The 144179-nt window shown below is 37.6% G+C and overlaps 1 long non-coding RNA gene across 1 annotated transcript; it reads left to right on the top strand.

Annotated features, from left to right (window-relative positions):
• The first annotated feature begins 52361 nt into the window (after positions 1–52361).
• Positions 52362–114352, top strand: LOC111766269 (uncharacterized). The gene is made up of 4 exons (XR_009180932.1): positions 52362–52608; positions 84981–85082; positions 85627–85769; positions 113740–114352. It is a non-coding gene; the product is annotated as an uncharacterized lncRNA (long non-coding RNA).
• The last annotated feature ends 29827 nt before the right edge of the window (positions 114353–144179 follow it).

Here is a 144179-nt window from a genome sequence, read left to right as displayed (position 1 = left end):
TCACATCAGCATCATGACACTGTTACATGGTTCAATTCCTAATTTCCTCTCCCCTCTGTTGAATGAGTAGGAGACATTATTATTACTGGCAATTTGCTCTGAAGCTTGCCTTGCTTTATAATATGTTCATTTTGCTTGGTTTTTCTTTTCTTTTCTTTTTTTTTTTTTTTTTACATAGACCAGCCTTTATTGTATCTTTACAGAAAGATACATTAACATGGACAATTAGGTATAAAAAGGCCAGTTGTTTTTTATTAGCAACTAAGCTGCAAATTTAAGCATGAAATGGTTTTGTCATTATTCTACACATCAGTCCATTGGAGGACAGGAAACAGGCATTAAATAAGAGAAAAAATCAGGTCCATTGCTGATCAAGAATTTTCAGATATAATCTTTATCAGATTAACAGGTATTCCAAGTAGGTAAGAAAAAAGTCAAACCATTCAATTTTATTTAGATTTGCTGTCATAACGGGAAATTTGATTTTTAAGATAAATTTATTTTGTTATTGACAAATAATGAATACATACTTCTGAATTTTTAAATAAATAAGCCAAAAAACCCTGTCATTTTGGAGTTACTTGGGGCAAGTTTTTTGCCTGGGGTGGAAATTTTATAAGGGAGATTTTTTTAGAGATATAAAACAACACTACCCCTTAAAATACCTTGTTGGATGAAAAGTTTTTTCATATTTATTGTGAAATTTTAAAAAACCATCAAGCAACTGCTTATGAGAATTTCTACTTTAATGACTGTGTTTTGCTTGGGCTCTTTATTTAAAAATAACCTTATCAATATCTGTTTTACTCACTCAGAGTGAGTCATAATATGTCCCAGGCAAAGGAGAAAACATACAGATTCCAATAATTTTCTTTGCTATCTATCTCTTAGGAACTGGTGAAAACGGTGTAGTCCAATAGAATTTAATTACAATATGTACTAGCTCAATAAATGGAGAAGGAATGTTAGAAAAGGAGAACAGTGATGAGGACAAAAGGAAAGGGACAAAAACAAAGAAGGGAAAAATAATTCAGAGAGAGAGGCAGGAGGAAAAAAAGAATGCCCAAAGTCAGGAGAAGGTGGAACAAAGGTCAATAAATCGTGGAGTCACAATTCATTTGTGAATTAGGAAAATGTAACAGCCAATGAATGGACCAAACTATTTTTAGCACAACATAGGATAGAGGGATGGATGGATAGAGAGGCAGAGAGGTAGGTAGAGAGATAGACAGACAGACATGGAATCAGGTTGGAAATAGGGGAGCCTACCTTGAGAAGCTATTATGTTTGTCTTTTTTATTTTCAAATTATTTTCTTTCAGTATCATCAAAAGGAGTTTGCTAAATTTCTACCCTCAAATTCAGCATTTCATTTTCATTGGGTGGTCTGGTAGGAAAGTCAGAATGAGTTTTTCATTTATTATAACCCATTTTGGATACAGATTACCTTCCCCTGGGCTTTGAATATTTAAATAAATAAAATAAGGTACAGTCCCTTCTCCAAGATAAATGCAAAAATAATGTTACACAGACATACTCATTTTACTGTGCTTCATTTTATTGTGCTTTGCAGATATTGTGGGTTTTTTTTTACAAATTGAAATTTTTTTGCAATCCTGTGTTTAGCAAGTCTTTGGGAGCATATTTTTCCAATGTGCTCATTTCACATCTTTGTGTCACATTTTAATAAAGGTATGTACACTGCTTTTCTTTTTCAGGCGTATTGGTATTGCACACTTAATAGACTACAGTGTAGTGTAAACATAACTTTTATATGCATTGGGAAACCAAAAAAATTCATGTGACTCACTTTATTGCAATATGGACTTTATTGCACTGGTCTGGAACTGAACCCACATTATTTCTGAGGTACGGCTGTGCATATAAAACAACCTAAAAATACTTTAGGAAAATAAGCAGATATGTCAGTGCTTCCAGAATGCAAAGTAAAGAAGCTTCCAAGATAAAAACCTTTGAAAGGATTGGTAGAGTGGTACAGCAGGTGCAAAGGAAACAGCAGGTAGGAATGTGCATGAGGAAATCATTTCATAATCATATCTGCATTACTACCTGCAGAAGAGGGCCCAAGTAGCATAATAATGTGAAAATGAGTACTGGACATCTGTTTGTGACATTCCAGGATTCCATTCCCCTTCTTTTCTAATAACATCTGATTTTCCTCAGCAGGAACAACATTTCCTCACTTGTAATTATTTGGTTTGGGTAAGGCTAAGGGCCTGTGGATGGGCAGGTGACTCAGGCCCAGACAATGAGAACAGCGAATAGTTCAGGAATGGGCACATGACTGAAACTGACTAACCATAACAATATCAGGAAGTATTGGGAGAGTTTGTAGAAAGATATACTCTTTCATGTGGTTCTACTGATCTGGTATGATATAAACAGGGAGCATCTATATGGAGACAGTGTGACTGAGAAAGAAGTTAATAATTTGTTGGTATACAGTAAGTCATGGTATCCACTTATGATCCTTTTTATTTCTTTGGGGTTAGGAGAAACTTTCTTCCTCTCATTTCTGATTTTATTTGTCTAACTAAAGTTTTGTCAATTATATTGATTTTCTCAAATAACGAAATTTTGATTTTGCTAATTCTGTTGTTTTTTTATTCTCAATTTCATTTATTTTCACTGTAGTCATTTTTATTTCTTTCCTTCTGCTTGCTTTGGTATTGCTTGGTTGTTCTTTTTCTTGTCCTCTAGGTATGCAATTAGTCTTTGATTTTAGCTTTCTTCTTTTTTAATGTAAGAATTTAGGGTTATTAATTTCCCTCTCATCATTGCCTTCACTACCTGCTATATGTTTTGATATGTTTGTTTTCACTTTCATTCATCTCAAGATATTTATTGATTTCTCTTGTATTTTCTGCTTTGACCCAATGATTGTTTGAGTGTGTTGATCAAACTTCCATATATTTGCGAATAAGATCAAGACAGTAGTGTGTCTATACCCTAGTATTGAGCAACCTGAGCAAGTTGAGAAAAAAAATTTCCATTTACAATAGCAACTAACAGAATCAAATATCCAGGAATAATTTTTACCAAGGATGTAAAGGACTTATTTTGAAAACTACAAAACATTACTAAAAGAAATTAAAGAAGACCTAAATAAATGGAAGAGCACTTCATGTTCATGGGTTGAAAGACCACATATCATTAAGATACCAATTCTATCCAATTTGACTTACAGATGCAATGCAATCCCAATGAATATCCCAACAGCTTACTGTGCAAAAATGGAAAAACCAATTATCAAATTTATTTGCATAGAATAGAGGGAAGCAGGGCAACTGGGGGGCAATGGAAGTGCTCCACAAGATCATGCAACGATGGATATAGGACATGTTAACTTACACCAAAAGTGTATAAAGGTATATAAGCTAAAATGTAAAACATAATGTAAAACATAAGGAAGCTAAAAATTTAGAAATTTGTACAGTCTAAAATATAAACCATATTGTAAACCAAAATGGAACTATGTTTGATAGCTATGTTTCAAAATCTGTACATCAGCTGCAGCAAATATAACATGAACGTGTAAAAAGGTCATTGCTGGGGAAAGGGGAGAAGGGTTTGATGTTGAATATATGGGAGTCCCTATATTGTGTATGTGAATTACTGTGATCTTAAACTTTTTTGAAGAAAAAATTAAAAATTAGAAGGAAAAAAAAAGGATGTAGACACTGAGGAAGAAATGAAAGAAAGTACCTTGCCACTGTACATACAGGGCTACACCTATTACAGTAATGAAAAGCAAAATGTTTTAAACAAAGCTTTATAATATTTTTCATTTTATTACTACACCAATTTATTTTTACTTTTTTTAGTATTTCTAAATTATTATGTATTCTATTTCTAAACTTTAAACCCACCATTATATTTCAATTTCCTATTAATTGAATTTGACAATATATTAGGCTTCATTGTTGAAGTTTTGGACCACGGAGAGGTTCAAATATGGCAGGGGAGGAACACTGGTGTGGGGTGTTATTCATGGGGGGCACATGAGAGGGGGGAAGTTCTCCAGGGCATGTATATAGGGGACATAAAAATGTTCTGATATATGTTGGGTATTTTCATAGTAGTTAGAGTTACAAACGTCAACTGAGGGAGTGCTGCGTTCCTATCCAGGGGAGTTCTGTCACATTCCCCAGTGGAACAACAATAATCCCCCAAGTGCAACGGCAAAGACCAATGAGGAAGGATGGTCCAATAATGTGCCCTTGATACTGATAACTATGCTTATGAGCCTGTGTGCCTGAAATATGAACTACGCCTAGAGCTTCAGGGTGCCTAAGAGTTACCTCCTAAAAGCATCCATGTTGCTCAAACATGGCTACTCTCTAAGCCATAATCAGGATATAAATGCATTACCTTCCCCCCAGCATGGGCCATGACTCCTGGGGATGAGCCTCCCTAGCACTGAGAGATTACTACCAATCACTACCTGGTGTTGCAATTAGAAAGAGACCTTGAATAAAAGGGTCAACTCAGACCAGCAGAATATCTTAGCCTACATATTGGATCAAGTGTTAAAAACTGCTTTTTGACCTTGAATGAAAGGGGGAAATGGCAAAGACAAATGAGTTTATATGGCTAAGAGTCTTCCAAAAAGAGTCAGGAGATCATCAGAGGGGTCACACTTATGCATACCTCAACAGGATCCAGAGAGAGCAAAGTAGATACAACCTTACATGCTGTTCTCCTGAAGGCTATGGATATCCCCAGGGTATTTGGTCATGGCAGATGGATTTGAAATTCTGTGCCATGTCAGAGCATCCTACTTTGTAATTTGTGCTCTTGAGTGTGATGGAGCTGGACTCAGATGTGACCTTCCTACACACGCCTCTTGCCACTTTTACTGAACCTGTGGTTGGTGCTAGGGATGGTGCGCACTCAGGGGACTTGAATCTCTGGACTGCCCATGTACCAGCTGGGCCCTGAGCCTCAGCAGAGTTGCGACTTCTGCTCTCTGGTTCATTGCATTTAGGGAGGTGAAGAAGGTCAAACACCACACCAGGGAATCAAGAGTGCCAACAACTGCAAACAGAGGAATTGCATCCATCATCCATGTGTAATCTAAGCCCCATCTTGATCTAGAGGTGGAGTGGACATCACCATTCCAGGGTCCACAGAATGGAGGAATAAGATATGAATTAGAGTGGATTTACTGATAGTCTACTATAAAACTATTGTGACTAGTAATAGAAGCAATTGTAGCATTGAGGAGGAAAAAGTGACCACAGTAGTTGCTGAGGGCAGGGAGAGGGAAGAAGAGATGTGATGTGGGGGCATTTGAGGGGCTTTGAGTTGTCGTAAATGATATTGCAGGGTCAGATTATGGACTTTATATATCCTTCCTTAACCTACTAAATGTACTGGGGGAGAGTGTGAACTACAGGGTAAACTATTATCTGTGTGGTGCAGCAGTGCTCCAGAATGTGTTCACTGAGTGCAACGAATGTGCCACAATGATGGAGGAGGTTGTAGGTGTGGGAGGAATGGGGTGGGGGGGGTGGGGGATATATGGGAACATCTTATATTTTTTAATGTAACTTTTTTTTTGGTGATATATATATCTTCAAAAAAATACTATTTACAAAAATGATGGGGTGGGGGGATGGGGGGTAGGGAGTATATGGGAATCTCTTAGGTTTTTTAGTTTTTTTTAAATGCTTTTAAAGTAATGTTCTTTTTGATCTATTAACTTTAATATAAAAAGTGTAAAAAAAATAAAAAATTTTATTTGGAAGGGTAAGAGGCCCCAAATAGCCAAAATCATCTTGAAAAAAGAATAAATTTGGAGGATTCACACATCCTGATTTTAAAACTTATTACAAAGCTACATACTGAAGTCAAAACAGCATGGCAGTGGCATAAATATAGCTATATTGGCCAATAGAATTAAAGTGAGAGTTCAGAATTAGACTTTCATATCTATGGCCAATTGATTTTTGACAATGGCCACATCAACGATATAATTTCTTCCATTGCTAAAATCACAATAAGTCTATAGTAGAATATCAGTGAGTCTACTTTAGTCCATAGTTCATTCCCCAGTCCTGAGGATTCTGGGATAGTGATGCCCATGCCATCTCTAATTGAGAGGTATTCCAATAGGGCCTATGGATGGGACTCTCTTGCTTGCAGTTGTAGACACTCTCGGTTCCTTGGTATGGTAGTTGTCCATCATCACCTTCATGTCAGTTGTCCTGGGTGAGAACAATGAATTAGAGAGCAGGTGTTGCAGCTATGATGAGATTTAGGGCCCAGCTGGCACATGGACAGCCCAAAGATTTAAGTCTCCTTGACATATATCCACCAACTCTAGTACTAATTACAGGTTCAAATAGAAGGGCAGAAGAGCCATGTGTAGGGAAACCACGACTGAGTCCAACTCTGCCACTCTGGGGAGCATACATTCTGAAGTAGGGGCCACTGGCAAGACATCAAACTCTTGAGCTATCTGCTTTGACTATAGTGTCTGGATGTCTCCAGAGTCCTTGGGGGCCCCAATATTTGAGGTAGTATCTACTTTGTCACTCAAAGAGATCCTGCTGAGATGCACGTAAGAGTAACTTCTGGAATGACCTCCCAACTCACTTTGAGTTTCTTAGCCATAGAAACTCATTTTTCTTTACCTTTTCCCCTTTTTGGTCAAGGTCATTTTCCAGTTGCATTGCTAGTTGGTGTTTGGGAGTAATTCCTCAATGCCAGGGAATCTAATGCTGGGAATTATGTCCCATGCTGGGGGGGGAAGATAATTTATTTATATACTGAGTTTGGCTTAGGAATCCTGTATTTAATGTATGATAGGTCTATAAATGAACAACTTCTTTAATAATAAATTTTAAAATAATAGTCTGACTGGCCTTAAACTAAAAGTCAGCAGGCCTAAAATAAATACAATAAGCAATTTTAAAAGTTGCCTTTCGTGCTTCAGACAATTTGAATAGAGTTTCTGTTACTAGCAACCAAAAGAATCTTAAGTAATAAAATCAAATACGTGGGGCAGAAAGAAACCAGATGATGGAGAACTTAGAGTTTCAATTTGCAGCATTAAGACATAAAATCTAAGAGTATAAGTAAGGTTCATTTGTTGGTAGAAATAGGGTCAGCTCAGTGGTCCTTCTTTGACCAGATGGAATGGATTCTTTCCGGACTAACTTTTCTGACTTCTGGAGCTTTATATGTCTATCTCCTCCCACTTTGCAAATCTGTGCATACGTGGTTTCCCTTCTTCACTCTTGCTTGTTCTCTTCCTTGTTCGATGTTCTTTATCATTCAGTCTTCACTGATATCTTCTTGCTTTATGCATTGAGTTCATAAATCAGTTGCCACATAGTTGCTGTTGGGTCCCAAATCTCCAGGTCCAGGTTAAGATCCTTGAGAGGAACTAAGGGCATCTCCACCCAGATTTCTCATAGATGTTTCAAACCAATACCCACTCCTGCTCTTTCTTCTATATTCCTTTCTTTGTGAATAGCATTTCTATCCACCATGTCAGACACCTAGCAGTCACACTGTACTCTATTTTCTTTCTCACCTAAAAATGCAATCACTTAATCAACAAATAATATAAATTTTACCTTCTACACCTTTTTCATAACTGAAGTCACATCTCCATTCCTATACATACCTTTTAAAAAATTTAGGCCATTATCTCTTAACAACAGCAACAAAAAATCTTGTAGGGTTTGTTACTTCTAGTCTCTTACTATTCCAGTTTACTCTCCATGTCACTACCACCATATTTTGTTTCTTAAAATGCAAAGCTGTTCCTATGCTTTGTGTCCATTTATTTCATGTCTCCATGATTTTTCTCCATCAGTCTCAAATATCCTGCTATGATTTAACCATTGTATAACAATCATTTACTTCCAATCCTCATCTTTTATCATCTTCATAATTAAAAGAGAGGGGTGACTAGTCCCTCTCTTTTGTATCCACCCACCCTGAAATGACTTCTTCTCCCATTGTGTCCTTAATATGTCATTATGTTTGTTTAGATGTCTATTTTCCCTACTTTATTTGTCAGATTTTGTACATTATGTAAGTACAGGAAACATGTCATATTCATCTTTTGTAGACCCAAGAACTAGATGCATATTATGTAGTTAATATGCATGTAGTTAATATGAAAGACTGATTATATTTATACAAATTATATAAATAGCATATGGGAAGAACTGAAGAGAAACTTAAGCACAGATAATACAATGACAGGGTAAGCTATTGTTGTCCGAACTATTCAGTAGTCATATTACAGTTGGTAACACAGAAGGCATTTTATTAGAGAATCATGTAGAAACGTCACTTCTAAAAGACAACACATGTACCAGACTCTGACAGGAAGTATCTTCCAAAGATGTCATTACAATATTTCTCATCCCACATGTTCTCTACACTAGGACTTTATGACTCCCACATCAAGAAATAGAATTAAAGTGTATTTCTCCAACTCTTTGATTCTGTATGAGCCCTAGGACTGCTTTGATGAAAAGCATATGGCAGAAGTAATGCTATGCCAGTTCTTAACTGGTTGGCTGGCTTCTGCTTCCTGCTTCTTAAAAGCCAGCCACCATGTACAATGTACAAATACCCTGAGGCTACTTTTCTTTGAGAAGCCCAAACGGCAAGGAAAGGAAATAAAAGAAAGAGTGTGAGAACAAGGAGCATGGAGGCATCTGACCTATGAGTGAAGCAGTCATCTTAGACACCAGCCCAGCTGAGCCACTTGAGCTGAGGCTCCAGCCCCAGGCACCATCTGCCTGCAACAAGAAAAAGCTCCGGGGAGAATTGCCTACCTAAGCACACTAAACCTACCAAACCATCAGAGAAATTAATGAATTGTTTTACGGTCCTCAAAATTGGGTCGTTTTTTAACACCATAATTGGTAACCAAAGCACATAATTTGGTTTTCAATTTTCTCTAACATTGTTAGCATTTCTAAATTGAATAAATAATAGTAGAAACTCTCGAATACTAAATCATCTAACAACTTCAAGGAAACAAAACAAGAATGCAAAGGCAACAGCAATTAAAGAAATATCTGATGCACTTTTTAATTGAAAATACATATTGTCCTTTGATAACAAAAACATAGGAGAACATCAACATCCACTTACACTACACGGGGTAAAATAATTATAATCTATTTATACAATGGAACACCATCGGGCTATAAAAAGAATATCTTAGTTGTATATGACTTGATATAGAATATTGCCAATATAATAAATGAAATCACAAAATGGTATGCACACTATGGAGCCTATTTTTGTAAAGGAATATATAACTATAAATTCAGAGAAACAATCTAAACATATACTCACTAGACTTTTTAATATAAACAAGGAGATTTTATTCATCAAGATGCTTTCTTTTGTTTCTTCTTTACGTTTTCTTTTTCTTTTTCAATTTCAACAACACATTTCTCAATTTCTTCAGGATTTAAAATCTTGAGGGCTGATCTTGCCTCATGACAGCAAAATCAATGTTTTGTCACCTAACTGAACCACTTCTAGAAAGGAACTGCTGAAAATCTGATTGAAGATAAGGACTTTAATTTTACTATACATATATGCCATATTGATTGAATACTTTTATAATGACTGTGTGTCATAACTTTCATAAGAAAAAACTGGAAAATTAGATGTTATTAAATTTCTGATCTTGTCTCTCTCCTACCCTTTCCTCAATATGGCCCTACCTTGTTCTATCCTAAAATTTACTTCTACTTTGTTCATCTTTAGCAGAAAAATCCCATAGAAGTTCAGCTTTACAAAATATCATTATTATTTGGTAGAAAATTGAGGTCTCCACAATTTTGATTCAAACTATCTGTCAATATTTTATTTCCAGTTTCTAATATGCTTGCTTCCAGTCAAGCAAAACTACAACTGTTTCCAAAACTGTGCCTTGTCTTCCCCCGCATCTGGACAGCTTGTGCTGTTCTCACCCATCATGTTTCCTCCAGTGTTACTGCCAGGACCACATACAACCTATCCTGCCAGGCCAGTGCCCTTGCCATGTCTTTCTTCCATCTGAAGTAATATAACATTTTATCTGCCTTTTCTTGCACTTGTCATTTTTTACCTAGTATTTTCTAAATTCTTTTATTTTAACTATTTTGAATACATAATTAACTCACATAGTTCAAAGTTTAAATTATTATAGTATATAAAGTGATCCCCCTCCCTTACCAGCCACCCAGTTTCTCATCTCTCAGTGAACCTATGATATGTTTTCTTGGGATTCCTTTTGGGGACATTTTATGTACATGCAAGAACATATATGTTTTTACAGAAATAACTGTACAAACTGTTCATATTTTCCTTACTACATTTACTCAACCACAAATACTCATAGAGTATCTATATGCCAAAAGCTGTTCTAAGGACTGGAGAAACAGAAATGAACAAAAAATGTTTCACTTCCAATAGAGCTAATATTCTAGTGAGGGAGTCAGATGAAAAACAAGATAAATAAGATACATGGTATGTTAGATGATAAGTGCTAAATAATAATAATAAGTCAGAAAAGAGGGAGAAAATATGGTGGGGGGGTGACATGTTAGACAGAGTGACTCATAAAGGCCTCATTGAGAAGGTGCTTTTTAAATACCACCTGAAGGCGGCTGGGTATTAACCATGATGATGTCTGGGGAAACAGCAGTCCTGGCAGAGGGAACAAGTACAAAGGGCTGGAGAAGGGTTGTGTCTGGTAGGGTTGAAGAACACCAGAGTCTGGTGTGGTTGGAGCAGAGTAAACTAAGTGACCTGCTGGAATTTTAAATCATTCATTCATATTTTATTTATTTTCTAGTTTAAAAGCTCATGTAATTTAGTATGTTAGTGTATATGATTCACCTTACTGTTTTTTAGTGCTCAGCCCAAAGCCTTGTGTTGAGATTTGTCAAATGATAGATGGATGTGTAAATGAATGAATGAATGAAAGAATGATGTATAATCTAAGGCAGATGATATTTACAGATCCTGGCCCTTTACACTTGCTTCTTCCTGGGCCAGAAATGCTGTTCCCCTAGATACCCATAAGGCCAACGCCCGCAGTTCTTCAAGGTCTTTACTTAAATGTCACTTGTCAGTGGGACCTTAATGGGACACCTTATTTAAAATGAACCAATTGGCAAAAACGAGCAAAGAAAACCCAAAAGACTGATAAATAGTTCTGTTTCTGAACCAGAGAATTTTGGTTTACTGCACAAATTTCATAGAGTTAATCCAGAGAAATAAGATACACATAAAAATTAACAGCACACAGATGACTCACATCCTTCTACGATGAAGGTCATGTAGGCTCATGTAGAAGGTCATGTGCTTTGTCAGTTATCAGGAACTATAGAAGATTTATTAGGTGGTAGTTTTTTACTTTTATAATGTACTGACAAGCATGTTTCACTTTTCTCAAATACAAACCTGTCATCTCATAACAAATAAATGTGATTGGAGGAATTTCTTAGTGTGAGTGATAGAATTCTACATACAAAATTTATCATTTTTCTCTTATATGACACATGCATATATTTGCATCCTTTCTAATGAGACTTGTATCTTTTAAACTGAGATAAACTGGAATTTCCTCTAGATTAATTTCAGGAAAAAGAGCAACTACTAGATTTAAAAACCAAAAAGATGATAGACAAAGAATGTAAAATTCAGAATAAAATCCCGGTGCCAGCCTTGTTGTGATACGTCTGCCACAAAAGCAGAGTTTTCTGTAGTTTGCTGAACCATTGCCAAATCTCAGTTTTTTTCCTTAGTTGAAATGAATGCTTCATGAAACAAAGATCTACATTCTGAAAACTGTTTTCCATACAATGCTCCTTCAGGAAACTTCTTCCATTTGCACATCTGGTCCTATCCCAGCACACTGCAAGGAGAACCTACACACTTTCTCATAGCCCCAACATTACAACTTTTAAGAAGATCTTGCTTCACTAAACACATTCAAGTTTGGCTCAGATCAATACTTTTCAAACACTTTAAACCATCAAGTTATCTTAACATGCATATTATATTGTTGCTTTTGGTGTTTCACATCAAGGCATAAAAAAGTCCTGAAAATACTGCTCTAATTTCTTTAGTTTGTCTTAAGCATAGCACACCATTTTTCAAAAGATGCTACAGAAACACTCATTGATCTCTAAGGCATTTAATACATAGAAAATAGGCAATTTTCTTTACTGTCGTCTTATATTTTTAAATCACTAGTTTACATAGCTGTTTATAGGCTCTTCCATTTTACTGCCTGGAAAAGAATATTTTTAATTGTAAAATATGCTACAAGGAACATTATGGGCAAGGCATTTAAATAGAATATTTAGAAAATTCTCTATCTACTCCAATATTATAGCATATTCCTTAAAGTTTTACACCAATTTTGTGACTAAAAGTCATTTCCAATATTTTCTGTATTGATATTTAAGACAATATAATATGTACTAAAATTGTATATCTTTGATTTTTATTCACTGCAAGTACTTAGTCTTACAAGATTAAAATAAATGTTACGTGAAATGCTTATAAGTGACTTTATAGGTGAACAACTTATTTAAAACAGGAAAATAATTTAATTTGGGAAATGCATTGAAGTAATCGGACATATAAAGAAATGAAATCTGTGTCTTTATGGACAGGTAAATTAAGAATTTAAAATACAGTAAAATGGATTTTTAGGTTCAGTGGATAAATAATTGAAATGTAAGGGTAATAAATATTGAAATTATTTTAGATTTTTATCTACATTTTCAGTTTTTTAAAACATTTCCACTGCTTTCCCCCTTATTCTTCAAAATATAAAAAGCAGTTTTAGAAACAAAATTAATTTCATCAAATATTAATTGATTAAATGCCCGATATTTGTTCAGAAAGCAGAAATATTTAATCATGTAGTAGTCTTCACAAAATCTCTCCTAATTCATCCAGTTGTTATGTGGTTTTGATGTATTTTATATTTTCCTAAAACATCATTAAAATGTGGATAAATAAATGAAATATAAATAACCAAGGGGGAGTATTCCAAGTGTAATTTTCTCAAAATAAGCTGAGCACCTTTTCCCAATGCCAGCTGAAAGGGTTCACCTAAATGAGATCCTGAATGAAACTGCTCATTCAGATATTTGAAACCAGAGCTGTTTCAGATGAGCTGCTCCTTAGCCCTTCAGCCAGTGGAATTATTTACTGTACACCTGGTTAAACTAGAGTTTAAGGACCTGAGCAACTTTCTGCTTTTTTCATTCATCCAACCAATATTCTTTAAGCATTCATTGGTGCCAATCACTGTGCCAGCCCTGGGAAAGCAATAAGCAAGATAGAGGTCACATTCTAGTAAGGCAAGGCAGAAAATAAAGCATACAAATAGACAAAGTCATGGCAAGAGGTAACAAATGCTATGAAGGAAAACAGTACACCTGAAATAGTGACTGGAGAGACTCACGGTGCTTTAGATCTGGTAGTCACAGAAGTCCTTTCAGAAGCTGAGATCTGAAAGGTATTAAGAAGCCAGGTAAAGAAAAACATGGGGAAGGTACCTATAAACATAGTAAATACCTTGCACAAAGACCTTGATGCAAATTTAGACCTGTTTGAAAAACAAAAATAATCAAGCAATCTCCAATATTGGTTGTAGGGATACAGAAAAATCATGTAAAAAAAATAGTGTTCCCATATAACCCACCACTATTATTAACACTTTGCATCGGTGCAGTACCTTTGATACAATTGATGTAAGAATATTATAATTGTACTACTAACTACCTACAGGAAAAAACTTCCTTTCCTCTGTTCCTTCTCTGGGAATCATGCTCTGTTCTTCTTGTGCAGAATTTTCTCCTCAGCTCCTGTGATTTTTTTTTTTTTAATCTTGTCGCCCTCAGTGCCCCCGTTCCATGGAACTTTTCAGTTCAGTTTGTCTGGCGTTACAGCAGTTACACTTCCCCGCTTTGTTTTCCACGTGGCTTTTCTGCCTCCAGATACTTCCCTGTTAGGGTATCCCAGTATTCTAAAAGGTTTGTTTTCTTTTCCATTTAGGTGGTCCAGCAGCCAGAAACTGGGTTGAGTGTGCACCTCTTGTCAACAGTTCTGCCACGGTCTCTTTTATTTCCTGGAGGTTCATTTTATCCACTTGCTTGCCAGCCAGTTGTGTTCTGCCCTGAGCCTCTGTACTTGGGTCCCTGAGTCTGGGTATAAATGGGTTCTAACTCACAGCTGTGAGTCTGAATCCACCGCAAGAGGTATGTGGGCCATGCTGCCTCTGTGTGATTTTTAAGCTACATGATATAAAGTGAGAGGGGTCTGGACTGGCAGATCCAGGTCGTAGATTGCCTACATTGGGGGGGGGGGGGGGAGAGGGTTTTTCTTTTTCTTTGATTTGGTGTTTGTGGAGTCCTTCTCCAGTCTCTATCATCCTCCAGAGTTCCAAGTAAGTGGGTTTTGTCCTTTTTGTCCTTTTATTATTTGCTTCTGAGGGGAGAATGTTCCAGAACATTGCTTACGTTGCCATGCTGATGACATCACTCCAAGCCATATGGTTGATCCAAGCCATATGGAATGAACAAAGCTTCAATAATGGAGCTGTGGACTCTACTAGGTCACTGATGATTCAACCTCTAAACTTAAAACTCATGCCAGTAGGCAGAGGTTTGTTTGGGTTTTTGTTTTGTTTTGTAGTTTGTTTTGGTGCATGGTTTGGTTGTTGTTTTTTTGTCTTTTTTTGGTGACATATCACCTTTGGAAGCTTCATCTGAACTACCCATCCATTAAAAAGGAATGCTGTAGCTCAAGAGATCTACAGACTAAATTGACTTTTTTAATATAACATACACCAATGACCAAAACTTTTATCTGAAAATATTTGCTATGTTGAGTGAGGCTGATTTTATTGTCAGGATTTATTTAGAACTGTTACTGATTTTGTGACTTTTCCTTAATGGTATTTGACCCTTGAGAAGCTTCAGCTCAATCTGGTAGGATCAAACCTTTTTCACATCAGTCGCGTGCTGGTGCCAAACCTCCCAGAGCTGACAAGTACCTAGGACATGCCTTGAGTCTTAACACTCCATGCCCTGTGTAGTATGAGGTCAGTGAGTGTGTTGGTTTATTAAATCTAAAACAAATTTTAACACTAGACCAGTCTGTGGAATTATTTTCTGTTCACTTTGCTTTTTCTCTTCTACGGTGTTCACATATTCTGACCCATACCCAAGGATCGTCAGAGCATGGATTGAGCCTGCATAGTTCCAGGAGCAACTTGCACAGTATGAAGCAACTAATAGCTTCCAATAAACAATAATTAATAAAATTATTTATGAAGAAATACTTCCATGAGCAAGAATAATTGGGTTCATGTTACACATCCTATAGTTTTAATAATGAACTTTTATTTTTAGAGAAATTTTAGGTTTATAGAAAAATTGCACAGAAAGTACAGTTTCCATATACCTCTCCTTTCCCTGAAGCAGGCTAGTAAGATAGGGACTCAGTAGATGGATCTGGAACTTGGCAGAGAGTCCACGTGGACATCAATAACCACCAAGATGGCTGCTGGAAGATCCCACCCCTAAGATTCTGCTATTCAGAACAAAGACTTCTTCTGGAAGCCAGGAGAAGCCCCTGGACTTTCCTGGACTATTCCCCAAGGACTTTATCATTGAGTCCTTACTGGGGGATTGACAGGTGGGGTAATCAATCAAAACAGCAAACAACTGAAACCCCTCTCCTGCCATTAGCAAAGGGGTGGAACAATTAATGGTTCAAACAGCAGACAGCAAGACCTGAACATTCTCTCGTGTGCTCTCATCTGTGGACCATCCTGCCCTCTGTGTACTGCTCTCACCATTTTTCCTCTGCCATGTGACCACACAAGAAAACTTGGGCATTTATAACCTATAATGGGGAATTGTAGTCAGTAAATCAGCCTGCTTTACCATTTTTCAACCCCTTCCTCTATACCTGGGACCCCTGATCTGTTATCTTCTCCCACTTCTCTTCCCTCCCTGCCCGAATAAATTACTGGCCTAATTTACCCAGCGTGCTCTTGAAATTCATTTCTGCAGCATAGCCAAGAACCTAAAGAAAACCTAGTAACAGCCCCACACAGACAGTATTCCCTTTTATTAACATCTTGCACTGGTGTGGTACATTTGTTGCAAGTGAGGAATCAATATTGATACATTATTAGTTACTGAAGCACATAGTTAATATTAGGGTTCACTCATGCATATAGATCTATGGGTGTGAAAAATGTGTAACATCATACAGCCACCATTATGATATCACAAAGAATCATTGCACTGCCCTAAAAATATTCTGTGCTCTACCTATTCAATCCTTTCCCAACTGAACCCTTTGCAACTACTAATTCCTTCAAATTCATGATGTGATTCCATAGGTTTTTCTCAGACAAAATACTCAAAAAAAAAAAAAAAACTCACAAAATGTGATGAGAGTAACACTACAAACACAGACATCTTTAATTTCACATCTTTGTGATTTTTTTTATCTAGATATAAAATTAGACTGTTCTAAAAGGAATCAGATCATTTCAAAAGAAAAATATCTAAATTGTTTCAAAGTTTGAACAAAGAAAAAATCCTTGTGGCTTTCAGCTAGGTATATGCACCTAAAGGACTTTTCTCTGGAGGTATAGTTGATTATTTAAAAAGGGAAGAAAATCATAGGTATGTGGCAGAGACCACTGTTTTGCTCTTCCATTGTAATAGGGTTATGCCTGGGGCATGTTGCTAGACTGCATTTGCAAGTTTCTCTTGCAGTTAGGGTCAAATGACCATCACCAATGGATGCAAGGGAAAATTATCTGGATAAGTGATTTTAAGAGTGGATGTGCCTTTCTCAGCAATTGCCAATTTTAAACAGCCCCTAGGAGATGAAAGTGCCACAAGGAGGAAGGAACCCAGGTTTCTTAGTCAGTGTGTGGAGAATAGTCACGTACTAAACACCAATGACAGCCTTGGACATGAGCAAGAAATAATTTTCCACTGTGTTTGAGCCATTAGACATTTGGGGATTTATATGTTATAGCAGGTTAACCTATAAGATTTTTTTTAAGACCTAAGAAATTGTAACATTAGGAATGAGAGAATTAGAGCAATAATTGACACAGGCCTAAAAATTTGGGTCAAAATGGAAACCATTACAAAATACCAGCCAAATGATAAAAATCACATCTCTATAATCTACTCAAGAACTAACAATGAATTAGAAATTCAGAAGAGGGAATGCATCATTCTGTTTGCAGCAATGTTGTAGACGTGGTTTCTTTAGCTTAGCTTGCATGTCAGGCTAAAGCAAATGTGATTACAGTACCTCAATGCAGAGAGTTCAACTGTTTTTGACATTGACTAAACACTGTAAAATACAGCATCTTTTTCTCATTAACTTAAACATAGTGGTTTGCAAAACATGGAAAGCATTATTTTATGTTAGCCTAAAAGGAAAAGATAAGTAAAATGAATTCATTTTCATCTAGTGCCCACTTAGAGGTGAAGTCATTCATTCTATTAAATCTGCATTTATCTGAAATGATCTTCAGGAGAACAGAAAATTCTAAGAAGGCCTCTCAGAGTAGACAAAATTTCTTCTCAAGTAGTGACACTTTTGTTAAATGATGTACCATGACAAAATACTAGTCAGAAATTTTTTTACCTTTTCTTTTTCCAGTCTCTCCTTGTAGCTATCTGTTCTTCCTTTCATTTTTTTCTCCTGTGTCTCCTTACTATGCACTTATGTGGGTGCAAATGTGAACTACTAAGGGACAGAAAAATACTCAGTCCTTACCTATTCTCCAAAGAAAAGGAGTCAAGACTCTAAAACTAGAATCTGCCACAATATGGGATGGGCAGAGAGAAACCATGGCTTCTATAGCATTCTACGCCATTTGCCAAGGCTAATGTATATGGAGTTCCTGAACTAGGGGAATACTGGGCAGAAAGCCAATTAAGACCCCCCCAACTCAAAGTTTCCTGTTCTGAAACAAACTAAACGAGGCAAACTGTTGTATCTCTGGAAGCAAAACAGCCATCAATTATTATGAATTAAAATTTTCTGAATATGAATTAAGGAAATAGAGTTAGAAGGCCTGTTATTAAGAAAAAATAATGCATTTTAAAAATTCTGCCCCAGGCAAGGTACTGATTTGCAGAGACACACAACTTAGAATGTGCAGGGGTAGGAGAATTAATAGAAAGCACATATGTTAGTAGTATGAGAAGGCAGCCTAATTAGAATCAGGGCCATTGTCACCAGAAGAGTATCTTGGTTTGTGATACAGAAAAATGGCAGAGAAATGAGAGCTGGATATTGAAGGGAAATGGGAGAGTCTTGAAAGACAGGGTAGGATTCAAAGAAAACATAAAGAAGATCAAATTATCTTCAGAGAAAAGAAAAAAAATAGAGATAAAGAATTACATATATATGCTTCAATCTTATAAATATATGTGAGTAATCAATTTCAGAAGAATCTAATATGCAAAATTCACAGACTGAGTATATACTTGAGGATTCCCAAGAGTAAATAATTGTATCCACATATGTTTTCATGTGTCAGGTTGTACCAGGATTTGCTTGGGAGTTTAAAGGTTTTGAAACAATATCTCACCAAAATTTATAGGTTTTTTGCACATTGCTATTACTGTGAATATCGTGTTGCTATAACTGCTTTATTTGTTTTTTAGTATTTCTAACTCTTCTAATAGTCTGTGAGCTCTATGAGGCCTGGACTGCCCCTTATTTACTCTTGAATTATATCCTCTACCTTAGTACTTGATATAGTCCTAGAACTCAATAAACGTTTATTAATTGGTTGAATTAAGGAATCAAACTAATTATCCAAGTATCTTATAAAATATGAACTAACATATGTGCTAAAAACGTATGAAGACCTCCACTTCCAGGAAAATGGAATAGACATATTTTTACCTATACCTCCCTCAAAGTACAACTAAAACCCCTGGATATTATATGTAAAACAAACAGAAGCAATCTTTGAAAGGTGGAGAGAAGACAGCAGTCTGCTTAGGGAACTTGGGAATCCAAGAAAATTCATGGTAGTGAGTTCCCTGGGTTTTGTTTTTACCTCGTATATTCCAGACTTGGAGCTAAAGAAGACAGCAGTCAGAAACACCAACAGGGGCAGACCAAAAAGGCCCCATAAAAACTTACTTTTTCAAGCCAAAGCACAAGGAAAGGGGCAAATTGGCAAAACAGAAATTTTAGCAATAATAACTCTGCTCCAGCCAAAACACAGAAATTAAAAAACTGTGGCCCAACCTACACCCATGCCAAAAAAGCCTGAATAAGGAGCTGAAACTTTCAGACTATAATCAGGCATCCCAGTTCCCTGCTGGAGTAATGTCAAAGAAGGTTGAGTAGGGAACCTAGATATCAACCCACACCTCGAAATTAAAATGTGCCTCTCCCTTCCCCTCTAGAATGGTATCATCAGAGGCCCACTAGGGGATAAGGAATTTCATCACTTCTCTTCATCATTTCTCAGGAGTAACAAGGTGAACACCCCAGTCCCAACACTGTGGTCAGTGCAGGCAATATAGGGAGGAGTAACAAGGCATCCTGTGCTTTCCAGTGGAGAAGATATCAGTGGAGTCCAGTGGGGAGCCTGAAACCCTAACCTCACCTAGCAATAAAGGGAAGTCCCCTTCAAGTGTCAAAGAAGTCTAGAGAGGAACCTGGAATTCTATTCCACCTGGTAGTAATGAGTTGGTGCCCCCTTTCTCCTGCTGGAGCAGTGTCAGGCACAGTAAATTAAGAGTAGACTTAAATAATACCGAGACTTACATAATCCTAAATGGTCCAAGGTTCAATGGAAAATCATTTACCATATGAGGAATCAGGAAGATCTCAAATTGAATGAAAAAGGACAATCAGTAGAAGCCAACACCAACATGACAGACATGTTACAATTATCTGACAAAATTTTAAAGTAGCCATCATAAGAATGCTTCACTAAGCTCTGACAAACACATTTGAAACAAATGAAACATGGGAAACGGACTTTGGCCCAGTGGTTAGGGCGTCCGTCTACCACATGGGAGGCCCGCGGTTCAAGCCCCGGGCCTCCTTGACCCGTGTGGAGCTGGCCCATGCGCAGTGCTGATGCACGCAAGGAGTGCCGCGCCACGCAGGGTGTCCCCCACGTAGGGGAGCCCCACGCGCAAGGAGTGCACCCATAAGGAGAGCCGCCCAGCGCGAAGGAGGGAGCAGCCTGCCCAGGAATGGCGCCGCCCACACTTCCCATACCGCTGCCGACAACAGAAGCGGACAAAGAAACAAGAAACAAGACGCAGCAAAAAGACACAGAAAACAGACAACCGGGGGAGGGGAGGGGAAATAAATAAATAAAAATAAATCTTTAAAAAAAAAAAAAAGAAACAAATGAAACAATACAAATTCTTAGCAAATAAATTGAAGGCATTTAGAAGAAACATGAAAATTTTTGAAGTGAAAAATGCAATAACAAAATTAGGGGAAAAAACATCCTCAATAGATGAGCTCAACAGAAGAATGGAGGGCAAAGAAAAAAATTACTGAATGTCAAGCTAGAAAATAGAAATTGCTCAATTTGAACAACAGAAAAAATAAACTAAAAACAAAAATAAAAATCCTTAATAAAAAGCAGAAGAGAGCTGCAAGGACCTGTGGGGCCATAACAAGACATTAAGCATTCATATCAGCAGAGTCCCAGAAGGAGAGGAAAGAGAGGATATGACTGAAAAAGTAATAAAAGGAATAATCTCTGAAATTTCCAAAATTTAGCAAAAAACATACTTACTGTATTAGTCAGCCAAAGGGGTACTGGTGCAAAGTACCAGAAGTCTGTTGGCTTTGATAAAAGGTATTTATTTGGGGTGGAAGCTTATAGTGACAAGGCCCTTAAAGAGTCCAACTCAAAGTTGAAGCAAGATGGCAGGCAATGTCTGTGAAGGCTCAGCCTTCCTCTTTCCTCTTAAGGCTCCCTGGACCCAGCTTCTTCCTATCTCGGCTGTAGGCAGGCATATGATTTCTTTTTCTCCCTAGGGCTTGTTTCTTTCTGGGCTGAACTACTCTGTTCTATCCACAAAGTTAGCTGTAGACTATCAGGCTTATCTGTCTTCCCAGGGCTGTGTCTATGGAGCACTCTCTCTTCAGCCATGGCAGATGGATTGGAAGTTCCCAAGGAAGTTGAATATATGCTTGCCCTGTGATTCAGCAATACCATTACTAGGTATATACCTAGAAGAACTGAGAACAATGACACACAAATGGAAATGTGCATACCAATGTTCATAGCAGTGTTATTCACAAGGGCCCAAAGTTGGAAACAACCCACGTGTGTCCATCAACTGATGAATGGATAAACAAATTGTGGTGTATATAACTGATGGAATATTATGTGGCAGTAAGAAAAAATGAAGTCATGAAGCATATGGCAACATGGATGGACCTGGTGGACATTATGTTGAGTGAAACAAGCCAGACACAAAAGGACAAATACTCTATCATTGTGCTATTATGAACTAAGTACACAGTGTAAACAAACGTAGTTAATAATTAGATTATGGGTCACCAGAAATGAGAATCAGAGTAGAGAATGGAAAGCAGATGTTTCATCTGTGCAAAATTGGTTAAAAGGTTGTTTGTAAATCTTTGGGAATGAATGGAAATGGTGAGAACACACCATGTTGTTTGTGACTAACAGAGCTATTATATGAACATGACAGTAGTTGAACAGGAAAGTATAAGAACATGTATATTACTAGAAGGAAAGCAAAAAAATATAACATGGGACTATATAACATAGTGAAACCTCATGTAAAGTACAAATATAGTTCATATTGTATAAATAAAACTGTTCATTATAAAATATAAATATAAATAAACTAAAGAAAAGGAAACAGAATAACAGCTATGTGTGGCAGAGGAAGCATAGAGAGACTGAAAGGTGATGAGTTTTATTTGTTTGCATTCCAGGATTATTACTGGAATAATGAAAATGTTCTAAAAATGATTGGAGTGATAAATGGGCAACTATGTGATTATACTGATTACCATTGATTGTGCACTTTAGGTGGAGTTATGCTTTATTAATATGTATCAACAAAGTTGATTTGTTAAAAAAAAGGCATGTTGGAACATAAGGATGGAAGAAAGAACACAGTAAGCAATAAATATGGATCTATACAATAGACTTTCCTTCTCCTCTTGAGTTTTCTATTATGTTGAGTAGTTGTAGTGAAAAAGTATTTAATAATGGATAATATAGTTCTAAATATATGTAGAAGGGATGTTTAAAATAACTGCAGTACGAACAGGATAGAGTAACGAGACATAAAGGAAGGTAAGGTTTTCACACTTCACTTGAACTGGTAAAATATCAACACCAGTAGACTGTTTTATAAAATATTTTGTGTATATATAACATAATGTGTAGGACAATCACTAAAAAAACTATGCAAAGAGATACACTAAAAACATAATATAAAAATCTAAATATGATTTCCATAGAGAGTTCAAATAACCTACATGAATGCAGGAAAAAGAAAACTAACAAATGAAAAACAGATAAGAAAAATAAAATGGCAGGTATAAGACCTAACATATTGATAATCACATTAAATGTAAATGGTCTATATACACTAATTTAAAACAGATATTGGCAGAGTGGATTAAGAAATATGACCCACCTATGTTCTGTTTTAAGAAACTCACTTCAAATATAACAACATAGGTGGGCTGAAAGTAAATGGTAGAAAAAAGTTACATCATGCAAATATTAATAAAAAGAAAGTAAGAGTGACTATATTAATATCAGACAAAATAGACTCCAGAGAAAGAAAATTACCAGAGACAGTGACATTATATAATGAAAAAGCGTTAATTCACCAAAAACAAATAATACTAAATGGGTATGCCTCAACACAGGGCTGCAAGATATGTGAAGCAAAAACTGATAGAACTTAAAGGTGAATCAGATAACTCCACAGTTATGACTGGAGACCTCACCTCTCTCTCAACAATTGATAGAACAAATAGTCAGATAATCAGCAAGAATATGGAAGAATTCAACAAATTATTAACCAATTGGGTATAATTTATACCTAAAAAACACTCCACGAAACTACAGTAGAACACATATTCTTTTCAATTACCCATGAACATATACCAAAACTGGCCATATTCTAAGTCATAAAAGAAACTTTGACAAATTTAAAATAATTGAAACCATGCAAAGTTTGTTCTCTGACCACAAAGGCATTGAACTATAACTCAATAACAGAGAGGTAACATGAAAATCTCCAGTCACTTAGAAACTAAACAACACATTTCTAAATAATCTGGATCAAAGAGGACATTTCAAAAGACATAAAAACACAATGAACTGAATAAAAATGAAAGTACAACAGATCAAAATTTGTGGGACACAGCAAAAGCAGTGCCAAATGGGAAACTGAGAAAAGAAAAAAGCAAAAAGTTTCAAATCAATAGCTAAGCTCCCACCTCAATAATCTAAAAAAAAAAAAAAAAAAAAAACCAAGAACAAACCCAAAGCAAGCAGAAGGTTGGCAATAGTTAGGAGTGAAAATTAGTGAAATTGAAACAGAAAAACAATAGAGAAAATCAATAAAGCAAAGAATTGGTTCTTCAAAAGTCCATGAAACAAATCTCTAGAAAAAAACTGAAAGAGGGAAACGGACTTTGGCCCAGTGGTTAGGGCGTCCGTCTACCATATGGGAGGTCCGCGGTTCAAACCCCGGGCCTCCTTGACCCATGTGGAGCTGGCCATGCGCAGTGCTGATGTGCGCAAGGAGTGCAGTACCACGCAAGGGTGTCCCCCGCGTGGGGGAGCCCCACGCGCAAGGAGTGCGCCCGTGAGGAAAGCCGCCCAGCGTGAAAAGAAAGAGCAGCCTGCCCAGGAATGGCGCCGCCCACACTTCCCATGCCGCTGACGACAACAGAAGCGGACAAAGAAACAAGACGCAACAAATAGACACCAAGAACAGACAACCAGGGGAGGGGGGGAAATTAAATAAATAAATAAATCTTTAAAAAAAAAAAAAAAAAAAAAACTGAAAGAGAGAGAGAGAGAAAAGATACAAATCACCAACATCAGGAATAAAAGAGTTGAAAGAGGGTATGTCACTGTAGATACTGCAGACATCAAAAGAATACTATGAACAAATCCACACATATAAATTTAACAACTTAGATGAATTCACCCAATAGTCAATAGATATTTTCAATAGCCTATAACTTTTAGAAAATAGGCTTGTTTTAAGATGTTTTAAATATACAGAAAAATGAAGGCTATAGTACAGAGAGTTTGCATATACCTGTATCATTGTTAGTAAACATTTTACATTAGTATCATATATTTGTTACAATTAATGAACCAATATTGGTACATTATTATTAATTGACATCCATAGTTTATTTCGATTGCCTTAGTTTTTACCAAAGTTTTTTTCCTGTTCCAGGAACTAGAAAAAGACTTTGAATAAAATGGGGAAATTATAAAGACAAATGAGTTCATATGGTTAAGAGACTTCAAAACAAGTTGGGAGGTTATCAGAGGGGCTGCGCTTATGCACATCTCAACAGGATCCCAGAGAAAGCAAAGCAGATACAACTGGCACTCCTGAGGGCTACAGAGACACAAAGGTTCTATGGTCATGGCAGATGGCTCTGGAGTTCAGTGCATTGTCAGTGAGCCCTATTTTGAAATTTATTCTCCTGAGTGTGATGGAGTTGGACTCAGATTTTACCTTTCTACACATGCCTCTTCTGTCACTTTTACTGAACTTGTGGTTGGTGCTGGGATTGGTGTGTACTCAGGAGACTTGAATCTCTGGACTGGCTATGTGCCAGCTGGGCCATAAGCCTCAGCAGAGTTGCAACACCTACTGTCCAGTTCATTGGAATTACCCAAGTCAGCTAACAGGGGGGTGAAGATGATCAACCATCACACCAGGGAACTAAGAGTCCCTACAACTGCAAGCAGGAGAAACCAATCCATCAGCCATGTGTGATCTAAACCCCCTCTTGATTTGAGGTGGAGTGGACATAATCATCCCAGGATCCACAGGGTGGAGGAATAAAATATGTTTTAGAGTGGACCTACTGGTATTCTACCATAGAACTATTGTCACCCCAGCAATGGAAGAAATTGTATCACTGACAGTAGCCGTGGTAGTTGCAGAGGGCAGTAGATAGAAGAAGAGATGTGATGTGGATCCATTTTCAGGACTTGGAGTTGTCCTAAATGATATTGCAGGGACAGATGCTGGACATTATATATCCTGCCATAACCCACTGAATGGACTGGGGGAGAGTGTAAACTACAATGTAATCTATAATCCATGCAGTACAGCAGTGTTCCAAAATGTATTCACCAGGGAAGTGGATTTGGCTCAACTGATAGAGCATTTGCCTATCCATGGCATGGGAAGTCCAGGGTTCAAACTCAGGGCCTCTTGACCCATGTCATGAGCTGGCCCGTGTACAGTGCTGATGCATGCAAGGAGTGCCATGCCATGCAGGGGTGTCCCCCATGTAGGGGAGCCCTACATGCTAGCAGTGCACCCTGTAAGGAGAGCCACCCAGTGCAAAAAAAGTGCAGCCTGCCTGGGAGTGGTGCCACACACACAGAGAGCTGATGCAGCAAGATGACACAACAAAAAGAGATGTAGCTTCCCAGTCCTGCTGACAAGAATACAAGGAGACAGAAGAACACACAGTAAATGGATACAGAGAGCAAAACTGGGGGGGGGGGGGGGGGGGGGTGGGAGAAGGGAAAGAAATAAATTTTAAAATTAACCTTTAATAAACAAAAGAAAACAAAATTTATTCACCAAATGCAATGAATGTGCCATAAAAATGAAAGAGGTATGTGGGAACCTCTTATATTTTCTAATGTAACATTTTTGTGATCTATGTATCTTTAAAAAAAGCCAATTAAAAATAAATAAATAAATAGTTACAAAAAACTACAGACCAATAGCCCTCATGAATATCAATACAAAAATACTTAACAAATATTGATAAATAGAATTTATCAATATATAAAAAGAATTATACACAATGACCAAGTGTGGTTTATTCCAGGATGTAAGGCTGATTCACATTTCAAAAATCAGTACAATCAACCATATTAACAAATTAAAGAAGAAAATTGACATGATCATATCAATGAATGAGAAAAAACATTGAACAAAATTCAACACCTATTCAAGATAAAAACTCTCAGAAATATAGAACTGGGAGGAAAATTCCCCAGCTTCATGTAGAAAACATATAGCTTGTATTATAACTAATGATGAAAGACTGAATGCTTTGCCCCTAATATTGAACTCAAATGAAGTCTCATAACTTATACAAAAAAAAAAATTAACTCAGAAATGGATCACAGATTTAAATATGAAAGATGAAATTATAAAGGATTTAGAAAAAACAACTTAGAAAACCTTCCATATCCAGGGCTAGACAAAGTGTTCTTGGACTTGACACAAAAAGCATAATCTATAAAAAGAAAAACTGATAAATTTGATTCCATCAAAATTAAAACCTTCTGCCCACAAAAGATCCTGTGAAGAGATTGAAAAGACAAGCTAAGGACCAGAAGAAAATATTTGTGAGCTCTATATCCAATAAAGAACTAATATCTAGAATAGAAAAAAACTATAAAACTCAACAGAAAGAAACAACACATCCGATTAGAAATAGAATAAAGACTTGTAAAACACTCCAATGAAGAGGATATATAGATGGTAAATAAGCACATGAAAAGATACTCAACATTATAGCTGTTAGGAAAATGCACATTAAAAGATATTATTATGTACTTATCAGAATAGTTAAAACAAAAAATAGTGATAACACCAAATGCTGCTAAGGATGTGGAGAAACCAGGTCACTCATGCATTGCTGGTGGGAATGTGAACTGTTACAGACACTCACAAAAACCAGTTTGGCAGTTTCTTAAAAACTAAAACATTCAACTACCATACATATTCCTAATTATTTAGCTCATAGAAATGAAAATTTATGTTCACGTAAAAATTTGTACACTAATATTTATAGCAGCTTTATTCATAATAACCAAAACTGGAAACATCCCATATGCCATTCTGTGAATGAATGGTTAAACATTGTTTCACATCCATATTATGGACTACTACTCAGGAATAAAAAGGAATGAACTAACAATGCACAAAAGAACTTGGATGAATTTTCAGAAAATTATGCTAAGTGAAAAAAAAACAGTTCCAATTACAGGTTCCATTTATATAACATTCTTGAAATGAAAAAATCCTAGAAATAGAGAAAGATTCATGAATTTCAGTGGTTAAGGTGGAGGTGAGGCAAGAGGGAAATGGGTGTGCCTCTAAAAGGGCAATGTGAGAGATCCTTGGGGTGAAGGAAACATTCTCTATCTTGACCCTGTTCTGACTATGTTACCATTGTGGAAAACTGGGTAAAGGGTACACAGGATCTCTCTGTATTATTTCTTACAACTGACTCTGAATCTACAATTATTTCAAAATAAAAAGCTTGATTTAAAAAAGTACTTGCATATAGTAGAAAAATATTTTGAGGTCATGTTAACACAAAATTTAATGCTCAGTCTTGTGTGGAACTATATATTCCTTTATAACCCATGTACCTTCCACAGATTTTTTATCTTTTAACACTTTTGTCCTTTGCCACACAAGATAGGTCACTATGATTACTATTGATATTTGTGCTATACAAAAACTTTAAGATTAGTTTTAATATGTTTTCATTTTTCAGAAGGAAAAAAGAGATGAAGATTACTTGTATAAGCTTTATATTAACTGGAAATGGAGCTATAATTGAGATTTATAGCTATGTCAGTACAGAAGAGTGACAAACAGTAGGATATAAAATGTCAAAAATCTTTTGCTGGAAGCATTAAAATCTACTGTAAATCAATTTTTCAATCCAAGATACAACAGTTTTCAGCTATTAAAATCTCTGGTCTATTCCTCTGTTAAATGGTCTTCTGAATGAGAACTGGAGTTTCTATTGAATTTTCTCATTGAGTTCATAGGGTCATCTGAATTTTTTGACAGCTAAAGTCCTGGTCTTAGAAGCAAGCAAAAGTTCTTGAATTTTTTATTCCAAAGATCTGACACAGACTTGATTAGTAAAATAGAACAAGTATAATATATCTTTAGGACTTGCTTTTCCCATCAGTTTTTGGGGAATTGCAAATGAAAAGTTTCCTTAGTATCTCATTTTACCTTTTATCCTCCTCTTACCCAGGCTTGTGAAGAACAAACTAGAGGACATATTCCAGAGGTATGTCCTTGGCTGATGCAGAAACCACACAAAACACAGCTGTTGAGAGACTCAAGCCACAACCATTGCTTCAAATACACCCCTCTTCCTGCTCACAAAAAAAAGGGGATACTTAGTGTTTCATTTCTTCTGGGACTTGAGAAGGACACACAAATATTCCTGCTCACTATTTTTCTCGAAAGGAAAAAAAGAGGGCTGGAAAGAGATGAGTCAGTATATTTTACTACATTTAACCACTGGTATACTAGCTCTCTGATGAGGATGTCTCTGAGAGGCCCACTCAGTGAAGAAGTGCTTTGTCTTCCAAAAACACAATGAAAAGTCCCAGATAATTGCCTACTGAGACTACCAAGAAACAGTTTAGCATCTCCCTAGAATCTAAAGATGTGTATTTAGGACACATGTTCATGCCACAAATGGGCTTAGGAAGTGTCACAATCTTGCTTACTGTGAATTATCAAAGGCTGCAATGATTTTGGCATCTCTGCTGCTTTCCCTTTGCAGTCCAAATAAACATTTGATTGTTGGAAGCTCAAGGTACTATCTGATGCCTAGAGAAAGGCGTCATGTTTTTAAGACCAGGAGACGTGACTTAAAATCATCATTTCACAGAAGCAAACCAGACACGGTAAGAAAGCAAGCCCATGAGAAAATGTATCATGCACAGTCTTACAGGACCTACCAGTACCAGAAAATAATATGCATTAATGGACATCTTAGGAAGGGGCAGAGAGAAACTACCTCACACGCTCTCCTCCATGAATGAGGACCAGGGCATACTGTCAAAGCTTAAAATTATTTTTTTCATTCCTTCCTTACTTCCTTCTTTAAGTATTACTATGCACTAATATTAAAACACACACATATATATGTATGTAATGAGAGCCTGATACCGGCTTCTGTACATTTAGACTGTCTAGTACAGACTATCATTATCTTAGAGTAGTGTTTTTGAAGAGTAGTCTAGGAATCACTATCACCAGAATCACCTGGGAGACTTGTCAGAAATTTCAAGTTCTTGGGCCTAAGACCAGATCTACTGAATCAGAGCCCCTGGGACCAGAGCCCAAAGAACCTGCACTTTAGAGAAGCTGCTACAGTGATTGCTATGGGTACTAAAGTTTGAGGAACACTGTCTTCTAGGTTTTGTCATATTTTATTCATTATTCTCAAGTCTGTTCTGTCAATCTTTGGCAGTAAATAGAGCCATAGCTTACTAGGTAGATGAAATTCTTGACTGCTAGTTCCATACTAACACCAATTCATTAAGAATTAAAATAAAAAGAAGTACATCAAAACTGCATTAAATTGTGGAATTCACACTCAAATTTTTCATGACTTTCTTTAGTAATTATTTAGTGAGCTTCATTGAAAATCTAGCCTGAAAATTCAACTTCCTAATGAAACATTTGTTTATAAAAATTATTTAAAGAAAACTTGACTTTTTCTTAGGCTTCAGTTTGAGAGCTAGCCTAATTGACTCATCTAGTTAAAGTTCAAAAGGGATTACAAATTTACTTCCTTCAGTGACACAATTTCTCAGACAACCTGCCAATGTTAGCTATCAAAAGTCTTCACAAATGGGGTGAAGGGGTCCTTTCTGTCAGGACACATTCATTTTGAGAATGCAGGTTTGGGAAAAAAAAAAAATCAGTTACTTCGTGAACATGTTGTTCCTTAGACACATTTTATAATAAGATGAGTGTGAACGTCTCAGAAACATGACCTAAAGGTTAAATTTCTCTTGAAATGAGTAGGATGTCAAATCAGAGAAAAAGTTAATGGGGCTGTTATAGAACATCATATACCCTATACAACCTGCAACATTTTAGGTTTTTTTGTATATACACTATAAATTAATTGACTCAAAGAACCAGAATTTTTAAAAATTCAGCCTGAACCAGTTAACTTCAAGGTCTGTTTGAAACTTTTTCACCTGTGGGGACGGTTGGGAAGAGGCAATACCCATACTAATACTTCAGATGAGCAATTTTAAAGATACAAAACTTCTAGGAACCCTTGTAAGCACATAGGCTCCTATCAAATAAGTATAAAACTCACAAATGCAAACACTAAATGTGTGAAAAAATGAGTTAAGTAAGTAAGAGGACACTTTCGACCTGTGAAGTAATTCTCTGTGCTCTTGGAATCTAAATCACATATGTGTTTATTGCATGTTTAATAAAATATATAGAAGTTAAATCTTTGCTGGAACAACTTCAGTTCTTTTATCATAAAAAAAAATTACTATGAGTTTTAAAGAAAGTTGAGTTTACAGACTAGCTTTTTCCTTACAGATTCGAGAAAGTTTTCAAGTTCAATAAATTCTAATATTAAATTCAAATGTTCTATAAGCACTGAAATACCTTTTCGATGAGTGGCATTGCAAGTGCAGTGGATATATTCATGAGATAGTTTGATTTTTGTATATATTATTCTACAAAGATTTGAGCTTTTAGCTTCATAGTTAGGAATAGAGTAACCGAACTTCAGTTACTGAGTCTTGAATAAATAAGACTCTTCTCTTTTACCTCATCACTTAAAATGGTGAACATAGTATTCCATATTTATATACAATTGGCAACACTGCAGGAGGGGGATCTATACCATTTCAGGTCTCTAAATAGAAGTAAAGTCTTCTGGGGATGGGTGTTTAAAGCTAATTTGAGGTTGAATGATGTCTGATCCACTAACTAGTGTAGTTTCAATGTTATTGTGCGGCACACAGTGAGAAAATGGTCAGCAAACGCCAGTACTATGGGTTGAATTGCAGTCCTAATCCCCAGTTCCTCAGAATACGACCTTATTCTTAAACAAGTGAAGATAAGGTCATACTGGAATAGAATGAGCTCTTAGTTCAATAGGGCTTAACGGAAGGGCAAAACGCTGAGAGAGAAAGGGCACCGGGACAACAGAGGCAGGGTCTGAGTTAGTCCACAAGCCAAGGAACGCCAAGGATTACCAGCCACCTGGCCACCGCCAGAAGCAAAGAGAGAAGCATGGGGAGATTTCTTCACTCTGGGCTTTGGACAGAGCATAGTCCTGTCTACACCTTGATTTCAGATTTCCAGCCTCCAGACAATGAGATAATAAACTGCTGTGGTTTTAAACCATCTAGTGGGTGGTTATTTGTTAAGACAGCCCTAGGAGACTAAGATGATCAGTGTTCATGGGGATTTGCACAATCAGGCTTTAGTTTTTGAGAATGTGTGCCTTTGAAAATTCCACAACTTACTCTCATTGGTTTCTGATTTCACTTCTCCCCAGGGGGCAAGGAAGCTTATAAGAAGAGCAATATTTATGCAGAAGAATTCAGGAGTGAAGCTTTTGGGGAATGAAATATGTATGCTGGCTAGTTGAAAGGAAACTGCTCATCTTCCCAAGAGTCATGAATAATCCTTGTTTACCCCATAATAGCTGTGAATTTATCAAATGCTCTCTCTCTCACACATACACACATGTATACACTCAAGTATTTGCAGGGATCAGGATTGAGGAAATTAGTGCTGCCATCTTGCTGGAAAAAACAAATAATTTTTAGATTTGTGTTTCAAAACACTGTTTTGATAGCCTAGAATTACCAGAATTAAGGATAGTAATAATCTGGTAATTAACAGCAATTTCTTTTATCACCACAAAGATGGCATGATACAAAAACATCAGTGACCTACAATTTCCCTCACATGAGCTTTGCATATATTATCACTGTATTTGTAATTACCCCAGCAGTCACCCAAAATATCACTTATCATTTGCTCTAAAAATGTCAGGGATGTTAAAGTAGACTGGGTGCCTTATATTACTAAGCTATTGAACAAAAGGTCACTGCAAAAAAAGAAAGCTAAATGTGATGTGACAAGTACAGTGGAAAGGTAATTAGTGCCATTATCTTTCTTGCTAATTCTTTGGTAATAGAAAAGTATGTAGAGATGCAGAAATTTTTAAAAGCTCATTTATTTTGCTTTTGTGTTACTTCCACAGTAATTAAACCTGGAATTAAATAGCAGTGGGTTAAAAAGTTAAACGAAACGAACAGTAACTGAATTCTAGTGGAGTTTCATTCCTCCTCAGATCTAGGTCTGAATCATCCATCAGTGTGGAGAGAAAAATTTGTGAATGAATTTCTGGCTGCCAAGGAACCTATCATCTGAACCTCTAGAACTCAGATTTCTAACTCCTCCAAGGACACTTAGCTGCCTTGGTTCTTATTATGTGTCTGCTCTATCTCTCTTCCTGTAGAATAAGTGACAGAGTATGTGACCAGCATATGCTTGAGACACAACTTCAGTGCCTAATGTTATACATCCATATTCTGTACAAATCTCTAAAGCATGCATGTCACCACCATTAAAAGAATAACAGTACCACCTCCTTACATTTGAATTGAAGATCATAGTTTGTAAAAACCTCCCATGTACGTGCCAGTCACAGCTAACAGGGCACACAGGAGCCCTATCACCACTTGTGCTAAATGGCCACACTGCAGATGAGGCAGCCGGAAACTCAATACACAGGACTTGCCTAAGACAACAGAGCCTGGAAGGTATGGGCCTAAAAAGCAAACGGACCCTGGTTTTATGTCCACAAACATTTCCACAATTTCAAGGCTTTTATTTGTGCACAGCATTTATTTTATCAGACGATTGAACTTAAAGAAAAGGAAATTTGACTGGTAAGTTTCCTTGTAGACTCAAGAAGTTCTTTTCATTATGATGAAGGTAAGACTTCACACACATGAAAACATTGATATCTTAATTTACAAAAGGGTAATGAAAGCGTTAAAACTAAGCCTCGTTTACTTTCATTTGTTGGCTCATATACCTCAGGTAATAAATGCAGAACATAATGTGTTTATTTCTTTGATTAGTTAGTTGGTTAGTGGGTTCACATTTTCTTAAAGAAATACTTTACATGGCAAAACAAATCAAACAATATAAAAAGGTTAAACAAAGAAAAATAAATTTCTTTTCTGTCCTTATTCCCACTCTTACCGGAAGCAAAACCTGTTATCAGTTACTTCCGCATTCCTAAAGGTTTAGTCTACACACACACACACACACACACACATTGCCTGCACGCATGAAGGATATACTTTTACTTTGCATAAAAGGTAGCATATCACACACTTTTCTTCACCTTGCTTTTTTTCAGTTAACCATGTAATCTAGATATTTTTCACATACATACATATATTTGCATCATTCTTTTTGGTAATGCACGGTTTCCTTTCTATAGCTATATCATACTTACTTGATGCATTATTTTAGTAGCACAATCACAGAAATACCTTTTTTGAGCACAGGTTAAATAAGTATCCTTATGTTGACATCTTTGTGCACGGTTGTAGTTATTTTGAAATTACCCCACTAAATTATATTTACCAAAAAAAATCAGTGTTCATAAATGTGTAAAACCAAAAACTTTGACTTTGAAATATGTACTGAGACCTATTCAAAACTGACTGAAAATTCTAGTGTAAAAGAAAATGCTTGGAGAAAAATGAGACTCAGGATTTTAATAATTTATCAGAGATTATATTCCTTATCTAAATGCAACCTGTCATTTTCTAATTTCACTTTTTACTTTCTCCTTATTTTCATTTAATGTTTGAAAGATAGTGATATTAGAGAAAAAGGTCCATATATAATTTCTGTATATTTTTTTTACATACTAAAGATATAAGGAGAAAACAAAAATTAACACATGAACCCCACTGTGACATACAAATTAATATATGTATATATTTATATGGTTAGTAAAAACAAACATTAAAAAGTAAAAGTAGGGAAACGGACTTTGGCCCAGTGGTTAGGGCGTCCGTCTACCATATGGGAGGTCCGCGGTTCAAACCCCGGGCCTCCTTGACCCGTGTGGAGCTGGTCATGCGCAGTGCTGATGCGCGCAAGGAGTGCCGTGCCACGCAAGGGTGTCCCCCGCGTGGGGGAGCCCCACGCGCAAGGAGTGTGCCCGAGAGGAAAGCCGCCCAGCGTGAAAAGAAAGAGCAGCCTGCCCAGGAATGGCGCCGCCCACACTTCCCGTGCCGCTGATGACAACAGAAGCGCACAAAGAAACAAGACGCAGCAAATAGACACCAAGAACAGACAACCAGGGGAGGGGGGGAATTAAATAAATAAATAAATCTTTAAAAAAAAAAAAAAAAAAAAAAAAAAAAAAAAAAAAGTAAAAGTAAAACTTTCCCCTTTCCTTATGGAGCCACACACACACGAAAAATGATCATATTAAGAGATTCTTGTAATTCCTTCTAAGACAAAAGGGGGAAGTAATTATACATAGACATACATATATACACATATGTTTATTCATATACCTATATACACATATCTACATAAGTATTCCCACATAAACTTTACTCACTATTTCATATCTCAGAATTTTTCTACCTGATCTTGCATATTTATTTTTCAAGATTAATTTTAGTACAGTTTTAGTTTTTGGACATTGTTGATATTTTCATAGGGAATGAATGAATGTATAGATTAATTTAAAATGAGTTGAGATTTGACTATTGAGTCTAATCAATAAAGACTGTGGTGTGTATTTCCACTAATCTTAACCTTTTTTAAGGACTTAGAATTTGAATCCATTTTCCACATAGGCTCATTACAATTTTCATTAAGTTTCCACCTAGGTTTCCAACTTTCAGTTGCTATTAGGAACAGCGTCTTTCTTTCGTTTATATTTTCTAACTAGTTTTTGTTTACATATAGGAATGCTATTGATTGTTACAAATGGATTTTTAGAACCTGCTAGCTCACTGAATTCCCCTAATCTATAATATAGTTTCTCATTCAATTATCTTGGGTGTTCTGTGTAAATAACATTATCCCTGCAAGTAATCATTCCTTTTCTTCTCATTTAAAATATTTTTACCCCTTATTTCTCTCTCTTATCTATTAATGTTGGCTATTAATTTTCCAGAACACTGTTTAAAAATAGTGGCGATAACCATTGATTTTTTTGTTCCTATAGATTAGTTTGCATTTTCTAGAATTTTATATAAATAAAATCCTACAGTATATATCCACCTTTCTAGTGATAGCCTAGGGACAAGGGGTAGTGTGGAGTGGTAGATAGGGATTACAGAGGGAAATGAGATATGTGCCTAAAAAAAAAGATATATTTAGATAGTGATATATAATAGCATATCTATATAATTATATTAAAGATATATATATTCTTTATACATAATATTAATATATAATCTATATTAAGGAATTAACCACCTAGAATATTAATATTATCTTCCAATTTTTTTTAGATTTATTTATTTTCCCCCTCCTCCTCCCCCTGACCTGCTGCTTTTGCTGTGTCCCTTCACTGTGTGATCTTCTGTATCTATTTCTCTCATTGTTGTTGTTGTTGTTGTTGTTGTTTTGTCTTCTCTTCTCATTTTTTTTCTCCTTTAGGATTCACTAGGATTCAATCCTGGGGAACTGTGATTTGGAGAGAGGTTCCCTGTCAGCTGCACCAACCTCAGTTCCTGGTCTCTGCTGCGCTTCACCTTGAGTCACCCCTTTGTCGCATAATCATCTTGCTATGTGACTCACTTGCATGGGCCCTGGCTCACCACATGGGCACTGGCTCACCATGTGGGCACTCGACTTGCCAGCGGGCACTCAGCTTGCAGTGCAGGCACTTTGCTGACCATATGGGCACTTGGCTCACCACACGGTCACTGGCTCACTATGCAGGCACGTTTTCTCTTTTTTTCACCAGGAGTCCCCAGGGATTGAACCCAGGTCCTCCCATATGGCAGGTGGAAGCCCTATCACTTGAACCACATCTGCTTCCCTAGTTTTCCATCAGGAAAAAATATTGTTAAGATGTCAGTTCTACCCAAACTGATCTACAACTTCAAAGCAATCTCAATAAAAATCCCAACAGCCTTTTTTGCAGAAATTGAAAAGCCCGATAATCAAATTTATTTGGAAGGGTAACTGGCCCTGAATAGCAAAAAACTGTCTTAAAAAAAGAAGAATGCAGTTGAAAGACTCTCACTTCTTGACTTTAAGGCATATTACTTAGCTACAGTGGTAAAAACAAAAACAAAGCAAACAAAACAAAAAACAGCATGGTACTGGCATAAAAACAGACAGATTTACCAATGGACCTTGATTTCAAACTCAGAAATAGACCCTCACATCTACAATCAAGTGATTTTTGACAAGTCTGTCAAGCCCACCCAGCTGGGCCAGAAGAGTCTATTCAGCAAATGATGCTGGGAGAACTAGATATCTATGTCCAAAAAAAAGAAAGGATCCTTATCTTACACCTTATACAAAAATTAACTCAAAATGGATCAAGGACCTAAATATAAAACCAACAACCATAAAACACCTAGAAGACAATCAGGAACATCCTTAATATCTTGTGGTAGATAGTAGTTTCTTAAACCTTAAACTCAAAGCAAGAGCAATGAAATATAAATGGGACCTCCTCAAAATTAAACACTTTTATTTTTCAAAAGACTTTGTCAAGAAAGTAAAAAGGCAGCCTACTCAATTAGAAAATATTTGGAAACCACATATCTAAGAACAGTTTGATACCCATGTTATACAAAGAGCTCATACAACCAAATGATAAAAAACAAGCAACCCAATTATAAAATGGGCAAAAGACTTAAATAGACATTTATCCAAAGAGGAAATACAAATGGCAAAGAAACACATGAAAAAATGTCAACATCAGTAGCTATTAGGAAAATATAGATCAAAACTACAATGAGATACCATTTCACACATTTCAGAACAGCCATTATTAAAAAACTAACAAACAGAAAACTACAAGTGCTGGAAAGGATGTGGAGAAACAGGAACACTCCTTCACTGTAGATGGGAATATAGAATTGTGCAGCCTCTGTGGAAGACACTTTGGCACTACCTCAAGAAGCTGAATATAGAATTGTCCTATGAAGGAAGTGGATATGGCTCAAGCAATTGGGCTCCCGTCTACCATATGGGCGTCCCAGATTTGGTTCCCAGATTCTCCTTTTGAAGGCAAGCTGGCCCGCGCTGCAAGCTAGTGCAACAAAATGATGCAACAAAAAAGAGACACAGGGAAAAGGCAATGACAAACACAACAAACCAGGGAGCGGAGGTGGCTCAAGCGATAGATTGCCTTTCTCCCACATCAGAGGTCCCAGGATCAGTTCCTCTTGCCTCCTAAAGAGAAGACAAGAAAAGAAGACAAGCAAACAGAAAAAATCTCAGCGAATGGACACAGAGAGCAGACAGAGAGCACAGGCAGCAAATGGGGTTGGGGGGGGAATAAATAAAATTTTAAAAATCTTAGAAAAAAACAAAACTGTCCTATGATCCAGCAATCCCATTACTAGGAATATATTCAGAAGAAGTGAAAGCAAGGACACAAACTGATATTTGTACAACAATGTTCATAGCAGCATTATTCACAATTGCTGAAATATGGAACCAACCCAAGTGTCCATCAACCAATGAATGGATAAACAAAATGTGGTATATACAATAGAATACTATTAAAGAGAAATGTAAGAAGAAATGAAATAGGGATGTGTTATGACAATGTAGATGAACCTAGAGGAGATTATTTTGAGTAAACTAGCCAGACACAAAAGGACAAATATTGTCTGGTCTCACTAATATGAACTAAATATAATAAGTAACCTCATGGAGGTAAACTCTACAGTACAGATTACCAAGAAATAGAATGTGGGTTAAGAATGAGACCTGATGTTTAATATATGTCATATTATTAATAAGGTTATTGTAAAAGTGCAGAAGTGAATACAGTTGAGAGTAACACATTATAGCGTGTATAACTAACACTGCTGATTTATAAATGTAATTGTGGCTGAAAGGGGTAGTCTGTGGACATAAATGTCAGTAGAAAGGAAACTAGAGAATAAACTAGGGAATGTATAACATAGTGATTTTGGTGGTGGGTGAAGATTGTGGTTAATAGTAGAAATATAAGAATGCTCTTCTTTTACAAATTGCTAAGAATATGGTAGTGTATAGGAAAATTACAACTAATGTAATGTATAAATAATAGTTAAGAGTAATGTAATATTTTACATCAATGGCAAGAAGATATAATTTCAATACTAAGGGACAACAACAGGGGGTATAGGATTTTTCCTTTTGAAGTAATAACAACTTTCTAAAATTAACCGAGGTGATGACAGCACAACACTGTGATGAAAATGAGAATCGCTTAGTGTATACTTTGAGTGCATTGTAAAAGCATGGGACTGTATAGCACAGGGAATTTAGTGATAGATGATGGACAGTGGTTAACAGGACAAATATGAAAATGTTTCCTCATGAGAAATAACAAATATAAGGTGTTAATAACTGGGTGAATTAGGGAAAAAATATACCAAATGTAAGATGTCTCTATCTTAGTATTACTTAGTAATAATATTTTGACAATGCTCTTTCATAGTTTGTAACAAGTGTTTCATAACAATGCAAGGTGTTTGTGGTGGGGAGATGTATGGTAGCCTTATATGATGATACACATGTTTGTTTTGTAATTTCACAATATTTACTATGTACTTATAGTTTATGCATGTTTTGGTATGAATAATATACTTCAATAAAATTTTATTTTAAAAAAAGGTTTTTACAAGGAAGAGAATACATAAGGCACTGACAGTTGCCAAAATCTTTTTATATATAACAGCTTCCTTAACTGCTTAATGATCATATTAATATGTGTTAAAATAGAGAAGAAATTAATTGACATATTCCACTGTATCTAATGTAGAACAATCCTCTCAGAGTGTGGTCCCCAGAGAAGTAGCATCAGCCTCACCTAGGAGCTTTTTAGAAATGCAAAATCTTGGAGCCACTGCAGACTTTCTTAATCATAAATCCTGAGTGTGGGACTCAGCAATCTGTGTTAGCAATCAGGAAATTCTGTTCCACATTAAAGTTTAAGAAGAGTTGATACATACAGAAACTTAAATTTAGCTCTTCAATTACCTTCTTTAACTTAAAATCCTAAGCCACTTCCATTCTTTCCAATGAATCCTAATATACTTAAAGACAGTTAAATATCTTTACTCCAGCTCATGGCCCATCACAGGACAAATGGCACTAACAGATTTGAAATTGATACTTGATACTTGAGAAAAAGAAATATTTTCATTCCCATATATATCTCCAGAGAAAACATATCTTTTCAAGTTTTATGGAAACTATGAGAAATTTTTAAAAATCAAACAATATACATGGAGACCAGTAATGAATAAACTAAGGTATTGCTTGATGTACTTTAGTAGCAGCAACTTTATACCTATTAAGTAATTAGCCCCAATTAAATTTCAAAATAGCTTAGTAAGTTATATCAGTCACTTATATCAGGAAGCAAAGCAAAAAGGACAAGAGCATAAAATTCCAAAAGGAGGGAAGACGACATGGCTCAACTGATAGAGCATCCGCCTATCAAATGGAGGGTCCAGGGTTCGATACCCAGTGCCTACTGGCCCATGTGATGAGCTGGCCCATGCACAGTGCTGCCACACACAAAGAGTGCCATGCTATGTAGGGGCATCCCCGCATAGTTGTGCCCCAGACGCAAGGAGTGTGCCCTGTAAGGAAAGCCGCCCTGTGTGAAAAAAGCGCAGCCCACGCAGGAGTGGCACCACACACACAGAGAGCTGGCACAGCAAGATGACACAACAAAAAAGAGACTCAGATTCCCAGCACCACCTGACAATGCAAGCAGATAAAGAAAAACACACAGTGAATGGACACAGAGAGCAGATAACAGGGGGAAGGGGAAATAAATAAATAAATCTTAAAAAAAAAATTTCCAAAAGGAGATCTGGCAACCATGAGCATAAGTCAAAGGAATAATTTTAACAACTGAGATAAAGATTGTGGAGAAAGTGGAAAAAGTAGGTTGGTTAGCACTGAAAACAAACTCAGAGGAAAAGTGTATAAAGTTGGAGAACAGAGTGACAGAAGATGAAAAGGAAATCCACACATAAACCAAAAATAAAAATAATAATAATAACACGTTTTTTTGTGGAAAACAGAAGGACTTGATCTAAAATCACCTTCAGAATCATGATTTCTTCAAGTAATAGTTTTATTTTTAATGAGTGCGCACTGAAAAAAAGGAAGTGAAAAGGTGCCAAAAACAAGGATTAATATTAAATAAAGTGATATTAGCAGTGCTTTTAGGGTTAAAGAACTTCTAATAAAGACCAATTGTTAAAAATTCTGTTTAACTCGTGTGATCCAAATTATTTAATCATCTCTTTTCTCCTTAGCCTCTTCACTCTCCCCTGTCTCCTTCCTTCTCTGCCCATCTGCCTCTCCTTTTGCTTTCTAATGAATTTAGTGTGATGGCTATTTGGCTACAACTAGCTGCCAACTCTTTATTAATGTACCTTGTTTAGATAAGAGGAATCCCTGCTTTTATTTTTTTTCCTAATGCCTCCATTTTGAAACTTTTTATTTAAATGTGGTTTTAGGCAGACTATGTTCCCAGATTTGCCCTTGCATCCTGACAGAGAGCATTTCAGCACTAGCCAGTGGTGTGCCCATGGAAACTGGGAGTCATTGTATCCTAGGCAACCAACAGAGACAAATTGAAAACAGGCCCATTGTCATCATTTTTAATGAGGAAGAGATGTGAGTATCCCCTACAATGAATTCAACAGCCATTTGCCAAAGAGAAGATGCAATTCAAATTGGCCTCAATAGTTAAAACAGATAAGTATTTGAAAGTATAACATATATTATCTATTTTATCCATATTGCTCCATAACAATGAGCACTTATTAAGTTGGTTCTTAAAATAACCAGGCAAATTGACAGATAAAATCAGCTCTCCAAAGGCAACTTCTAACAAAGTATTATTAATACATTGCATCCTCAAAATCTTCTAGCGATTTATCCATGTACACAGATAAATGGTTGTTATCATAGCAAAATATGCCCAGAGATAATTCTGATTTCTTCTGTGGCTTTGTGCATCTGAAATTACTTGAATAATGAATTTAGATTCTTACCATTCAATTTTAGACTCTTCACAGGCATATAACATTTAGCACCCGATTTTATTTGGAATCTCCTCAGACTCTACTAAATAGTTTAGCTGTCTAATCAAACCAAGTTAATGAGAGGTCACATAGGTCATCCATGTAGACATAAGCATCTATTATTTTGACAAATGAGTTTGCAGCATGAAAGCAGAACTCCTGCTGCACTGCCATTTGTTTGAACTCTTTTATTTTGCATATCATGCACAATTTTGGCCTCCAAAATGTTTCTCCTCAGGGAAATGTGATCTGTACCCCTCATTTTTACTTACAAAAACATAGCTGGAGAAAAAAAATGCTTACATGAAGTCCTTAAGTGTGTCTATGTGCACACACATGTGTGCATGCCTGTATTTATTATTTTAGTGTCAATGCTTTCTTTTACAATGTCATGGGACATTAATTAAGATCCAGCAATTCCCAGGAAACAAAGGGCAGAGAAAAGAGTATCATATTGGCAGTAGTGCTTTCCAATCTTAAAGGTATACCTCTACAACTAAAGTGCTATAGAAAAGAAAAAACAAAAAACAAAAAACAGAAATATTCTTATGTGGTGGTTAGGCTGGTGTGTCCCTGTAACCAGCTGTTTGACTAAGCAAGCACTAGGCTAAGTAAAATACAAGGACATTTCCTAGACTTTAATTATCAATGAATTAATTGCATCTATGGCTGATTACATCTACAAACAACTGAGGAGATTACCTACAACAATGAGTGATGTCTCGTTCAAATGGTTGAAGACTTTAAAAGAAGTGATTTCAGCATTCAGGGAGAGAATTCCCATCTTTACTTTATCTCTACTTCGGATAGCCAGTGTCTCCTGCATCGGAGCTCCTAGCTTGCAGCCTGCCCTATGGAATCTGGACTTATGCATCCCCACAGTCGTGTAAGACAATTTTACAAAATCTCATACTATTTAAAGATATCTCCTGTTGGTTCTGTTTCCTTTGAGAACCCTGACTAATACAGTGGTCATTCTAATGGGTGTCAGATGGTACCTCATTGTGGTTTTGATTTACATTTTTCATGATAGTTATTGACTTTGAGCATCTTTCTTTTTTTGTTGTTGTTTGACTTTGTTTTTTAAGCAGTTTTATTGAGATTTATTCATATATCATACAATCCATCCAAAGTGTACAATCAATGGCTTTTAGTATAATCACAGTGGTGTGCATTTATTACCACAAAAAAATTTAGAAAAATTTCATTACTCCAAAAAGAAAACTTTGAATATCTTTTCATGTGCTTCTTGGCCATTTTTTTTTTTTTTTTGGAGAATGTCTGTTCAAATTGTTTTCTCACATTCTAGTTGAATCATGTGCCTTTTATTGTTGAGCTGTAGATTTCATGAATTCTGGATAGTAAACCCTTATCATATACATGTTTTCCAAATATTTTTCCATCCTGAAGGTGATATTTTTACTTTCTTGATAAATCTCTTAATGCACAAAAGTTTTCAAACTGATGTAGTCCCATTTATCTATGTTTTCTTTTGTTGCTCATGCTTTGGTGTAAAGGCTAAGAAACCACTCCAAAACAGCTCCTGAGCATGTTTCCCTATGTGTTCCTCTAGGAGTTTTATACTTTCAGATCTTATATTTAGGTCTTGATCCATTTCAAGTTAGTTTTTGTATATGGTATGAAGTTTTGTATATGGCTGTTCAGTTCTCCAGCATCATTTGTTGAAGAAATTATTCTTTTCCCACTGAGTGGACTTGGCATCTTTGTTAAATCTCAGTTGGGTTTCTTTATGAACCCTCAACTTGATTCCATTGGTCTATATGTCTGTGCTTGTGCCAGTACCATACTCTTTTGATTACTGTGGCTTTGTAATAAGTTTCAGAAAGTGTAAGTCATCGACTTTATGCTTTGTTTCCAAGACAGTTTGGCAATTTGGGGCCAATTACCTTCCATATGATTTTTTTTTCTTCCATATGAATTTGATGATTGCTTTTCCATTTCTACAAACAAGTCTGTCGGAATTTTTTATTAGAAATGCACTGTACCTGCAAATCACTTTGGGTAGAATTGTCATTTTAACAATAATTAATCTTCTAACCCATGAACTTAGAATGGCCTTCTATTTGCTTAGGTATTCTTTAACTTCTTTCAGCAATGTTTTATGGTTTTCCATGTACAAGTCCTTTATATCCTTAGTTAAATTCCTTTATATATATCTTTACTAGACATTAGCACTGTGAAGGCAACTTTTCCTATACCTACACACCCTGTTTAGTCTTCCATAGTCCCTCATTAAATGATTTTTAAAATATATATGCATTATTCTGAATCCAAAAATATAGAAGGCAACACTAGGAGACTATTGTTTAAATAGAGTCCCACAGGAAGAAGGAGAAGTGGTGGAAGTCAGAAGTTCAAAATTATGCAATGGTTTGTCCCTTTAACAATATGTGTAAGAGCTAGGTTTGTACTTCAGGAAAAAATTATAAATGTTAACACCTATTTATGAGTGGAAGAAAAATTCAAAGGTAGTACATAATAGATTTGAACTAAATTTCAAGTCAAATGAACACATTCAACTGAAAATATTTTAAGTAAAACAGAAACTCAATTTGTTTACTACTTTTAAGAAGACCAGTCTCAAGATGTTAAAAAACAAGTAGAAATTGACAACTTACAATCATATTAGAAGAATTTGGAAGCATTTCTTTTATTTTAGGGAATAGAGAATTGAACTTAAAATTAATAAATTATTATTAGCAGAATATATAATATTTGGTATCACTTAAACAGAAAATAAAACAACAAATTGTTAAGAGTGAAAGTTCAATAGGCCACATTCCTTAACAAAAATTTTAAAAAATTAGAAAGTCATAAACAGAAATATATATTAAATTAAATGAAAATTAAGACAAAATGAAACAAAACCAAATCTTTTCAAATCATTATCCTAAATATTACTGAGCCAAGAAGGCATGCTAAATTTTAATTACACACTATTTAGTTATTTAAAATAAGGTTCACCATCAAGAGAAATTTGTAGGGTATGAGTGAACCTATACTCAGAACACAAACAAACAAACAAAAAAGCAGTCTTAAGTTAGCATGAAAATCAAAGTTTTAAAAAATAATTGTACAACCAATCCAATGTCCACATAGAAGAGGTGGCATTGGATTGGGAAAAGTGGACATGGTGGCTGATGGGTATGGGGAAAGGCAGGAAGAGATGAGAGGTGGAGGCTTTGGGACATGGAGCTGCCCTGGATGGTGCTTCAGAGGCAATCACCGGACATTGTAAATCCTCACAGGGCCCACTGGATGGAATGGAGGAGAGTATGGGCCATGATGTGGACCATTGACTATGAGGTGCAGAGGTGCCCAAAGATGTACTTACCAAATCCAATGGATGTGTCATGATGATGGGAACGAGTGTTGCTGGGGGGGGGGGGGGGGAGAGGTGGGGTGGGGGGGTGGGGTTGAATGGGACCTCACATATATATTTTTAATGTAATATTATTACAAAGTCAATAAAAAAAATGATATGAAAAAAAAAAAAAAATATTATACACCACAAAAAAAAAAAAAAAAAAAAAAATAATTGTACAATTAACTTTTTTAAAAAAGGAGGACAAGAATTAATATATTTAAAGCAGAATCCAGTGATGAACATTGCTACTTTTTAAAATGTTAATCATGTGACTCATATTGTACAAAACCGTTTATACTTACTTTCTCTTCAAAACCTCATGACACTTCTGGTCAGCCAAGATGATGAAATAAGATACTCCAGAGTGCTATTCTGACACAGAATGTTTGAACAACTAGCTAAAACTGACAGACGCAACTTCCTCAAAACTCGAGAAAACAGTTAAATGTTTGAAGTAACTAGGTAAGTGTGTCGATTCAGGGAAATACAGCTTTGTAAGTGCTAGTAGAAGAATGCGGTACCCTTGCTGGCCATCCCCCAATCCCTTTCCAGTGCATACGAAGCAACCCTGCACTCTCAGTGTGGATCTTAGGAAACCTGTCTCTGGCTCACCCTCTCAGAACCTACCCTGCAGGTAAAAGCAAATTACTAACAGCCAAAGAGATGTAAGAAACAATTAAAATTAACTAACATGGGCAAAGGATTACCTACTTTAAGATGTACAATAGAGCACTCAGGATGGGGAGAAAGTCAATTTCATAGGAAGTAGAAAGGACATTTACACTCCTGCACACAAGGGAATCTTAAGGTCATGAGCATATGTAAACCCATGACAAGGCATAGACTAAGGCAAGACAGAGAGGACTCTGCACTTTACTTTTGCCTCAGTCTGGTCTTTCTGATAGGAGAGCTAAACTGAAGGAGATCACCAACCAATGCAGAGCCAATTTTGCAAAGACTGTGAAAGGTATTTCTTGCATTGGTTTGTTTCTTTTATGTTAGCTCCTGAAACTCAAGGAAATTTCTGTCATCTCACTTACTGGAAACAAACTTAAGAAACAGAAAACTCAGGGACTAAATAATTTCTAGCCTTAGCATATTAAAAATGTACAACATGCAACAAAAGATTAAAAGACAAAACAAAACAACAAGAAATGATGGCCCATCCGAAGGAACAAAACGAAAACTCAGAAATCATCAATAAAGAAAACCAGACTTTGGATATACTAAACAAAGATTTTGAAAAACGACCTTCAATATACTCAGGGAGCTAAAGGAAAGCAGGGAGACAGAACTACAGGATATCAGGAAAAAAATGAAACAACAATATGAGAAGCTTATAAGGGATAGAAATTTTAAAAAGGAACAAAAGAGAAATACTAGAGTTGAAGAACACAATAATTGATATGAAAATTTTCCTAGATGGTTTCAACAACAGATTGGAGCTTGCTGAAGAAAGAATTAGTACACTCAAAGAAAAGACAGTTGAAATTATTCAGCCTGAGGAAAAAAAGAAAAAAGAAATTAAAGAGTGAACAGAGCCTAAGAGACCTGTGTGACATAGTCAATTATACTAATCTATGCCTTATGAGAGTCCCAGAAGGAAAAGAAAGAGAGAAAGGGCAGAAGGAATATTTAAAGAAACAATGAGAGAAAAATTCCCAAATTTAATTCAAGAAGCCCAACGAACACAAAAGGATAAATTTGAGGAGAACTATACACAGACACATTAGTCAAACAGTTGAATACCAAGGACAAGGAGTTCTGAAAGCTCCAAGCCACAGTAATGTTTTATACAAAAAGGAGCCCCAATAAGATTGTGCTGACTTTTCATCAGAAACAATGGAGGCAAGAAGGCAGTTAATGAAATATTTAAAGTACTAAAAGAAACAATTGCCAGGCAAGAATTTTATATCCAGTGAGACTGTCTTTCAAAAGTGAGGGAGAAATTAAGACATTCCCAGATAAACAAAAGCTGAGGGAGTTCATAACCACTACCTTATAAGCAATGCTAAAGGAGTTCTTCAGACTGAAAAGAAAGGATACTAACTAGGAAAAAGGTGACATAAAGAAATAAAAATCTCTCATACAGTAACCATATGGGTAATTATAAGTTCCAATACTATCGTATTGTATTTTTTGGTAGTTAACTCTACTCTTTACCTCTTACAGATGCTGAAATGCAAATGCATGAAATACAATGATAAATATAAGGTTTGGACATACAATGTATAGAGATGCAATATGTAACAAGTACAACAAAAAAGGTGGGGAATCAAGCAATGTTTGTATATGCAATTGAAGTTAAGTTGTTGTCAAATCAAACATGACTGTTATAGGATTTTAAGTTTAAGTCCTATCATAACCACAAAGAAAATATCTGAAAAATATATGCAGAAGGAAATGAGAAGAGAGTCAAAATTGTACACTACAAAAATTTTTTTAATTTGAAAGTAGGTATTAATGGAAGAATTAAATGTCAATAAAGGTATGATTTACAAAGGTAAAATAATAAAACAAAAGAAGAAAGGTATGCATAACCAGTAGTTTCTTCAAATGTAAGCACATTAAACTCTCCAGTTAAAAGGCAGAGATTGGCAGAATGGATAAAAAAGCATGGTCCTACCACTTGCTGTTTACAAGAGACTCATCTTAAATTCAAAGACACTAGTAGGGTAAAAGTAAAAGAATGGAAAATAAATATACCATGAAATTAATAACACAAAGATAGCTGGGATAAGTACACCAATATCAAATAAAATAGTCTTTAAGTTAAAAACTGCTATGGATGACAAATAAGGTCACTACATTCTGATAAAGTAGGCAATTGAACTAATGTGTAGCAATTATGGATACATACATAGCTAATGGCAGAGCCCCAAAATATATGAAACAAATGTTGGCATACTTGTAGAAGAAATAGACTTTTCTACATTAATTAAATTAAGTTGGAGGACTTCACTTTCAGATTTTAAAAAAGTATTCAAAACAGCATGGAACTGGCATAAGGACAGACACATGGAATTAAATTGAGAGTTCAGAAATAAACCCCTACATCTATGGGCAATTAATTTTTAAAAAGGGCATCTCAATGGGGAATAAACAGTCTCTTCAGCACGGGAGCTGCCAAAAGTTGATATCTATATGCCTCCATATATACCATATATGAAAACTAACAGAAAATGAATCAAAGACCTAAATATAAAAACCAAAACTATAAAATTCCCAGAAGAAAACATGAGGAAATGTCTTCAGGACCTTGTGTTAGGCAACAGTTTCTCAAATTTTACACCAAAATCATGAACAACAAATGAAAAGAACTTGATAAATGGGATGTCATAAAAAAATAAAGAGTTTTGTGCATTAAAGGACTTCAATATAAAAGTAAAAAGATAACTTACAGAATGGGAGAAAATATTTGAAAACCACTTATCTGATAAGGAATTAATATCTAGAATGTATTCTACAACTCAACAACAAAAACACAATCCAATTTAAAAATGGGCAAAAGATTGGAATAGAAATTTTGTCAAAGAAGATATGCCAAAGGCCAATAACCACATGAAAAGATGTTCAAAAGCAATAGCTATCAGAGAAATGCAAATCAAAACCAAAAAGAGGTACCATTTCATAACCAATAGAATATCTACTAATTTTGAAAAACCGGAAAATGTCAAGTGTTGGAGAGAATGTGGAAAATAGCAATACTTGTTCATTCTTGGTAAGAATGTGAAATGGTACAGTTGCTATGGAAAACAGTTTGGCAGTTCTTCAGAAAGTTAAATATGGAATTATGATATGACCCAGGAATCCCACTTCTAGTTAGATACTTGAACAGATATTTGCACACCAGTGTTCACAGAAGCATTATTCACAATTGCCAAAAGATGGAAGTAACCTAAATGTCCACCAACAGATAAATGGATAAACAAAATGTGGTATATACCATAAAAAAGAATGAAGTTCTGATGCACGCGACAACATGGGTAATCTTGGAGCATCTTGTCAAAGGAAATAATTCAGATACAAAAGGTCAACTATGGTATGATTTCACTGATATAAAAAAAAATTAGAATACACAAGTTCATATATCAGAAACTAGAATACCAGGGGACAGGGTGGGGGTAGGGAATTGGAAGTTAATTCTTCACTGGCACAGTTTCTGTTTGGGGTGATGGAAAAATTTGGGGAATGGATGATGGTGATGATAGCACAATATTAACGTAATTATCACCAGTGATTTATATATCTGGATATGCTTACTAGAGGGAAATTTAATGTTGTGTGTTTGTTAACAGAATAAAAATTAAAAAGAAAGCCATAGGACTATACAATATAGTGAGTGTTCATGTAAACTATGGATTATACATAATAATATAATTATAATATTGTTTCATCAATTGTAACAGAAGTGCCACACTATTGTAAAATGTTAATAATAAGGAAAACAGTGTAGGGGAAGGGTATTGGTCAACTTAGTATTTTCTGCATGATTATTCTGTAATCCTACAATTTCTCTAGAAAATAAAAACCCTCATGAAAACACTGCAAGGTAAATAAAATTATCTCCAAAATACAGCCGGGAAAGATGAAATTCAAAGAAGTTACAACAGTAGAATTGATAAATAAACCCCAGAGCTGGATTGCTGAAAATTGTGTATTTAACAAAGACAAAGTCTGATAAATTGATCAAGGTAAAAGAAGAAAGAAAGAAATATTAAATATAAACACCATAAATAAATGAAATATAACCACACAAGTACAGGAGATTTAAAAATATGTTATAAAACATAAAACTTTGCATCAATATACTTGAAAGCCTGAATGATATATGATATTCTAGGAAAGTACAAATTGTCATATATGACTCAAGAAGAACCTGAATACTGGAATAATCCAATAAACCTTCAAAAATTTGAGAAGGCTGGCCAAGATCTATTCCTCAAACAGGGACTGGGTCTTTCATGTTTTTTGACAAATAATTTCTGTAGTAATTAATTGGTGCCAGAAAATAAAAAATAGAATCCAACTTCTCAAATTATAAAAAAAGTGTATAATTTTTATGTTAAACCTGTCAAATTAACAAATAGAAAAGGCAATAAAAATAAAACTCTTTTATGAACATGACTGGGAAACAAGACTAGGAAGTATCAAATTTAGCACCATCTGATGGTTTAAAATATCCCTCATAGCCAAATGGGCTAAAAAGGAAAAATATATGACTAACAGATAGAGTACAACCATTTAAGTAAATTTTAAATGATGTATTCTTGATTTATTAAAAATCATGATGAATTAATAATGAAAACAATAATTTAATATTTCAAACTAATAGCTAATATGATACTCAATTGTGAAAAAAAATAAGAGCGTTCTCAATAAAGAAGAAACAAACCAAGAATGCCTATTATTATCACTATTATATAATAAAATGCTAGGAGTATAGCCAATGAAATTAGAGAGAGACATAAAGAAAATTGAAATATTTGTAATAATGATATAAAATTAGTGTTATTTTCAGATAATATTTTCATATTATATTATATATTATATATTTCATATTAGAAAACTCAGAATAAATAACCTGATGATGATAATAATAATTTATTAAAATAAGTATAATTAAAATATAACACTGAAGTCAGGCTGCTTTTCCAAATCCAAAGTCTGTCCTATACTTTTCTCTATATCTGGCAAATAAACATTTTAAACTTTAGTTTCTTTATATGTAAAATAAACCTTAATTTGTACCTAACTCAAAAGAGTATTGAGAGATTTAAAATGATGTAATCAATGCAAATTTGTTTGCCATTGGACTTGACATGAAAGCAAAGTTAAGTACTTAATCAATGTTAGTTGTAATTAATATTAATAATTCCTTATAACATACCAACAATAATTAGTTGGAAAATATGGGAAAAAAGAAAATCTGGTTTATATGCAACAAAATTTTATATAAAGAAATATACTTAACTCATGTCGTCAGAATCTAGAATATAGATTACCGTGGGATAGAGTGGGGGTAGGGAATAAAGAGTTGAGGCTTGAAATGTAGAGTTTCTATTTGAGATGATGGAAAAGTTTTGGTAATAGGGAGTGATGATGGTAGGACAACATTCTGAACAATTAGCAATGCTGAATGATATATTGAATGTAGTTAAAAGGGGAAATGTTAGGCTGTATATATGACACTAGAATAACTGTTTTTTAAATCAATGGAAAGCACAATACACAGAAGGAACCCTAAGTTAAAGTGTGGGCTATAGTTAATGGTACAACATTAAAATGTGCTTCTGTCAATTGTGACAACTGTACCATACAAATGCAATGTGCTAATAATAGAGTGTATATGGGAATCCTGTATTTTGTGCATGATTGTTCTATAAACTCATGACTTCACTAATTAAAAAAGAAAACAGAAAACAAAAGAAATATGCTTAACAAAATTTTGCTGAAAGGCCTAAAAAAAAGTTGAATAAATACACCACATTTCTGAATGGAAAGACATTGTTTAAAGATGTCGTTTTATCACTAAACTGTTCTAATAAAATTTAAGAGACTCCCAATCAAAAATCCATATGGGATCTTTTGAAGAACTTGAAAGGTGATCCTAATGATCATCTAGAAGAAAAAAATGCAAGAATAAACTAAGTATTATTTTTCTTTAAAGATGAAATAATAAGCAGGGTGGGATTACGAATTATCTCATTGGTTAAAGCACATTATAAAAGCTATAGCAATTAAAACTTAGTGACACTGTGGAAAAAACAGATTAGACAGATCAATGAATTGGAATGAAAAATCCATAAACAGATCAGAAGTAAGCATATGATATAAATACTATTTAAAATAAAAAAGAGAAGGCTGAATTGTTTACTAAATTGTGTTATGAAAACGGCTAATCATTTGAGGGGAAAAAAGCAAGGTTGTCAACTTTAAATCTTACCCTCAAATAAATGCAGATGGATTAAACATCTAACTATGAAAAGAAAAGTTAAGAAATATTTTAAAACATAAAGACGAATATTTATATAACATTCGGTGAGAGTTTTTCCCCTAGAAATGTCACCATATGCAGAAACCACAAAGGTAAAAAAAAAAAAAGGATTGATTTGACTATGCACAAATTAGAAAGTAAAGAGAGAGTGCACCATGTCCAGTGAGGATGCAGAAAGCCATAGTAAACAAACACCACTCCTAAACTAACAATGAGAAAGAGAGATGACCTACAAAATCATAACTTTCTGGAGCCCATCAGTGAGCTGAGGGACAGTAGGCAAACAAGTGAACTGAATTCAATTGGGTGGCCAGCCTTTCCAAGGTGACACAAGGCATATGAACTGTCTCACCTTGACAGAGAATGGGAGAAAGAAATAACCACAAGCATCTAAGAAGAAAGCAGCTAAAATATTCACAAATTCGTAAAGGACAAGTGTGGGCCAGACCATCAATGTGGAATAGCTGGAAACTCCAAACACATGGTCAGTGTACACTCCCTGGTGCCTGCTTTTGCAGGCAGTCACAAGAAACCCTGGAGGCAAGGCAGGAGGCCCAAGGAGAGACTCCCCTTGGCCACGTGCCTCTGCAGGAGGTGCTGGGGGAGAGCCACAGAAACCCTGCCTGTTTTCCCAGACCAATGAAGCAAATGCTGATGGGGGCAGCAAACTCTCTTCCTCCATGGCCCAGGCATACATCCATTGCTTTCCAGGAGGGGTACCGTAAGGCCTGTCTACCCCTGGAGAAGAGCTGAGAAAGCCTCCTATACACAGCGTAAAGGCAAAGATCCATGCTAACAGGTAAGGGGAAAAGCAAAAATCCTCTGCCTCTGGAAGGGGGACAGAAAACTTTCTACCCCACTCCTTGCAGCTCTCACATGCCCCCAGCCTGGCTTTTCTGCTCCTCAAACACAGCAAACTCGTACTCACCTTAATGGTTTATTTTCTAAATGAGGTAAAATTCATGTAACATATAATTAGCAATTTTAAACTGTCCACTTCAGTGGTGGTTCGTACTTTCACAGTGTTGTACAACCATCATCTTTATCTAGCTCCAAAATATTCTCATCACCCCAAAAGGAAACTCTGTACCATTAGCAGTCACTCCTCATTCCCCTCTCCCCCTAGCCCCTGGCCACAACTATCCTGCTTTCTGTCTCAATGGATTTATCTATTCTGGACATTTCTTGTAGAAGGAATCACATGGTATGTGACATTTTGTGTCTGGCTTCATTCATTTAGCGTAATGATTTCAGGGTTCATCCTCATGGTAGCATATATCAGCATTTCATTCCTTTTGATGACTGAATAATATTCCATTGTATGGATATTCCACAATTTGTTTACCTATTCATTATTTGGATTGTTTCTACCTTTTGGCAATTGTGAATAATGTTGCCATGACCTTTATGAACCTCAGTGGTTTTACACTAGCTATTCTCTCTGCCTGGAAAGCTTTTCTCCAGGATCTCTGCAAGGCTGGCTCCCTTTTGTCATTCAGGTCTCAACACAAATGTTCTCCTCTAATTGGTCTTCCCTGACCACTTTTTTTTCTAATGGAGTTTCCCAGTCACTTGCTGTTCCATTATCACCATAATATTTCTTACTACCTATCAATAATATTATTTTGTTTGCCTATTGATTACCCCACACACATCCTAGAATTATATTCTTATTACACAAAAGAAGGGAACTTTTTTTCTGACTTCTTTAGCTCTGTATCTCTTCACCCCAATAGTTCTTAGTACACAATAGGTGCTCAATAAATATCTACTAAATGAATAATTAAAATAAAACAAAGCACATTATTCTTTCCTGTCAGCTTGACAAATATTTAAAAGAACTCCAGTAACTGAAAGAACTTCAATGGGGTGTAAAAAAAAGTACATTTCCATATCTTTGCTACTGGAGAGAAGACAAAATGATAAAAACTTCCTTTAGAGCCATTTGGCAATAAGTACCTAATGCTGAAAATTGTACATTTTCTTTAGCCAGACATTCTACTTTTGCATATTTATACTTAAGAATAAGAGCTCCAAGATGTTGACTGAAGGATATTTCCACAGCAATTTTATAAAAGTAAAAAGATGAATCCCTACAATATCCAATCATAGGAGACTGGTCCTAGTACAGGGCATCAGTAAAAGAATTGAATGTGGCCATTAAAAGGAATTGCATAGATACATATTTATTAAGATGAAAAATAATAGTAGACTTTTGTCCATTAAAAAAAGCTTATAATTTTATGTAAATAAAGATCTAATTTTGGTAAATATGATACATATGGTGATGAGTGAGAGGAAGAGCAATAATTATCATTGGATGGTGTGATTATAGTTCATTATTCTTTTTTCTCTTTTTACACATACTTTTTTTAAAGGTTTTCTAAAAGGCACATCATTATTGCAATTGTGAGAACAAATGTAAATAAGTAGAAATAATCTCAGGGCATAATAGAGTTTTTCTCTGGAAAACATGAGGCAGAAATAATGCACTTGCCTGGACATGTATAAAATTTAAGTAGACAGCACATTTACTTGGCAACTTTCAGAATATCAGCATATTTAGAGTCTGTATTGAGCCGTTCACCATATTAGCACATGGTGAGTATGACCAACAACTGCTTTTCCTCCTAAAATTTCCCAAGTTTATAACAGCATATTGTAGCAGATTTTCCCAGATTATAAACAATGAATGTTATGAGGCATGGTAATGATTTCACCCCAGGGAGCTTTTTGATTTCAGTGTACTAAGTCATAGACAAACAGGACATTCTTCATGACATTCTCTCTATTCTGTCTCCAGGCCAAACTGAATTTAAACTTTTCTTAGGGAGATAACAGTCCTGCCGTCTGCTAAACACTGCACAGGGGAACGTCCATGATTACCCCTGGGAAACAAAACTCTAGAAACCTGAAATAGTTAGGCAGATGCCAAGACTCCTGTGCTCCTCTCGTGGGGTCAGGATGCAGCAGCAGGGGAAGCTAAGCAGCACAGTTCACGGCGTCCAGCTTGGGCAGGGTTGCGGCAGGTCTTGATGCTTACCAGGTTAAATCTTGGTGGTGGGTTAGGCTACTGGGTGAGACCAAAGGTCAGGCGAAGGTTTGTGAAGAACATGGAGATTCTGGGCTACCAGGTGACTCTTTGGGGTGCTAATGAGAAAAATCAAGAGAAAACCCAGGTGCAAAGTACAGACCCACATTGAGTCAAGGAGAGTCCATGGCTCAAAGGCCTCGGGGTGGTGTATCTCGTCTCTGGCCACCACACACCTAATCAGGACAAACAGTTTAATGTGAAGCTCAGGCTCAGGAAAGCCTGTAGCTATGCTTTATTCAAGATTAACAAGGGAAGTGGGTGGGGGTAATCATGCTGGAGGAGGGAGATAGACACACATGATCTGGGAGGGACCAAGGAAGGCCAGGATTCCATGCTCTGAATGATATGAAAGCAGATAAAACAGGTGGCTGACAATAAGGCATTTACAATCTAATTGGGAAGGAAATACATGCACAGCAGAAGGAAAGAATCTTACATGTAGTGAAAATGGAGTGAGGATACATTTTGAAGCAAAAAGGAATATGAGCTGGGGCAAATCTTGAATACCTGAACGCAGTATTCAAACCTTAACCTATGGGCATGGTGGGAGGGCATTATATATATTGAGTGTGAAAGTGACTTCATAAATATAATGCTTTAAAGTGTCGTGTCTGGTTGTAATGGGTATGGTGAGCTTGATATGCTTTTCTAAACATACATTTTTCAGGCTTAGTTTTTCCATTTTCCCTTTATGTCCTCTTGGAGAGGCCTGGCTCTCTTCGGTCATACTCAACAGCATTCCAGCATTCTGGAGCCTTGATGTTCCACATAGGAGGACGGTAATAATGGCAGCAGTTTGATGAGAGCAGTAACAGTAAATATCACTTTGCAGTCAAGTGGAGCTCGTGGTTGAAAACAACTTCAAATTCATTTAGGGATTTTTTTTTTTAAGATGGACAGAATCTATCATTCTTTACATCTCATGCTCAAAATAGAAGAGAACTAGTTCAGGAACTGGCCTGACAATGAGCAAATGACCAGAAGTCACTTAAAATACTTCATGGGCATCCTGATCTGCCCATCATCATCAGTCACACACCGAGAATTCCAGAAGGAAGGTAGGGAGCTAGACACACCATCAAACAGCCTCATAGACTCATAGGCTCTTTGGGAGAATATGTTATTTTAGGCTGGTTCTCTATGTCAACTGTTCAAGCACATGGAAATGGCCTAGAGATTAAGGATTTTATTACTGGTTAATTTTTAAAATGTGTTTGGGTACCAAAAATGTAATTTAAAATGCATTTTGCAGCAGTTTCAGTACTTTCCTTTCCTCATCTGTACTGGTCTCCCGGTGATGACTGGAAGTCACAATTAACCAAACTGCTGCCCTTGGCTAACCTCTGCTCAGGGTGTTCAAAGCCTACCAGATGATTCTCAACATGTCGTTATTATTGCTAAGCAACAACTAGCTAGAACTGACCCTGACAGAGTGAAGCAAATGCTGGTTCAGAAATTCTACCTAGGGAAGAACAAAACATTAAAGCTGTGCTGATGAAAAAGAGCAGCAATGACAATGATGTTTATTTTTAAATATACACATGAATAAGAAAGTCAACAATTTCTCACCATCTTGTGCCAGTCGAGCTGACGTGGGTAGATTTTCTTAGCCCCACACATATTTGTTAATCATTTTACGAACATTCAGAATTGAAAAAAATCAGAACAGAATTCCTGTCTACAGGGATTTATGATCTAGTTATAAAGATACAAATACATGAGAAACAATTTGTAGAAACGTCAAGACAATAATTAAATGTTAACTTTTAAGAGTTGACAAATGAGATGATGAATGAGTCTGGAACAGAGAGGGAAGCCTTCATGAATAGTGGGCTCCTGATCCATGGAAAGGAGAAGAGACACATTCTAAGGAGAGTTTCCAAGTTAGAAAAGTAGAGAGATTGATTCATTATAGGAGTGAGTGAAATCTTCAGGTCTGCAGAGCTCACAAGATCTAGACTGGGACATCACAGCTATACAGTTAAAAGACTATTGCTTGCTAACACCTGACAGCCTGCTAGGAACAGTCTCAGGCCCTGCCCCAGACCTACTGAATCAGAAGCTGCATTTTAACAAGCCCCCCAGGTCATTCTTGTGTGCATTCAAGTCTGGTGAGCACCACTACAACCCGAAAAAGAAAGACTGGGTGATCGGGAGATCTACGTTTACCACCCAATTCAACTACTTATTTGCAAAAGGAACCTGGCAAATTACTTAACTTGACAGGGCCTCAGTTTCCTCCTCTATAATGGAAGGTAGACTAGGAATATCATTGGAATTCTATTGCAGAAGAATTCTTTTTTGTCAAAGTCTTAAATGAAACCTGAATATGCAAAACAGATACTATTATAGAGCCTGTCCATTCCAGTTCTACACCCAAAAAGTATGCCTTGAGGCAGAATGAGAAGGTTGTCTGTGAGGCTGGCAAGTCTTGTCTTCTCTCACTTTGAAGGAATATCTTAGATTTTTGTTGTTGTTGTTATTAACCAGTGAGAAGTAGATGTAGAAGAAATAGGGGAGAGAGTGCTAAGGTCTATTCCTCTTTTTCTCTGTGTTAATGTCCCTCCAGCCACAATGTTTCCCACTGAGAGCAAACACCAGCTTCATTATCCACTTCTGTTCAACAAATATTAAGAATTTTCATGTTGCCTAGAGCATACCCAATGCCACTGGAAGAAGTTCAGTATAACTATTGACTACATGCCCATACATATATGTTTATTAGAATGGGACTGGCTCTAACAGAAGAGCAAGGAGAGGGACAGAAGGACACTAGTATCTCTTGGGCACTTAGCAAGTGTTAAATTCTGGGCTAAGCACTTTACGTGATTTATCTCATCTAGTTTAATAACCCTACAGGAAGGTATTATTATTATTATTATCATTAATTTTATAGTAAGGACACAAGAACAAGAGGCTAAATACTTTGTCCAAAGTCACACAGATGGTAAGTGATGGGGACAGCTTTTGAACCCAAGTCTCTTTCTCCATAGGCTCTTGCTTAACCCAACCCATGCTGACGCAGATAAATCTAAATAACAGAATCAAAATTTTCACCACAAAAATGGATCATGGTTGCCTTTAGAAAATCTTTCTAATCAGAGGTCCTCAAATTTGGTTATTTATTAGAGTGAGGGATGAGGCTTTTAAAATCCAGATGACCAGGCTAGGCTGACCCACAGGTCAAATAGCTGGGAATCTTTAAAGTTTGATGCAAGCCCTGGTTTAGTCCTCAGCTCCCCAATTTCTAATAATATGGCGAATGAGGATCTGAAAGGATAGTTAATTTTGTATCTAGGAAAAGCTTTATGAAGGTTAACAAATGAGGACTTGATCACCCTATAAAATTACCTATGCCTCAGGTACTAAGCAGAGTGGGAAGCCCTCAATTTTAAATTGATGTCTTTGGATCAAAATGTTATATTTTTTAAATTTTTATAAAAATTTCAAATTCATGCACAAATTCTTTATACTTTAACAAAAGAATACATGGTGAGCTCGGTGAGCTATTTGGCTGAGCCCCACTTGAAAACCAATTTTGAAATGAACTGAGTCCAGTCCAGCTGTTGCCACATCTGCTGTGTCTGGTTCATTCCCTTGGCAGCTGCCACCAATACACAAGTTCAGGGTCTGAGGTCAAGAGGGTACCTGCTGGCTTCCAAAATGCCAAGAGAGGAAAGAAGAGAAGACTCGAGAGCAGAAAGCATCTCACACCCTAAAACCCGAGCAGCTTCAAAACATGGTCTTTTTTCTTTTATAAATTCTAAGTGATGCTTTAATCGGGACCAAGAAAAACTTGAGCTGCAATTTTGGAAAAACCTACATTTATGATTTTTTAAAAATTAGCATCTTGCAAAATAGGCATTTACCTTATTGCTTTCTTTCTCTTAAGAGTACTGATTCTGCATCTACCACCATGAAGCACAGAGTTGTCAGTTTGGCACGTGGATTCTTCTGCCATGCTCTGATGACTGTCTTTTAGGCAACCTTATCTTATTTCTTGCAGTCCCTGCTAGATTTATTCAAACAGCACCAAACAGTAAACAGTGACTTCAAGGAGAGTATCCAATCCCACCAAGATCTTCCAAAGGGGGAGGTAAAAATACATCTAAGTTGAACTATGAGCAAGGCACTGTCAAATGCAAAGAACAGGAAATTTTCCAAGCATCAAACAAGAAAGCAGTCACTCTGACCCAACACTTACAGAGAGTGACAAATTACTCTTCTCAGAACCCAGCTTGTTCAAGTGCTGACTCCTTTTTGATCCTTCCACGTCACTTACAATCTCTGATTCTGTCTCATTTTCAAAATGGAGCTTTTAATAGTTTCTACATCATAGGATTGCTTTGAAGAGTAAGTAAGTGAATACTAAGAATAGGGCTTGGCATATGGTATATTCTCAATACATGATCGGATTATTATCATTATTATTATTATTACCTCTACTAGTATGCGCCAAACGATTCATCCCTCTGGGTCTGGTCTATTTAAAAATGAGAAGTAAAAGTACTGGTTTACATGTTCCCAATTGTTGTTGGAGGTTAATGAGACAGTGATTTTCTTAAGAGCATAAAATTGAACCACAGTTTTGTGGGAGGAAAAATCAAAACAAAATAAAACAGTCATGCAGATCCCCTCCCTGCGATGAGGTGTGTGTATGTGTGTGTGTCCTGTGGACAGCCTCCACTGCATGTTACTGCACAAGCGAAAGCAATCTTGAGCCTTGCTTGCTCCTCCACAAGGTGTATGCTCTCCTTTCACCTGCATTTTCTGTACTGCAAGCTGCTTTCTTTCTGGCCAAATTGGCCAAATTGGACGGATATATGTTCAAATATGAGTAGCAAGGAAAGGTTAAAATCATGGCATAGACATGCTTTCAACTACTAGGGCCTTCAGAGCTTAAATGTAATCTTTATAGTTTTTTCACAAAAGTGTTTGATGAAATTTTGGGCATGGGTGCTGGATCAGAGAGTGGGTTATTGGCCCCAATGATGAAACAAAGTACTGATTCTATTTTACTTATGAAAGTATCCATAGCAATCAAAATTGATTTTGCCCTCCATTAAAGTTGAAGATGGTAGTGGTGTAAAACGACCAAATAATAGACTGAGTGATGGATATTTTAACTAAATAATTTTTTTTTGTTATTTTTTAAGAGCATCCATAGGTAATATACAAAGAAAGCAAAAGTAGTTCACTAACTTGTCCTTAAAAAGTCATCTTTTATGAAACACATTCAAATAAGCCTTGTAGCATTAGAGTGAGAAACAGCAGCATATTGACTAATACTGGCTGTCTAGGTTTAAATTTCAGCTCCACTATTTACTTAAGGAAGTCAGTGAATCTCTCTGTAGCTTATCTTTAAAATGGGAATAATATCACTAACAATTCTCAAAGGATTGTTTTGAGATTAAGTAACTTCATTTATTTAAATGAGTTAGTATATTTAAAGCACTTAGACTGGTGCCTAGCACATAGTTAGTGCTATTTAAGTATTTGCTTTCATTGTCATTATTATTTCATTTTTAAAAGTCTTTTTTGAAGAGGAGCATCAATCTGGTGTTTGGTTGGGGTGGTGGTGCTAGTTCCTTCCCATAATGTAAATAACCACAATTCCCTCTTGGATTGAAGCTCATGACTATGTTTTCTTCTCTCAACTCCTAGTTTTTTTTCCATCTATCAGTTGCCGTTCTGTATTTTGTTCTCTGCTTTCCACATTTAGGTATCAAAGATGATCCGAGCTTTTAAAAGAAAGAAAGCATAACTTTTTGGTTTTCTGATCCCTTTAACAGCTAGTACCAACTAAGTGCTCAATAAGTCTTTGGTTGGATAATGATTTAATGAATGAGCCCTGATCCACTACTAATTAATATATTCATAAGCAACATGGAGTATCTTATGGGTTTATTATCATCCGGTTAATGATTTAAAACTCCTAGCTTCATGAGAACTGAGCAGTAAGACTTACTGGAGTAGCCCCAGGTCTACAATATAGCACATAGACCATGAGATGTCAAATTTCCACTTTCTAGCCTTTGTCATCATTTTAATCTCAGTAAAATTAAATTGCTTATATTTTCCTGAAAATGCTGGGCTGTTTACTTTTTGCTCTTACTTTTTCCTTGATTTTCTTTTTTGGATAATTTGAAGTCATTCTCTAACTCAAAATAAGTTGAAGAAGACTTCTCTAAGTCCCAAGATGACTGTTCCAGTTACCTATTTCAGCATCGCAAAACTGGGATACATTTAGTGGCTTAATTTTTTTAATTTCTCTTGGTTCTCTGGGTTGACTAGGCTCAGCTGGATGGTTCTCATACAGGGGGTCTCCTAAGATTGCAGTCAGGTGTCAGCTGGGACAGCTGTAAGAGCAATCCTCGGTTGGGCTGGTTATCCAAGATGGCTCATTCTTGGGGCTGATAGTTGATGCTGGCTCTCTGCCGGGAATTCAACTGAGGCTATTGATGGGAACACCTCTGTAGGGGCTCACCATATGGTTTGGGATTCTCACATCATGGCAGATGGGTTACCAAAAGGGAGCATTGCTAGTGCAAGCATTCCCAAAGACAGAAAGTAGAAGCTGCCAGTCCCTTAAAGCCAGACCTGCATATTGGCACAGCATCACTTCTGCCATCCATATTCTATTAATAAAAGAGTCATAGAGCCCATCCAGAATCAAGGGCAGGGGACATAATCCCCACTCCTCAATGATAGAAGTGTCAAAGAATTTGTGGCTGTCTTTAATCTGCCACAGTGGACATATGTGCTTCTTTAGCAACCTGGATATAACAGTTTAAAATTTGTATTATTTCATAATTGAAATATTTAGACTCTTTCACTGTATGTTCTTTTTATCATTGTACTGTAAGTAGCTAGCACAGTGCTGAGTATAAGTTAGATACCATGTACATAGAGATTGAATTAACTAAAATAAACTGAAGTGGAATCAATTCTTTGCCTCTTCCTCCTGGCAATATCACTTTGGTTATATCATTTTGTTGATCTGAGCCTCAAGTCTCATCTATAAATTTTACATTTAAATGAGTTCACATTTGGGTAAGTGTTTGATAAATGATAAGTATTAACCTTTACTGAAATGCCTAGATATGTTTTCTCAAGACTCAGCCAGGCCTGGCCATACATTTATTAGCTATCTATGTACTCAACCCTAAGTAGACAAGACAATGTTAGTAGATAGGTCCTACCTTTTTCACACTGAAGGATTTTTAGAAAATACTGATACCCAGGCCCCCATCCATACATGTTGCAACCAAATGTCTGAGAGTGAGATGTAACTTTTCCAGGTTCTTAGGTGATTGAGATGCCCCGGGAGGGTTGAGAGGTGCTTGGTCTAAAGTTATCTTTCTTACCAGAAACTAAGCAGAATGTTATATAGAGAGATTGTAATTTGGTCCAGAGAAAGCCTGCCTGATCAAACTCTGAAAACTTGATCCTATGAGAAATGGTTGTGAATATATTTAACCTTGGCAGAGAAGGTTGAAGGGGAGACTTAAGTGGAGACATGAAAAGTTTCTACAAATATTTGAAAAGGCCTAAAATAACTTCTTCCATGTATTCCTGTGTATTGCTCTGGGATGTAGAAATTACCAGTGTGCAGATTTAATCTCAAGATAAAGAATAACTTCTAGTAATTTCCCCAAAGACAAATACTAAAATATAATGTCTCTAATCACTAGAAATGTTCAAGGGAAGCCAAGTGATTATCTTCAAAAAAAAGAATAGACTGATGATCTCAAAGGTTGCTTCTAATCTAACGTTTTATGAATTAGGATGAAGTACTTTCAATTTATCCCCTTTTGGATGGGACTTCACCCTTCTATACACCATAACCAAAAAATGCTTTTGAATGAAGCAAAGGGTCTTCAAAAGTCATTTGAAATAATTACATAAAAAATAAAATAAAAGTAAAAGGTATTCCTTTCATTTAACTTGACCTTAGAACTCATAGATTTTCAAGTTTAGACTAAAATAATAAAAGAGACCTATTTCTTGTAAAAAGGAAAGAAAGCAAGGAGCAGAGGTGGCTCAAGTGATTAGGTACTTCCCTCCCATATCAGAGGTCCGGGGTTCAGTTCCCAGTGTCTCCTAAAAACACAACACAAAGTTGTGTCTCCTAAAAACACAAAGCAAAGTGCAAACAACAAGGGGGTGGGGAGAAATAAATAAATAAATAAAAAGGAAAGGGAAAAAAAAAGAAAAAAACTCTACCTTATCACTATGCCCTGGTATTGTGGTTTTAGATTTTATGGACACACATAGCTACATAAATCCTGGGCAAATTTGCCTTTATGAACAATTCCTGTATCGCATGCATACTTGATAGCATCTTTCTATAAAGAAATTCACACATATACAAATTCAGGTAAAACCCGGAATTGAAGGAAGTGATTATTTAGGAGGAAGAGATTAGAGAGTCAACTCTCAAAAAGCCTTCAGATAGCTCCAACTCTTCTCAAATGGAGATGTTAGATGCTTCTTATTTTATTATTTATTATTGTTCATAAAAAATAACAGTATCCAATATGATTCCTTCCTAACTAGTGTTCAACATGATATTGTGGATGTCATAATGGGATATTTTTAAAAGGTCAGCCATTGAAGGACATTTTTCATTTTCTGTCTTTTTTCTTTTTGATATACTCCCCTGCAGAAAGGAACATTTGTTCATCATATGCCTATCAGGATTTATTCATCCATTACAAAAAGAAAAAAAAAAAGGATAAAAAAAAAACCTTTCCAAAACAAACAACAATCACTCCCACAGCTTGATGTTAAGATGCAAAGCAATAATTCCATTTCAAGGAAAGACTTCAAAAGCATCAGAAATGGAAAGCACTGAGTTTCTCCCCATGCATTTGACTTCAAATTCAAAGAAAAAAGATAAAAATGAAATGTATTTTCTCTCTTCTTTTGCCTAGCTTTTCTAATTCTTGTGATTTAATTTTAATGACTTTATTAATTTTTTTCTCTAAATTATACCTTGTCTCTTTTCCTTTGCTTAGGACTTATTTCAGCCAAGGAGTTTAAAGATATGGATTCTGATTGTCCTCAGCACTGGAACAAATTTTATTAGATACTTATGAATAGTCAGGGGAACCACAAAACGTGGTTTTTTACTTTGTTCATTTGCTCTTCTTGCCTCCGTCCTGGCATGAGTGTGCCAGCCTGATTTTTGCCCTTGTAACAAGCAGTTTCTTCAGTAGCTCTGTTGTGATAAAACTCTGTAGAAATTTATAAGTAAAAAAAAAAAACAAAAAAACCCACAAACTATTAGACCTCTGTTATTAAATAGAACAGCTTTTAATACTGTTACAAGGAAAACAGTGACACAAATACAGCATTTGATTAAGATAATTCTATGAATATATCTAAAATAAATCCTTATGCTTGGGGGAGAAGATACCTCTCCCAAATTGGACTCCAATCTCTTGTGATTGATGGTGGTGTTGCCTCCAGGATTATTGATCACAAGCCTGTCTGAGTCTGTGTTTGGTGAATGAACCAGCGAAAGAACTCTCCAGGGAAGAAACAGGAAAACCCCAAAAGATTCCCATGTAGAAAACTTCTAGTTTTCTACCTTCCTTTGCTAATCCTTTAGGTACCTCTAGGTGACACAGGAAATAAACAAAGGGACTCTTTAAACACCAAATGTTTAATTATATTACCTACTTTAACAAATGGAATCAGTGAAAATGCGTTTACAGTTCAAGGTAGTTGACAGTTACTGATATAATTGCTTCCAAATTTCTGATAAAAGACCTATAAAAACATTCAAATAGATAAAAACTCACAAAAACACTAACATAAATAAGACAGTTTAAAAAAAAATAAGACCGTTAATTTAACACCAAAATCTTAAAGAAAGTTCGACTAGCACAAAACCTTTGGAGTGAATTTTGTTTCATTATTAGCATCTGACACAAGTTTTGCTACCAGAAAGGGGCAAATTCACCATCCTGAAAAAAGCTAGGGAGACTATGTTTTGTCAGCTCTCTTGCTGGAACCCTGGCTCAGTAATCCAGCTCTGGACCAGCAAGAAAAGTTAGTCACAGTCCTGTACTGTAAGAGGCAGGCATCCCAACAGAAATCCCTATTCACTAGATGCTTTCAACTCCTCTACAACAATAAAATGGATCCCAGAAGGAAGGGGCCATGTCTTCTGGCATCTGGTAGGTTTAATTCCTGTAAGTCAGTCAAAGTATAAAAAGAGAAGGAATTTTTTCAAAAGCCTCAAAACAGTACATTCTTGGGATTGTATATTTTCATGAACTGCTAGATCAAAGGACAAAAGAAGGAGGATTACTAGAGGAGGGAAAGGCTTTTACTCTGCCCATTGGCAAGTGCTGTGTCTGCAGAGATCTCCTCTCACTCCAAGACGAGCAGGCAAGAAAACAGCAAAAATAAAGCAAGGTACTAATGAAAATATACTCTAGAACAATGACAGAGAGAGGGCTTATCCTGAAGATTCAGACAAAGATTATTACAGGTGTTTGTTGTGTTTAACTACAATCTGTTCCCCTTCTTAAGAACTCCCCTTTATATTTTTTGGTACTTTAAAAATTATTTTTAATTGACTTTTTAAAAAAATATACATAGATCACAAATAATGTTACATTAAAAAATATAAGGAAGTGGATTTGGCCCAACAGATAGGGCATCCGCCTACCACATGGGAGGTCCAAGGTTCAAACCCAGGGCTTCCTGACCTGTGTGGTGCTGGCCCACGTGCAGTGCTGATGCGCGCAAGGAGGGCCGTGCAATGCAGGGGTGTCCCCCGCATAGGGGAGCCCCACACGCAGGGAGTGCGCCCATAAGGAGAGCCGCCCAGAGCGAAAGAAAGTGCAGCCTGCCCAAGAATGGCACCGCACACACGGAGGTGTGTGTGTGAGATAAAGAGGGAATAAACAAAAATAAAACTGTAAATTCACAATCAAAATACACCCTCAAGCTAGTGCAAGAAACGCGGTTGGAATTCCAGAAAATCAAGTCATGGAGTCTGCCTTTCTGAACTTTCTCAAAGACTGAGAGATGGATATGTCAGGAAAAAGGAATAACAGAAGGTTTTATATATATATATATATATATAAAGGAGAGATCTATAAAGGAGAGATCAGAATTAATTGGACAAAATAAGCAAAGGAAGAAGGAAAAAGAAGAAAGAAAAAGAGAAAATACAATTTTCTAGATCTTGCAGGTTGAAAGTACTATCAAAGAACCAGCAAAATTCATGAAAAGGAATTTACAGTTAAGTATACACTGATATACAAAAGTAAAGGGTGAAAATCTTGTAAGTATCCAAGCAGAGATGAAAACTTATCTACAAATGAACAAAACTTTTATTCTCTACAGAATTATTGGGCCACATCAGTATGGTGTTGAGTCCCCACCTACCAAGAGGTGGGGTCTCACAGATAAAAGACCTGACAAAGACAGAGTTGGTGTTTTGATGCTGGAGTTTTGAGCTGAAGTCCTGGGAAGTAAGTACACAGAAGAGCTTGGTTGTGAGGAAAGAGAGAAGGCCCTGAGAAGAGAGACAAGCCATTCACCTGATAGTTTGCAGCTGCAGAGACCAGAGAATGGGCAGCTGAGCCCAGAGAAAGGCAAGCCCTGGGAAGAGAGGAACCCAGGAAGCCTGAACCCATGCAGATATTGGCAGTCATCTTGCTCCAATATGTGGCAGTAGACTGGTGAGGGAAGTAATTTATGCTTTATGGCCTGGCAACTGCAAGCTTCTAGACCAAATAAATACCCTTTATAAAAACCAACAGATTTCTGGTATTTTGTATCAGCACCCTTTTGGCTGACTAATACATGCAGTATATATTCTTTTTTGGTTTTGGTTTCTTGCATTCAGCCTAATTCATCCATGTTTTTGTGTGTATCCATAATTTGCTCCTTTTTATTGTGGCATAGTAGCCCATCATATAAATAAATACATTACAATTTATCTTTGAAACCTGCTGCTGGACATTGGGCTTGCTTCCAGTTTATGGGATAAAACCACTATGACCCTTCATGTACAAGTTTTGTGTGGACATATAGTTCCATTCCTCTTTAATAAGTATGTACTTATATGGTTAACTTTATAAGAAACTGCCAAACTTTTCAAAAATGGTTGTACCATTTCATGTTCCCGCTAGCAGTATATGAGAGTTCTTGTTGCTCCATATTCTCATGAAGCTTTTGTATTTTTAAGTCTTTTTAATTTTAGCCTTAGAAAGCAGACTTGGCCCAATGGATAGGGCATCCGCCTACCACATGGGAGGTCTGCGGTTCAAACCCCAGGCCTCCTTGACTCGTGTGGAGCTGGCCCATGAGCAGTGCTGATGCGCACAAGGAATGCCGTGCCACGCAGGGGTGTCCCCCATGTAGGGGAGCCCCATGCGCAAGGAGTGCGCCCCATAAGGAGAGCCACCCAGCACGAAAGAAAGTGCAGCCTGCCCACGAATTGCACTGCACACATGGAGAACTGGCACAACATGATGACACAACAAAAAGAAACGCAGATTCCCAGCGCTGCTGATAAAGATAGAAGTGGTCACAGAAGAACATACAGCGAATGGGCACAGAGAGCAGACAACTGGGCGGGGGGGAGAGGAGAGAAATAAATAAAAAATAAATCTTAAAAAATTTTTTTTTTAATTTAAACCTTATTAGTGGCTATGTAGTGGTAACTCATTTTTATAATTTGAATTGTCCAGATGATGAATCATTTTGAGCATCTTTTCATGCATTTATTGGCTTTTTGTATATCTCTTTTCTTGATGTATCTGTTCAAATCTTTTGTCCACTTTGTTCAAATCCTTTATCCAAATAATTGGGTTATTCCTTCTGATTACTGGGCCGTAAATTTTCTTTATGTATTCTCTAAACAAGACCTTTGACAATATGTGAATTTGAAATATTTTTCCAGATCTGAGGCTTGTCTTTTAATTATCTTAACATTAATTTTCAAAGAGTTCTTACAACTTAATAAACGACAAAAATCCAGTTAATAATTGGGCAAAAGACTTGGACAGATACTTCCAAAAAAGAAAATATAGAAATGATGTATAAGCACATGAAAAGCTGATAACGATCATTAATTATCAGCGAATGCAAACCAAAACCACAAATGAGATACCATTTCTTTCCCCGTAAAAGTCTTTGCTAAAATTGCAAAGACTGACAACATCAAATGTTCACAAGCATACAGAATAACTAGTACCTCATACATTGCTGAATTTTAAATAGCTGCAACAGCTTTAAAACATTATTTGACATTTTCTTCTTTATTTGAATGGACACTTCACCAAAGTGGATATACAGATGGCATATAAGCACATGAAAAGGTATTTAGTGCTGTTAACCAGTAGTAAGATGCAAATTAAAGCTATGATGAGATACCACCACACATCTATCAGACTGACTAAAATAAAAAATATAGATAATACCAAGTATGACATGTCAAAGATGTGGAGCAACTGGACCTCTATATGTTGCTATTGAGACTGTAAAATAGTACAGTTACTCTGGAAAATGCTTTAATAGGTTCTTATAGAGTTAAGCATATATGTACCATATGATCCAGCAATTGTACTCCTGGAAATTTTTCCTAGAGAGAAAAAAACTTATGTTCACTTATAAAAAGTGGTACATGAATATTTATATCAGCTTTATTTGTAATAGCCAAAAACTGGGGGGAGGAGAAATCCTTCAGAGGATAAATGCCTGAACAAACTATAGTATATCCATACAATGAAATACTCAACAGTGGAAAGGAGCAAATTGTTCATATACTCAACAACTGAGATGGACCCCAAATGGCATTATACGTTGAATGAAAAGAGCTAATCTCAAAGTTTTACATACTATATGACTTCATTTATACAACCTTCTCAAAATGGCAGAATTATAGTGATGAAAAACAAATCAGTAGTTGCAAGGACTTAGAGCTGGGAAAAAATGTGGCTACAAAGGAGTAATTTGAGGGAATTTCATGGTGGAAAATGTCTGTATTCTGATGTGGTGATAGGTACATGAATCTATGCATATGACAAAAATTCATAGAACTGTGTAACAAAAAGTTAATAATAAAAAGGGAAGAAAGGGACAGAAACAAAATTTTAGATATTGGTTGTTTCTGAAAGGGAAAGAGAGCAGGATATAATAGGAAGGGGAACATGGGAAACCTGAAAGACAATGGCAATTTTTTTTCTTAAAATGAAATGTTACATACCATTATTGTTTGTTCCTTCTATTTGTCAGTAAATATACTTGGTTACTGTTCACTATGCAATAAAAAAAATTTAAAGGCAAGGAAAGTGTTATCAGTGTACTTGGAGAAATATGTGAATAAGTAAATGGTGATTCCATACCTAAGATTTTCAAAAAGTTTCTCCTACAGACTTTATGTGGACGATCATACTTTTGAATACATATATTATCAAACACCTTACTACTGGTTGAGAAAATATGCTTACCTCTCTTGCTGTCTGTTTGCTTTAAATTTGGTCTGTTAAATTAAATCAACTGATTTTATCTTGGTAAGTAAATAACATCTGTCGAAAAATTTAATTCTACCTATATATTTGGCATGTTTGTTCATTTTTAAAAATTATGATCTTGAGTTCATTCTCTGTTAAAGTTAACTAAATCACCTTTATTTTTTTATTTTCAATAGGGTATGCACTCAAGATACTCATTAACTATGACTGTGGCTCATTGGGAAACACAAAGCAAGAGTTGCCTGAAGGCCTCTAGAGAGGTTACCACTATTTCTAGGTTTCACAATAAAAAATTGTTTTGCCCCAACCACGGATGCCTTTGTAAAAAGACCTTGACCAAATGCAGGAAACATTAAATACAAAAAAAGTTTCTATGGTTAAGAGATTTCAAAGTGAATAAGGAGGGTGTTTTAGAAGTTACAATTAGAACCATGTCTCAGGCAGATCTCACTAACTGCCACAGTAAACAAAATTATAACAGGGGTGCTCCCAAGGGCTCTAGAGACATGCAAACACTGTAAGCAAGGGAAACAACCACATGAAATCAGTACCCTTTTGCTGGACCTTACCTTGGAATATCTGCTAATCTATTTCCTCAATGTAACAGAGTTAGACTCATTTATAATTTCCCTACACATGATTCTTCGACCCCTTTTGTGTGAACTACAATTAGCAATATACCTGTTAAATATAAGTCCCAGAGACTTAAATCTTCGGTATATTCACATGCTGGTTAAGCCCTGACTCTCAGCACAGTTGTGGCCCACACCTATTTTCCAATGCATCAGACTTGCACAGGACAACGAATAAAATGATGATGATGGACAACACCCATCCCAAAAAACAGAGTATCTACAACTGCAAGCAAAACAGTATCTTACATCTGCCCCATAAGATTAACCTCCCTCTCAGTCTGAAGCAGAGCAGGCAACACCGTCCCAAAATCCTCAATATTGAGGAATGAGCAAACATAAGGGGAGAATGCAACCATGGACCAAAGTAGATTTTTATTATTATTGTTGTAATGGAAAAACTTGTATCATTGATATAATGATTGTGGTTACAAGAAATTTTCTGGGGAGAGGGAGGAAAGAATAGGTGGAACATAGGGTATATTTAGGGCATTGAAATTGCCCTGTATGATATTGCAATGGCAGATAAAGGCCATTATACATTTTGTCAAATCCTAGAAGACTATACAGTCAAAAGTGTAAACCATAATGTAAACTACAGATCTTGGTTAGTAACAATGCTTCAGTATTTGTTCATCAAGTATAATAAATGTATCACAGTGATGTAAGATGTTATTAATAAGGGAAAATGTGAGAGGGGGAGGAGGTGGGGTATATGGGAATCGCCTATACTTTCCATATAACTTTAATGCAATCTAAAACTTCTCTACAAATAAAGTTTATTATGAGGGAAAAAATGGTTATGAAAATTTTAAATGAAAATATAAAATTGTTTAGTTAGACTCATAGCAACCCTGAATGTTAAAGGAGACAAAAAGGGAATTAAATCAATCATGTCAGTAATACAAAGCAATATAATCCTGTTTGTTATAATTAATTACAAAAAAAGGACTTTCAATACTGTCTTTTTTAACTTTTTATTTTGGAATAATTTCAAACTTACAGGAAAGTTACAAAACTAATATAGAGAAAAATAGCACACCAAAGTATTCCCCAACCAGATACCCAGAATTAACTATTTTATTTTTGTAATTCAGGAAGGGGAGCACAGTGCCTTGCTCTTTTTTATTTTATTTTTATTTTGAATTACTTCCAAACTTACAGGAAAGTTACAAAAATAATATAAATCCCATACAGAGAACCCCAACATTCTCCTACCACCTGAGATACCTAGATCCACCAATTTTTAAATTTGCCACATTTTTTTAATATCTATCTAGCTACCATTTTCTGAACAGTTTAATGTAGGTTGTATATATCATGTTCCTTGGACAGTTAATAGTGCCATGTACATTTCCTAAAAACAAAGATATTCACTTATACAAACACCTTAAGTGCAATTATCAAGTTCAAGAAATTTAATATTGATATAAAGACTGCAGTCTATATTCCAAATTTTTTGTAAGTCCCAGTAATATCTCTTTGATCCTTTCTTCCTCCCTTGCTGGATCCCATGGAGCATTTAACTGTCATTGTCTCTTTAGCTGCACTTTCTTCTTTTAATTGTATGAAATTATATATAACATAAACTTTCCCATCTCAACCACTCCCAAGCAGACCATTGGGATTCACAACTTTCAAAATATTGTAGTAAACTCACCATCTCCCCAAACAGAAACCCTACATTAACTCTCATTCCCCATGCCCTCCACTCCTGGCTAATTTCTGTCTCTATGAGGTTGCAAATTCTCTATAGTTACCATAGGCCTTAAATTTATCTTAAATGTATAGCAATCTCATTTTGCTTCATTATCAACTTAACTTCAAGAGAATACAAAAACTATGTTCCTATACACCTCTGTTCCCCTTTATGTTGTTCTTGTCAAAGTTACATTTTTATACATTATCACTCCAAAACCACTGATTTATGATCATATTTTATGCATTTGCCTTTTAGATGAAGGAAGTAAAACAGTATAATTACAAACCAAAAATACAATAGTATTGTCATTTATATTTATCCGCATTGTTAGCCTCACTAGAGAACTTTATTTCTTCATGCAGCTTCAATCTATTATCTATTTTCCTTTCCTTTGAACCCTCAGAACTCATTTTAGGATCTCTTGTAGTACTAATGGTGATGAATTTTCTCAGCTTTTGTCTATCTAGGATTATTGTGATCTCTCCCTTATATTTGATAGCAAGTTTTGCAAGATATAGAATTCTTGTATGGCAATTTCTTTGCCTTCAGCACTTCAATCTGTCATCCCACTGCCTTCTTGTTTCTGCAGTTTCTAATGAGAAATCAACACAATCTTACTGAGGCTCCCTTGTACAGAACATGTTGCTTCTCTCTTGTGGCTTTCAGAATTCTCCTTTTATCTCTGGCATTCAAGTATTTGATGATAATATGCCGTGGCTCTGTTTTGGTTTCTCCTGTTCAAGTTTGTTGAGCATACTGAATGTATATTCATCTCTTTCATTATATTTGGGAAGTTTTCAGTCATTGTTTCCTTGTATTTGCTCTCTGCTTCTTGCTGTCTTCTCCTTCTGGAACTCCCACAATCTGTGTATGCTTGATGTATATATGTTTGATGGTGTCTCACAGGTTCCTCACCATCTGTACATTTTTATTCATTCTTTCTTCTTTCTTTTCCTTGAATTAAGCAATTTCAATTGCCTTATCTTCAAGTTCAATGATTCTTTCTTCTGTCCGTTCCAATCTGCTTTTGAACCACTCTAGGAAAATTTTAATTTCTCTTCTAATGGTCTTCAGCTCTAATTGTTTAATTTCAATTTCTCTTTTGGTATTCTCCTTGTGTTCATCTATTGTTTTCCTAATTTCCTTAAATTTTGTCCATTTTCCTTTAGCTCTTTAAAGTCTTTGTCTGGAATGTCAGTTCTGAGTCTTCTCATTGATGATTTCTAATTATGTAATCTTCTGCTTTGCCTGGGCCATCACTTCCTGTTTCTTTGTATGTTTTTTAACCTTTTACTGAAACTTGGATATTTTGATATTTTAATGTGCATTGCTAGAATTCAGACATGTGACATCTGTTTCTTACATTTATATCTAGATAGAGTTATGACAGAGATTTCTTTGATTGTGAGGAGCTAACAAAAGTAAAAGGAGAAGAAAACAACTGCATACATGCTCTCCAGAAGGGTTTAGTCATAAAATTAATTTAAGATGTAGATCCAGGCCAAAGTGTATGGCCTCCCTGAGCCTTTCTGTGCATGTTTGGACATGCAATGTGGGAGCCCTAGGAATCCTTCCATTTATAAGATTCCAAATGTGCCCTCTTCCCTCAGACACAGTTGCCTCATGATCTGTAAAGAGTCAGATAATAAGTATTTTAGACTTTGCAGGCCATATGGTCTATGCTGCGACTATTCAACTTTGTCTCTTCAATGCAAAGCCACCATAGATTTATATCTAAGTTTCCTACCTGTGAAAACAAATACCATACAATGGGTTGGCTTAAATAATGGAAATTTATTGGCTCACAATTTTGAGGCTAGGAGAAGTCCAAAATTGAAGTGTCACAAAGGTGATGCTGTCTCCTGGAAGACTGTGGCTTGCTGGGACTGACTGCCAGTGATCCTTGGCTTTTCCATCACATGACAATGCTCATGGCAGCATCCTCTCATTTCTCATCTGGGCTCTTTTCACTTCCAGCTTCTGGTTGCTTCTCATGGCTTCTCCTTCAGGTCCAATTTCCTTGGCTTATAAAATTTCAGCTATATTGGATTAAGGCCCATCTTCATTCAATTTAGGCACATCTTAAATTCTTCAAAGGTCTTACTTACAAAAGACCAGGGAATGGGACCTTTTTGTGAAACACATTTTAATTCCCAACAACATATGTAAAAAATTTGAGTGGTTGTGTTCTAATAAAAAATTATGTACAAAAATAGGCTGAAGGTCAGATTTGGCCCAAATGTCACAGTTTGCTTACTGCCATTCTCAAATATTATGTCTTCAGAAGTTTTAAGTTGGTATGTGTGTGTGTGTGTAGTCATACATGGACATGAGTACACGTGCACCTATTTGCATGGAGAAATGTGTAGTCCTATACTTTTCCCAGAACCAGAACTGCTCAGTGTGGATTTAATTGCCTTTGGTGATTCTGCTTTGACAATGCCACAGGTCAGTATTTGTTTCAGTGGTTATACAACATGTCATGTATTAGTGACACACTTCTAAGTATAAGTGGATTATAATGATGATGAGCAATACCACTGCAGTTGAAAATCAGAAAATTTACCTTAAATAGATGATTATTAGTCTTCAACAATGGGAAGTATTATCCTCTCCTCCCTTTTCCTGAGAATTACATCCCAAAATTTGGTTTATTATATTTCTATTTTCCTACTTCTTTATGCTTCCTGGAATGTGAATGTCATGTGCAGACAAAATAGCTTGGTTCACCAGATTGGAATTTACCTGTGATTGTTTTAAGATTTAATAAGAAGTTATTCAAATGGAAAACAATATGGCTGTTTCTTAAAAAGTGAAATATAGAATCACCATTTGACTTGGCTATCCCATTTCTAGGTAAGTACCAAAGAGAAAGAAAGCAGGGTCACAAACAATATCTGTACCAAATTTTTATAGCAGCATTATTCACAATATCCAAAAACTGGAAACAACACAAGTGTCCATCAACAAATGAATGGATAAACAAAATGTAGTACATAAACACAATGAAATATTATTTGGCCATAAGAAAAGAAGAAGATATAAGACATGCTGCAACATGGAAGAATCTTGAAAATACTATCCTTTATAGTTCCAATGATTTCCCTTAAAAGAAATAGCAAATTCATTGAGGAAGGAGGAGGAAGAGGAAAGAGGAAAACTTGTAAACATTTTTAAAAATGTAGATAAATACAAAAAATAAAGGGCGGTGTAAAAGGAAAAAAGAAAAAATGTATTCAAATAATATTCTAAAGATTGTTTCTAGGATGAATTATTTTTAAAAAGAATAATTTTTCTTTTAATTGCATATTTCTTTTTTACAAAGAAGAACTTGCATTTTCTCAATTCCAGACATCCAATAAATCCTTTGTTAGCTCATTTTTCTTAGTTCAAGTATAATTAAAGCATTTTCTCTCATAAAATTAAGGCTGAAAACAGCCATCATCTATTTTTACTGTATGGGATTTTTCCTCTGCATTTGAAAGCAAGTGAATACCTGGTTCAAATACAGGAGGGAAGACAGGGCCTCTTGCACAGAAGGGCCCCATATTTGGTTTATTGCTCTGCTATCACCATCTTGAAATCTTTAATACCTTTTTTAACATGCGGTCTTGCAGTTTCATTTTTTGCACTGTCTCTCCTTCCCCCATTAAATAGCTGATCCCAAAGGGCAAGATGAGAATTCAACAAAGGCAGGAAAGTTTTCCCAATAATATAGTGTAAAAAGCTCAGATCCTAGAGTCTCAATAGGAGATACATTTGCTGAACTTCAAAAGAAGTTTTCTATTAGTTTCAACTCTTCAGAAGGTGAAAAAGGCAAGAAGAGTGCCATAGAGAATAAATAGAAAATCCTCTTTTAACTTCAGAAAAGTAATCACAATAATTGCAGCTATTCTGCTTTTTCCAGGAAAAGCAAGCATGATATGTAGGGTTGACTTTTCTTCCTCTGAACTCTAAATCATTTTCCTAATAAGGTAAATGGAGGACAAGTGGGAGACATGATTAATGTAAATCCAGATATGGTAAAGGGGAAAGAAGGCTATCCTTTTAATTTGGCAAGGCTTTGGAATAGATGCAATAATGCAGTAGGGAATACATAGGCACAACATTATTATCATCATTATAAACCAGGGTTAAGAATAAACGCGTAATTGCGATTACTATTTACATTATAAAAGCAAGAGGTTAATATTGAAATTATTGCAGCTAGCTAGATGTTCTCACCCATGTTTATGGTTATTGTAGACTTAGCCTCACCCTTGTGTAAGCTTACCTTTGTGATAGTAATTCTAGATTGAATTCATCCTTGTGTAAACCTACTTTTGGGATGGTCACCTCTCCACCCACCTCTGTTTAATATCCAAATGAAAGACCTTGTAACTGGCCTTTTTCTGGATACCTCTATCCCAAATCCTTGTGACTAACCCTGGTTTGCTAAACCACCCCCATCTGTCCTATTCGGTCCCTTGATGTTTATTAATGAAGGAAACTGTGTTCAGCTCCACCCCAATTCAATTATTCATTAGCACCTTGATGATGTAAAATATTAGAATTTCACCATATCAGGGAGGCTGTTTTGTAGTGTTTAAGTCACTTGAAATCCTTTGCTTGTGCAACCAAATGAACTTTTCCTCTCTTTGAAAGCTTGGTGACTCAGGAATTGACTTTAAAGACACATTGGGGAAAACGAACCCACTTTGACTTAGAATCACCCTCAGAACTAAGTAATGTCTTATGTGCTCAATTTCCATCCTTAACTCTAGCAAGAATTATCTCACTCAAAGAAAGAGCTGAAGCAGGAATCCTAAAATCAGAGATGCTGAGGCAGTTAGTATAAAGAATGAAGGAAGGAAGGTGGGAGATGGCAAAGAACATGGCTGCGAGATACCGTAACCCGCCCGCCCACCCCCACCCCAGGGGAAGGCTGCTGCTAAAGCACAAAGGTGGAACTATCCCAACTGACCCTGGCCACCAGGTCCCATTTGGAATTCTTTCCAGGATCAAGGTGAAGCCCCAGATACCTCCAAACAACAGACCTCTTCATTGGTCCCCTGAGAGCTAACAGGCAGGGATCATTAGGAAACCAATCAGAACAGCAAACAGCTGGGGCCCCTCCCCAACATGAGGAAGGGGGAGAACAAAAGGTTTTAAAAAGGCCTAACCTGGGGCCCCACAAGCCCTGAGGGACTCATCCTGTAGCAAGGGCGTAATCCATGTCTCAGACTCGTACTTTTTTTCTTGTTTCTTAATAAACTCTACACTCTCTTGACTACTCTATGGGATGTTCTTAAACTCTCCGATGGGGCGCACCAAGGATGTAGAGTGTTCTGCTAACATATTTGTTGAGCCAGCCTGTTGAACGAGGGGCTCGTTGGGGTAAGGACGACGGAGACAGACTCACTCCAGAGACGGGTTCATGATCCACGTCTGCTTTATTGAGGAAGTTGCAGCATTTATATAGCGGTTTGGCTTACAGATATTAGCTGATAGGCAGAGGGCTTACGGGAGGAGGGTGAGGCGGGGCTGGAGACATTTGGCTCAGTGCTGGTGCACCATCTTTTGGGTGTGCCCAAAAGTGTGTGGACTAGAGTGTGCTCATCTAGTCGCTCACAGCACAGCCAAGCTGAATGTCTCTGCTGCTCTACCTACATCTTCCCCTCTGTTATTAATTAGAGCCAATTGTACTAATTTCAGTTCTTCAGTTTTTTGGGATAAAGCTTGAAGGCTTTTGTTGATACATTGATAGACCATACATATGACAACAAATTAAGATTCCTATTACAAGCCACAGCAGAAGGTTGGGAGGTGATAGGAGGGACCATACGCACTCTAGCATTGCAGCTAGTAAAGAGGTGTCTACTCCAGAGGCTCGGGTGTTGTTAATCAGTAAGATCTGGGATGTTAATAGTTGGGTGAGGTTGAGGAACTGTTGGTTCCAAGGGCCAAGTAAGTGGGTTCTGAGTTGCTGTCGAGCTAGCAAAGCATTAGTTACTGGAATTGGGGTAACGCATATGGAGAGGTAACGCATATGGAGAGGAATCGCTGGTCACAATGGGTATGAGTAAGTTGCCAAAGCATATATGTTTCTTCTTCTAAGAGATCTATTTGTTGTTGGAGGTTAAGTAAAGCACTGTGGATATGACTGAGAGACTGTGTGTCAAATGCGGTGGCTGTTCTTTCAGCTGGCTCGTTTAGTGTGGCTGCAGTATGACTGGTTTGGATGAAGGCTGCTACACCTCAGCCTATGCTGGCTAGGCTGGTGATGTTGGCCATTATTACCATGATGACAAGGCCAACGACTCTTTCGGAGCAGATTTGTTAATGAGTTATGATATTAAAGTGACCTTCCCAGTCAGTAGTGTTTATAGCACCCACAGTAATGTGGGGATACATAGGGGGATGGTATAGGGGAAAGCTGAGCTGTTCCAGCAGTTGGTGATATTGCAGCTGCTGGAGGAGTTATAGCACTGAAAGGATACATTGGTGCTAACAATAAACAGAAAAGGTAGGGTGAAGCATACTAGCGGGGTATAATGCAATTGCTTATGGATAGTTACGTTAAGATTTCCCTCCCAAGTTCCATTCAAGGTCTATGTTCCATTGGTTAAGGTGGAGTTCATAGTGATGAAAGGACACAAGTCTATGCAGGTGTTTTCACCACAAAGTGTCCACCATCCATAAATCGTTCTTAGTGCTAGCTGAGGGTTGCGACTCACGTAGGGTAGTGTGTCGTCATCTATATCCAGGCCTGTGGCCCAGAGTGTTGGAGTAATTTTGCCATATGGTGGTTTCCAGGGAGGCAATTGATGTGGGGGGGGGGGGGGGCCGGCGCATCAGGTAATCTGGTGGAGGGAGTTTTGAGGAACTCGTACGGGCAGTGTACCCAAGGCGGGCTGAGTGGCCTTAACGTGTTGGAATGGCGGTTGGTCCAGTTTAAATTGGTGACAGGAAAGTGACGGGTCATGCCAATAAAGGAGCCATTTCGTTCATTATGGCTTCTTTTACTATTTCTATTTTCCACGAAGTCCCCAAGAGAGATGGATAGAAGTTGAGCCCAGTCTTTATTTTCTTCGGTGGTTCTGTTCTGCATGGTAAACTTGAGAATGTTCTAAAGAGCTATTCAGTGATCCATTCCATTTTTTCGATATCGTAGGTTTGTTGAGACATGGCAAGCCGAGGGTACAGTCAGCAGCAAATGCAACTGGGAACTGTGGAGCGTCCATGTCCACAGGCATAAGAAGAGGCGGATGTCGTACTGCAGTCCAGAGCAGCTGTCCATGAGCGGAGTTTGCTGTGAGGATCGAGCAAATGAGGAGGAAGAGGGTTTCGGGTGTTACAGGGGCAGGTGCCATATGTTGGGTTTCTGTGCATAATGATTTGATGTCTCCCCATGTGATGCGACGTGTGGAATGGGCAGGAGTCTGGCATTGGCCGCGACATCTTACAGGGCTGCCTCCTCCTCACCTTTCTTCCAGGGACAGGTTATTTATGTCACCTGCGAGTTGAGTGATTGTCTGGAGGGACATCTTCGGCGGCGGAGGATCGGCCATCTCATTTTTCGGTGGGCACGGTGGGCCGTATCAATCTGCTGGGGACCCAGATGGGCTGGTCTGTGTTTTCTGAAAAGACACAAGCAAACCCTCATTCCTGTGTTAGTAGGGGATGGGGCCCGTTCCATTGTTGTGTTAGGGGATCCTTCCAGTGCACCAAGGGCACTGGTGTGGGTATAGAGCGGAGCCCTCCCCAGTGCTTGTTGGTGGGAGAGAGACCTTCAGAATTGAAAGAAAAGTAATTTAGTGTAATTAGGGCTTTTGTTATGATGTTTTGAGTATATCCCTAGGGTTCTCCCCCTTTTGTTTTATTATATGTTCTTTCAGGTGGCAAGGACATGCTCAATGATGGCTTGACCCTGTGGGTTGTGTGGGATGCCTGTAGAGTGTTTGACCCGCCATTCAGAACAGAAGGATTGGAAGGATTGGGAGGTATAACAGGGCCTACTGTCTGTTTTTAAGGCCCATGGCACCCCCATTTGTAGAATGGCCTGCAACAAGGCAGAAGTAGCATGACGGGTATGCTCACCAGAGAGAGCGGTGGAAAACACAAATCAGAATATGTGTCAATAATTACATGGACATATTTCAGTGTCCCAAAGAAGGGACATGGGTGATGTCCATCTGCCATAGACCGTTGGGACGTAGCCCTCTGGGATCGACTCCTCGGGGTTGAAGTGGTCCTAGTGGTAACAGGGGACCACATTGTGCACAGATGCGAGTTAGATGTTTGCGTTGTTGGTGAGAGAGCGAAGGAATCAGCCGCTTGAGGGCATGTGCAGACATATGGAATTTGGCATGTAAGGTGCGTGCTTGGTCAATAACAGGTGCAGTGAGTATTAAGCAAATTGATTCGTCTGCTTGTTGGTTTCCTTGGGATAGGGGGCCAGGCAAGTTACTATGTGCTCTGATGTGTTGTATGTACCATGGATGTGCCCTATTTTCAAGGATAGCTTTGGTTTGGGTTAACAGGTCATCTAGTTGGGTTTTTTTTTTTTTTTTAGTAGAAGACTGCATGTGGAAGGCTACGTAGGGTTTGTACCGCATAAGCACTGTTGGAGAAGATATTTATAGGGATATTCTGACAATGATATAATGCAAGGAAGAGTGCATATAGTTCTCCGAACTGTACTGAGCTGTCATGGGGGCATTTTATAATCCGATCCATTTGTTTTTGTTGTTTTATAAGTACTACACTGAATGACTTATCGGTGTCCGTAAGGACAAGGGTTTCATTTGGGAGTGGGTTGGACCGCAGGTAAGTGTTCTCATGGAAATTGCATGGCAATTGCTCCAGGGTGGAGAGAAGTTTGTGAGCAGGCAGATGATTATCTATTTGCCCAGAAAATCCTGTTACAAGTGTTTGTGATTTGAGGTTGGTTTGGAGGAGGTGGGTAATATGCTCTCCAGAAAGGGGCAGGATTAGTTTGTCAGGCTCCTGGCCATAAATGACTTTTGCTGTGTGACGTAGCTTCCTTCCCAGTAGGCAGATGGCCATTAACCGGGGTGTGATTTTGCTCAGACTGTTGAAGGAAAGGTGAACCCAGTATAGGGGCTCATCCTGACACAGAACTCCAGTGGGTATTCCTGGGTTGCTAATACTATGGCAAGGAGAGGTTTATAAGGATTAAATTTGGCCAGTTCTGTGTTTTGCATTTGGGAATTGATATATTTTATGACATTTTCAGCTTCAGAAGTGAGGACACGATGACTCGTGGGATTGGGGTCCCTCTAAAAGGGAAAAGAGGGGGGCTAATTTATGTGATGATAGGGATAGATGTGGTCTGATCCAGTTTATGTCCCCGCAGATTTTCTGCAGTTCATTTAATGTGCAGTTTTGTGGTATTGTTAGAAATGGTGACAAGGGCTTGATGCCCATATTGAAATGATATCCTAGAAAGCTGAAGGCGATTTAGTTTGCACTTTTTTGGGGGCGATTTGTAGTCCCAACTGTTCTAGATTATGGAGCAACACCTTAAAACAGTTTGTTAGATGATCCTGATCAGGGTGTGCTATGAGAATGTCATCCATGTAGTGGATGATTTGGCAGTAAGTTTGCAATGGTAACGTGGCACTGCCTATGAAATTTTGACATATAGTGGGACTGTTTTTCATGCCTTGGGGGAGGACATTCCATTGGTACCGCTCAGCTGGCAGAGCACGGTTAATTGCCAGAACTGTGAAGGCGAAATAGAGGCAGTCTTGTTTAAGCAATGGGATGGAAAAGAAACAATCTTTTACATCTATTAAAAAAATATAAGTATTTTTGTGTATAGCTGAGGGATGAGGGAGACCTGGTTGTGGTGAGCCCATTTTTTCCATATGAGAGTTGACGGCTAGCAAGTCATGAAGAAAGCACCATTTACCCATTGTTTTCTTTTGTATAACAAATACAGGGGTATTATGGGGGCTGGTAGTAGGCTCTATGTGCCCAAGGTCTAGCTGTTGTTGGACAAGGATTTTGAGTTGAGTGAGTTTTTCATGAGGCAGGGGCCACTTGTCCACCCAGATGGGTTGTTTGGTATTCCATTTTAGGGTGACTGGTAGGGGTTTCATGATTGTCATTAGTGGTGGAGCAGTGGCCTTTAGGATTGGAGGACTAGTCAGTTGTTAGGACGGTCCCAAGCTGAGGCATTATGTCTCTGCCCCATAGTGTATTGGGGAGTTGTGTTAATACTAGGGGGTTGAATTGTCCCATAGTACCATCTGGGTCTGTCCAAGTTAAGGGCTTTGTGACCTGACAAGAAGTTTTCAGGCCATCTACTCCCTGAATAATGGGCCCAATTAGTAGGGGCCATTCTGGGTCTAGATCTTTACTACTTAGGACAGAAATGTTGCTCCCATATCAAGCTGACCTACTATAGATTTCCCATTGACATCCAGTGTTAAGCACACTTTGTTTTGAGTGATGGGGATTGTCCAATATATGTCTGGATTTAATGGAGTTTCCTCTCTTACTGGTGGGGCTGAGAGGAGCCCCGCTTCTCGTTTAAAGGCAGTAGGGTTTCTCCACAGGCATTGGTGAGAGACCTACAGTCGCATTTCCAATGGAGCCCCTTGCGGCACCTAGGACAGATTAAATTTGGCTTGCCTGGAGAGGATTTTTGTGACTGTTTTTGTGGGCATTCTCTCACAAAATGTCCAGGAGAGTGACAATGGAAACAATTGCCTGAGTTTGATTTGGGGGATACCTTGAGATACTGGGCTAGGGCGGCAGCCAATATGTTGGCAGAGACAGAGCCGACATCATGACAGGGTAGTACCCAATCTCCTGGTGTACTGTTGCACAAAGGAGCAATGACTCTTTGACATTCACCGTTGACCCCCTCCCATGAGAGGTCCTTCATAAGCGCCTCTGCTGCCACGGCATGAGCAACTTTTCGCTCTACTGTTTCCTTAATGAGGCCATAAAAATCCGCAAAGCCTCCATTAGCCCCTTGTATAAGTTTAGACATTTGGATGGGTTTTCCTTTTGGATTTATCTTTGAAATGCCCTCTTAGTGCATAACTGGCATTGATCAAAATATTGAGGGGGCCCTGTGGCCTGAACAGTGGGAGATGCGAATTGGCCCTCTCCCTGTAGGGACTCAGTGGTAATATTAACCCCAGCCACCACATTTCTTTCTCCCAGTATTTCAGCCTCGTCATAATAGAGAGCTTTCCATTGGATATAATCCCCAGTGGGTAATATAGCGCATGCTAGGTTTTTCCAATCAGTGGCACAGTTAAGGTCTACACTGAGGTTTTCCAATAACATTTGTGCATATGGACTGTTGAGGCCATCCTCTTGCATGGCACGGAGTAAAGTGATTGTTTCTTGTTCATGGGGATACCACTGTGCCAGGCGGCAACAGTGGGGTTTACATTAACAGGATATAAATTGGGCCATGATTCTGCTCCTGTGTTAGAATGGGCATCTCATTGTCGGCAAAGCTGGGAGTAGTTAGTTAACCATGGACTGCTGGTAGGAGAGTCTGAGGTGTCACAGGGAGTGCCCATAGCCCAGGCTTCCCCGGGAGCTGGGTTCTGTGAAGGGGGAAGTTGCGAGGTGGGAAGTGCTGACAAAGGGAGTTCTGCAGCAGAGAGTTCCTTTGGGGCGGGGACTTCCGCAGTGGGAAGTTCAGGGGCGGGCGGGGAGTCTCCTACTGAGGAACTTTGCCTCCATCTTAGAGTGGGGCGGCACTAGGGGGTGCGCGGGTTTGACAGGCTGATTGTTTGTGGGCTCAGGAGGATCAGTAGCATTGGGTCCTGAATTAATAGCTCCTATAAACTCTGATAGTGGAGGGTATAAAGCAGGAGCATCGGATGATGTAGCCGGGCCCCATAACTGTGTGTGTGTGTGGGGGGGGTGCGTTAAGGTATAAGGCTGTGCTCCTGGGGAGCAGTCTGCAGACATTATATCCAGGAATAAGGGCTGGTTCGTCTACCGGAGCCCCCGTAAGGCAAGCATGAATAGCTAGGAGCGCAGGGATAAGGCCGAGAGGGAACGTTTTGTTTTCATGAACCTCTGCAGAGCGCACGCGTTTTAACAGTTTAGCCCAGATCTGTGGGTCCCATAGAGACACGGTAGAGAGCCAGGGATTAAAGCGGACTATCATATCCCAGTACTGGTTAAGTTCTTTTTCTGATATTTTAATGAGCCTACTTGCCAAGAGAGTGTGCAAGGCTCGAGCCTGCAGAGTCAAGCAGAGGAGGGGAGGTTACCCATGGCAAGGGTCACTTACCCGAGTCATAGACAGCAGGAGCGTCGGCTGCAACGAGTCCCTGTTCAGCCACCACTTGTTGAACGAGGGGCTCGTTGGGGTAAGGATAACAGAGACAGACTCACTCAGGAGACAGGTTCATGAAGCACATCTGCTTTATTGAGGAAGTTGCAGCATTTATATAGCAGTTTGGCTTATGAGGCATTGGCTGACAGGTGAAGGGCTTACAGGAGGAGGGGCTGGAGACATTTGGCTCAGTGCCGGTGTGCCATCTTTTGGGTGTCCCCAAAAGCCTGTGGACTAGAGAGTGTGTTCATCTAGTTGCTCACAACACAGCCAGGCTGAATGTCTCTGCCACTCTACCTACACCAGCCCAGGAGACAAAGAGGCAAGTAACACTCCTGACCCCTGCCAAAGACTGGTGAGCTTTTACCTAAAACCTCGTAATGCCCATTTTTGTTTTATTAGCAAGGCCCCTGAGGCTCCCACCTGAGCCAGGAGGTTTGTTCCTTGCTCAACCCCAGGAAGATTCCTGTTAATCCATTACCTCTAGGGCCCCCGGGGCTGTTTGCCTGTAAACTGTAGATCAATCAGTCTCTGCTTTTCAATGTACCTCTTAATATTTGGGTTTAACTGCAGAATTTGGTCCCTGGCAGTAGCCTCTCTCATGGCCAACCTTTCTAAGACCTCTGTAAGAGAAGACCAAAAGAAAGGTTTCAAGCCAGTCCCTCGTCTAGGAAAGAAAATTCTAACTTGACAACTTCAGTCCAGAACCTAGTTTGGCACGTTTCCCAAGTCTTGGGCAGGGAAACCCTGAGCACATAGTCTCTGTGATTTCCAGGATGCCAAAGATGAGAAAAGCAACTCCAAACATCTCACAAGACTTAAGCAACTTGGGAGCTATGCTTGGGAGGCTGAAAGTTCAGTCAAGCCAGGATCTGGGATGCCAGATCAGCTAACAGACATTTTTTTCTCTTTCTCCCTAGAACAATGGGTGTGGCTTCTCCAACATTCCAGCAGACTCCCCATTGGGGTGTCTTCTCAGAAGTAGGGACAACCTGCCTCCTGATGGTCTAAAAAGGAAGAGAGTAATATATTTTTTGCCATGCCAATAATTATCAGTAATTAACAGTATATAATTAGAAGTAGGACCAGGAGTAGACTCTTTGGGACCCTGAATTCCAGTTACATCTGTATAAGGAGAAAGACAGGACAGGCAGATCTGAGGGCCAGAGATCATGTGATCACATGTCTCCTTAAAGGGATGAGGACATGCACTACTAAATTTGTTTATTTAATAAACCCAGGGAAGTTACATGGAGCCTTATTTCAAGGAAAGCTGATAGAGGCAATAAAAATAACTTCTGGTAGATTCTGACTTTAGGGAAAGACAGATCTTCCTATGAACTCATTTAATTAGCCAGTCTGCCTCAGATATATGTAGAAAGCAGGACCTGGGCCCACAAACTTCCAATAACTCCCTTTTAGAAACGACTGTTCTAAGTTTTCAACAATTGAGACCAGGCCACTAAGATGGAGAAGGTAAGGAGTGGCAGGCTCAGGATCCAGGATAGGCTCACATTTAGCTACTACCATTAAAGGAACCATCACCCCTGGGCTATCCATATCCAGGCTCCATATCAACAGGAACCTGGCCCCAAGCAGCTTCACCACCCAGACCACTGGGGCTTTGCCCCAAGTGAGAACAGATGGAACATGAAGCCACGTGTGAACCATCAATGAAGAGGAGTGTCGGGTGACCCTTGATGTGGCAGGTAAGATTGTGATTTTCTTAAATAGCATAAGAGTCAATTACTCAGTCCCAGCCTTCACTCCAGACCTCTACAGCCTCACTTGTGCCTAGTAAGTGGAGTGAATGGGGAATCAAGGTCTACGTCCTTGTGACAATTTGATATTATTTATGAATTACAAAAGAGATATTGATTATGTTTGTAAACTTTTGATTAGATTCAGCTGAGACTCTGATTAAATCTTGTTAAGGTTAGGGCTTTGATTCAACCATGTCATTGGCATTGAGTCCCAGACCCTCGGGCAGTAAACCAACTCTCATGAAAGTAGACACACAGAGAAGAACACAGAGGAATAGAGAGAGCTCTGTAGATGGTAGAGGCCTTGGGAAGAGCCATGAGCCTAATAGTTTACAGCTGACCTTGTGAAGAGACCAGAGCAGCTGAGCCCCAGAAGAAATGAGCCCCAGGAAGAAAGAATAGACTTATGCCAGCCTACAGCTGAGATTGGAAAAACCTGGGACCACAGAGCCTTAAGAGGAAGGAGGGCTGAAACCTTGCAGACATCACCCGCCATCTTACTCCAACCCATGGCCAATGACTTTGGGTAAGAAAGTACCCCTTATGGTGACATAAGGGCCTTGTGACTATAAGCTTCTATCCCAAATAAATACCCTTTATTAAAGCCCACAGAGTTCTGGTTCTTTGCATCATCACTCCTTTTGACTACTACAGCTGATAACTGGGCCTCTCCCCTGTAGAAGAGGAAACCTCTTATATGCCATCAATTAAGATTAAAAAGCTCCTGGAAAATGGCTTCTTTCCTTATGCTTAGTGTGTAAGATTCTCCCTTTTGTTCTAATCTGGGCTCACTTTGTCAGACTGTTCGTAGCTAGGAACTTGTAAATCCAATTTGGTATTCACCTGTTACAAATGGGACAATGGTTAAAAGTAACCCAAAATGAGTTTTTAAATCACAACACTATCTTGCAATTGGATTTGATATATAAGTCACATGGAATTAGTTCAACTGCCAGAAAAGCGGGAAAACTTAGCAACATTAAGATTACAAAGAGATGGGGTGGGAGTGGGGAGTGGGGTATATAGGAACCTCATGTTTTTTATGTTTTTTAATGTAACATTCTTTGTGATCTATTAACTTTAAATTAAAAAGTGTAAAAAAAAAAAATAGGGAAACGGACTTTGACCCAGTGGTTAGGGCGTCCGTCTACCACATGGGAGGTCCGCGGTTCAAGCCCCGGGCCTCCTTGACCCGTGTGGAGCTGGCCCATGCGCAGTGCTGATGCGCGCAAGGAGTGCCGCGCCACGCAGGGTGTCCCCCGCGTAGGGGAGCCCCACGCGCAAGGAGTGCACCCATAAGGAGAGCCGCCCAGCGCGAAGGAGGGAGCAGCCTGCCGAGGAATGGCGCCACCCACACTTCCGGTGCGGCTGACGACAACAGAAGCAGACAAAGAAACAAGATGCAGCAAAAAAAGACACAGAAAACAGACAACCGGGGGAGGGGAGGAGAATTAAATAAATAAAAATAAATCTTTTAAAAAAAAAAAGTGCTGTAAACAAAAAAAAGCTTAAGTACTTGAAAAAGAAAAAAAAAAGATTACAAAGAAATTCATTTTACTTGCTTAGTTAATAAATAAAAGTGTCCAATTTGTTTTGAAGTAAAAACTTACTAGAAACAGTAACTCAGAGTTAAGGCAAAGTTGTTTTATAGATGCTTGTATATTATAAAACAGCAGAAGGATAATACCTGAAATTGCTCTAACTGGGTCCATTTAGCCTAGATCTACTATTGTGATGGTAAACTTAGACTAATTTACCTTTGTTTATGGTTACTTCAGCTCTAACCTCACCCTTGTATATGCTTGCTATAGTAATGATAATCCTAAACATACTCCCTTCCCCCCCGACTGTTGTGACTGCATGGGGGGATCCTCATGCTTAGGGTTGGATGTCCACTCTTCCAGTCCAGTGGCCTCAGAAGTCCTGTTATCTTCAAGGACTGATGATTGGGGAATCTCCACTTTGAGCTTCAAGAATCCTAAAGCAGGAAGTCATGGGAAAAAAAAACAGTTTTACTTGAGACTTCAATGACTTCAGTGAGTATATACTGGAATAACTGTTGCTCATCCAATGTCTATCAGCATAAAAATGGGAAGTAAGCAAAGCTCTGATGTAAAGGAAAATGTAAATTGTATTTTAAAGCTTTGGGAACAATTTGGTTATAAGCCAATGACTAAAAAGAATGACATTTCCTGTGCAAAACTGTATAGTCACCATGCAGATTAATTACAAGTAGCCATCAAGGAGATCTTTTAAATGATATTTTACAGTTACACTTATTTTACAAGAAAATGAAATTATAAGTAATATTAGTGAGTTGTGTTTCTGTATCTAACTCTCTGTTTGTGTCTGCCTATTTTGCTCAGTGTGTATTTTCATACATCAGGATTGTAATACCAAATTAACAAATGAAAATTCTGAAAAGAACTCTATTCAAATTGTTAAAAATTAAATAACGGCTTACTAGTCCAGAGAATTAAGTCATAGTTTGTCTGTAATTCCCCAATATAAACCTTTTAACAGCCTTAAAATGAGACTAATTAATAATTCAATTGCCAACTTTCAGTAAGTAAAGGAAAAAGTCCTTGAAAGCTATGGAAAGATCTTTTCTAAGATGTAATTAAAACAAATTTAAACAATTATAATTATACCAGAACCTAAGTTATTCAATTTCAGAATTTTATTAAAGAAAAGAGGTTTTAGCCTAATATGAAGGAAGAGAAAAAGAATGTTCCTTGTTTAAACTATAATTGTTTCTGTTCCTCTGTGTTCTTCTGTATATCTACTTCATGTGAGAGTCTGTTTTATCAGTCTACCATGGGGGCCGGGACTCAATGATGAGCTGCACTCTAATGATGTGGTTGAATCAAAACCCTACTCTTAACATAAATTAATCAGATGTCTCTGCTGAATCTAATGCAATCAAAAGGTTATAATGCCCAGAGGAACAGACCGGTTTACAAACATGACCTATATCTCTTTTCGAAATTCATAAATAATATCAAACTGCCACAACCCCTAAAACAGTAAAAGTATCTACCACATCTGGGCATGCTCCTGAAGTGGACGGAGAGTACATTGCTGTTAAACACTTCTGCAGCACCCAATGAAGGCTCAATATGGCCAGATATATAATAGTCATTGCTTTCAGACTGACTCTGTTTCATAGTGCCACAGGGCACTATACACCAGGCCAGTGTAACACTGAAGCTCTCTCTAGGTCCTGTGGTGCTTCAGCATGCTGGTTGTGTGAAGGATACACCAAGTGGAGCAATAATTTCCAGAGTAATCTGAGTAGACTTAAATAAACACAATTGGCATTATGAATGTATTAGTTACCCATGGGGTACTGATGCAAAGATCCAGAAATCTGTTGGCTTTTATTAAGGGTATTTATTTGAGGCAAAAGCTTAGAATTACCAAAGGAGTGGGGACTCAATCCTGCATAACCTATGATGTCTTCAAATCAAAACCCTAATCTTAACATAATCAAGTAAATGTAAAACCTTTAAATCAAAATCAATCAAACGGTATCATACTCAGAGTACCAGACCAATTTACAAATATAACCTATATCTCCTTTTGGAATTCATAAATAATATCAAACCACTACAATGGTCTGCTCCCATGGAGAGATAAAATGTATAGTATTGCAAACCTGGAACTTAAATCTATTAACTGCAACTCAAAGAGGAACTTGTGCATTGATTGGTTTTAAGTACTGTACCTATATGCCTGATGAATATGATAGTATCTCTTCTATTCTAGATCATATGCAGAGGGATATTGAACATGTTAAAAGTCCTGGTAAACTTAATAATTCATTTTCTAAGTAATTAATGACTGTGCCTATAAGATAAAAGAATGGCTCACTTAAGTACTGTTTTTATTTTACTTGCCATATGCCTGTCTTGTTATTGCCCATACTGTCTTTGAAAGTTATGTCTAGGCCAGTGTCTCTCTTAATACCTCTATTAGCTGCATTAGGCATAATCACCACCTGGGAACTGAAATTGACAGTTTACACCAAACCTAGCAAGTCTACCACTAGTCTCTCCCTAGAGTTAACCAACTAAAAAAACTTGAGGAAGAATGCTGTTTCACATTAACTTTGGGATAATGCAGCCTCTGAAGGCATCTGACCTTTCTCACCTGTAGCCCATTATGTCATGCCTTTCCCCCCTTTTGGATCTGCTTACCACCATTTTCTTTATCCTTTTACTGGATTATGTATCTTCACAATTCTATCTAAGTTCATTCTTCCAAAGTCAATGCCTTACAGAACAAGATATTAGACACATGGGGATTTCATCCTGTTCCAACCATGTTGCTCTACCCATCTTCCCTCAACCTCAATAGAATAGCCATAGGGTTTTACACTCTGTTAGGCAGGGCCAACTCCTCTTAACCATCAGGAAGCAGTTAAAGAAAAATGACTATCTCCCCTCAGCTTCCCCTTAAGAATAAGGGTGTAAACTCTTTTGGGGGGAGTTGAGGCAAGTTACGGGAATGAAGGAAGGCAGCTGGGACCCTGCAAAGAACATGGTCAGGAGACCTCGCCTGGAAACCCCCTGAGAGAAAAGCTGTTACTAAAGAACAAAGCCAGAAAGACTCCATCAAGACCCTGGCCACAAAGTCCCATTTGGAACTCTTTCAATTGGTCAAGGGGAAGCCCCAGATACCTCCCAACAATAGGCCTTCCCATTAGTCCCCTGAGAGCTAACAGGCAGGGATCTTAAGGTAACCCATCAGAACAGTAAACAGCTGTGCCCCTTCCCAACATTAGGAAGGGGGAGGAAGAAAGATTTTTAAATGGCCTAATCTGGGGCCCTATGTGTGTTGTGTGACTCATCCTGTAGCATGCTTGTAATCTTTGTCTCAAATTGTGTACTTTTTTTTTCTTGTTTCTTTATAAACTCTTTAGTCCCTTGCCTACCCTATGTGTGTCCTTGAATTATTTTATGCAACATAGCCAAGAACCTAGAAGACCAGAATCCAGAGTGTTCCGCTAACATATTATCAGTACTAAAACATTTGGGATCGCTGAAAGGGCTGACTTCAGCAGATTCTGAGCAGAGTGGGCCAAACAAAACTAAGCAAACAAAAATAAATCCTGTTGAAAATTGCAACCCATTCTCCCCTTTCCTTATCCTGCTCTATTTTCTCCCATAGCACTTGTCCTTTCTAAAATATTTTACTATTTAATATCCAAAACTAGAAGAATCTTTATTCATTTTTGTATCCTGAGTGCCTAGAACAATACCTGACTCATAGTTGGTGTGCCATAAAACCCTGGTTGAATGAATGACCCAAACACTAGGAAGATTTGAAACCACACTTGGTCTCACAAATCTCAAGACTTTTTCAGCTGGGAGAAAGCATCTACAAATAAAAAGCTTGGCGAGAAAAATCTAGGATGTAGCAGAAAGACCAGTGACCAAGAATTATACTGTAAAAACCCTAAAGGATTTGGGTTAGTTTTGAAAATGAGGATGACAGAAATTTTGAGAACTCTGTTTGATATTCACCACTTGTGCTCCCAAACACTTTGAAATGTTGAAACCAAAAACCTGTAACCAAGAAGCCTACTTTCTACTTACAGTTAACTGGTTATAGGTCATTGTAAGAGTTAAAGTAAAGCTGTCTTCTAAAAATCAAATCCTTCCATGCTAACAGGTTAGCTAATGGTGCTTAATCCTGGCTGGATGCCTCAGGCTTATATATGGCTTTGAGGCTTATTTGCTACTGCTCTTCACATCGGGGGCCCAATTACCTCTTTAGTGCTCCCCTGTCATCCCTTCTAGTGCTGCAGGCTCTTAATAGCGCTCAGCCTGCACTATTCCCTGGCCTTGCCCAGCCCCCTCCTTTCCACTGTCTGGCCTGAACTTAGTCATAAAATGAACTTATCCATTATTCCTTTTGCTCTGAACCTTCTATACTGAAGAATCTTTCCTAACCCAAGCCCTGCTAAGGTTGTTTGGTTTTGCTTGGATTGTTTATTTGTTGTTTTAAACCACACAATAGTACTGTTCAGATAGCACTGGGAATTCACCCTCTAAGTTTCAGTTTCTTCAATGTGGGAATGAGATAATAAGGGAGAGAATGTTTTGTCAACTGCAAAGTGCTAGCCAGTGGGGACCTGATGTGGGCCTCAGTGCTTCAGGCACTTAGGACCAGGGAGCCCTTGGTGTGGGTCTGCTATTGCTTAGGAGATACTTTATGACAAATAGTAACAATTCAAGCTTGTGACACACCAAGTAGCAGCTTGCTGTGTTCATTATTGGGAACAAAGGGGCAACATGCAGTCTCCGGACACTCCTATCTGCAGGCCTCTTCATTCTTTCCTGCCTCTGAAGACACACTTTCTTTGTTCTGCAGTGAAGGCCATGGAACATGGCCACACCCACTTCTGAATTCACATGTGACAACTCCATCTGCTGCTGCTCTGGGTGCCAATACCACGATCCCAGTGTGATGGCTAAATTTGAGTCAGACCTTCTGCTCTGAAGTCATCTATTATGGCCAGGTATAAAGGTCAAGGAGTTGCTAGGAGCCCACCTCCTGAGTTCATCCCAGGGTCTGAGGTAGATACTGAGGGAAAAACAAGCACACCAAACAACAAAAAATGTCAACCTAAAGGAAAAGACAATTGAGGCGCATGGTGAGACTCAAGGTCAAAGAGTCAGCCTCTTTGAAGGCTCTGAATTATACTCTCTGAATTTGAGTATATCACCAGGGCTCCCAAACAGGTTGTCCTAAACTCAATCCCCAGATATTGACATAGGTGTCTCAGTGCAAAGGGAGTGAATTCAAAAAAGTCTGAAAATTGCTTGTTTCACTGATAGCAGGATTCCAGAGTTCAGAATAATGTGCGCTGCTGGAGTTGTGGTTGGAACATGTGGCAATGTGGACTGGGCTCCCCCAACATCAGAGAAGATGACAAGGACACGGGGCCACAGAGTCTTGCCAGTTCCAGGTGTGGAATAAACAGTGTGGGCAGCACCAGCCCAATAGCCACAGTGACATATGTATAGGAGGGACTCCCCTGAAGAACCTAAAAGTCACTGAGGAGAAAGCTGATAGGGCCAAGTGTCTCCAAGGTAAAGTGCCTTCAAAGTAGAACCAAAGAGACACAGCTTTATGATGACCGTTGCTGGCCTATTCTTAACCTGCCTAAACTGGTATATTCTGAGGCATCTTAGGATCAATTACATAAACAAAATTAAAGATTCCAGTTGCAGTTTCTTCTAATAGTTTAATATCACAAATAGCATTGATGTGGGCTATGGGTGGGAGGCTCTTTGTCTCTTCAGAGATAACCTAAGCTGTTTGACTTGTGTGTGTAGAACGGTAAGAGGCTGCAGTCCTGCCCTTAGTGACAATGGCAATGACTCCAGTCCCAGGAAACAGTTTAACAATGCAAGGTCTATAAACTTTAAGTATTTAGGGGAAATGCAAACCAAATATGTTAAAAGTTTATCTAAAATGTCTGGAGTCCATGCTAAAAGCTTACCTAAGATGTGGAAGATATATATGCTAATTCAAGCCTATTGAAAACGGAAACAAAGGCACCATTTGACCTTTCATCTCTGTATAAAAGACATTTGAAAATCTTGTTCCGGGCTCAGGATTCAAACAGAAAGCTCCTGAGTCTGGCTGGCCGTCAATAAACCATTTTTCCTTCTCAAAATCATTCCTGAGTCCTGGCCTCTCTATACACAAATAATTAAACCTCTCTCAAATTCTACAACAGCATCACCACAGTTTTAAATAGGATATAAGAGTTTTCTTCTAAGAAAAGCAATGTATTAGTCCTCTACCACTTCAGTGTAAATTAGTTTCATTGGCTGAATGTTCTCCCTGAATGGCAGTAAAAACGAAATCAATAAGAAATGGATAAGTCAGCTGCAGTGCGACCAGCATTAATTGCCAGCACCCTGCTCTTTAAAATCCCGGTGCCAACAACTGGAAGAGTACAAAAGAAACAAACACATTAATTTTGATCTACAGCATCCCCATTCTACCAAAACAGCTAAAAAATATTTGAGTCTGAGGGAAACATGACCCTGAAAGAGTGGCTAAAAGCAGAGGAAGGGGATGGCTAGAAGACATATTTTGCGTCTTCCACAGTTTTGCACAGAGTAAGCTTTGTTTTATTACGCTTATCAAGATATAAAATATAAACAATATCTCTCAGATATGAGTACAAGATATCCAAAAAGGTACATTACCCTCCTCAAAGAAAAAAAAAATTTACTTAACAGAAGAGAGTGAAAACATAACTTTTTAGCTTATTTTAATATTTTCTTTTGTATTTTCTTCACACAAATGATTTTTTTAGTATTTTTATTTAAGTCCACAAAGTGTATACAAACACTTGACCTTAAATCTCAGATTGAAAACAGACTCAAAACTCTTCTCACCTTTCCATCTTTGTCAGGGGTCACCAGACTGTGGTGAGAGTGAAGTTGTGTTTTGCAGATAAAGTGTCCACTTTTCAGTCATGACTCCATCTCTAATAGGCATACTATTAAAAATAAGACCTCACATTTCTCTCACACCTTATCATTTTTAAAGTGCTTTCTCTTATGTATAATCTTCATTTGACATGAGAAGGCATTTTCCAACATTCCTTCTCTTTGGAATGTTTGGGCTTATAATGTTGAGGGGTCACAGTCCATTGGGTTCATTGTCTGGGATCCCAGTCGATAATCCCAGTGGAGCAGTTTGAGCCCAGCTGCTGTAGCTCATCATGCAGAGGACCAGGAGGGGAACTGTGCAGCTGACTGATGCAGACAGGAGCAGCTGGAATTTGGACTGAGGTCAGGGAGGCATCCAGGAGGCTGGTGGACCTGCAAGGCATGGCAGGGAATCCAACTGGGCAGGCAGGTACCCAGAGAGAATGATCCACATAACCAACATCTGGGAGATCCCATCAGGTGATGTTCAGCTAGGAAAAGGCAGCAGTCAGCAGTCAGAGATTTCAGCAGTCAATTAGCACTGCAGTTGCCAAAATTCATCCCCTCACATGCCTCCTTCACACTTTTGGCCATAACCACATACGTGGTATAGGATTCTAAATACTTAGCATTTCCTTTGAAATAGATTTATCTTTTATTAAATAGTTTTATTTCTAAAGAAAGCTCCATAATTGTGATTGTAAGCAAAAAACAGGGTCACCTTTCATAAACAGGAGGTAACCAAAAAACATAAATAAAAACAATGTTATTAAATTCTGTCCAATACTGTTTTCCTACAGCAGCTCCTACGCATGAAGCCTGCTCGAGAGAGCTGAGCAAGTGTTAGAGAATGTTAAAGCATACAAGCGCTAGGCAGAAACTTTCTCCAGGATATAATAGAAATATTAAAGAACAGTTGAAAAGGCAATATGTGATCCGATTTTATTTAATACTTACCCATGGACTATTGCTAGTAGCACTAAATCCACACTTGGGAAAATCCAGATTTAGGCTACAGAAATATGTCAGGAGGTGGCAAGGTTCACCCAAAGTCAATAACAGGACTCAAGACCTGGGGATGAGGAGGCCTCTAGAGCAAGGGATGGGGTTGGTTGGCACCAAGCTTGGAAAGATGGTAGGAAAACAAATTTATCTCTGGGTGATAAAGTCAGAGCACATTTCCAGACCACTAGCACAAACTATGCTGTATTCAACACTATACATTACTATGCAGTAATATAGAAATAGTATAAAGTTGTAATTAAATTCCTGGAGACTGAAGCCTGATTACCTGAGCTTGAATCCCACCTCTACTACTTACTAGCTCTATGACTCTGAAGAAATTATTAACATCATGGGGCCAGAGTTTCATCTAAAACATCATATGAAAATGGGGATATTAACTTCTATCTCACAAAGCTGTTGTGAAGATTAAATGAGGGAATGTATGTAAGAGATAATGAAAAGCACCTGCCAGGTGGTAAGCCCAATATGTGCTTGTTCTGTTTAAAAGGCAGAATAACAGCCTCCAAAAATGACCACATCTTAATCCCTGGAACCTGTGAATATGTTATTGTACCTGGAAAAAGGGACTTTGTAGATGTGATTAAGGTTAAGGACCTTGTAATGGGGAGATTATTCTGGATTATCAGGGTGAGCCTAACCTAATCATATGAATCCCTAAAAGAACATTTCCCAGTTGAGATCAGGGTTGGAAGGAGATGTGACAATAGGAGAAGAGTCAGAGAGATTCAACATTGCTGGCTTGGAAGATGGCCAATGAGCCAAGGAATGTAGGTGGTCTCTGGAGACTGGAAAAGGCAAGGAAACAGATTCTCCCCAGAAAGGAACAAAGCCCTTGGGTTTTAACCCAAGTGAGACCCAAGTTAGAATTCTAACCAAAAGAATGCTAAAATAATAAATTTGTACTGTTTTAAGTTCTTAAGATTGTGCTAATTTGTTACAGCAGCAATGGAAAATTAATATTCTCTGATAATTACAATGTGAGGCAAGGACTCAGGTGTAAGGCAGGAACCTAATAACTAAAACTGAGACATAAGTCAGAGCTGGACTTAAGTCTAAATACCGTGAGTACTAATCTAGAGCTCCTTTGTTCTTCCCAGCCTTTAAAGAGAATCAGTCCCAGATCTAGAGGTAAGACCAGGTCTTCACCTGGAGGTCAAGTAGCTTTGGTTGTGCGGTGCAGGCAATGCTAATGTGTTCACCAAACTCATTTTCTTCCTGGCCACACAGGAAAACTATGTTTTCCAACCTGCATTGCACCTTGGGACACTGGAATATGGAAAAAAGTGAAATGTGCCACTTCCAGGTCTGGTCCCTAAAATATCCCAAATGATCTTCTGTGATATCTTTCCCCAAAATGATGGAACTTCACAATCAAAGGCACTCAGGTCCCTGCAATTGGTCCCCGCCCCAGAGAACCGCTATTCCATTTTCAATGACGACTTGAACAAAAAATTATTTTTAATTGTATTAATAGGTATGTTCTTCTCCTACAGCAGCAAGCCATTATTTACCCTAAGACAAACAAAGGGCTAGAGAGGGCAAAGCAGCATTGTGCATCCTGCATAACCTTTATCACAAAAATAGCTGAGAGTGCAAGGGCAAATTGAGGACAGCAGTGGCATCTGCTGAATGTGAGCCATTCTACCCCTTACATGATTTAGGCATTCAACAGCATCCACCATCACAGGCTCCCATTCTATAATTGATTAATTTTAAAGTAAGGGACAGTATAAATCCTCTCTAAAAAGATCACAGACCTCTGATTTAGATACTGCATAGCAACCAATATAACTAAGAGGATAAATCTTAGAAAACCTAGTTAGTATGCTTTTATGACAGTGTGACAGGATACATACACAATGTGAAGGAGCCTGAGTTTATATCACTTTTGAGCCTTTCAATCACAAAATAGGAAGGGTGGTCCAACTACAATTTGGTTGCTCTGTGAAATTGACCTGAAGTTTGTACCCAAAGAGTAACTATCAAGGCAAGGAGATCTGCATGGATCTCCCCCATAAGATGAAACACTTCAGTGATTCTCAACCAGCAGCATATTTGCACCTAGGGGACTTTTGGCTTTAAATATACTAAGTAAGTAATAATATAGGAAGTGGTTTTGAAGATGTTGCATATGAATGACTAAATGTGAAGAACACAGTTGTCTCGATCTTCAAAAAGGGATCATTAATTTTTATCATCAAATTTTCAGATAATACTTAGTTGGTATTGTTAGAAGTCTGGAACAACAGAAGTATTTTAAATGGCAAGCAATTGATGCATTTCATTAAGGACAAGTGCAAGGCAATACCTAAGGATAATCATCCACAATGCAAATATAGGACCAGGAAATAATGGCTAGACAGAAATGCAGGTGGAAAAGATCCGGGTGTCAAAGTAGACTTATAAAACAGCAGGAGGAGGAGGAAGAATAGTCATTTCAAGGTCATCATCTCTGGATAGATAGGAAGCTCATTTCAGACCCATTCCTTTTAGCCCTGTAAGAGGAAATATCGATGTCCATGGCAGAGATTCAAGGAAGGGCACAGGGATTTTGGTCACGAAGGACTACTGCAGAGAAAAGAGAATGGCCCTAGGTACAAGGTTTTCTTACCTTTTTGAAGACAGGATGGGGGAAGAGAAAGGGTAGCCAGTGATAAGTGATTGATGACACCATTTGGGACAATGGTTGAGGCAGCATGTTGATGGGCTGTAGTGAAGATGGTGGAAAACCCCTAGAGAAGTTCCAGAAGTAGTATACATATCCCAGATGTGTGGCAGCAGCGGCATGACTAAAGCCCAGAAAAGGGAGGCTGAGGACCTACCAGGAGTGCTAAGAACTTCCTCCTGAGTATGATGCTGGCAGATGAGCAAAGACATGTATGGAAAATTGCCCCAGGGAAGGGGAGGGAGCTGATTGCCATGATCATGGTAGTGGTGGTGGGCAGGGACAGGTATTTGAAGGTACAGCTCTTTCCATGATGGGATGCCAAAAAAGGGGTAAAACTATAAAATGACTGGATTCCCTGTTCATGAAAAACCTAGTGGTCCCAGCTAGATTAAACTGTTGAGACTTCTCATTGAGATGTAGTGATCCTCATGAGACTTGGAAGTTTAATATAAGTAAGGGAAGACTGGCCTACCTTTATAATATTCCAACAATGTTTTCTCCACGTAATTTGAGTACTTCATTATGAAGTATTAATGGGATTTTTCAGTCAATTAAATACTGTATGCAAATGTCATCAAAATGTAATTAGTGGTAAATTAAAAGGGGCCATGAAATGGAAATTGGTGTGAGAATAACCTATCCCCTACTGATTAATAATAGCTATCACTTATTGAGTGCTTACCATGAACCAGACTTGGTGCCAAGGACTTTAGAGCCATCATCTTTTGGGCATTAGTCCTCGCAACTCTAACATAAGATAGACACTAGTTTCCCCAATTCATAAATGAAGGAGTTGAGGCACAAAGTAATCTCAGTAACTGTAGCATATAGTTTTGCATTTTTCCCACAACCCTTCCAGGTCTTTCCCCTTCTAGTCACAGCAGCATTTCATTTCTTAAAAGTTACACAACAAGCCTTGAGAAATAACTGTTCATGAGTTTGTTACTAAGTAAATTTTGTATGCTTAGAATTCTCTCCCAGAAACTTTAAGGATGATCTGTTCTGTGAGCAGCCAGCTTCTAATCACTGTAAAAGATGTAAGTTCAGCCCTAATGACAAACATTGTAAATACTCGTTTTACTTAGTTGCTGTGAAAGTGTAACTTCTGCCCTACTGGGGAGAATTATGAATGTCTGGTTCCTGGTGAGGTGTCCTGAGCACTGTACTTTTTAATCATGCTCCCTTTCTACATACCTTCCCTCTCTGCCTGTAGACATGAAGCATAGAAGACCCCCCCCCTTGCTTTGGAGCAAGTACAGGCTTGAGCCTTGAAAGCACCATGACTCTCCTCCCACCACCACGGAGAGGATTTAGGCCACCACTAGGCTTGGACTCTCCAAGAGAGGGATCTCCCCTTCCACCATCAAGGGCAGGCGAGGTTGCACTAAGCCCTCCATTAAACGCCTTTTGCTCTCCAAGCTGGACTTGTCCGAGTCTTTCGTTGGTCTGACATATCCCCCTCCCCGTTTGGTATGAAGCTGTCATTTTGCACAACTCCCTGCTATACTCGGAACAGTATCCTGTCCAAAATCTGTCAGCTAGCTAGGAAGCAGCAGGGCCAAGGATGGTTTCCCCTGGCTCCAAAGCCAGCCATTTAACCTCTGCACTCCGTTGTTTCCCCAAAGCCCATCACCTCAGTGTTGGGCAAGATGAGGCTGCTGCTTCATCCTTTGTCCCTAGCACTCCATTGCTCTTGGATGGGCTCTAGAGTATTCTTATAGAAGACATATGTTGAAGGAAAAAAAGTTCTGCCTTCCTCGAATGAACTCTCTACTAACTTCTGCAGCTGTAGAGCAGGGCCCTTTAAAGTATGGAACCTTGAGAAAAGTGACTTTCTAGGCCTCTAGAAATAGAGATGATGATAAATGTGATTACATTATAGGTTGTTGTGATGATTAACTGATTCAATGCATATGAACTGTAAGACAGTAACTGGCACGAGGAAAGCAGTCAAAATGTGTTAATGATATTCACAAAGATCAAACCAACTCTCATGACCACTCAGGGGTATAGTTTATACTTAGCTGACTAGGGATTCCTGGAGCCCCAATCTGAATTTGATGACTCTTAACAATGTCCCTCACTCAATACTATTCCTTTCTCCTTTCGTTAGGAGAATGCTAGTTAAATGCTCCTAGGTCTCCATGTCTCTGAGCAGTCCTATGCAAACATCTCCTTACTCTTTTTCGAAATTTTCTGGACACTCTCCCTACACTCAAACTCAGTCGAGTTCTCTAAATCACCTAAAGGATGCAGTGGAATTTCAAAGTAACACACATCATAACCCTCATATCCCCATTTGAAATTTCCTGCTAGTTTCCAGCACACTGAGCCCACATTCAGCACCCCATGCCCACTCACCTGCACATCGCTCCCCACTGCATTCGCTCCCTTGCGTACGTCAATCTCACCCACTAGACTGGTGGCATAGTTGTGTGTTATTTATCCTTGTTATCCCTCCATTACTCTGTCTCCTCACCCTCAAAAGATACTCAGTAGGGAGTGTTTCTTCGAGAAACATTTTTTTTAATGTGGCTCTGTATCATGGGTCCCCAAGACGACCCTTAGGTTCAATGATCAACTGCAAGGATTCTTGAGACTCAGTGTTTATTCACATTCAGTGCTAAGATTTATTATAGCAAAGGGGTACAAAACAAAATCAGCAAAGGGAAAAGGTTCATGGGGCAAACTTCTAAAGAGGATTCTTCCAGTGGAGTCACACAGATGCACTTAATTCCCCCAGTAATCAAATGTTAACAACAAACGGGAGGTGGTGTCTACCAGAGAAGTTCAACAGAGGTTCAATGCCCTCTGATTTTTATTATGGGCTGGTCACATAGGCACCCTCTGCCTGCTCATACCAAAATTCCCAACTCCCAGAAGGAAAGCAGGTATACAACATAAACTGTATATTTTTACAAAAACAGGTTAAACACAGCAAACCACCTTTATCATTTTGAGAAAATTTCATAACAATTTGGGAACTGTTTACCAGTCAAGTTCCCAGATGCCAACCAAGGGCCAACCTTGCAAGCATGCCTTCCTAAGGATAGCAGTCTTGGGCCTGCTGTTATTCATTTTCTTTAAAATCACTATGAAACATGAAATCATTGAATGCTAGATCTTTTACTGACTTGGAGTTCTCTTTTTTAGCAGTTGTACATAGCAGCGTGAGGCACTCATACGTAACTGGTACTAACGATCATTAAAATACCAAATTTGCTTATATAAATTAGTGAGAATTTAAGGTCATTCCTAGAATACTGGCACTTGGCTTTCTTTCTGCTCAGATTTCTTTTATGGGAAAGAAAAAGGACCCACACAGTCAGTGCCCTGGGATTTGTACCAGGGAGGGTCACATGGAGAAAAACACTTCTGGTTTGATGCAGAAACATAAAAATTTTAAAGTCTGGGGTTTAGTCAAGCTCCCTAAATAAAAAACTTGGAAACTGAGAGCCAAGAAATGCATTCCATATTCTCAGGAAATAGCTAGCTCATGAGCGGTGAGCAGGTGAGCACAGGGATAACAAAGAATGACTGATTTGCCAGTTTTCTTCTTTCACTGTCCCTTAACAGTGACTTTCAAGAATCTTCAAGTGATACGGCAAGATGCTGCTGAGGTGCTCTGAAATCAGTGGAAAGTGTTCTTCACTTGCATCATCCATTTGAAGCCCCATGCAGTTCAAATGAAGATGCCTCTACTAATGCTTTCTTCTCTGCACACTCGTGATGCATAGCAACCACATTTCATTTAAATATTCTTTGTAATTAAAAAAACTTTTAAGTAACACTTTAATGGTGAAATCAAACACATCTAAGTATTTTCTCATCCCATTACTAGCCCAGAGGCTTTTTCAGCACTCTTAAATTAATTTAGAATCCTATATCCTGTATTTCAGAGGAACACCATGTTTTTCTCAGAAGTCTCCTTGACCTTGTGATTTCTTGATTTCTCTTCTTCCCTCAAAGACACACAGTATCTTATTTTTAAATACACTGTGTCTCTAACTCTGAGGTTCCCAATTGTGATAAGCTTGTATTGTATATATTATATTTATTACATCTTGAGATTGACACATTGGTGTACTGGAGAAAAGGTATTCCTCAATGCTTGGATCAGCACAAGTCAGAAAAGGCCAAAGAAAAAGGAACTTTGCCCATTTCCCCTGCAAGTTAAAAAAAAAAAAAAAAAAAAAAGGTTGCTTCTTAAGTTTTCTGTGAATGAGAAAAGAAGAGAGACAGAAGCCTAAAGAAAGGAAGGGAAGAAGGGGAAAAAAATGGGGATAGGAAAATAGAAAAAGATAATCACCTGGGGTTTAGGCAAGAGGATCTGGGCCTCTGCCAAAAGCTGAATTTTCAGGGAATGAGTGAAAGAATTATACCAACAGTCCTTTTTAATACAACTGCTGCTCACTCTTCTGTGTCCCATAGCATTTTGTCTATACTCCTATTTACATGTAGTCATTATAAAAATAATGTGTCACAAGTCCATCTCTCCACACCACCATTTCACACACTTACATGAATGGAGGGGCTCAGTCCTTGTGTTTGGGAGTCACTACAGATACTATCACAAAGCCAGCAAAGAGGAAAGACTATCCAAGACTCTCATTAAATACCTATTAAAATGACAGAATGAATGAATAAGTAAATAAAATATAAACATATGAAGATGTGGATGAGTTTAAAAAGGGGGTTCAATTTTTTTTTAATGGCATGAATGGAATTGGCACTGTGACAGAAATTTTCTACCTAAAGGGCACTGTGATTTTAAAAACTGTTTCTAGAAACTTTTCTAACAGAGAAACTTCTGGAGGTTTCTCCCACCTTTTCTATACCCTTTCTTTTCTTCAGTCTCAAGTACTCCTTTCTTTTTAACTCTGGATCTGAATCCAGGCAGCACATATGTGTATGTGTGTGTGTGCTAAGCATAATGCATGTGTGCAGATGTGAATGTGTGCACATATGTTTTAAAGTTTCATTTTTTTTTTGATCACCAGTGCTGACCATGCTAATCAACAAAACGTACAGTTATTTTTAAGCTCAAGTCCCAAGAGACAATACCTCCTAAAGCTAAAAATGCACTCTAACCAGCATTCAGTTCCTCTGTATAAACAGCCACGCATCTGCCTTCAGATTGCTTTACACCGTGAGACAAGCTGCTACCTTCTGCCCCTTGTCTGATTCGGAGTCATATTTGGTATTATTTCTCTCGGAGCTTCGATTACAATTGAATTTTTTTAAAATAAGTACTGAAAAAATAAGCAAAGCAGCTGGGCTGGCAATAAATCACCAGAAAAATGTGCAGAAACTTTTCAGAACAAGCAAGTAGACAAGCACAGCTGTCATCAACAGTGGGACATTCTAGGCCAACAGGGCTGATCTATGAGACATCACCTCATGATGAAGGTGCTTCTCAGGTCATTGGACCCTGAAAGGCCTACTCACATGGACAAAGATCATCCCAAATCAGAAGGAAAACACTCTTCTGAAAAAATAAATATATATAAGTAAATATTTGAAGTTTCTCTTCCTACTCAGCTGATACTTCCATCTTTAGTTAAAATAACATACACAAGAATATACAATCTTCTGTGACTTCTACCAGTTTTTAACATGATGGAAGTAGCAAATCTGAAAAGACAGAATGTGCTAGAACAGGCTCATTGGGGTTCTTTCTATGACTAGCACTCATGTGGATGTTCTCAGCTCCAGACTAAGACCCTGGCAGGGCTGACCTTGCTCCTCGCTCCTCTCCAGTAGCCTGCCTTCACTTCAGTGTGTCATTGCCGTCACCTTCATAGTGGAAGGTTCCAGGTCATCTGAGAACCTCTGTTGGACACTGATGGGACATATAAGACACTAGGGAAGGGAGAGGATGGAGAGACACCACTACTGAGTCACATTCCCTCTTGTATTTCAACCACCTTTAAGCTATTTCTTAACTTGTATTTCCATCAATATGCTTAAGATATCCTTGTTTCTATAGACAAATCAGGTATGAACAATTATTATCAATATAAAAAAGAGGAGAGGGGCCTCTCATTCTGAAGTGAAGAAACCACATATTCAATATGCTAAGGCCTTTCATGTCATATTTTGCTTAGCCTGACCCAAGCCATTAGTTATGAAAATAAGGTCATTTGCAGATAAAATTAGGACAGTGTCTAAATCCATGTATGCTGAGCACATAAAGAATGCACTAATAGTCAAAATATCAGGTCAGTGAAATATTTGGTTTGATAAATGAAATTTAAATATTCATGAGATTTGTTAAGATATGAAATCTTTTGAAAATATGATATGATTAGAACAGACTATTTGTGGTCAAGTAAAGTGAGAACTAAGAAATTATTCCATTTATTTAATTTACATAGACCCTGACATAATTAAAACACACATGAGCACACACATGCCCTCTTTTCCTCAATAGCTTTAACTCTTTCAGGCCAAGTGAGACACATGCTAAACTGAAGCAATGTGCCAAGTTGTGGCTCTGAGAGCAAAGAGAGAACGCTGCCTCTTAATTCACTCAAGGGAGTGTCTCAGGCACCGAGGAAAACTGGCTCTTTAAGTAGCTTTTATAAATTATTGGTATGCTGCTTTTGAAAGAATTCTTTTTATCTCTCACAGTAAGGTACTTTCTGGCACTTGCCTCCCGGATTTGGTGGCTCAAAGCCTGAATGAGCCACCAGGGGAGACTGAGGACCTTAGTGAACTGTTGGCCATGGCCACAGATACTCTTCCTAGACAGAGAGAAATGATGCAAAGGAGGAAAAAGGGGTGGGTGAGAAATTGAGTGTCTTTATCTAGCAATAAGTCAAGCTCAAAACAGCTTTAAAGAAATTTAAACAGACTGGCTTTGAAAGGTAGCATGTGAGTCAGAGGAGAGTTCTATTTTCAGATTTGTGGTTTTGTTTTGTTGCTACTGTTGTTTTTGTATTTATTGAGAGGTGCTAAGTTTATTCTTCTAAAATAAATTTTCAAATTAATACTTACTGTCTAAACGCCATGCTCCTCAACACTGTTAAATATATTTCCTACCCAGCAAGCTCACTTGTTGTACTGGAGCCTCAATTCACCACTCTTAAGACTCCCCATTCCTTGGGTTGGTCTGATTTTATTTTTTTTCTACTTTCCAGTCCCATGAACTCCCTTTGTTCAACCCTGCAACCCACAGTAGCCACAGTAAAACTCTCACATGATTTCGACTTCTATTCCAGCTGGGATGTATACCTTTTAATTCAAAATTTCTCAAGACCTGTGTTGGACTTCCCACATGTTTGGGAATGAAGGAGCCTGACCCTAACAGTGGTCGGCAGGTGTCATTTTAACATTCTAAGGAGAATAAGACTTCACAATATAATTCACGATTTTAACTGCATCAGGTGGATGCAGTGGAGATACTTCTTCACATGTGCTGTGTTCTCCTTCTAAGTCAGTGTATAAAAACTGCATGTAAATCCTAGCAGAGAGATGATGAGAATTGAGACGTGTGATTACTATTTCAGTCCTGAAGGAAGTCAATCTCTGAGCCTTGATTTCCCCCGCTGTATATAACGCAAGGACAAGAAGTCTAGATACCAAACATTCTGTCTTTTTCCCACATGTTGTTTACATAGTGATGATAATAAATAGGGGCTACCCAGGATCTCTGCAAAGTAATCTCAAAATTTCCTGATGGATAGTAGAAAGTTACAGCAAGTCCAAAATCCTTGTATGTGCTATTTTGATTGTAGGCAGGCAGGGAGAAAGCCCTGAAGCCTTTAAAGTCAAAATAAGCAAACGAGCTTGGATCCCATATGTGTTGTTTTCCATTTAACTATATGCCTTGCAAGGATCATAGAGGAAACTGAACACACTGGTAGGGAAATGCTTTATTTTTAAATACTCAGGAGGACAAGCTCACAGGAAATTTCAAGAACGGATAATCTTTGAGTTATGATTTCATTTCATTTTGTGGAAGTTCATGCTTAGAAATGGACTTTGGAAGGTTTAGCCTTTGAAATAAACATGGAACAGAAAGAATATATATATAGTTAAATATAGTTATATATGGACCTCAACGTCAACTTTCAGTAACTTTCAGCAATGAACTAAAAATGAAAGTAAATAAATTTGGAGAAGATAAAGAAGATGCTCAGATTTTTTAAAGTATAATTTTCTTGAAATTCTAATAGACCCAACTTTCTTAGGGAAAGAAAGACCAATAAGTTTATGGGTTGGCTTAAAAATTATAATATCATAAGTTTATATTTAGGGACTTATTAAAATACACAATGGTGAGCTTTCATAAAAACTATTTGAAATTTCAAGGAGCTTACATCTGTGCCACATACTGTTTTCTTTCATTTTGTTCAAGTCATTTGAATTTAGGAGGAAATTTAATCTATATGTTGTGAATCATTTCCACAGAAATCATGAAAACAACACTGTGTTCAGTGTTTGATGTGTTTTCAGGGCATTTAATAAAGTTTTTATACATCTTCCTTCAGCCACAGGTGGTGACACTTTGAGAACTTGTACGTGGTGTCTGTAACTACTGCTTGCCTACGTAAGGGGTGGGAGGTTTGTGGACTATGGAGAAGGGTGGTTTAGAAGAACAATGATGCAGCTAAGGGACATTTTAAATTTTGGGCTCATGATGATGAAAATCAAAAAGCTTAAGTAAAATTATTCTGGTGGGATCCTGTACAATAATGGTGACCAAAGCATGTAAGGGAAATGGTTTACTCATGAGATGTGTCTGACCTCAGCTTTGAGAATTATTTCTTCCACTTGAAATTAATGATGCCTTTGTTCCTGGTTGGTTTTCATTCTGCTCACTTAGGCAGGGGTTTTATTTCTGGAGGGAACGTGCTCACCCAATCTCAGAAGAGATCCAACCAGGCTAAATTATCAGGCCTAACCTAGGAATGCAGAGTGCTCCGAGATCCACAATGCAAGAAGATTGGGAAGAAAAATGATTGCCTAGAATCTTTGTAGTAGCTTCACCAATCCATAATAATCTCATAATCAGATCTGAACTAATCAATTCCACTCTTCTTCTCCATTGGCTTCTAGTAACTATTCCAACTTGCAAAACCACTGGTACTTCCAACATTAGGAAAGGTGAGAAGCAAGTCTCCAAACCCTGATGCTTACCATGATTGGCCCAATTTGATGGCAATGACTGATACTTTTATCTTTTTTTTTTTTTTTTTTGCTTTATTGTATCCTATGATACCTGGTTGCATACTGCTGGGGTTAAAAGAAAGACATTAAAATCATGTCATATCAATTTTTAAAAATAGTTTTATTTATTTATTTATTTAATTCCCCTCCCTACCCACATGGCTCCCTCGTCTGTCTGCTCATTGTCTACTTACTCTCAGGAGGCACCAGGAACGGAATCTGTGACCTCCCATTTGGGAGGCAAGTGCCCAACTGCTTCAGCCACTTCTGCTTGGATTGCAGCTCACTGCAGCTCATTGCAGTTCATTGTGGCTCATTGTGGCTGGTCTTCTTAAGGAGGCACCAAGAACTGAACCTGGGACCTCCCATGTGGGAGGCAGGCACCTAAGTGCTTGAGCCACATCCACTCTTGTCATACCAATTTTGATAAAAGCAATCTGGCTTTTGAATTACACTTCAATGCTGAAACCATGTATTCTGAAAGGGACCACAGCTTAATTAATAGCAAACAAAAGCACCACATTTTACTCCAGATTCTTAAACCAGATCCAAAAGCTCAGAGCCACACTACATTAAAAGCCTGAAAAAGGAACCTGTTTATTCAGTCATTGAGAAGGCAGCTGGAAGGAATGTAACCTGGAGGTTACCAGTGACCTGAAGGAGAACACAGGTGCTCCACTCCAGGCACCATAATCCTGTCTGGAAGGGTTAGGGACCTTCCCTTCAGGCTGAATTGTGGAGAATGAGTCAGAGCTGAGTGAGGAGAAATTGGAAAGGATTCCAAGCTGAGGGATTAGCATATGCCAGCAGTTCTCAAACTGGACTCAGGACATTTTTACTTCACAAAAAATTATCAAGGATCCTCAGGAGAGTTGAATCTCTGGACTGTCCATGTGCCAGCTGGGCTCTAAGCCTCAGCAGAGTTGCAACACCTGCTCTCTGGTTCATTGGACTTACCCAGGTCAGCTAACAGGGAGGTAAAGACGGTCAACCACCACATCAGGAAACCGAGAGAGTCCACAACTGCAAGCAGGAGAATCCCATCCATCATCCACGTGGGATCTAAGCCCCCTCTCAATTTAGAGATGGAGTGGACATCACCATCCCAGGGTCCTCTGGATGGAGGAATAAAGTATGGATTAGAGTGGACTTACTGGTATTATACTATAGAATTATTGTGACTCTAGCAATGGAAGAAACTGTATCATTAATATGGAGACAGTGGCCATGGGAGTTGCTGCAGGCAGGGAGAGGGAAGATGAGGGCACATTTTCGGGACTCGGAGTTCTCCTGAATGATATTGCAGGGACAGATGCAGGACATTATATATCCTGCCATAACCACTGAATGGACTGGGAGAGAGTGTAACCTACAATGTAAACTATAATCCACGCTGTGTAGCAGTGCTCCAAAACGTATTCATCAAATGCAATGAATATGCCACACTGATGAAAGAGGTTGTTGATGTGGGAGAGTGCAGGAGGGAGGAGGGTAGGGAGTGGGGTATATGAGGTCCTCTTATATTTTTCAATGTAATAGTTTGTGATCTATATATCTTTAAAAAAAAAAAAAAGATAATTTAAAAAAAGGATCCCCAAAGAGCTTTTTCATATAGGTTATATCACTGATTCTTTACAATATTTGAAATTAAAACTAACTTTTAAATTTTTATTTATATATATTAAGTAATAATAAATCTATTACATGCTATCATAACTGACATTTTGTGAAAAAAAAAAAAACTATTTTCCAAAATGAAAAACTTTACTGAGGAGTGCCACCTTGCATTATTGTTTTACATTTTTGCATATCTATTTAATAGCTGCCTTAATAGAAGAAAGTTGGAATTTCATGTCAGCTCCTGTATTCAATTTGTTAGAGTATATTGTTTTAGTTGAAGTATATGAAGATAATACAAAAATATACCTGGGAAAAGGAGGAGTGTGTTAATGGTTTTCCACATAACTGTGGGTCTTATTTTTTGCTACCCCACTACAACCTGTCAAGTGATAGTTTCTTAAAGTTAAGTTGCAATTTGGAAATTTGAAGCCATAGCAATGACTTTTCATGCTCTGTTATATTAAAATCCCTTAGATCTTTTACCCCTACTTGATTGATTTTGGACATCCTGCATTGGCTTTCCATTTGGAAATCATTAAATCCCTAAACTCAAGGATAAAACAATGTGGATCTTCCAGCATTGACACATTGTATTATACAATTCATATGAAAACCAACTCACATTTGTTAATGTCAGTCCCAGTCTCACAGAAAAGTCGTTGTATTAGGAAACTGTCACACTCACATGATGGTTCACAAAAATTCTAATTTGGGGTAGAAATATTGAATTTTATCATTGACAACAAATAGTTATTTTCTTTGAAGTACAAGTTCATTTCATTCAGTTTTTGAGAAAATTCCTGCCAAATACCCAAGTCAAAATAACCATGGTTTGCCTTTCAAGTACAAATGGCATTCAATGAAAACAAGCGGCTAGTTCAGCTCACCGCTCACAAAATCACACAAGGGTTTTTCCTCAGGAAAACCATAATATTTCATTATACAGCAAAGGTGTTTTATGTGTACCTCCCATTTTGCCACACAGAATATTAAAAGAAGGTTTACGCCACTGTCTACGTTTAATAGAATTAATCATTTAAACTGCTTCATCAGGACATTTTTAGATGAAACTGGAAATTCCTTATAAGTGCATGACAGTGGGAAGCAGACTTGGCCCAGTGATTAGGGCGTCCGTCTACCACATGGGAGGTCCATGGTTCAAACCCCAGGCCTCCTTGTCCCATGTGCAGCTGGCCCATGCGCAGTGCTGATGCACTCAAGGAGTGTCGTGCAGGGGTGTCCGCCGCATAGGGGAGCCCCACGCAAAAGGAATGCACCCTGTAAGGAGAGCCACCCAGTGCGAAAGAAAGTGCAGCCTGCACACACAGAGAATGGTTCTGCACACACAGAGAGCTAACACAACAAAAAAGAAACACAGATTCCCGTGCTGCTGACAACAGAAGCGGACAAAGAAAAATACGCAGCAAAGAGACAGAACAGACAACTGGGACTGGGGGAGAGGGGAGAGAAATAAATAAATAAATCTTTTTTTAAAAAGTTAGATATAGTGAAAGTCAAAAATAAATAAATAAGTGCATGACAGTGGATTTGTGCTAAGATGTTAAGAGTTTTAGGCACCAATGCTTTTACACCATTAGTACAACTGTCAACACAGTGAAAAAGGCAAATAACATCTTGGTTTTCTTTTTCTGAAAATAGTTTTGACTGCTGAAAATGTCCTGGGGATCCCAGGTGTCTGCAGACCACATATCGCGAACCACTAACTCTGCACAAGCCTTTAGGTTGATATGACTTGAGAGTGAAATAGAAGATGTGCCATGTTATAGGATCCAAAAGATCTTCATTTGAGTCTTTGAGTTTTTCAGTTAAATAATCTACAAGGAATGATAATTCTTCCTTTCAAATATATATATATGCTTTTATTGTGTCTTTATGCACACTACAGTATCTAAATGTATTAGCCAGCATCCCCTAAACATTGGGAGTCATAGTGCTTATAGAAGTCTTTCTCATCCAGTGCTTTACTATTGGTAGTTCCCCAAGTGTTTTGCCATTAACCTCTATACTACTTGGTGGTTTGAGAGAGCTGTTTTTTTGATGAACTCTTCTATTGCTATTTATATTAAGATATTTTTGAGAATCGATGTTGAATTTTATCAAATGCATTTTTGGCATTTAAGGAACTGATCCAATGTTTTTGTCACTTGAAAATAGCAAAATCATCATGATAATTTTATAATATTGAACCAGACTTGTATTCCTAGAATGACACCTAGGTTTTATAGACACATGACCAGCTCATTCTTTGAGTCACCTCTCCCCCATTTATGCAGTTTTAGTGGAACACGCATTATTTGGGTAGAGAGAAGGACACAGGCAATGCCTAGAAAGCAACAAAGTTGTTGACCCAGAGATGGGCATGTGATCCAGGAAGGGCTAGGGTTCTTTTTTGGTATATTGGGAGAATGAAGGCCTCTTGTAAATGGCATTGCTGAATGTGGAGAATAGGAATTTCAAGTTGCTAACAGCCATCCTCTCTTCCACAAAGAGGAAGGGGTAGTCAAATGAGCCTGTGGGTAATTTCGTGCCTGAGGCTGCATTCATACCTGGCTCTCCTAGATCTATAAACCCAATGGGCTTGAAGGATTTTGAGATGGGTTTTCCACATGCAATCAGCAAAGTGTAAGATACCCTACTTGATAAGGGTTCATCTTTTTTCTTAAATTCTATTTGAAAATTTCTTATTTAGAGTCATTTTTTCAATATTCATGTGGAAGAGTAATTAATCTATAGTGTATGTGATTGAGTAGGTGGGTGTGTATTGATTTTGTCAGGGTAGAATAGCTTTGTTAAAAAGAAGGAAAAAAGGAAGAGAGGGAGGGAGGGAGGGAGGGAGGGAGAGAGGAAAGGAGGGGAGAAAAACAAAGCGAAGACTCGAAAGCTTACCTTCACCATACTCCAGAAAAGTTGAAATGGAATAGGCAATACCCGCTGCCTTTGAAGGTCTGAAAGAATTCCTCTGTGTAATCATGTGTGCTCACATGATCTTTTATAGGGGTTTTAAAATATTCTCATCTTTTTATGATTATTGATTTGCTTAGATTTTTTACTTTTCTTGAATTTTGATGATTCATATTTTCTTAGAAAAGGATTTCTTTCATTCAGATTTTCATATAAACCAGCTTACTCTCACATACATTTTTTTAAATTTCCTCTCTGCCTGTGGTTAATTTACCTCCCTCATTCCAAATCATGTTTGCCCTTTTTCTCTGTTTTCCTTTATTAGATACGCTAAGGGTTTATTTGGATATTCCTATTTATCTTTAATTTTTTTCTTTTTTTAAAAAATGCTCTTGGACATATTTAATAATTGTTTTTCTTCTTTCTAATTCATTAATTCTTGCTCTTACAGTTATTGATTCCTTCTTCCTGCTTTCCTAGGCTAATTTTGTTGCTCCTGTTCTATTTCTTTGAACTGCATGATTACTTCTTTCATCAACATTTAATTTCCTTTCCTGAGAGTCATCTCTCCTTGACTTCTCAAAGTCCCCTCACATGACTTAACTCCACCTATATCCCACTAATTCTTTTCTGTCTTTTCATTTTAATTCAGAAAATCTGTTCTACAGCTGGAATAGGTGCTGCTTTCTTCACTATTTTTCCTTGTGGTTAGGCAGAAAGAACATTTCCCAAGGCTTTTCAGAAAGCCATTCAGCCAAGCGCAAACCTCAACAGAAACAGCTCAAACAGGCCACCTTGGATCCAAACTCTGCACAAGCAGGAGATTAACTCTGAGAAATATACAGATGATTTTGTCAAAGCAAAAGCCAACTGGGGCTAGAGAGAAAGGATCCTTGCTGAAACACCTCATGTCACCTCACTTTGGGTACTGCCTTTAATCCTATACAATTTATTGAATTAAGTTTCCATTAATCTCTAACACTGCAATAGCAAAATGCCTTAGCCTATTAATGGAAAAAATATGCACATACATCACAGAGAAAACCAAGTACCTGTCCAAGAGCAAATTGTTTTTATAAGAATATAACAAAGCAGTTTGAACATTTCTGAGCGCACAGGACAGCCAAAAAAATTACTTACAGTTTTAGCTAAGAGACAATATTGTTAATAGCTATGATTTTTCTAATGAAAGCCTGTAGGTGATAGGTCTCTGAGAACTATGGTTCTCTTCAAGTTCTGGGGTTGGTTGGGGAGGGGCTGCAGGGAAAGGTAGAGAATGTGTTTCAAGATGTACCTTGAAATAATTCTGTATCAAAACCAGAAAAGGAATTTCTAACTGGTTGACTTAGGATTGCTAAATTATGGGGGGAGGAGGGGGTGCAATAATATATTCAGATGATTTCCAATAAACCATTTCTAGGCTATTGTGTCATTAATACAAGGATTAGGGTGTCCCCAAAAGGCCTTCAACAAGGGAGACCGTAACTGTGTCAAAAGAGCCATTATACTGTAGTCTTGGTGATTTGGAGATTGTGGGAGTGGCTGGACCTAAGGAAGAGCTGCCAGTAGAGAAGGACCATAACCAAATTGGATTTCGTTTTGTCACTGCATGGGTATGAGTTGTTAATCTGTTTTTGCTTTCTGTTTTGAATAAAGAAGAGGAAATTATGTTCCTCTGAAAAAATTTCTACCCACCCTTAAACTCCCCTGCGATTACAGTTGAACAAAAAATGTGTCCTCTCTTTCCTAAACCAAAACGGCCGGCTCCTGTTGTGGGGTATTGAACAGCTGCTGTCTAATGTGCCAGGAGAGAGGGCTGCAATTCAGGGATTAATTGAAGTAATTTCGCTGGAAACATAGAGTATATCTTGTGTGGGTAAATCACTCTGCAAAGACCAGATGAACTTTGTAAAATCTTACCCAGACCTCATTTCCTAACAGTAGAAACTTAAAAAGCCTTCAGCCAAGGGTGGATCCTTGGTAATAATTTCCATAGTCTATTTAAATAGTACATTTGGTTTTTACTCTGTTACTATTCCCATTTTAGATACAAGAAATCAGGACTCCGAAAGTCAAATGAATTGCTCAAAGACACCCTGTTTTCTGCGAGTGGCAAGACGGGTACAGGGGCGGCAGATGTCAAAGCTCATGCTCTTGTCAATGGCATCGAAATGCAGAGCCACGTGGAGGAGGCAAAATGAGGGCAGCAAACCAGCTGGTGCAGTCTTCCCTAAAGCACCCTCAGGACACCGGCCCTTACACAGATCTCCTTCTCTCTCCATCTTTCAAATGTGTTTGCTCATTCTCCCAGCCCCAGCATCTTCTGTACAAAAGAACACCAATATAAAATATACTTTATTTTTCTCTCATTTAATGTTCTTGTTTAAAGCTAAGTCTATTTGAAGATAATGATTACTAACATTTGTTAAATGTTTATTTTAGTGGACATTGTTCTAAGCACTTGATATGTATTATCTATTTTAATTTTCCCCACAGTCCTATGAGAAAGGGTACTATTATCCCCATTTGCAAAGTAAGGAAATCAAGACAGAAAAGTTAAACAACTTGCATTGTTTACAAGGCTGGAAACTACTGAAGCTGGGGTTTAAACTGAGATCAGACCTGTACTCTAATCTTCCTCTGTAAAGAAGCATATTTTATTTCTTTGGCTTTGGAGCTTAAAGGGTACATACTGGGAATAAAAATAGGAAATGAAGGCAAAAGGGAGGGAAGGTGGAAGGGATGATAGAAGGATGAATGAGGAATGAAAGAGAGAGCAGAAGATTTGGTTAGGTGGAGCCCAGTAGAGTAGCACTGTTAAAATGAAAAAAAGATACACATTTGTCTAATCCAATAACTTAAGAGAATGATTGGGGAGTTTGGAAAATAAGCCATAGTCTAGTTTTTCTCTTGTTATCTGAAGATAATTAGTCTTTTGTTTCCATAGTCTCTGTTTTGTCTTCCAATATTGAAACCATCATTCAGGTCCTATCAAAACTTCCATCATCTAGCCATTATGTAAAAGGCAGAAGAAGTTTGTGAAAACTAAACTTCCTTTCATGGAGAAGAAAGACTTTTTAAAAAATACGGAGCTAATTTATTTAAGTGATGACTCAAGAAACTAATTATCATCTACAAAAACAAGAAGAACCTAGGCACAGGGAAAAAATACAGGCTTTGTTTCAAAAGTGGGGCAGCTGAAAACATATCAAGATACGTTCTTCCTGGCTTCAGAGAAGCCCACATCCTTATTCAATTTGATTATTTATATTTACTTAGAACCATGAAATACACATCAATCCCACTCAGCCTGTTTCAAAAGGAAAGGATATTGCCAGGGCATGGGTGACAGCACAATGGAGTTATCTAGCAGCAGCTTAGACTGGAGTCCACATAATTAAGAAAAGAAGCATCAATGCTGAAAGTTAAACCACAAGAAATCCTGGTCCAAAGCAGTCAAATCAGGCAGATACTGAGTCACATAGAAGCCAGCTCAATCCCCTGACCCCAAGATGATGGTGCCTTACCAGGGAGTCCTCTTCTCCAGTCCCTTCTGCCTTCAAGTTCTCTGCTCCTATGCAAAGCTAGTTCTCACTCCTTTTTCAAGGATTGTTGTCTCTTCTGTCCCACCTCTCTGCTCTGCTCTCAATCAGATCCAGACCATTGCCTTAATTCTCAAACAAAGACACACACTCACAAACATACACACAAACACACACACCAGATACTAAAAGATTTTTGCACTGAAGATATGGCTGGAGAGACAAATGGATTTAATTCCTAGCAATAAAAGCCACTTAAAATCTAAAAATTCTTCTTTCATCTCTCCATGTTGTTCAGTAATCCACTCCCTCCTTATTCCCCACACCTCTCACCAAAAAGTTACCTTTTTTCCCTCTGAAAAAAGAAGAGCAGATTAGAGTCATATCTGTTTATTTCATTATAATTTATACCCTAGGGGACTCATGTTACAAATTCCGAAATATTTATCAGGCTATTTTATAAATAAAAACAGCTCCCCACCTGACATTGAAGCTATCCTTTTATTGTTATGATTTATTTTTTAAATCCAGCTTCAAAGTCAAGTTGGCTTTCATTTGATGTATCCTTTTCTTTCTGACCTCCAAATGCCAGGTATTCTTACCTCATCATGTGTTTATTATTCTCTTTTCCGATCTAATCTTATCAAGTCTCAGGACATTAAATGACAAATAATCTACTGATTTACAAATTTGTATCTTCAGCCTTTATCTCTCCCAGAATCATAAAGTCCTATATCCAATTCCTCTAGATCTCCCTTGGATGGCTAATAGGCACACAAAACTCAACATATTCTCTAAACCTGTTCTTCCTCCAGTGTTGTCCATCTCAGTCGATTCTGCCTTAGATATATGTCACGTATCTGACCACTTCTCCCTGCCTCCACCACTAAAGAAATCACCATTATCTTTTTCCTGGACATTGTAATTGTTGCCTAATTGTTTCTCTGCTTCTCATTCTGCCCTACAGTCTCATCTCCACACAGAAGTCAGAACGATCCTTTCAAAACATAAATTAATGCATGCCACCCTACTCAAAAGTCTTCGATGGCATCTGTATTAGCCAGGGTTCTCCAGGAAAACAAAATCAATAGAAGATATCTATCAAATATTATGAGATTTTATAAAATTATCTTATGCAACTGTGGGGACACATATGTCCAAATTCCATAAGTCAAGCTGTAAGATGGGAACTCTGATGAGTTTTCAATGAATTCTCCAGGAGAGGCTTGCTGGCAGAAGTAGAGATGGAAATTCTCCCTTCTGACTGCTGAAATCATTTCTTCTCCTTTTAAGGCCTTCAACTGATTGGATGAGATGTCTCTCATTGCTGAAGGCAATCCCCTCAGTTGATTGTAGATGTAATCAGCCATTAATGCAACCAACTCACTAATGATTTCAGTCCATGAAATGTCCTCACAGTAACTATTAGGCCAGTGCTTGCTTAACCAAACAACTGGGCACAATTACCTGGCCAAGTTGACACTTGATCCTAACCATTGCAACATCCTTTTTAACCCATAAAATCAAAGAATCTACCACCTCCCTAAGGCCACATAACCCCTGGCTCCTGTCTACCTTTCTGAATTTTGGGGGAGACCATTTTCAAAGAGATTCTCACATTTCTGCATGTCTTAAAAGTGAGGCACAAACTTTTGTTCCAGACAATATCCTTTTTATAGATATGTGTATAGCAAAAAGAATTAAAAGCTAAAGAGACTGGTCTCTTTCTCTGGAGAAAAAGGAAGCTACGCTTACCTTTCATTATTAATAATTTGGGTTCCTTAAGCTCAGGGTTCCTCTCCTGTAACACAACTGTGTGTACAGGTATCACCCATATCATATTGCCCTGTAGGAATTGGGGTCAGGGAACTGACATAAAAATGCTGATATTATGGCTACTGCTATTGTTGTAATAAATTGTTCTTCATCTCCGACCTGGGAGTCTTGTATACCCGGTGCCGCTGATAAGGACAGGAGTGGTCACAGAAGAACACAGAGTGAATGGACAGAGAGAACAGACAACGTGGGTTTGGGGGGGGGGGGGAGGGGAGGGAGAGAAATAAATAAAAAATATAAAAAAAAAAAAGACTATATTTCCTATAATTCTTCCCATTTTTCATTAGCCTCTACCCATACTAAACAACTTACAATTCTGTGAGATCACCAAATATGATCTTGGTACAGGATATTTGTACTTGTAGTACCTTCATTTCTTTTTCCCATGTATTTATAAGGTTTAAACCATCTCTTCTTTGCTGCTTTTCCTCAACTGCCAAGTCCTCAGAGAAGCCTCCCCGAACTAATCTCTAATACACCACTCCTCACTCTCTATCTTTTGATTTATTTTATCTTTCTGCATAGGACTGGTTATATAATGAATACAGTTGATGGTTTTCTTGTTGTCTGTCTCCTGCACTAGAATATTATTATATGAGGACAGGAACTTAATATATCTTGTCCTTCATTTCATGCCCAATGCCTAGGAAAGGACTTGATATCTACTTGTTTTTCAACAAATATTTCTTAGCTCAATAAGAAATGTCTTCTAGAATATAAATTCCTAAAGAATAATAATAATAAGTCACATTGAGTGACAGCAGCAAAAATAGTGGAGTAAGTAACTCCAAAGTCTGCCCAAACAAAAAAAGCAATAAAAAAAAAAAAAAACCACCACCTGGCAAAAAGAGTAGATTAAACATTTTTGAAACTATGGAAACCAGCCAAAAACTGCACCAACTCAGGGAGTGCAGATTCAAGTAAAACAACGGAATCTTAGTAAGAATATCATGCTTTGTAGCATTTAACATGTCTTAGGCCCATACCCACTCACCAGCATAACAGTAGCCTTGAAAATGATGGCATACATTCCCTGTAAAGGCACCAGAGGAAGCAGCTTGCACTCATTGGCAAAGAATAGTCCTTAATTGATCTCTGTGGTGGCTTCCTGAAGACCTGCACAGGATGACTTCACCTTGTCTAACTCAGGAATCACACAGTGCTAAAACTGATGCCCAGGTTGCATTTGTCAAAAACATTCACAAGCAAATGTTTTAGTCACTGAAGCTTGCGGAAATAGATAACAGATGAGGCAAACAATCAACTAACCAAAGAGCTTGGGAGAAAAGGCTAGGGAATGAGATGCTTTGAGGAAATAAGGGTTTTAAAAACCTCCAGAAGGTAACCCAATGCACATGCCTAGGGCTGTGCACATGCTCAGAAAAGACTTGAGAAGGTCTCTACCTGACCTTGAGGCTCTGAGCCAGCAAGAAGTGAAGGCTAAAGCAGGGTTTCACAGAACTACCTGGCTGAATGTTGAAATCATGCCCCAACTCACACACACAGAGTTGCTGCAAAACTGGGAGATTGTTCTAAGTACTTAAGTAAATCTCTTTCTAATTATTACCTTACCACTAAGCTAATGGAACAGAAACTAACTATTGTACCCACACAGAACAAAGAATACACACTTTAGAAAATTAGTTTGGAAAAGTCAATAAATGCACAATTGGCAATAATTATAACAAGCATTAACAACATACCCTGGAGAGCAGGCAGAATGTGATTTCTGGAATTGCAACATTGTAATATTCAAAATGTCCAGTCTTCAAATAAGTTTAAATCAAGTAAAGAAATGAGAAAGAATGACCCACATACAGGAATAAAGCAATCAAACGAAAGAGGCCCTGAGAAAGCACAGACATTAAACTTACTGATATAGTTTTAAATCAGCTATTTAAAATATGCTCAAAGGGATAAAGGAAATGATGTCTAAATGACTAATTAAAGCATGAGAAGAATGTCTAATCAAATAGAGAATAACAATAAAGTAATTGAAATTATAAAAAATAACCAGAGAATTATGGAGTTGAAAAGTACCATAAGTCATGAAAAATTCATCAGAGGGGCTCAAGAACAAATTCAAGCAGGCAAAAGAAAGAATCAGCAAACTTGAAGATAGGTCAGTCTGAGGAACACAAAAGCAAAGAATAAAGAAAATGAACATCACTAAAGAGCTCCCTAGGACACCATCAAGTGTACCAGCATACACATAATGACAGTCACAGAAAGAAAGGAGAAATGGACAGAGAGATTATATTCCCAAATTGATGAAAAACACTAATCTACACAGTCAAGAAGCTAAACAAACTCAACATAGGATAATTTAAAAGGAATCCACACAAATTCACATCATAGCTGAAACACAGAGAGAATCAGGAACACAGAAAAAAGATGACTCATCATGTACATGGAATAAATCAATAAAATTAACAGTTGTTTCTTATCAGAAATCATGGAAGCCAGAAGGTCGTGAGATGACACATTCAAACTGTTTAAAGAAAAAGCTTGCAACCAAGAATTCTATATTTGGAAAAACTATCCTTCAAAACTGAAGGAGATGTGGTTACCAAATATTTTCTCCCATTGATTAAGTTGTCTTTTTGCCTTCATAATAAAATCCTTTGAGGAATGAAAGTTTTTCATTGTGATGAGATCCAATTTACCTATTTTTTTCTTTTGTTGTTTGTGCTTTGGGTGTAAAGTCTAAGAAATCATTGCCTAATACAAGATCCTGAGGATGCTTCTTTGCATTTTCTTGTAGGAGTTTTATAGTTCTGGCTCCTATATGTAGGTTTTGGATTCATTTTAAGTTAATTTCTATATATGGTAGGAGGTATGAGTTCACCTTCATTCTTCTTTTTCCAAAATTTATTTTATTTATTTATTTCTCCCCACCCCCCTCATTTTTTGAACTTGCTGTCTGCTCTCTGTGTCCGTTTGTTGTATGCTCATCTTCTTTTTGGAGGCACCTGGAAGAGAACCCAGGACCTCCCATGTGGGAGGGAGGTACCCATTCGCTTGAGCCACCTCCACTCCCTGCTTGTGTGTCTCTTCATTTCATCATCTCATTGCATCATCTTATTGCATTAGCCCTCTGTCCCAGCCCATCGTGCCAGCTTGCTGTCTTGCTTGTCTTCTTTAGAAGGCCCAGGAACAAAACTGAGACCCTCCCATGTAGTATGCAGGCATCCCACTGCTTAAGTCACATCTGCTTCCCCCACCTTCATTCTTTTCCATATGGAGACCCAGTTTTTCCAGCACCATTTGTTTAAAACACTATTCTTTGAGTGGACTTGGTACCCTTGTCAAAAATCGTTTAGCCATAAGTGTGAGGGTTAACTTCTGAACTCTCAGTTTCATTCCATTGGTCTATATATCTGTCCATGTGCATTATTATGGCAGCTTTATAATAGCTGTTAAGATCCCAAGGTGTGATTCCTCCAACTTGATCTTTTTTTTTTGTAATTATATTTCTTTTGTTTCTTTCTTTTTTTTTTTATTTCTCCCCCCCACCCCCGCCCTGTTGTCTCCTCTCTGTGTCCATTCACTGTGTGTTCTTCAGTGTCCACTTGGATTCTTGTCAGTGGCACTGGGAATTTGTGTCTCTTTTTGTTGCGTCATCTTGCTGTGTCAGCTCTCCATGTGTGTGACACCACACCTGGGCAGGCTACACTTTCTTCATGCAGGGTGGCTCTCCTTACAGGATGCACTCCTTGAATGTGGGGCTCCGCTATGCAGGGGACACCCTTGCATGGCAGTGCATTCCTCGTGTGCATCAGCACTGTGAGTAGGCCAGCTCACCACATGGGTCAGGAGGCCCTGGGTTTGAGCCCTGGACCTCCCATGTGGTAGGTGGATGCTCTATCCATTGAGCCAAATCTGCTCATTCTTCTTTTTCAAGATGGCTTTGGCCCAGGACAACTAACAAGGAGATAATGATAGACAATGACCATCCCAAGGAACAAAGAAAGTGTTCAACTGCAAGCAAGATAATACCATCCATCTGCTCCATGGGATCTAAGTACCCTCTCAATTAGAGGCAGAGTGGTCATCATCATCCCAGAATCCTCAGAATTGGGGAGTGAATGATGAACTAAAGTAGACTTACTGGTTTTTTACTATAGACTTATTGATTCTAGCAATGGAAGAACTGTTATCATTGATGTAGAGACAGTGGCCACTGGAGGTTCTGAGGGAAGGGCGAGGGAAAAATAGGTGTAATATGGGGACATATTTGGGACCTGGGAATTGTCCCGAATGACATTGCAATGAATGATGTAGGCCATTACATATCTTGTCATAACTTACAAAATAGCATGGGACAGAGTGCAAACTGCAATGTAAGCTATAATCCACACTTAGTAGCAATGTTCTAAAATGTGTTCATCAATTATAACAAATGTATCACACTAATGAAGGATGTTGTTAATGTGGAAAAATGTGGGAGGGGTAAGGAGCAGACCAGATGGGAATCCTCTATACTTTTTATGTACCATTTATGTAACCCAGGTATCTTTTAAAAAATTCAAAAGTGTACTTAAAAAAATAAAAAGCAAAAACAACCCACTTAAAAAATAATAAAGCTGGACTAACTGACTAAATGAATGAATAAATAAATAAACAAATAGATAAATACATACATACAACAGAAGAAGAAAAAAAGATGGCTTTGGGTATTTGGGGCTCTTAAATTTCCATATAAATTTGAGGATTGGCTTTCCTATTTCTGCACAGAAAGCTTCTGGAATATTCATTGGGATTGCATTAAATATGCAAATCACTTTGGATAGAATTGATAGCTTACTAATATTTAATCTTCCAATTCATGAACATGAATTATCCTTCCATTTAGTAAGGTTTTTTTTTTTTAATTTCTTTTACCAATGTCCCATAGATTTCTGTGTACACATCCTTTACTCCTTTCATTAAACTTATTCCTAGGTATTTGATTTGTTTAGTTGCTATTAAAAAATGGATTTTTTTTCTTGATTTCTCCTTCAGATTGTTCATTACTAGTGTACAGAAACATTACTGATTTTTGCATGTTAATCTGGTACCCCAACACTTTGCTGAGTTTGTTTTTAAGTTCCAGTAGCAATGTTGTGGATTTATCAGGATTTTCTGTAGATAGGATCATGTTATCTGCAAATAGGGAATGCTTTCTCTCTTCCTTTCCAATTTGGATGCATTTTATATCTTTCTCTTGCCTAATTGTTCAAACTAGAACTTCCCATAAAATGTTGAACAAGAGTGGTGACAATGGGCACCCTATCTTGTTCATGATCTTAGAGACAAAGTTTTCAGTCTTTCACCATTGAGTATAAGGTTAGCTATAGGTTTTCTTATATATGCACTTTATCATGTAGGGAAGTCTGAGTTTTCTAAGTGATTTTATACAAATGGCCTAAAAGCACAGGAAAAGATGTTCAACATCATTAGTTATTAAGGAAATACACAATGAGATACCATTTCATACCTACTTAAAAGTCTACTATTCATTAAAATGGAAAATTACAAATGTTGGAGAGGATGTGGAGATATAGTAACACTTTCATTGTTGGTGAGAATATAAAATGGTGCAGCCACTGTGGAAGACAGGACAGTGTTTCTTCAGAGAGTTACATACAGAATTACATATGACCAGCAATCCTCTCCTAGGGGTACATTCAAGAGAATGAAAACATATGTTCACTCAAAAACTTGTACATGAATGTACATAGTAGCATTATTCATAAAAGTCAAGAGGTGGAAACAATACAAATGTCTATCAACTGATGAATGTATGAACAAAATATGGCATATCCATATAATGTAATAACATTCAGCCATATGAAGGAATGAGGTACTGATATAAGCTACAACATGGATGAATCTTAAAAACATACTGAGTGAAAGAAGTCAGACACACAAGGTCATATATTGTATGACTCCGTTTACATGAAATGTCCAGAATAGATAAATCCATAGGTGAAGAGTAACGTTACCAGAGGACTGAGAGAGGAACATTTCTTTTTGGGTGATAGAACTGTTCTGGAATTAGATAGTGGTGATGGTTCCCCAACATTATGAATGTACTAAAAATACCAAAGAATTCTATAATTTAAAATGGTTAAAGTGTTGAATTTCATAAATTTTATTTCAATAAAAAATTGTAATAAAAAGATAAGATATACTATTTATTGTCTTTTAGCCCTGGCACCTAGCAAAATGGCCGTGTCCAACTATAAATAAATAAATAAATGAAGCAAAGATGTCAGGTCCAGAGAAGGAGAATAATTTAGAATGCATAATGCAGATACTAAAAGTCTGTATTACAAAGTTAAATCCTGGGACACCAGAATAGGCAGAAAGGATCCAGTGGTATGACAATAAATGTTTAACAACCAACCCTCTGAAAGAGAGAGAGAGGTTTGGGAAAAAACAAAAAAAACAAAAAACACTGCTTTGTAAATACACCCACCAGTCTGATTTCAAGCTCCTAACATAACATCACTGAGCACGGATTCATGTTCTGTTAAGAAGGGATGTGCACACTGTCTGCTCTCATGAGCCAATACAAACAAGGTACAACACAACACTGAAAAATTCAAATTCATGGAGTTGAGAAAGAAGCATTGCTGATCAGTCTTCAGTGAGCTTACTTCCTAGGGCAGAGGCACTTTGCTGTCTGCACAGGTGTGAATTAAAATGAGAAAAACAACAAAAGCCTAAAGGCAAATGCTATTCCTGATTAAGATGCTAGGATTTCTGGACAAAGGGACAAGGGGAAAAAAAGAACAGCCATTACCTTTGGTCACTGCTGATCTGATCCATAGAGGTACCTGTTAGCCAAGACCTACAGATACATCACAGAAAGTCAATACAAATTAGAGCTCCATTTGCAGAAGCAGAAACTCACATGTAGTAACACTGTGAAGGCAGCTCGATCCCAGAGCACAAACAAATATCTCAGTTGTGTTTCCCACATTAATTTCATATTGTCTGTTCTGAGTCAGAGGATTCTGGCTGCTATTCCACACCTGTTCATCCATGGCTCCAGGTGGCTGGGCTTCCAGATTGCCATTTGAAGTGGTTTGCAGAAAGTACTTTAAATACCCTCGTGATATTTTTGAATGTGTTAAATTATCAGAGAAAGTATTAATTTTACATCTCATAAATGTCTCCAAAATATATGAAACCTGAATGGGTAATGATTGGCTCAGAGCAGAAGGGTAATAGTTTATCCCAATACTTTTATATAGCTCCATCTGGGCAGTACCTTTGAAGATCTAAGTGTTATAAGGGATTTGTGACTAGAGAAAAAGGAGGGCACCAATAATCAAATTCTCCATAGTCATCCAATAAAGTAAAATACCCAAACTATCATGAAACTAGTTTGTCTAGAAATATTTATTTTACACAAGTAGGACATGAATTCAGCCTTCTTACTGATTATTGCAAGATGAAGCTCCTAAAAATGGGGAAAGACTGTACAGGATATAAAGTTCCCATTCTCCATATATGCATTCCACTACTAATTCCACCCCAACACACAAGGGAAGTTAGAAACAAAAACTTATCCTTCTTGCATTTAATGAGATAATATACATTTCTTTCTTTCTTTCCATTTTTAAAAATAAAACCACAAATACCACAGGTTCTAAATGCAGCAGAACTCTTCCTTGGTTATTAATGAACTAAACAAACTTGACAATGGGATAAAATGTGAAGAAGGACAATGGTAAGCCAGAAGACATGGTAATTAATGGCGTGTCTTCCTCAGGATGTATTGCTTTTCTACATCAGCATCTTAAATAATTGAGCAACCTCTTGAGGCAGTCTTTGAAGTCTGCTTTTAACAGCAACAGTGTTTAAAACAATTAGAATGAGAAGTTCCAGTCACTGGAATTGTGTGAATATACACTTGGAAGCCACAAATTAATAGCATTTCAACCAGGTGAGCAGACCTACAGCTAAGTGGATAGAATTTCCTAACCCAAATTTCCAGAAAGACAAATCACTCTTAGTTAGAATTATTTAGTACAATGTTGCAGCAAAAAGGCAACATGTTGACTCAAGCCACATGATCTGATCTGTGTTACTCCCCCAGAATTACAGTATCTCAAAAAGATATTCCCAAGTTTAATAAGTTTGGAAAATGCTCCATTCCATATTTGCTTTTTCAAGATTGAGCACATAAAAGTCTGAGAAATACTACAGCATAAAAGAAGTGTAACTCTGTTTATCCATTATTTCCCAATCTTATTTTTTATGACTTTTTCATATCTAAAGGAATATTAGTGTTTCTCAGAACGTAGTTTGGAAAGCCCTGGTGTAAGATAACTTTCAAGGTATTTATAATGATAATTTTCTAGTCAGAAAACTATTGTGAAATAGAGCTTTAGAGTCAATAGGGATGAAAGAGAAAAAGGGGAGGTAGCAATAACGAAAACCTGTGGCAATGGCAACTTGTGCTTTAAATATAGTTCCCCCATACACACTTGGAAGAAATATCTCAAAATACTCAGCCATTCCAATCCTCCAGGGGGAATCACATTAAATATAATATCCCACTGTGTCAAAGCATATTTATGTTCTTGCTGTGTTTTCTCACTTGGGCAGTGACCACAGAAATGGCCCTTCCGATAGCACAGGGCAAGTATGGACAAACCATCTCTAAAGCACTGGATAGTAAACATTAGCTATTACCAGCCATATGTCTTTACCACAACCACTCAGTTTTGCTGCTGCATCATGAAAGCTGCCATAGATAACATGGAAACAAATACAAATGGCTGTGTTTCAATAAAACTTTATTTTAAAGAATACAAAACAGATCTGGAGGCCATAGCTGCTGTGTTAAGAAGTTATCCATTCTGTTTTTCACTGTCAGGAAAGCCAATCTTCCTGTTTATTCTTTTTTAACCATGGCAGTGGTTAAAGTGGCAGTAGACTGCCAGACAGATCCTTAAAAATTAAAGGACGGGCAGGTGTCAACAAAATACAGGCTTTGACTGTTGTGTGAATATGACATAGAACTAGCTAGCAATAAAAAAGGAAAGAAAATTGTATGTTTTAGAAGATGACGGTAACAGCAGGAATCAAATTTGATGAACTTAGACTGCCCTTTTATTTTCTAGTATATAAATATGTATGTGTGTGCATAAACAGGATATAACTATAAACAGAAGACACTTCTTTTTTCATTGATTAAACAGATAATGTTTAAGCTTCCTCAGAACTGGGCCACCCACAAGCATACCATTTTAGTTGTTTAAACAGTAAAAACTGTCACCTGACAGTTACTTAATGGTGTGATACACAACTGTGCAATAGGGAGATTTCATCTCAATTAGGACCTCTCCCAAAAAGTTACACTTCCGGCAGAATACAAATTCTTTCCTTTTACCCTAGTATACAAGAGAGTACACATGGTGTTAAAGAGATCTTAGGCAGGACAGAATATGCAGATAAGACAGAAAGCTCTGAGCTCTGAGATCAGGGAAGCAGACAAAAACTATTCTTCGGATTTATCTAACAATGTAAGTTACTAGCATTTCATAAAGTGAACTTTTAGCAAAGTCTATATTCAAACTAAACTTGAAATTTTTCAAATGCAAAAACTAAAGCAGTATTCCTCAAAGTGTGGTTCATGGACCACATGCATCAGAATGACCTAAGTATGCTCAAAAACTCAACAGTTTAGGCTCCATCCCATACCCATTAACACCTCTGAGGTGAGGACCAGAGAGCTAGAATTTTGTTTACAAATATCCCTAGATAATTCTGATGAACACTATCATTTGAGAACCATCAAATTAAGGAAGTAAAGGAAGGCAGTAACAAAGAGCCTTACATTATCTTCTCACAGAAAAGCTTTGGGATAAGAATGACCTGAGCCACAGAAGAGGAGACCCAAATCTGAGCCAAACGGAAAGGGGTCCAGAATGTAGGAAAGTAGAAATTATGTCCTTTGCCACCTTAGCCAGAGATTTCTAAAGACCTTTAGTAAGGAGGATCTAGAAGATGATCAGTATCACACACTGAATGTGTGTATTTGAGTGTACAGGTGTGTGTATGTGTGTTTATATATGTATATATGAACTGTTTATTAAATATATACTATGCTTATGTTGGTGCCCATTAAAATGCACATAGTTTTCTATTCAGAATTTGGACAGTCAATAATTCTTTTGTCATCTTCAAAAAGCTCTCAGCTAAAGCAAACAAAAATGTTCCCGCTATTTTTTTATACACAAGCCAGGACAAAAAACCTGATTGTAAGAATCAAGACTGGCATCTAGAATGGGCATATTGTGTAAAGGGCTTGGGCAAGCACTCACAATGTGACATGGTGCAGAGGGAGAAGGGGTTGCAGGTGTGCTCATCTTGTAGGGTGGCTTGCTTGGTCCAGCACGGTCAGGCCCACTTTGGAGGTATGCTCCAGGAGAAGAGCCCTGGCCTCCTGTTGCTCTGCCTTTTTATAAGTGAAGTGTCAGAGCCAACTTGCAGACAGGGGTTTAAGTAGTATGGGCCAGTCACCTACTATGCAGGAACATATTGGAAAACCCTGCTGCTGGCATCTGATGAATACCTGTGAGGCTGAGTTTATGTGCAGCCCCTCCAGAAGACACTGGTCCAATGGAAAGTTGAGCTAAAGCCCTCTCTGGGATCCCTGGGCCCAACTAACTCATGATCTGCTATAGAGACAACACTTCACTACCCCTCCACACATCATTCATTGTTCAATCTCTCTGCAGGGTAAAACCTAGTAAATTAACACCTACAGAACTCCTTCCTATCTAACCAAGGAATAAATCTATCTCTAGGTTCAATACATGTTCAGTAGTATGAACACATTCCCATCAAAACACACACTCCTTTCCAGGTTTATTCATATAAAATATAACCACATATCTTTTGCAGTTACCACGTTTTTTTGTTGTGGTTTGAATAGGTTGAAGTTAGGACTAGACTTGGTTATCTAAATTTATGATTGTAGTGTCAGCTCTTCACCTACAGGAAGGCAGATGACTCTAAGATCAAGGGATCAAAACCAGTGTTTTCTTCTACACTCCACTGCACCCAGCCCCCAGGCTACAAATGACTTGGCTAGCTGCTCTTGCTCAGTTTCCTCATCTGGAAATGCAGATGGCGAGATGTATGATAAGCAGTAATTAGTGTTTGTGAAGCATTTTGAGATCCACTGATGAAATGGACAAAGTATTATTTTTCTCAGCATGGGCAAACAAACACTTGGTACAAATCCAACTAAATCATGCTGAGTTAATTACCTATAAGACTTGAAACTGTTGTATCAAATCTATTTTACACTTTCTGGCCCCAGGCAGATTATCTCCTGTTGTGTTTTACAATGAATCACCAAGAGAAGTTAGCAGACAGATTGGATCAAAGGATATGACTGTGGTTCATGTAGACTCCAGCTTGCCTGAAATAACTATTTGGGGAGCAACATAAGAACCAAATTTTTAATGTGTGATAAATGTTGGGCTATATAGGAAACTTGCAGTAATCAATAGAAAGCATCTTATTTCAAATAATGAATGAAGACCAAGATGTCAAACCATAAAAAAATACCATTGTATATGTACCATTCTTTTATTTTTCCCAAAGATGCTTAGGTTGCTAATTTTAAAACATTTCTTAAAAGTCTCTCACCAACTAGGCATTTGACCAACAAATACAACTATTAATATAAAAGTAATGCCTTTCTGAGAGGTGAAAAGAGCACATCACATCCCATGAATAATCATATGTAATCCAGAGGTTTAGGCAAGCAACACTTGAATTTGGACAGTGTGAAAAGAAACTCCAAGAAAAAACAAATCTCTGGTTGTGAAAGGATAAGAGTTATCCCTCAAACCTGCAGTAAATCCAATCAGTTACCCATCCAATCAAATGTGATTGGAGGGCACAATTCTAGACTAACTTGTTTTATCAAAAACACTTACCAGCACAAACAGGAATTTCAGTTTGCTTTCCAGAAAGTGGGCAGATATCTTTAAGTCCTCTTGGACTCAAGGAAGGCTTGTTTTGATGTAAGAAGATAGGAAAGAGTAGAAGGAAATTACAAAGTCTTTGCATTATAGCAAAGTCTTGGGCAGTGATTCTTTTTTTTTTTTCCCCTAAAATTTATTTTATTTATTTATTTCTGTTCTCCGTGTCTGTGGGCTCCCTATATTTGCTCGTTTTCTTTTCAGGAGGCACTGTGAACCGAACCCAGAACCTCCCATGTGGTAGACAGGTGCTGAATTGCTTGAGCCACATCTGCTTCCCAGGCAGTGGTTCTTATATTTTGTTTGTTTTATTTCTCCACCCTCCTTCCATTGTCTGCTTTGTGTCCATTCACTGTGCATTCTTCTGTGTCTGTTGTATTCTCATTAGGTAGCTCCAGGAACCGATCCTGGGACCTTCAGGAGTGGGAGAGAGGCGATCATTCTCTTGCACCATCTCAGCTCCCTTCCAGGCAGTGGTTTTGAAGTGTGGTCCCAGACCAGCAGAATCAATACCACCTGAATCAAATTATCAGGTCCTATCCCAGACCTGTTAAGCCAGAAGCACCAGTGGTGGGACCTAACAGGCTATGCAGTAACAGGCCCTCCAGGTGACTCTGATGACTGATGAAGTTTGAGAACCACTAGTTTATACTTGCAAGTTGGTATCAACCTAAATGTGAATATTCTGTATCAATGGAAAAGGCCGCTCAACATTGGCTTAAAGCATGGGAAATCTAATGAAATGAGAAATATAAGTCAAGCAAGCTGACACTGAGTTGTGGGATTTGGGGTTTTATGAGTATGATTTTTAGTACACAGACTTTCTAGCAGGTAATGCTGGGATGCTTTTATCCCCATACTGAAATCATTCCTTCATCAGTGTGCAACAAAACAGTGAAAGAGTATTAGCAGTTAACACCCTTAGAGGTATAAAAAGAATTAGCAGGAAGTAGATGTGGCTCAAGCAACTGGGCTTCCATCTACCATATAGGAAGTCCAGGGTTTGAAACCCAGTGTTGGAAACTAAGGCACAGTGGTCTCACAAGGAGAGATGTACTGTTTCCATGGCTATGCTTGCACCCTAAGGAATGTGGTAATTAAGAGTTCCTGGCAAACAGGATGAAGCTGTTTAAGGCTGAAAGAAAAGATGAGCACATACCTTTTGTAGTAAATAGAACACTTAGACTGTATCTTGAGAAGATTTTTTTAGTTCCTTAGTAATGCTAATAGTTAACTGCAAGTTGCTGCTTGTTGTCACATAGACTGGGGTATATAGAGAGCCCCTTGTAAACAGTAAAGTTGTCTGAGGAGTCTCTACTTGCAGACCCCGTGATCCCAGCTCGCTCGTTCTTTCTCTTTGTTTTCTTCTCCCTTTTCTCTTTCTTTCATTCCCAATACCCCTCAGGTTCAAATCTCCAACAATCCAGCCTTCCTAGTGAAGGCAAACTGGCCTGTGTGGTGAGCTGGCCCATGCAGAGTGCTGGCCCACATGGAGTTCTGGCCTGCGCAAGAGTGCTGGCCCATGTGGAGAGCTGATGCAACAGGATGAAGCAACAAAAAGAGACACAGCAGACCAGGGAGCTGAGGTGGTACAAGAGAATGATTGTCTCTCTCCCACTCTGGAAGGTCCCAGGTTTGGTTCCTGGAGCTGCCTAATGGGAATGTAAGCAGACACAGAAGAACATACAGTGAATGGACACAGAGAGCAGATAATGGAGGGAGAGGGGAGAAATAAATAAAATAAATCTTTAAAAAAAAGGTCGGGGGGGCATTAGCAGGTAGAGGAAACCTCAAGCTGTCCAGTAAAATACACTCTCCCCTTCTTTGGGGACAGAACTAGATTACAAAATGACATCATCGACATGGCAATGTAAGACATTCCTTGGAAAAGTATCCCCTCAGAATCAACTAATAAAATGACAAATACCACTTGCTTAGATCTCTGGAGAACAGAGACTGGAGAAGGACTCCACAAATGCTGAATCAAAGGAAAAGAAAAATAATCAGATAATATATGAGATTTCTGTCCCAGACCTACCAGTCCAGATCCCCCAACTCAGTCCCAAGTAATTTGGGAGTCCAATGAATGAATAAACAAAATGTGGTATATACATACAATGGAATATTATTCAGCACAAAAATGAATGAAGTCCTGATGCATGTGACAATGTGGATCGACCTTGAGGTCATTATGTTGAGTGAAATAAGCCAGACACAAAAGGACAAATAGTATATCATTCCACTGTTAAGTACTAATTATAATAAGCAAACTCATAGACTAGAATCTAGACTATAGGCTACCAGGAGATAAATTGGGGTTAGAGAATGGGGAGTTGATGCTTAACTTGTAAAGAATTTCTCTTTAGGCTGATAGTAAAGGCTTAGAAATGGATGATGGGTGATGGTAGCACATTATTACAAATGTAATCAACAACACTGAACTATATAGGTAAATGTGGTTAAAAGAGGAAACTTTAGGATGTATATATTACTAGAATAAAAATTAAAAGATAAAACAAATGGATTTTAAGTAAAGTGCTGTTACAAGAGACAAAGAAGGACACTATATATTAATAAAAGGGTCAATCCACAAAGAAGAAATAGCAATCATAAATATTTACGTACCTAACAACAGTGCCCCAAAATACATGAAGCAAACACTAGCAAAACTGAATGGAGGAATAGACATCTCAACAATAATCGTTGGAGACTTCAATACACAACTCTAATCAATAGATAGAACATCTAGACAGAAGTTCAGTAAAGAAACAGATAACTTAAATAATATGATAAATTATCTAGACCTACCAGACATACAGAATGGTACACCACAAAGTAACAGGCTACATCTTTTTCTCAAGTGTGTCATTCTCTAGGATAGGTTACATGTTGTCCACAAAACAAGTCTCAATAAATTTTAAAAGATTGAAATCAGGCAAAACATCTTCTCTGACCATAATGGAATAAAGCTGGAAATTAATAACATGCAAAGGACTGAAAATCCATAAGTATACAGAGTTTAAACAATACACTCTTAAACATTCAGTGGGTCAAAGAATAAATTACAAGGGAAATCAGTAAATATCTTGAGATGAATGAAAACAAGAATACAGCATTGTTCTGCATGACATTGCAATGACAGATACAGGCCATTAAACATTTTGTCAAAACCTATAAAACTGTGCAGTGTAAAGTGCAAACAATAATGTAAACTATAGACCATGCTTAGTAGCAACACTTCAGTATGTGTTCATCAAGAGTAACAAATTACAACACTAAGGGAAGATGTTGTTAATGGGGGAAAGTGTGGGAAGGGGAGGGGTTATGGTATCTAGGAATACCCTATATTTTCAATATAACATTTATGTAATCTAAAGCTTTGTTTTTAAACTTAAGGGATGCAGTGAAGGCAGAGCTGAGAGGAAAATTTGTAACCATAAATGCTCAATCGAAAAAGAAGAACTAAAATCAAAGACTTCACTGCACCCCTGGAGGAATTAGAAAAAGAACAGCAAACCAATCCCAATGTAAGCAGAAGGAAAGCAATAACAAAGATTAGAGCAGAAATAAATGAAATGGAGAATTTTTTAAAAATAGAGAGCAATTAACAAATCAAAAGTTGCTTCTTGGAAAAGATCAGTAAAATTGACAAATGCTTAGCTAGATTGGCAAAGAAAAAGAAAGAAGATGCAAATCTGAAATGAGAGAATGGACATTACTACTAATTCCACAGGAAGATCCTATGAACAACTGTATTCCAATAAATTAGACAACCTAATAAAATGGATAGATTCTTAGACTGCACAAACACCCTACACTGACTCTAGAAGAAATAGAAAACCTCAACAGATCAATTACAAGTAATTGTCATTAAATCTGTTGGTGGAAATGTAGAAGAGTATAGCCACTGTGGCGGACTGTTTGGCAGTTCCTAAGGAAACAGAATATAGACTTGCCATGTGATCCAGCAATAACATTATTAGGCATATGCCCAGAAGAACTGAGAGCAGTGACACAAACAGACATCTGCACAACGATGTTCATAGTGGTGGTATTCTTGATAGCCAAAAATTGGAAGCAATCTGTGTGTCCATCAACTGAAGAATGAATGAACAAATTGTGGTATATACACATGATGGGATATTATGCAGTGGTAAGAAGAAATGAAGTCATGAAGCATATGACTACATGGATGAACCTGGAGGACATTATGTTGAGTGAAGCAAGCCAGACACAAAAGGACAAAGACCGTATGATTGCACTATTATAACTAAATATTTGTGTAAACTCATGGAGTTAATTAGAATATAGGTCACCAGAAAATAGAATAAGGGTAGAGAATGGAAAGCTGAGGGTTAATTTGTACAGAATTGGTAAAAAGGTTGTTTGTAAATCTTTGGAAATTAATAGAAATGGTGAAAGCACATCATGCTGTTTGTAACTAGCAAAGCTATTAAATAATGATGACAGTGTTTGAAAGGGTAAGTCTAAGGTCTTGTATATTACTAGAAGGAAAGCTAAAGAATGTAACAGGGGTCTGTATAACATAGTGAAACCTCATGTAAAATAAGAATATGGGTGATATTGCTTATACGAGAATATTTTTACAAAATATCGATACAAGTGTACCAGAGAGAAGAAAACAGAATAGCAGTTATGAATGGCAAGGGAAGCATGAGAGATTTAGAGATGATGGGTTTTGGTTTTTGTTTATTATTATTATCGGAATAATGAAAATGCTCTAAAAATAATTGAAATGATGAATGCACAGGTAAATGTTTTTACTGAAAGCCATTAATTGTACACTTGGGATGGTTATATGCTTTATTAATATATATTAATTTAAAATTAATTTGTAAAAAAGGGCACAAGGAAACTTTGATGGTGATGGCTGTGTTCATTATCTTGATTATAGTTTTCAAATTTTACATTTTATATATGTGCAGTTTATTATATGTCCCTTATACCACAATAAAGCTATTAACATTTTTTAAAAAAGGAAAGAAGTTGGGGTTCATACAACAACATGGTTGAACCTTGAAGAGACATATTGAGTGAAATAAGCCAGATACAAAAGGACAAATACTGCATGATCTCACGGATACGAGAATAAGTAAACTCATGGAGCAAACTCATAGAATCTAGAATATAAATTACCAGGAGCTGGGTTAGGATTAGGGAAGGGAAGTTAATGTTTAAATTGCACAGATTCTCTATTTGGGTTGATTGTAAAGTTTTGTTAATGGATGGTAGCACAATATTATGTAATTATCAGCCCTGAATTATATATGTTAATAAGGTTAAAAGGGGAAATTTTAGGTTGTATATGTGTTATTAGAAAAAAAAATAAAAGGTAAAACAGGATGGTGCAACACAGTGAACCTTCCTGTAAATGATGTCTATAGTTAATAGTAAGATTATAGAAATGCTTTTTCATGTATTATGACAAATGTAGCACACTAATGCTAGGTGTTAATAATAGGGTAGTGAAAAAAAAAAATAGACTACATTTTTCAACCTCCTTTACAGTTATGTGCAGAGTCTGAGCTCTATCCCTTGGAATGTTAGGAAAAGCAATGCCATGTACCACTTGCTGACCTGGCCCATAAACAGCTTCCAAGTGTGCCCTTCAATGCATTCAGGTTAACCATGATGGTCACATCCACCACGGACTGCAGACCACACATTAATAATACCAAAGCAGCTGGCAGCCTTGCTTTCTGTGCCACTGCATGGAGAAACTTCCCAGGACCTGAACTCCCAATCTGAAACTTATATGAGAAAGAGGTAGACTTTTTGTTCTTTTGGCAAATAAAGAACAATCTCATTTTACCTGTCCTAAATAATAAACTGATCCTCAGTCCCATGACATATCCTCCTACAACTAACAGCAAAGCATGACTATTTTCTCAAATCTAAAGTTTCTTTTCAAAGTTTCATACTTTCATAAATCTCTTTCTAGAACATTCACACACACAAAGCAAAAGAAATTTTTTTAAAATGGTGGGAGGAGACAAATATTACAAGCCCTGCTTTAACCTTATACATTTATATGGGCATTAACAAAACAAAAAGACATAAAATTCAAGCTACCATTACTTTTCATTACCAGTCATGACAAAAACAACCCTGCACAGAACAGTGCATCAGAGCAGCAGATTCTACATTCACCTTTTCAGAAAAAATAAAACAAGCTGTGATAATACTGCACAATTGATGTAATATTTATTCATCTGATTTTAATGCACCTCCAATTTAAAATACCAAATTTAAATTTGTTCAGTATAATTGTTTCTACATGTAGCTCAAAAGTCTAAAAATAGGGCCTAACATATTCCTGCTAACAGAATAAATTTATGTTGTATTTTTACTTGAACTTGCTTAGTCTCCTTCTCATCTAGGTCCTGGAATGACTTTCTGGATGAATTCAGTGAAGTCACTTATTATACATATATAATAATTAATATATTTACATGTAGTCAGCTATTAATAGATCTTTGCCTAAGTCTGTGATATAAATACATCTATTAATAGATTTTTTCTGCCTATGTCTGTGATACAAACATTAGTAGAATAATTGGTGGCATGATTTCTGATTCCTTGGAAAAGTCAATTTCTAGGTGGAGTTGTTTCTGGACCTCCCAAAGAGTAGGCAGGAAATCATTGTCCAGTACTCCCTAACAGGAACAGCACCCACTTCACAAAAGTAACTGCGTGTTCTGCAATAACTAAGGACACCATGCCGTTAGTGCCTGGCTCCTGTGCCTAGAAGTAGGGGGAATCATGGTGCCATAGTGTATTCTGAGGTCAGACAAGCTTAGGTTTAAATCTTGGCTTCACCTGGAAGCTTCTTACCTTCTCTGGGCCTCAATATTCTTATCTATGAGAGTGGCCTTCTTCTGCTCCAATCCTTCAGAGCCTCTGCAGCATCTTCATGAAGTATTTTCTTTTAGTGGTAAGCAAGGCTCATACAATCTGACCCCAATCTGTATTTCTAGCCCATCAGCCCCTTGCCCATTCACCTTTAGGTAATATGCAAAGCATCTTCTTGTTTCCTGAATATGCAATACTCCATCAAGCCTTTATGCCTCTCACAGGCATTTTCCAGGCATGTCCTTTCCCCTTTGTTAATCTGAAAAACTTCCTAAAACATCACCTTCTCAGCAACACACGTCCAGACTCCCCCAGGCATTCAGTCCCTTCCCTTCTGTGCCCTCTTAGCACTGAAACACACCTTCTCTTTAAGGCTTATTTTTTATTCTCAACTATAATTACTTATAATTACTCTGTTTGTTTAGCTCTTTCATTACAACAGTGCGAACTCCTGGAAAGCAGTGTCTTCATCTTATTTCAAAGTCCTAATTCCACTTTAGGGGCTTTGCACAGGCTGATCCCTCTCTCTGGACCACTCTTGTCCCAGAGATCCACAGGCTCACTCTCTGTGGCCTTCATATCTTTGCTGAAATATCAATTTCTCACTGAGGCTGAGACCTCCTCTGAACTGCCTGTCTAAATTTGTAACCTGAACTTCCTCCTTCCTTGACCCACTTGGCCAGCTGGCAAGCTCTCTTACCCTTTTCTACTGTATTTCCATTTCAGTTAACAACTTTTACAACTGATATGATTTACATATTAGTTATTTTGTTTATTGATTATTATTCATCTCCCTATCTAGAATGTAAGCATCATGAGGACAGGGGTCTTTGTTATTCACTGGTAAGCTCCTAAAACAGGGCCTCACACATAATGGGTGGTTAGTAACTACTTGTTAACTAGGCAAATGAGTGAAGTCTACCTTTGAGAACCAGAAGCCTTAGACCAGGTGGGCTCAGTCACTCTCTGCTCCTTAAGGCAGTCTTATGTCTCCAGAGCCGACACGGCCCCTATACACTCTGGGAGGTGTAGGTGGAATGTGGCTACACACATTTCTTTCACTTGTGCTTCTTGATTGTCCTTTTTATGTCCAACACACTACACACAAATAAAAGCTCAACATTATGTCTTCCATCTGACAGACTAAATCTCAAGCTGAATTTCACTGAATTATTTTATTTAAGGAATAATAGTTATTCATTCACTCCTTCATTCTTTCAGTCCTTCATTCTGTCATTTATTCAACAATATTTATAGATGTTGACTGACCTCTGTGCTAAACACAAGGTAGTTATCAGTGGATCAGTCTGCAAAGGTACCAGTTATTAGCACTTAGAACCTAAAAAAGATAGAAGGCAATAAACAAGCACACAAATATAGAATTACAAACTGTGACACACTCCATGAAGGACAGAAACAGGTTGTGGTGAGAGAGAATAACAGAGGATGGGGATAGACCTAATTAAAATAAAGTGGATAAAGGGAGGCCACCTTTAATACTGAAAAATGTAACATATAATATACTGCTAGATTTACAATTGGCCACTTCATAGATGTCTGGTTTGCTTCTCAACCAGAAAGCAAGTTCTTTGTTGGAAGAGAAAGTTTTAAACTGCATCTTTATGTTCTTTATGTCCTGGCTGAGATCAAAGATACCTTAGGTTCATTAACTAGTGTTTATTTAGTTGGCTTTTACTGACCTTTAGTACATTCAGGAGAGAATGGGGAAATGAAATTCCTAAAATCTATAATTTTATGAATGCTATAAATGGTAAAACATAGTATCATCTGGTGAATTTTTAAAATCTCAAAAATTTTAACTCAATTCTTATAGACTAAATTTGCTTCTCACAGTGAAAATAGCACCATCATTTCTTTTATTTTTATGATTGTGGTTAGTTATTAAAAGAGTTGAATAGATTGAACAGAAGAAATAAGAAACTTGTAAGCTTTGAGAAAACTGACCTTAAAAACAGGTGAAAAAATGAAACAAAGTACTTTCTATATGACTATTGTTATTTTGCATAATAGATAGGCTTGCATTTGTAGTTGTTCCATTAAAAAAAGACTGGAATCTCAGTGTAGCTTGACAATATTTTTAAGATGAGCATACATACAAAGAGAAGGAAAGAACAAAGCCCAAGCTATAGCATAATATGACCACTGGCATATTCCTTTTTTTCCCCTTCTCTCCCAAGAATAAAGACAAACACAATTATGATCCACTGGAAACAAAAACTGCCTCGTACTGTTCATTCATGAGTGTTCAGCTGTAATTAAGCAACTAATGCTCCAGATGGCTAAGTATTCAAAATTAGTACATTTCCGTTCCACTGAAACAGTTTATTTTGAAATGTTCAAAATACTACCCAGTGGGGCTTAACAACTGAGCAAGGGAATCTTTGAAAACTCTGAAAGGTATATTAGAACCTTTGTCTCATGGATAAGTTCACAATTTAATATTATCTCCTTACCATTTTCTTCTTGAAAATGAGATCTGGGTGCATCTGTTCTGCACAGAACTCCCAACCCATTTTTTGTGAATCCCTATCCTTTCCTGAATCCCTATCCTTTACCAGGTGACAATGTAGTCTCTTGCTCTTTAAAAGCAGAGTGCATTTCTTTGTCTTTCACTTTAGATCTGATCATGTGGTGTATTTTGGCCAGTGGATTGTGGGCAGAAGTGGCAGTGTGCCAGTGCATGGCCTAGGTTTTAAGAGGCATCACATATTTCTTTTCGCACTCTTACGCTTCTGCAATTGCCATGAAAAGAGTCTCTCATTGGGCAGCTGATACCCCTTCATATGAAGCATAACTGACCACAACCCACATTTAAAAATCTAGTCCAGCTGGATCCTCAGTTTGAAGTACAGCTGCCCAGTTGAGCTCAACCTATATCAGAAAACCCCTAGCAGACCTGCAGGCATGTGATTGGAAGAAATAGTTGTTGTGTTAAGCCACTGAGTTCAGTAGTTTGCTATACAGCAATAGCTTACAAATACACTATGTCACTGTACCATTTTCTGAGGTTATTGGGGATGGAAGCTAGAGCTGGAAAGGAGAAAATTTGCAGCTCATATAAAGAAAATACCAAAAATTATTATGTTGTGCATATTTGTCTTATACCTCCAATATATATTTAAACTTGGGTCTGAAAAACTTTTTATTTATCTTTGAGATATCAATAGTAGCTGCTTAACATTTTGTTGGGTCTGCTTTATTAAAAATTCTTTGGTTCACCTATCGAACTCAACTATTTTCTTAGACAAAGATCCATCAATTGAACTTGCTCTCTTCCCTCAAATCCACTTCAGGACTGATATTTTAAAGAGGAATACTTTAAAAGGTATCTGCTAAATGAATGGTTATGTTTTGAGGCACTGTGATTGTTTTGTCAAATGTTTACTCCTTATCCTGTATGACACATTCTCCACTGGATGCTGCCCATAAATTATTTCCTTAAGTATTTGCAGCAGTATTCGCAGGTAAGCTGTTGTTACCTTGAAATTAGTGAGTGGATTCAGAAAGGTTAAACAACATGCTCAAAGTTGTGCATCCTGGTAGAGTTAGGATTCATGCCAGGCTCACCTGATTCTAAAACCAATCTTTTTCCAAAATACACCCCTAAGAAGCAAAATCTTTAACACAATGATTCAAAAATATATGCTGTATCCACTGAGCTGTTTAATCGGGCCATCTTAGCATTAATAGTGAAAGCAAATAGACACCTTTTTTTAAGTCTTTTGAAGGAGGTAAGCTACTTTTCAGAGGTGTATGTTTCCTTTCAAGTGGTCAGAATAACTCTTGGTGTGCTGAATTATTAGCCCTACAATTATATACTTTATTTGTGAGACTGTCTGTTTGATGTCTGTCTTCCTTTCCAAAGATAAGCTTCATAGGGCAGGACTTTTTCTGTCATGTGCACTGTGGTATTGTCTGGTAGAGTACTGGCACAGATGAAAATTCTGTGATTGTTTGCCAAAAAAGAAAAAATGAGTAAGTTCTTAAAGAGTTGACCTAAATCTCTTTGTCTGCCTAAACTTAGTCCCTATTATCCACAGATATAGAAAAATTGCTCTAGAAAATCATTCCGGAGTGCCCTACACCAACCTAATTTAAGATGATTTTGTTTTTTCTCTTGACTATATCTCATGTTAGTCTGTCATGTTGTTCCTTTCACTTTCCAGTTTAATTATTCTGATCTAATAATTTTCAACCTCTTAGCCTACCTCAAGAAAATATATTTCACTAAAATCTTGGGACCTGACTCTGAAACTTATCAACCTTTTTGATGGCCTATAAAACCAGTATAGCTGCATGGGAATCCAAGAGAGAAGAAATTATTATGGAGTTACAGTCAGAAAAGGATCATGAGCCATAGAAGCAGTAAAAGAGGGGTAGTAAAAACTCTGTAGAGATGAGTAAGATTAGCAGGCCCCCTGCCTTTTTGGCTTAATAATAAAAGCTGATTAGTAAAATAGGAAAGGGCATTGGTGGCTGTTGGGAGTGTAAGACAAAGGCAGGAATTCTAGAATGGGAGGAAGTCTGGGATGAGTAGTTAGGACCTGTGTGAGTGGTGAAGAGCCAACGAGGGACAGGAAGTGAGCACAACTCTTCCCCACTGGATGGTGGGAAGAGCCACATGGGGTGCAAGCGCTCAATTGAAGACAATTCCTGAGCAAAATTCCAGGTGATTGGTGAGAGAATTGCTCACTGAAATATAAAAGGAAAAGGTGGATGAGAAGCCAGGCTTACTAATTATTACTTTGCAACTTTTAGCCACTGCTTGATTCTGCTGCTCAGTTCTCTCATTCCCCCCTGGTGCCTCAACGACTGTGGCTCCGCCTTCTCTTTTCTTTCTTTGTCTACAGGCTCTCGCTAGCTCTGCTTATTTTGTAGATGTGTCTTTATGGCTCTCTCTGCCCCTTTCTCTATTGATTCTTCCATCTGCATGGCTGTGTTAGAATCTTTATAAAGCCCATACCTGATTTTTATAGGTAAGCTAAATGTGTGTGGTTGTCACTACAAAGCCATTAGGAGACCTGCCCATGGAGGGGCGTTCCCAAGTGGATTAGGTGATCATGGATCTGCGCAGTACTGGAATGGGACCCACAGCAGGACTTCCCTTAGAATAGTAAATAAGATAGATTTTTTTGTGAAGAAGGCAAGGAAAGAAAAAATGTTGCAATTATGGATTATGAAGAGTGCAGCATCAGAGGTTATCTAGCACAACGCCCTCATTTTATAGATTATGAAAAGATAAAAGGAAAGGAAAGTCTAGATCAAAAACACCACTTTTAAATGTTACTTTTGAAATAACAGCTTGAGATCCTTAGAGTAAATCAATGAATTAAACACATCCTGCATATTCACATGGTAGCAACAAACAACTTTAATTATATTAGGTCAGATTTGATGTGGTTTTCTAATAAAGCAGATTCTTGCTTAGAGCTGCTGTGTATTAAATCCATTAAATATGTGAAGCTGTGCATTTGGGAAAAATTAATTTGAAATTTGTCGTGTTGCTTTCCTCTGTTTTGACTTTGGCTATTCATTTACATTTAGAAATAGTGCTTCAAGGATGGATGAGCTCCTATAGTGTTCGGATAATTTGATCTGCAACTATGTCTTAAAAGTAAGATAATCCTATCTGTGTCATTACATACTATTGATTTAAATTTAAACACCTTGGGCTCAAGTTTCCAATCAATCTTATTAAAAAAGTCACAGGGGAGTTGGGCCGCTCTCTCTTTGGAAATAATGACTATTCTACCCCCAACACAATCCTCTGTCACTGCTTTCTTAAGTGCCTAAGTACATTGTCTTTACTGTAAGCTGTTTCAAATCTTCTCAGGTTGTAAGAAGGTTATAAATCCATAAATAGAGTTAAAGTGAGTCATGTACTAGTCAATAGGGAAAATGTCAAAGGATTGCGCTTATCTATATGGCCAGAACGTTCTGCTAGTTAAGATTTGGGACAAATTGCAAAAATACCACTCAATTCACAGGCTGAAAAAATAATCAGGATAAGTTATAACACCTGGTATCTCCCTAATCTAAAATAAAAGAAAGGCAATTTTGCCTACCCAGTTTAGACTGAGTAAATCTGTGGATTGCACTGGATTTTGAGGAACAGCCAGGCCCATTCTCCAGTCTGATGCTGGAGGGTCCTAGATTCCATACTCAGCCTCTGGTTGAACATGAAAGAGACTCTGCTGCCAGCCAAGGTGGGGTACACCATCTGGTCTGGCTTTGACCTTTACAGTCAAAATCTTTCCCCCTTTGATAGCCATCCATTTGTAAAGCAGGTCAAATATCTCTTTCACAATCCAGTACTCTATGATGTGTTTCTGCTATCGTACACTCCCTGCCTTAGGATAAGCTCTGGTATAAAATACAGGAAAAGCTGCTTCTAATGAGCTGAGACAGTTATTAACTATATTTCTTTGTCCTTTTTTTCTTCTGCTTTTCTCTTACTTTTCCCATATAACAGAACGTACTGAGACAGAAAGGTCCTGTAAATTATCTTCATTTTTTTCATAAGGGCTTTCTTCCTTTAGACCTTGACCTTGGAATAAAAGTCAGGCCATTTACATTAGACCTGCTCTTATATGGCAGCAACAAGCCACATGTGATTGTTACCTACACTTATAATATGGCCAGTGAGACTGAGAAATTGAATATTTAACTTTAATTAATTTAAATTTTAAAGCTGAAACAGTGTAAAATATTTTTCATTAAGCACCACTTTATTGCTCTGGTAAGACTACATTTTACTTTAGCCATTGCATCATGTAAAATATAATCATTGTATTGTAGGTGCATGTATCTCACAAGTTATCTCTAGTATACACATAAACACATCACCACCTTAATAGGTGTCAATGGATTGATTCACTTTAAACAACTTTTCTCAATGTACCAATGTAACATTGTACTGTGCTTATTTAAATATTTTATAGAGATCACCAGTTACAGTAATATCTATATAAATTGTAACTGATATTAAATTGAAATACTTATTATTTTAATTGTAATAGAATTAAACTACATTTCTAGCACAAAAAATACAATATGGAAAAAAAAATTTTAATGGCATAATACTGATGCAGAATTGAGTGGAAATCAGAAGTGATGACAACCAGAACAGTAAAAAAAATAAAAATTAAAAAAAAAAAAGAGTCTGGAAGATGTCACAGGTTTTACAATGACTGGCAATTATCATTTGCTGCCAGAGCAAAATGAAAAAGCTGTTTCTTTGTGGCATAAAAAAAATTATAGATAATTAAGTGGACAACATTAAAACTCATTTTCTGCAAACACATTGTACATTTGATAAGAAATTTCCACCGGTCAGTCAAAAAAATAATCAATAAAATTAGTGTAGTGAAATCAGAACTAAATATCCAATAAAAATTTTCAAGCAATTTTTGATGGGATATGAGCTTGTAACTTTGGTCCATAATCTATCAGTTTAATTCTTGCACAAAAAAGAAAATCATTCTTATATGCAGACATGATAAGATAGGTTTTTGCTTTAATCACTGAAATTTTATTGAAAATTTTGAGGAAAAGATTTTTTAAAAGCTGCTTTACAGAAAGTAAAAGCTATTCAACTAAGCCACCAAATGACAGCCCATACAATACTAGTTCTTCCTAATATCAATGGTTTATTGGCTCAAAATCTGAAAAATTACAAGTACTTTTTCTAAGTTTTAGTTGAGTTATGTGATTAAATCTTTGGTTATCTTTTCTCTCAAAGGATTTCCACAATTGCAAAGAAATACTGTCAATTCCAAGCCTAAAAAATTAAACACATGGCATAGATATTTTTTAAACTTTTAAAAAGAGTAAAGAGTTTTAGCTAAACAGGAAATTCAAAGAAGAATTTTGGCTAAATAGGAAAAAGATTAGTTTCTGTTAGGACAGATAGTACTTTAACAATATTAAGTCTCAAATCTGGATTTTTTTGGGATTTTGAAACAAGAGACTGATGTATCCCTTATTGCTTTGTACCATTGTATGAACCATATTTAAAATATCTGTGCTCAGTTTTCTGAGGCAAACACTATGAAAAGTGTCATGGATAGAGTTCTTAAAACCATATAGTGTATACTTGCAAATGCTATGAAAAATCATCTTTTTCTGGTGCTGTTAAAAGACGCAGAAGACCATGAATTTAATGATCTTTTATTCTTTGAAAATGCTTTTTGGTTCATTGTGGTTAGATTTACTAT

The sequence above is a fragment of the Dasypus novemcinctus genome, chromosome 2 (genome assembly GCF_030445035.2).
Source record: "Dasypus novemcinctus isolate mDasNov1 chromosome 2, mDasNov1.1.hap2, whole genome shotgun sequence".
Taxonomy (NCBI): domain Eukaryota; kingdom Metazoa; phylum Chordata; class Mammalia; order Cingulata; family Dasypodidae; genus Dasypus; species Dasypus novemcinctus.
The sequence above is the reverse complement of the archived record's forward strand: the minus strand, read 5'-3'. Positions and strand labels throughout refer to the sequence as shown.